The sequence below is a fragment of the Aquarana catesbeiana genome, linkage group LG11, assembly GCF_042186555.1.
Source record: "Aquarana catesbeiana isolate 2022-GZ linkage group LG11, ASM4218655v1, whole genome shotgun sequence".
Taxonomy (NCBI): domain Eukaryota; kingdom Metazoa; phylum Chordata; class Amphibia; order Anura; family Ranidae; genus Aquarana; species Aquarana catesbeiana.
Window position 1 is genome coordinate 26095700 of NC_133334.1, and position 124780 is coordinate 26220479.

General features: G+C 45.5%; 2 protein-coding genes across 3 annotated transcripts; both read left to right on the forward strand.

Annotated features, from left to right (window-relative positions):
- Positions 1-7474: 7474 nt before the first annotated feature.
- On the forward strand, positions 7475-64450 carry LOC141111891 (uncharacterized). Its single transcript, XM_073604102.1, has 8 exons — positions 7475-7693; positions 42999-43358; positions 46637-46963; positions 47071-47166; positions 54407-54820; positions 58502-58837; positions 60583-60876; positions 63493-64450. The coding sequence occupies exons 1-8, from the start codon at positions 7606-7608 to the stop codon at positions 63501-63503; spliced, it is 1926 nt and encodes a 641-aa protein (XP_073460203.1). The 5' UTR covers positions 7475-7605; the 3' UTR covers positions 63504-64450.
- Positions 64451-76918: 12468 nt separating this feature from the next.
- Positions 76919-122981, forward strand: LOC141111889 (uncharacterized). Of its 2 annotated transcripts, none has more exons than XM_073604099.1 (8): positions 76919-77127; positions 85236-85595; positions 87429-87755; positions 94154-94252; positions 104309-104722; positions 107998-108333; positions 119152-119445; positions 122044-122981. In XM_073604099.1, the coding sequence occupies exons 1-8, from the start codon at positions 77040-77042 to the stop codon at positions 122064-122066; spliced, it is 1941 nt and encodes a 646-aa protein (XP_073460200.1). In that variant the 5' UTR covers positions 76919-77039; the 3' UTR covers positions 122067-122981. The 2 variants fall into 2 exon arrangements, with proteins under 2 accessions (XP_073460200.1, XP_073460201.1); XM_073604100.1 differs by lacking the exon at positions 76919-77127 and adding an exon at positions 80035-80125.
- The last annotated feature ends 1799 nt before the right edge of the window (positions 122982-124780 follow it).

Genomic DNA, 124780 nt, shown 5'->3' on the forward strand with positions numbered 1-124780 from the left:
AGTTCTTCGAGGCCTTTACAATATAGTACTGCTCATCACTGTGTCACCATCATTCAATGTGAACTGACAGTTCAAAAAGTTATGCATCCCCATTACAATAGATTAAAAAAAATTTCACACTCACCCGTTTCCTGTTCCATCACTGGGTCTTTTCCCCTGCGTGCAGCAGCCAGCTTCCAACCAATCACAGAGGTGCCCTGTCTTAAAGCGCTAATGTGCATGTGGGTTTCTCACTCAGTGTTCAAGCAAAGCCAGCAGCTAGGCCTTCTGTGTTCCCCTTCCCAGTGTATTCTCAAGTGATTCCCAGTATTGTCCTTGTGGCCTCTCTGTTCCCAGTGTCCGTCCAGCCTGGAACCAGCTGCAGTGTGTCCGAGTATCCCAGCGTTCCCCAGTGTCTTCACTTTCCAGTCTGGTGACTCTGAGCCCAGGTCTGTGTTTCTTGTGTTCCCTGATCTGTTCCCTACCCCAGTGGGTCCATGCATTCCTGCCAGCATCCAGTCTAAGTTCAGTCAGTTCCTGCTTGTCTGCACCAGTGTGTTTCCCTGTGAGTCTCGTTATCAGCACCTGTGCACTCCCAGCCATTGGTCCTCCTCTGTGTGTTTGCCTGTGAGCCCACTATCAGCACCTGTGCACTCCCAGCCTGTGACCCTTCTCTGTGTGTTTCCATACATTCCCACTGTGTTACCTACAGCCTAGTGTATCCAGCACCCCAGCGCTGCAAGAGGATCATTCATTTCTTGTGCGCTTCCAGCGTGGTCTCCATGTCCTGCCAGTACTTGTTCATCAGCACCTGTGTGATTCCCTGAGTGCTTCAGCCAGCTACTTGTTGTTGCTACCCATGCACTCCTTCTCTACATCCTGCTTCTGAGATCCTACTAGGGTTGCCACCTTTTCTTCAAGCCAAACCTGAACATTTTAGCGGCATTCGAAGTACGGGGTTCAGGAGTGCGTTACGTTCAGAATATGGGGTTCAGGAGTGCGTTACGTTCAGAGTACGGGGTTCAGGAGTGCGTTACGTTCAGAGTACGAGGTTCAGGAGTGTGTTACATTCAGAGTGCAGAGTTCAGGAGGGCATTACATTCAGAGTGCAGGGTTCAGGAGTGCGTTATGTACAGAGTGCGGGATTCAGGAGTGTGCTATGTACAGAGTACGGGGGTTCAGGAGTGCGTTACGTTCAGAGTACGGGGTTTAGGAGTGTGTTACCTTCAGAGTACAAGGTTCAGGAGTGCGTTACATTCAGAATGCAGGGTTCAGGAATGTGTTATGTACAGAGTGCGGGGTTCAGGAGTGCGTTATGTACAGAGTACAGGGTTCAGGAGTGCATTACGTTCAGAGTACGGGGTTCAGGGGTGCGTTACATTCAGAGTGCAGGGGTCAGGAGTGCGTTACATTCAGAGTGCAGGGGTCAGGAATGCGTTACATTCAGAGTGCAGGGTTCAGGAGTGTGTTATGTTCAGAGTACGGGGTTCAGGAGTGCATTACGTTCAGAGTACGGGGTTCAGGAGTGTGTTACGTTCAGAGTACGGGGTTCAGGAGTGTGTTACGTTCAGGAGTGCGTTATGTACAGAGTACGGGGGTTCAGGAGTGCGTTATGTACAGAGTACAGGGTTCAGGAGTGCATTATGTACAGAGTGTGGGGTTCAGGAGTGCATTATGTACAGAGTGCGGGGTTCAGGAGTGCATTATGTACAGAGTGCGGGGTTCAGGATTGCCTTACATGCAGAGTGAAGGGTTCAGGATTGCTTATGTACAGAGTGCAGGTGTGCATAAATCACAGGCCGGTTTATAACTTCCCAGTACCAAGCTCTGTCCCCAAATTTCTGCCCCCCCAGTGCAAAGTAGGGTTGCCACCTTTTCTTCAAGCCAAACCCGAACACTTTAGCGTTGGCGTTTTTTTTTTTTGGGGGGGGGGGGGTAATATAAGATTGTAAAAGACCTGGGACACTTTTGGTGGCCTGAAAGAGAGTAGTAATTTGGCGCACAGCTTGCCGCAGCAAACAGTGCGTGTGGCTGAATTGTGAGTATTCTGCACTGAATGCAGGGGTCAGATATGTCCTGGGGAGAGGGCTAGTGCTAGCAGGGGTGAGGGGAGAGTTAGATATGTGCTGGAGGGCAGTGGCGGCTGGTGCTCAAAATTTTTTTTGGGGGGGGGGGGGGGCGCAAACAAACTGAAAAATTCTGAAACAAAAACATCAATTGCAGCCTCACTTTGCCCCTTTAAATGCAGCCACTGTGTCCATCAAATGCGGCCACTGTGCCCATCAAATGCAGCTACTGTGCCCAATCAAATGCAGCCACTGTGCCCATCAAATGCAGCCACTGTGCCAATAAAATGCAGCCACCTGTGCCCATTATATGCAGCCTGTGCCCATCATATGCAGCCTGTGTGCCCATCATATGCAGCCTGTGTGCCCATCATACAGCCACTGTGCCCATCATATGCAGCCTCTGTGCCCATCATATGCAGCCTCTGTGCCCATCACATGCAGCCTGAGAGAAGAGGGCCAGTGCAGGGTAGATGGGTAGGATATGTGCTGGAGGGGTGCTTTGGAAAGGTAGAGAGATGTCAGATTTCAAATCCAATCACACTTCTAGTATGTCTTCCCCTGCCAAAGCTCCTCCAGCACATATCCTCCTAATCCCTCTATCACTCCACATGTTTTCTACCTTGTCCTCCTTTCCAGCCGCTCTCTCCCCCTCCCTCCTCCATCTACAGAGCATAATAAAAACTTTCTACAGACCTGATATCAGCGTGTCCCTCCTCCCCCCTCCTCCTTGTGTGTGTACAGAATGGATAAGGAGAAGGAGGGGAGGAAATTTGATACACTGACAGAGTGCACTGCTCTGCTGAACCAAGCTGCTGTCAAGGAGAGGGAAGACATGTCACTCTCGTTGCAGTCCGTGTGAATGATGTGTCCGGGTCTGGGGCAAAAGTAAACCCGAACACATCATTCAAAAACCGGACTTTCCGGGAGAAAACAGTACAGGTGGCAACCTTAGAAGCAGCACACAGGGTAGTCAGGGGGCACAACACACAGGATAGTCAGGGGACACAACACACAGGGTAGTCAGGGGACGCAACACACAGGGTAGTCAGGGGACGCAACACACAGGGTAGTCAGGGGACGCAAAACACAGGTAGTCAGGTGACGCAACACACAGGGTAGTCAGGGGACACAACACACAGGGTAGTCAGGGGACACAACACACAGGGTAGTCAGGGGATGCAACACACAGGGTAGTCAGGGGACGCAGCACACAGGATAGTCAGGGGACGCAGCACACAGGATAGTCAGGGGACGCAACACACAGGGTAGTCAGGGGACGCAAAACACAGGGTAGTCAGGGGACGCAACACACAGGGTAGTCAGGGGACGCAGCACACAGGGTAGTCAGGGGACGCAGCACACAGGATAGTCAGGGGACGCAGCACACAGGATAGTCAGGGGATGCAACACACAGGATAGTCAGGGGACGCAACACACAGGACAGTCAGGTGATGCAACACACAGGAAAGTCAGGGGACGCAACACACAGGATAGTCAGGGGATGCAACACACAGGATAGTCAGGGGACGCAACACACAGAACATTAATCCTTATTTCATACTGGATTAGGGACCTGGAAGAGCACCAGTTCTTCCATAGTTGATTATGCATGGGTGTGTGTGTGTGGGGCCCTGGTTCTGGCGCCATATTGTGACAATGTTGTCATTTTTTTGTACGTGTTTTTACCTGGGTACATTGGGGGGGGGGTGATTCCACTTTTTTGGTGTCATTGTTACCACTAGTGGATAAATCATACTGTTTTTTTTCATAAAGTTTTTCTATTTTTAATACACCGTGGCTGATTCTCCATTTTGCTATTCTTTTTGGAGACATCTCTTTGTCTTCCCTTACACATATTGACTCTATATAGTCTTGGAGGTATCCTGTCCATATGGACGAATCGATAATAAATAGATATTCTACTATTTTCAGATATTGGAAAGTGGGTCCCAGATTTTATTTTATTTTAATGTATTCAGGAGAAGATTTACAACCTACAAATCACTGAACTCTGCCTCACAGACTACATTTTAGGGCTTTTTAACACATACAAAATTGTGTGTTTTCCTGCACTGCACAAAATTGTTCCGTGCAGATGCGCAAGGGTGCCATTTATTCTTACTGCCACCCCCCCCCTTTGACGCATCTAGCAAATTCACGTACATTTGCGAATGCTAAAATGCATGGTACTACAGTACAGTAAAACCTTGGTTTGAGAGTAACTTTGAGAGCGTTTTGCAAGACAAGCAACATTTTTTTAAATACATTTTGACTTGATATACAAGTAGCGTCATTTTACAACTGGGTATAAAAGAGAAGAGAGGCGCCTCTAAGTGTAGCACTATGGTTCTATTTAATGAAGCTACAACATTTAGCAACATATTGCTACACTTAGAGGGGCTTCTCTTCTCTTTTATACTCTGGAGCTTCTGCTGGATTTTTTTTCTAATCCCCTTGTGGAAGCTTCCATTTGTGGATGGACATTTTATGGTTTCACAGCCTATCACATTGCTATAATCTTTTTATATGGACTATAAACTGAAGGACTTATGAATAAATGGTTGTGGAACGAATCACTTCAGTTTCCATTATTTCTTATGGGGAAATTCGCTTTGATATACAAATGCTTTGGATTACAAGCATGTTTCTGGAACAAATTATGCTCGCAATCCAAGGTTTTACTGTACCATGCTTTTTGGTGCAGCGCAACTTTAAAAATCATGCCTGCGCCATTGTGCATGTTTTGCATGCATAGAGCAGCCCATTAAAAATGCAATGATTTTGAGCATGCAAAAAGGAGAACACGCAACCTGGAGCTGGGACACTGGGCAGACTCAGCGATTTTGGAGGAGGTGCAGTGACGCGCAGTGACTCCTTAGTTAAACCAGTCTCTAGCCTATAGAAGGATCTTTTCCAGGAACCTGTTAAATTAATGGAACCTTGCAGACTTGCTTGGGAGGCGGAGGCCCCGGGGTTAGACAGGGATGACTAGGACGACATGTGGGGGACAGCTTTTCGATTACTTAGTCTTACCAGAGATCGGTTAATTCACTACAAATTCCTACATAGTTACAAAGCCATCCACAACTCTGCCCCCAGCTACATCACTAACCTAGTCTCAAAATACAAACCTAATCGCCATCTCCGTTCCTCCCAAGACCTCCTGCTCTCTAGCTCCCTCATCACCTCCTCCCATATCCGCCTCCGGGACTTCTCCCGAGCCTCTCCCATCCTCTGGAATTCCCTACCCCAATCTGTCAGACTGTCTCCAAATTTATCCACTTTTAGGCGATCCCTGAAAACTTTCCTCTTCAGAGAAGCCTATCCTGCCTCCATCTAATAACTGCACTATTTTCTCCATTAGCTCATCCCCCACAGCTATTACCCTTTTGTATAACTTGACCCTCCCTCCTAGATTGTAAGCTCTAACGAGCAGGGCCCTCTGATTCCTCCTGTATTGAATTGTATTGTCTGCCCTAATGTTGTAAAGCGCTGCGTAAACTGTCGGCGCTATATAAATCCTGTATAATAATAATAATAATAATAATAATAATACATAGAACATACCTCACCCTGGCTAGATTAGCGAAAATGTTTGGGAACCAACAGTCTTTATGTTGGAGATGTTCAACACCTATGGCGAACTTTATACACATATTTTGGGACTGCCCCCATATTAAAACATACTGGCAAGCCATAATGCAATGTATTAGATCGGTCACCTCTATTTCAATCCCACTGTCTATTGAAGTATGCTTGTTGCATTTGGCTGAACCTTTGGCCACGACTAGGGCTATACGAACTCTTCTCACCCTATTATTGTTTTATGCTAAAAAACGAATTGTCCTATCGTGGAAGAGTTTGTCTACCCCAACATTGGAGGCCTGGAAGTCTCTGGTCAACAAAGCAGTACCATATTATAAAGCCACCTAACTGAGCAGAGGGGCTCTAACGAAGTTTGATAAGGTCTGGGGAGGGTGGATGACTTCGGTGGACACAGTCTCGGACTAACTACATTATCAGCAGGGCAGGACTTAGGGTGGTGGGGGCCCCTGGGCTTGAGTCACTTTCGGGCCCTACCCTTCTATACATGTGCACAGTTCTATAAAACAGAAATAGAAAAGGACAAGGTGCGCCAGACTCAGTGCAGTAATAAAGAACTTCTGTTTAATTGGACAAGACAAAACAGCCAAATGGCTACTCACAAAAGTAGATAATATATAAGCGTATAAGTGGGGGATACTGTACTGGTATTCGTCCTGGGTCCACGATTAATAAAAGCAATACAAATGGATAAAATGATAAGTACCGTATTTATCGGCGTATAACACACACCCCAAGTTTAGGAGGGAATTTTAAGGAAAAAAACTTTTAGGAGGGAAGTTTAAGGAAAAAAAAACTTACATTTAAATGCCCATCAATGCAACCTTATCAGTATCCATCTGCAGCCTTGTCAGTATCATTGCAGCCTTGTCAGTGTCAGTGTAGCCTTGTCAGTGTCAGTGTAGCCTTGCTTGCCCCAGTGTCATTTGCGGACTTGTCAGTGTAGACTTGTCAGTGTAGCCTTGCTCCAGTGTCATTGCTGCCTTGTCATTGCAGCCTTTCAGTTTAAAAATGGCGGACGCCCTCGGCGGCTTTTGGCGGCTTTCGGCTGCTCGGGCCGGCGGGGCCCCCTATTGGTTGGGGCCCATGGGCTTGAGCCCAGTCAAGCCCAATGGTAAGTCCGGCCCTGATTATCAGATATACTCACTGACCTTGGAGTCTTGAAGGATAAGTGTTTTTCTTCTTCTTTTTTTTTTCTTTTTGGAGTGCTAGAGGAGTGCAGACCAACCAAGGACTAATGTAAGGATTATCTCAATGGGAGGCTTTTGTATGTGCATAGAGGCTACTGCTTCTCCTGTTGAAGGGACTGGGGGGGGTTCGGGGAGGAAAGGACCGCATGAGCCGATATTCTACTGTAAAATAGAGCAGAGAGTGACCGCACAGAATCGCTAAAAATCACCCCCCCCGGCTGGAGAGTAATGTGGTGGGCCTTTCTGTCTAGGCAAGACTACACCAGGGCTGGGTCATTACCCTTTTTGTGTTTGTTGTGGGTTTGGTTTTGGGTGTGAGGGGGTTCTTTTTCTTTTGATGCTTTTCTCAACTTTTTATTGTTCTACACTGGAATGTTTTTTACTCTGTAATCCAGTAGTTGTTACCGCTTTTTGCGGGCTGTTGAATGTTTGTATGTCATAAAATTTAATAAGAAAAAGTAATTTACAAAAAAAAAAAAAAGAACACGCGCTCAAACGCACCTCCTGGGGTGAACGAGCCCTCAGACCGGTGTGCCCCAGGATTGTGTGCAATTCTAAAGGGTGCCTAGACTGAAAAAAAGGTTTGCTGCTTTAAATGTTCTTTGCTGACTGCAGTACAAGGAAGTTGCTGTAGACATCAGCAGACTGGTTTGAGAAAATGAAAGTGAAAGCGGGTTAAGTCGTCTCTCCCTGTCCGCCCTGTAACTCTCAGGGTGGGGTTCAGTCGATTCACATATGGGCCTCGATAGAAGGGTCTCAGCAAGATGTGTCCCGGGGAAAAGTCCCAGCGATGGAAACCAATGATAGTTCTATTTCTAATCAGCTTTCCCTTCCTGTGCCATTCACAAACAGGTGAGTGTGTCTTGCATTGTCAGGGTGAGCAAAGGGTTAATGGTAAGTGTGAGGACACAGAACTATACAGAGCGGCCATATTCTTGTGTAGTATTCCATGTTAACGGTAAGGCCTGATTCGCACCTATTGCATTTTTAGTGCTATTTGCATTTTGCAGATTTGCACTACAGTCCATTCAACATGGTTTCCTATGGAACACATTCTATAGTGCAAACCTGCAAAATGCAAAAAGCACTAAAAATGCAATAGGTGTGAATCAGGCTCGATTCACACTTATGCATGTTGCTTTTGAGCGTTTCTGCAGTGTTTTTTGCGGTGCTTGCCGCGTTTTTGAACATGTGTTTGTGACGCGTTTTGCTTTTTTTTTTTTTTTTTTTTACAGTTTTTTTTTATACTGTATACAGTGTTTAAAAGAAATGAAAGGAAAAAAAACCCTGCAAAAACGCAAAACGCGGTACTTGCGTTTTTGGATGCGGGTCCATTGAATTCTATTACATGCAAAACGCTGCATTTTGCATGAAAAAAAAGTCCCCGACCCTTTCCAAAAATGCAGAGGTACAAAAAAGCATTGATGTGAACATGTTCCATAGGAACCCATGTTAAAAAATTCCCATGCATTTCTACAAAATGCATCAAAAAACGCATTAGCGTGAATGGAGCCTAAGTTGGCATGACTTTATTGCCTTATCTTTGTGGGCATTTTGTGCGTCAGATCCCAGGAAGTACAGGCGCAGCGTCCAGCCCTGCTGCCAACAGCCTGTCAAAATGTTTGACATACTAACATACGCAGCTGCTGGATGTGGTTGAATGCAGGACTTGCGTTTAATGGCCCGTACACACGATCCGAAAATCGGATCGTGTGTACGGGCCATTAAGACGCTATAACTTTTGAGCAAACCAATCAATAAACGCTTGTTGCGATTTTTTTTTACCAAAAATATGTAGAAGAATACATATCGGCCTAAACTGAGGAAAAACAATGTCTTTTTATATATTTTTTAGGGATATTTATTATAGCAAAAAGTAAAAAATGCGTTTTTTTTTCAAAATTGTCGCTATTTTTTTGTTTATAGCGCAAAAAATAAAAACCGCAGAGGTGATCAAATACCACCAAAAGAAAGCTCTATTTGTGGGGGGAAAAGGGACGTCAATTTTGTTTGGGAGCCACGTCGCATGACCGCGCAATTGTCAGTTAAAGCGATGCAGTGCCGAATCGCAAAAAGTGCTCTGGTCTTGGCCAGCCAAATGGCCCGGGACTTAAGTGGTTAAAAACGTGCGCTTTGCCACTTTTATATGCCGTGGTTAGCGGCATTCTTGAGCGTTTGCGTTTAGCCCTTTTTTTTTTAACAGATTTTATACCCTCCCAAATGCCTACAGGCAGCAGGTACAAAGCTCCCTGGGATAAGCCGTCTCTCGGGCACAGATACCAAATCCAAGAAGGTAGTGACAAAGCAGTGCGGTGTTTATTTGTTTTGAGCTTATTATATTAACCACTTCAGCCCTGGAATGTTTTACCCCCTTTAATGACCAGGCCATTTTTTGCCATACGGCACTGCGTCGCTTTAACTGACAATTGCGCGGTCGTGCGACGTTGCACCCAAACAAAATTGACGTCCTTTTTTCAACACAAATAGAGCTTTATTTTAGTGGTATTTGATCACCTTTTGGTTTTTATTTTTTGCGCTATAAACAACACAAGAGCGACAATTTTCAAAACAAAAAAAACAATATTTTTTAGTTTTTGCTATAATAAATATCCCCCGATTTTTTTATTTTTTTTTTAAATTTCTTCATCAGTTTAGGCCGATATATATTCTTCTACATATTGTTGGTAAAAAAAATAAATAAATCGCTATAAGCGTATATTGATTGGTTTGTGAAAAGGTTATAGCGTCTACAAAATAGGGAATAGATTTATGGCATTTTTTTTTCTTTTTTTACTAATAATGGAGGAAATTAGTGATCGGGACTGCGACATTGCAGTGCACAGATCGGACACTTTTGACACTTTTTTGGGACCAGCGACATTTATTCAACGATCACAGCTAAAAATGGCCACTGATTACTGTATAAATGTCACTGGCAGGGAAGGGGTTAACACTAGGGGGCAATCAAGGGGTCAAATGTGTTCCCACAGCGTGTGTTCTAACTGTGGGGGGAGGGGACTGACTAGAGGAGGAGACATATCGCTGTTCCTAACTAATAGGAACACACGATGTGTCTCTCCTCTCCTGACAGAACCAGGATTTGTGTGTTTACACACACAGGTCCCCGTTCTGTGCCTCGTGCCTGCGATTGGCGGGTGGCCGGATCGATGGCGGGTGGCCGGACCGCCGGCCTTGCGCATCGGGTCCCCCACCGTGCAGCGGGGGGAGCCGACATACCTGTATGTCGTTTTGCGCAGGAGAGCCTCCGGGGAGTGGTTAACATCTGCTCTTAGGCCCCTCTCACACTGGGGCGGGGGGTGTGTCGGTGGTAAAGCGCCACTATTTTTAGCTATTCGGCCGGTAGAGGGGCGCTTTTACCCCCCCGCTAGCGGCCGAGAAAGGGTTAAAACGGTATAGCCGCGCTGCCCCATTGATTTCAATGGGCAGGAGCAGTGACCTAGCGGTATACACATCACTCCTTCACTGCTCCAAAGATGCTGCTAGCAGGACTTTTTTTAGCGTCCTGCCAGCGCACCGCCCCAGTGTGAAAGCCCTCGGGGCTTTCACATTGGAGAGACAGGAGCGGCTCTTTCAGGGCGCTTTGCAGGCGCTATTTTTAGTGTTATAGCGCCTGCAAAGCGCCCCAGTGTGAAAGGGGTCTAAGTCTAGGAGGGGGTTTGAGGCAGTCAATGCTGGTTTGGGCATAGAGGCCCCAAATATGTATCTGGGTCCTCCAGTTCCCAGAGTCTGTGTGATTTGGGGAGACATGGACTTGAATCCGAAGTAAAGTTACTCCAAAAGTCCCCCCAGGCATACATCTCACAAAGAATAGAGCCCCCCCCAAATGCCAGGGCCCATAGTCAGTAGGCAAGAGACTAGCCTGCAGTTCCCTCCAAAAGCCCCTGTCCCAGTTGGGTCTGTCACATTTCTCCCCCTTCAAAAGTAGACTAACCAGATCCCAGACCTCCACCTTGCCTGGACATGCGTTAGTCGGCTAGAGTGAACCCACATAGTCGGTAGGGTGCCCACGTGTCCCGGGACAATCCTGCAATTAGCAGGTCTGTCCCGGGCACCCTCATTCCGGGACAATACAGTGTCCCAGGATTGCCCTGGCTCGATCTAATGCCCCCCAAAATAGCCTTTGCATCATCTTACTTTATTCATCACCGCCGCTGGCTCAGTGCCCAAACTGGTTGCTACCTGCCACTGGCTTGGCGTGTAGCAACCAGTGACGTCATGAGCAGGAAAGAGGCAGAGACCCATCACAGCGGTGGAGACCCATCCTCCTCTGCGCCTATTGTTTAGCTCCACCCACCTCCACCCTGCATGTTCTCGAGTCCAGCCAGGCAGCGGCATGCAGAAGAAACTTCTAAAGCTGGCCATACACCTCTAGATTATCTGCAGATTTTCTATGGTTAGATGGAAAAAGTGGGAGATTCCTCCATCCACACAGTTTAGCGAACATGAAGAAATCTGTTGCACTTTTTCCATCTAACCATAGAAAATCTGCAGATAAACTATAATGCCGCGTACACACGGTCGGACTTTTCGGCTACAAAAGTCCGACAGCCCGTCTGACAGACGTTCGACCGACTTTTGGCGGACCTGCGGCAGACTTTCTAACGAACGGACTTGCCTACATACGATCACACAAAAGTCCGACGGATTCGTACGTGATGACGTACACCGGACTGAAATAAGGAAGTTGATAGCCAGTAGCCAATAGCTGCGCTAGCGTGGGTTTTTGTCCGTCGGACTAGCATACAGACGAGCAGATTTCTGGGTCCGGCGGAATTATGACGTAAAGATTTGAAGCAAGATCCAAATCTAAAGTCCGTCAGATTTGTGGCTGGAAAAGTCCGCCGAAAGTCCGGGGAAGCCCACACACGATCGGATTGTCCGCCGGATTTGAGTGGATCGGTTTGGGTCGGTACAGTTTGGAAGGCCTAGAATGGTCCGGCCTATTCAGGTGATCGTTTCCACTGCAAGTCGGACCGCCAGGGGCCATACGTGGGTTTGGAAAAAATGCCTAGCATGGCGTCACACGTCCGCCAATCAGTGGAATGTATTGTAGCTCCGCCCTAACCGAACCGTACCATTTTCTATGGCTCCACATCTGAGGCACGACCCAGAATGGAGCGGTTCGGTTGTATGGGCCGCTTTTTATAATGGAAACACTCAAAATAGCCTACCGTACCGAACCGATCCGCTCAGTGGAAACGAGGCATAACAGATGAGATTACACCATAGGCGTGCGCAAGGGGTGTGCCAGGTGTGCCTGGGCACACCCTAATCCTGGAGTTGGCAACCCATCAATTGTGGGCAGGTGACAGGTAAGCCGCGATCCTTACTTGCCGACCCCCAGAACCTGGACAGGTTAGGCGACGGGGGTGGAAATTAGTGCAACAGATCTGTATTTTCTTCTGCAGCAGCTGAAAGTAGGCTTCTCCTCCTCTTCCTCTCACCAACATTCAGCTGCCACAGGAGGAAAATACAGGGGATTAGTACCAATGTATACCACCCCTCTTGTCCCAGTTCCTCTTCTTTCTGCTGCCCAGGTCCCCCTGGTCCACCCCCCCCCATTGTTTTAAGGATGACAAGCGGGGGAAGAAGCTGATAAATATATGTTACAAACGCATATGTGTTGGAGCTTTGTGGTGCACACCCTAATAAAATAGGCTGCGCACACCTATGGATTATACCCTGGATGGAAGGAGCACACATCCCTAGATATCAGGGCAGGTTTCATGCTGGGACTTGAAATCCTTCACTTTTGGGGGATGTGACCCCCCCCCAAAAGTGAAGAACTACAGGTCCCAGCATGAACCCCTCAGAGTTGAAGATGTTTCCCTTATCACTGCACACATGATGACTCCCCCCACCCGGCCCTTCTGTCCAGCTGCTCGCTGTCTCTTCTCTCCCACTACTTGTGTTGCTCTCACTACACCTGCAGCAGCCCCCCCCCCCTCCTCCTTCAGATCCCTTTCACACTGTGGCGTTTTGCAGGCGCTGTAGCGTTAAAAATGGCGCCTGCAAAACGCCCCAAAACAGCTGCTCCATTCATTCCAGTGTGCAAGCCCGTGTAGCGGCATTTTGCAGGTGGATTCAACCCCTTTTCAGCCACTAGCGGGGGTTAAAATCACCCTGCTAGCGGGCCGAATAGCGCCGTTAACACGACGGTAAAGCAGCGCTAAAAATATCGCCGCTTTACCGCTGACACCCAGGGAATCGGCAGTGTGAAAGGGGTCTCAGCCTTTCACACGGCTTTTTTTCTCGGAGAATAGGTGCAGGAACTTCCCCCGTCTGAGTCACCTCTTGTATCTGCCCCCTTACCCATCTCTGATCATTTGTATGGAACATGTTAATGATAAAAAGAAAAGCAGTAAAATAGATCCCCTGCAGCCAGCAACAATAGAATCCCAACAATAGATCCCCAAACAACAATAGACTCCCCCGGCAACAATGGACTCCACCCCAACAACAATAGATTCCCTGCAGCAACAGTGAACTACCCACAACAAAATATCACACCCAAGCAACATTAGACCCCCCCCCCCCTCACAGCAGCAACAACAGATCTCCCAGCAGCCAGCATCAATAGATCCTCCAGCAGCCAGTAAGAATAAAAATGTCCCTCAACAGTAGATCCCTTCCAGCAACATAAGACCCCCTAGCAACAATAGATTCCCCATCAGCAACAATAGACCCTCAAACAAAATCAGATCCCCACCAGTGACAATAGATCCCCCAGCAGCCAACATCAATAGACCCTCCAGCACACCTCAGCACCCCTTGTTATTACATACATTCAGTGCTGGAGGTACCGGAAATGCGTTCCCCCGCATTCCCCCACGTTCCCGCTGAAAAAAGCCCTGGCCTTTCATGTTCTGCCACTTTTTGACCTACTAGTCTTTTTAACCCCTCTGTATGCTAAGCAATCCTCTCAGCAGTGGCCCATCTCTCATCTGCAACTATCACAGCCTCAGAATCTTGCCAGCATTCCATTCTTTGCTCCTTCAACCTGCCAGAATTTTTTTTTTCTCCACTGCAACGGTGTAACTGCAGGGGTCGCCATTGCAACCCAGCCTCATACTTCAGGGGGCCCATGCAGCTTCCCTCTAAACCTGTAAAGGAGGGGCGGCATAGAGAGGAACCTGATGCCCTCCATGTTCTTCTTGCAGCCACTGAATGCCAGCAGGTGGTAAAGTAGGAAAAGTGGGCATTCAGTGGCTGCAAGAAGAACATAGGGGGCATCAGTTCCTATATATGCCGCCCCTCCTATACAGTTTCCTTCTGCTGCCCTCAGGCCCATCAACGCTCTCCTGGCACCTCTATGAAAAGGTCATTAGTGTTTCAATTTTTGAAAACCTATCATCCCCAAATATGTATACTGCAGGAAACCCACGTGACAGGCAGTAAGCTCCTGAGCCTTAGACGGCCCTGGGTGGGACATCAGTACCACTCCACATATACCAACTACTCTAGAGGGGACAGCGTCCTGGTTCATAAAACCTTGCCTTTCAGGCTGTTGGCGCTGGAACTAGACCCGGAGGGTCGTTTTGTTATACTTCATGCCATGGTTGACAGGTTGGAGCTGGTGGTGGTGGGACTTTATCTGCCCCCTCCAGCTTCCACGAGATTGCTTAATCAGCTTATTTCTAAGATTACCATTTATGATACAGATAATGTGGTGATACTGGGGGATTTTAACTTGGCCCCGGACCCTGGGATGGACAGGCTCTCACCCGGAGCGAGCTCATCTTTGGAGCTGCTCTCCTGGGCGGAGGCCTCTAACCTCGCTTGCTTTGAAGCTGAGCGTGTCCAGTGTACCGGGAGAGAGTCTCTGGAGATTGTCCAGGTTCTGGCTGTCTGATTCCAGAGTTTCGGAACCATATAGGTCTGAGGCGGTGCAATATTGGCGGGAACTGGATCAATCAGTGTCTCTGACCACGTCTTGGGACGCATTTAAGGCCTTTACCAGGGGTAGTATACAATCACATATCCGTAAAATCCGTAAGGATCTAAGGGATGAGACCCGAAAGGCTGAGGAGAGGGTATCGGCACTTGAGGAGGAATACTCTGAGTCGGGGACTCCAAGGGCATACTCTGACTTTCAGGCAGCGTAAAGGGATGTTCTCCTGTTAAGGCCGTCAGCCACCAAAACTAAATTCCTACATCAGTCCCAAAGAATCTTTGAACACGGGGAGAAGACTGGCAGTATGTTGGCATGGCTGGCGAGGGAAAGCTCCTCCCCGGTGACTATTTCGACAATATCTAACTCGGACGGGACGATCCTCACTGACCCTTCGTCTATTAATGACAGATTTGCATCCTTTTACCAAGAGCTTTATGGTTCTTGGCTGGAATGCACAGACGAAGAATTGGCGAGATACCTCGACGGGGTGGAGCTCCCTTGCCTGACTTCCACATTTAGAGAAGCTTTAGATGGCCCTATCCTATTAGAGAAGTTACAGAGGGCAGTAGCCTCCTTGCAGAATTGTAAAACGCCGGGCCCGAATGGGATACCTGACGAATTCTTTAAGACTTACGCAGAAGAAATACTACCATCATTCAGAATAGTGCTGCAAAAAGCCATGGAGGGAAATTTGTTGCCCCTTCAATGGCTGAGGCAGTTATAGTGGTCATCTTTAAACCGGGTAAGCCCCCTGAGCAGTGTTCTTTGTATTGCCCTATCTCCCTCCTTAATGTGGATGCCAAGTTATTAGCTAAGGTGCTGGCCGGTCGACTGAACACCGTGATTACGGCACTGGTGCACGCAGACCAGTCTGGGTTTATGCCAGGCAGAGGAACTGACATAAATATCCAACGTCTCCTTACACATCCCTCTAGGGCAAGCGGGGATGGTCCGGAGGTAGTCACCTCCTTAGACGCCGAAAAGGCCTTTGATCCGGTTGAATGGCGTTACCTCTGGGCGGTCCTCCGCAAGTTTGGACCTCTTTTATTAACTGGGTCCAGATGTTATACCACCGCCCCACAGCCCGTATATGCACAAATAATTCCTTGTCCTTGCCGTTTCCTCTGTCCAGGGGCACCAGACAGGGATGGCTAATTTGTTCATGGCCAAGTGGGAGGAGGATGTCGTCTATGCTGACAGACGGCCAGAATTGGTGTACTGGGGCAGGTATATAGACGACATCCTCCTCCTATGGGATGGTGATGAAACATCATTGACCAATTACATGCCGGAGCTGAATCAGAACACCCTTGGTATCTCTCTGCAATTCGAAATGAGCAAGGTTGCTATCCATTTTTTGGATTTGAATATACGGATCTGTGAAAATAAATTTACAACCACCACTTTTTTCAAGGAGACAGATCGAAATGGCTATATTAGTCAGGGGAGTTGTCACCATCCCTCCTGGTTAAAAGCGGTTCCTAAAAGCCAGTTTATTCGCCTAAGGCGTAATTGTACCTTTAAACACGATTTTTTGATGCAGGCCTCTGACTTAAAAACCAAATTTGTGGAGAAGGGGTACTCTGGTGCAGACTTGGACAAAACCATAAATGAGGTTGCGTGCCTGGATAGGGCCAATATGATAAAGGGCACAGATAGAATCACTAAGAATAATAACATTCATGAGTTCTCTTTAGTGACCACCTATTCTCGACAACATTATGATATAAAGAAAATTCTTAGAAAACATTGGGCCGTGTTAAAAAATGATAAAGTGTTGGGCCCATCCTTACCTGAATGCCCACAAGTTATCTATAGGGGAGTACCCCCCCTAAAGCTGCAGGTTGCCCCTAATGTTCTTGATGCCCCCAATAGGGTCCCCTTCTTTCAGAACTCAAAAGGTTTTTTCCCATGTCGCAAATGTAAAGTGTGTCGCATAAATGGCGATAAAAATAGGAAAATTTGTCAATTTAAATCTAACTCCACCACAAAGGTCTATGATATAGATACTTTCATCACCTGCACCTCAAAAAATGTTGTGTACTTATTGACTTGTCCATGCGGTCTACAGTATGTAGGCCGCACTATGAGAGCCATGAACGTGCGAATTAAGGAACATATAAAAAACATAAAGAAAGGTTTTCCTAAGCACACGGTCTCACGTCACTATTTAGAATGTCATAACAAAAATCCAGTAGGGACTCTGATTACCGCCATCGATCGCTTCACACCCCATTGGAGAGGTAGTTACACCAAGAGAGAAATCTCGAGGTTAGAAACTCGATGGATACACACCCTCAAATGCTATACGCCATATGGGTTAAACGTAGAGTGGGATGTTAATAGCTTCATTAATAACAGTTAGCAGCAATACACTCCTTTACTCGTTTTATTTATTTGTTTTTTGTTTTCTCTCCTGTATCTATTTGCAAATCTTGTGTCTAGGTCGTTTTTTTAAAAAATAATAATTTTTTTTAAATGATGTTTACAATCATCTGTATTGATTTTAACACATGTATTGATGTATATTACATGCATGTATTTTTGTTGAATTGTGTGCGATTAATCGCATTTACAATTTTTATTGAATTGTGTGCGATTAGTCGCATTTACAATTTTTATTGAAATATGTGCGATTAATCGCATTTACAATGTTTAATGCTTAGTTGCATGTGAGGCGCTGGTTTGTTAGTGTTTTTCTTCCATGCAGGCACTGATTTGTTATACAAATTCTAGCGTTTTTTTCTATGCCTTTGATCTATACTGCATGACAGGCGTTAATTCCATAGCCTATCTGTGCGGGTGTTAATTCCTTTCCACTTTTTAATTTATATATTGAGTTATATGATACCAGGTTTTTGTCTGATCAATTAAAAATACATTTTTAGCCTTTTTCGTGTCCCTGAGCCGGGCCGCACAGCCGGCGTTTTTTTCTCGTCGCCTGTTCATGCTTATCTGGCATTTTTCAATTTTTCTGCTCACTGAGAGATAGGTTAACCAATGAGGTGGCACTGTGTCATCTGTTGCTATCCTTTTTTGTTCCTATCCTCTCTTTTTTCTGATTGGCCGCTACACGAGACACACATCTTACCCAGCTGTTAGTGATGAGTTTGATCATATCCCCTCTGATCCACCCACTAACCATACCATATATATAGCGTGCGGTTGTAGCTGTAGCCATGCATCTGAAGACATCTGTTATGATGAAACATGTCAGGCAGGCTGACATCCGTACGCTGATTGCTGCAGCCGTTTGTGCCTATCCTTGATGCATGCTGTTTTAAGCTTCAACTGTAAGTTACTACAATAAACGTTTTTTATCTATCATTACGGGCTTCACTATGGGTCCTTCATTTTCTTTTCTCGGATATATGATGACTACATGCCTGAATGCCTAATTCTGAAGTGACCATTGGGAGAAGTTTATATGTGAAGGAAATCCCACAGATGTTGTGGTCTGACGAGGGGTTCCAGTGGGCTGGATTTGCTGGATGCTTTTGAGTATTTATCATCTATGCCTAATCCTTAATACCTTCTGGTAAGCAGACTACATTACCACGTGGTGACGAGTGACTCTTTCTACATCTGCACAATATATTTGGTGATTGGATTCCTCCCACTCTTCAATTTCATTTTTGAACTTTTCAGCGCCGCAATAATTTATATGCATGTGACTTTTTGTTTGTTATCCACGAACTTTGCTGGCCGCTTGCTTTTTTCAGTTCAGCGCGAATTTTTACTTGTTTTTTACCAGACAGGGATGCCCACTATCCCCTGGATTATTTGCGTTAGCCATGGAACCCATGGTAGCTCGTATAAGATCTGCTCATTCGGTGAAGGGGATCCAAGTCGGTGTAATAACTGATAAAATATCCTTATACGCCGATGATAATCTCCTTTTCCTTAAAGATATTTGTTCCCTCCCACCAGCACTACAAATAATAGATGAATTCGGATCATTCTCGGGTATTAAGGTTAATTGGGGGAAATCCATCCTTTTTTCACTGAATGCGGCAGGTCACCACCCACCAACTGGCACACCCCTAAATTGGACATCAGAATTCAAATATCTAGGTATAAGGATTAGGATTCCTCTATCCTCATACTATGAACTGAACCTCCAACCATTGCTTAAAAACTTCTCACAGAAATGTACAGCCTGGAGGACCCTTCCCCTATCACCAGTGGGTAGGGTAAACTTAGTTAAGATGGTTTATCTCCCCAAATTCCTTTACTTTTTCAGAAATGCCCCTTTGATCCCTCCGGCCTCATTCTTTGCAAAACTAAAAAGCATAATATCTGGGACGTGGCCTGGCACAGCATGGAGTAGGACGCTTGTCTTGAGAGCTCCGTCCATTACTCCTGAATCCTATCCATCCTGAACTCTCCGTGCTACTGAGCTGGCTGGCTCACATCCCTGAGGCTCTGGCAACACCCTGGGCTCCTTCCCGTACTGATTGGACACACGGCGGCCCGAACAGAGCGGCGATCTCCCGCACAGCGGCCGAATTTAAGCAAGACCACGGCTTCGGCCTACTCCTGGAGGCCGCGGCCATCTTGGTACTCCGATCCTCAGGCCCTGCAGTGAGATTCCTGCCAAATAGAGGTACCTAATTACGGGACAATCCTTCCGGGGAGAGGGACAACCTATACACAGCTCATTTAGCCAGTGGATACCCTGAGAAAATCGACGATTTCACCCGGTCCGGATTGCGGCCTAGGCCTATATGTAGTGCACGGCGGCCATCTTGGCACACCTGTCTCTCCTCCCTGAGTACTGTGAATAAGCTATAGCCCTGGTGTCTCCCTCCTAAAAGCCCCCACTGCGATCCCCTGTACCCTCAGAGACACAACCCCAGATTGCCATCAGCTAAAGAGGTGGGGAGGAATTGCACGCACCTGCTTTAAAACAACATCTATCCCTAAACTCTGAGGGCTGCAGGGCCTGGGACAGCACTAGTCTTTAACTAACCAGCAAGTCAGGTTGTTACACTAAGTTTGGAGGTTCTCTGGGTCCCACCTGGGACCGTCGCAAAATGTCACCAACTAAGGCACAAAAGGCAGCGGCAGCAAAACTAGATCAGTACCGCCGAACAGAAAAAGAAGACATGGAGGAGGAGGGAACAACTGAAAAAGCTGGAGCGGGAGAACGAACTGCGGGTGATACTGACAAACTCCTTGAAGCAATCACCTTCTGCAGAACCTCTCTCACAGCGCAAATTGAAGAGGTCAAGATGGATATTTCCCTTATCAGACAGGACTTTCAAAAGCTCAGGGAAAGAGTGAAAGAAACTGAGACCAGGCTGGGCGAGGTGGAGGATGCTATTCCACCCTTGCAAACATCCTCAGACCGCGTGCAAAGGCAAATACAGCAACTTCTTTTAAAGCAAGATGATATGGAGAATAGGCTGAGAAGATGCAATATACGCCTGATAGGCCTGCCGGAGGGGTCTGAGGGTAAGGACACTTCCACTTTTTTGGAACAACTACTGATCAATACTTATGGAAGAGAAGTTTTTTCCCCCATGTTTGCGGTGGAGCGGGCACATCGCATGCCAGCAAGACCCCCTCCACAAGGAGCTCCTCCCCGCACGTTCATAGCTAAACTCCTTAACTATAAGGATCGGGACACTGCTTTGAGAATGGCAAGGGAGAAGGGCAATATCCCAGTTGGGAATGTAAAGGTGGCCATCTTCCCAGACTTCTCGGCAGAGGTACAGCACCGTCGTCAAAGCTTTACAGAGGCCAAACGTAAGCTAAGAAATTTGCAATACAAGTACTAAATGCTTTTCCCAGCCCATCTTAGGGTGGAGCATGAAGGGCGTGCGGTTTTCTTCGAGGACCCAGAGGAGGTGATCGCTTGGTTGGAACGACGAGTTAACCCCGGAGAGCCGCAACGCTTCACTTCCTGATTCCCTCAGCTAGGATGGCGGCGGCAGCTGCCGAGAACCGAGCGGGTTCTCGGCGTCCCCTGCTGACATCGCTGGACCCCGGGACAGGTAAGTGGCAATGTATTAAAAGTCAGCAGCTGCAGTATTTGTAGCTGCTGGCTTGTAATTTTTTTTTTTTTTGGCGGTGTGGGTGAACGTCTTCACATTCCTGAAGAAGCAACATGCTGATATAATAGCACTAGTGGAAACACATATTGAGGGAAGTGTTCAGATGGCGCGCCGCAGGCCATGGGTTGGTTGGGCATACCACTCTACCCACACATCACACTCTAGGGGAGTTTCTGTATTAATAGCTAAATCAGTACATTTTGAATTATGCGAACTAACTACCGACCCGAACGGCCGTTATGTATTTATTCATGCCAAAGTATATGGAGAGCCCTTGCTTATAATGGCTTTTTACATACCACCTCCATTTAATGTATCCATGGTCAAGGAAGGTATATCCTATAGGACCCGTCATCCAAATGTAGCAGCGGTCTGGCTAGGGGATTTTAATGTTACTTTGAATCCGGCTCTAGACAGGCTACAGTTGACATCAACGGCTCCCAGTGCTCTCACCGAAATTAAATTCTCTAAGCTTATCTCCACCTTCAATCTGATAGACACATGGAGACATAAATTCCCACTGGTTAAGTCATATTCATGCTTCTCGTCATCTCGGGGCTCTATGTCCCGCATAGACTTTATACTTATTTCCCGTAGATTGACCCCAAGATTATCGGAGGTAATGTTTTGCCCTAGAGTACTGTCGGATCATAGTCCTTATTGGATTACATTAAGTATTCCAGTGGCAAAACCACCACGAGCATGGTGTCTGAATCCATTCTGGCTATCTCTTCTACCAGAAGACGACGAGCTCATAGACAAATGGAAATTGGACAGCAGCAGAACGGAGGGGGAGTGTGGGGGACAGCAGCAGAACGGAGGGGGAGTGTGGGGGACAGCAGCAGAATGGAGGGGGAGTGTGCATTGCTCACTGTAACAAAGAAGTGTAAGTTTGTCAAGTTTGTCTGGCGGCGGCAAACTCACGGACCTCGTGGGCGGGAGGGAGGACTCAGACGATCTGATCGGAGAGAAGTTGAACTGTGGACTGGAGACTGACTGGAGAAGTCGAAGTCGGAGTCGGGTTGCGCAGCGCTGCTGGCAATGTGCTGCTGCTCTCTGCTGCACCGGCTCTGGCTGCTGGAGTAGTCGGTGGCCCCAGGACTGGCACTGACTGGGCACAGGCTAGTAAGTGTGGCTGGCTGCCTGGGCCAGGCTGGCGGCTGCTCTCTCTATCTCTCGGAGCGGAGGACAGAGACGCGCTGCTCAGCTGTAGCCGTAGGTGCGGGTGCCCAGTGCCCACAATGTGCCTGACTGCCCACGTGATGACGTACGGTGTCCGTACGGTGTACGGTGTGACGTCACTGGTTGCTAGACGTGGGGAGAGCGGCCCTAGCCTAGCAACCAGTTAAGCATATGATGTGTGTGTTTTACAGTTACACAGTGTATGATTATAAGGGTGGCGGAGTCGGAATGGTGCCGGCGGTGTGTTTTTTCTTTCATTCCGGGACACTGTATTGTCCCAGAATGAAGGTGCCCGGGACACAGGACAAAAATCTGAAATAAGGGACAATCCCGGGCAATCCGGGACACGTGGGCACCCTAACGGTACGTGACCATGGGACCGACATCTGCGCACTTAAAGCCAGAGTGAAGACGCTTGAATCCCACGAAGAAGAATCGCAATAGGAGAAATAACTTGCGCATTTTGGGACTCCCTGAAGGCGCGGAGGGCACGAATCCTACAGCCTTCGCTGAGCGCCTATTGCAACAGCTACTCCCTGCAGCACGCTTTCCTCCATTCTTTACGGTAGAAAGGGCCCACCGCATTCCCACTACCAGGGGACCCCAAGGTACACCACCCCGAACTTTCATCTTCAAACTCCTCCATTTTCGGGACAGAGACATTGTGATGAGGGAGGCTAGAGCCCAAGGCGAACTCCGCTTCGAAAACGCCAAACTTCTAATCTTTCCGGACTAATCGCTGGAAACCCAGAAGCAACGGAAATCCTTTGATGCCGTCAGAGCGAGGCTTCAATCTCACCATATCAAATACAGTATGCTGTTTCCGGCCAGGCTGAGGGTGGAAGACGGGGAATTCGTTAGGTTCTTCACGTCCCCAGAGGAGGCCTCCAGCTGGATCGACACACTCCCGCCCAGATAAGTGACCCACTTGATTGTCCGTTTGAACAGGCCGTTGTTATTTGCTGTTTTTTTCTGCAAAGTGCCTTCTCCTACACATGAGCCTGGGTCTTCCTACTGGAACCTCACTTCCTCCACATGTCATGGTTTTATACTTCGTGGCCTTGGAAGGTTACACAGCTGGATTTCGGAGGGCCATCGAACCCTCATTGTTGTAGAGATGACTCCGGGTCTGTATCCCCCTTCTTCCACTCCTTTATGTATCCTGGACCCAGGCCCCTAATCCATGAGTGCCAGAATCACCTGTGGCCTTAAGGACGTGCCTCTCTTACACTCTGCCCCACATAAGCCTTTTAACCCAGATCACCCACTGAATGCCTCTACATGTCTATCCTTCTGGGTGTCCTAATTCTGTAACGTTCACGTTTAAGTTTGTACCCCCCGGCAGTTGCCAGGAGCCTGCACCCACTTTTTTACTAATCCGGTCTCCAGCAAGAGACTAGATGTAAAGTTTCACTGCTGGACTGCAGATGCCGTTTTGCACACGTTCCCCCATTACAGGCGTGTTCGCCTTGGTTCTAATTTGGGATCCTGAGCCTCCCCAAAGTTGGGGCTGGGGTTGGCGGGGTGGGGGGGGGTTGGTTGGGTTTCTTATGTTACAACTGGTTTATATGTTGTTTTCTCTCAAGCGATGTAAACATGTATGTCACTAAATGTTTGGGATGCCACGTCCTGACCCATACAGTGGTCCGGGCCTTGCATCTAAATTTGTGTATAGGTCCACAGCCTGAAAATATGCCATTAGATGATTATGGCTGACTGTACTATTGTTTCATGGAACACTAGGGGCTTGAACACCTCTGTGAAAAGGTCATTAGTGTTTCAATTTTTGAAAACCTATCATCCCCAAATATGTATACTGCAGGAAACTCACTTGACAGGCAGTAAGCTCCTGAGCCTTAGACGGCCCTGGGTGGGACATCAGTACCACTCCACATATACCAACTGCTCTAGAGGGGTCAGCGTCCTGGTTCATAAATCCTTGCCATTCAGGCTGTTGGCGCTGGAACTAGACCCGGAGGGTCGTTTTGTTATACTTTATGCCATGGTTGACAGGTTGGAGCTGGTGGTGGTGGGACTTTATCTGCCCCCTCCAGCTTCCACGAGATTGCTTAATCAGCTTATTTCTAAGATTGCCATTTATGATACAGATAATGTGGTGATACTGGGGGATTTTAACTTGGCCCCCGGACCCTGGGATGGACAGGCTCTCACCCGGAGCGAGCTCATCTTTGGAGCTGCTCTCCTGGGCGGAGGCCTCTAACCTGACTGATGTGTGGAGATGGCGTAACCCCTCCCGAAGAGCCTACACATGTCACTCAGCCTCACACAAAACCCTATCACTCATAGACCTTGCCTATGCGGGGGGGTCTGTCCTTCCCAGGGTTAGAGATAATACCGTTCTCCCCCACGGCATATCCGACCACGCCCCGCTTGCTTTGAAGCTGAGCGTGTCCAGTGTACCGGGAGAGAGTCTCTGGAGATTGTCCAGGTTCTGGCTGTCTGATTCCAGAGTTTCGGAACCATATAGGTCTGAGGCGGTGCAATATTGGCGGGAACTGGATCAATCAGTGTCTCTGACCACGTCTTGGGACGCATTTAATGCCTTTACCAGGGGTAGTATACAATCACATATCCGTAAAATCTGTAAGGATCTAAGGGATGAGACCCGAAAGGCTGAGGAGAGGGTATCGGCACTTGAGGAGGAATACTCTGAGTCGGGGACTCCAAGGGCATACTCAGACTTTCAGGCAGCGTTAAGGGATGTTCTCCTGTTAAGGCCGTCAGCCACCAAAACTAAATTCCTACATCAGTCCCAAAGAATCTTTGAACACGGGGAGAAGACTGGCAGTATGTTGGCATGGCTGGCGAGGGAAAGCTCCTCCCCGGTGACTATTTCGACAATATCTGACTTGGACGGGACGATCCTCACGGACCCCTCGTCTATTAATGACAGATTTGCATCCTTTTACCAAGAGCTTTATGGTTCTTGACTGGAATGCACAGACGAAGAATTGGCGAGATTCCTCGATGGGGTGGAGCTCCCTTGCCTGACTTCCACATTTAGAGAAGCTTTAAATGGCCCTATCCTATTAGAGGAGTTACAGCGAGCAGTAGCCTCCTTGCAGAATTGTAAAACGCCAGGCCCGGATGGGATACCTGACGAATTCTTTAAGACTTACGCAGAAGAAATACTACCATCGTTCAGAATAGTGCTGCAAAAAGCCATGGAGGGAAATTTGTTGCCCCGTCAATGGCTGAGGCAGTTATAGTGGTCATCTTTAAACCGGGTAATTTGAAACAAGAGAAACTTACTAACTAAGTGGGACTTTAAATGAGGACATTTCTAGAATGTACCTCCATCCCCAAAATGCATATATAAAAAAACACAGAAAGCTAGGGGGGTTTGTGGGACTTTGAATGAGACAGGCCTGGGAAGATAACACAACATGGTAATAATAAGAATATCTGTTGATTGCACCATAAATGCGACCACATCGTGTTGCATAGTAATAATTACATAAACGGTAAGTTATAATAAATCCAGGAGCTTTTATTCCATAATAAGGTATATATTGTAGAAACATCATAAGACAACATAATAGCATAGCAGCCTATTATGGTCAGTATGGTACCATAGTAAAAATTCATCAGACTGATATTTGCATGTGACTGCATTGTAGTATCAATAATGTCTGGTGAATGGACCACATTGATGACCACATAGCTTGCATGGATACAAAGTAAAGGAGTATGACATATGAAATAATTGTTCCCTGAGTATGAACCAACATAACAAGGTGACCCATTAACATAACATAGCAGCATGATGTGGAACGCAGCGGTGAGGTAACAATAATTCAATTATGAAGTTGTGTGTCTTTACAGTAATAAAGTAACATAGCAGTTGGTGGCATCCAAACGGCGTAATCTGGTAAAAATGTAGAAGGGCTGTTCATGTAAATAGCATCTAAGAGCTCTACGCGTTTCATGGATCTTTCCAATCTTCAGGAGCAGATGCAATATGTAGTATCTATAAAAAGATATAGGAGAAATTTTTTGGGGCTGATCACAGGGCAGGTCGGAAGAACTGTTATAACGTTATCCCAAGGTAATAATAATAGTCAAAAAACCATAAGAGGTTACTTACAAGGAGCCTGTGTAGGTGGGTGGAGGGCCCCAAGGGTGTGAGCCTGTCAGGGATGAAGGTTAGGCCATCCCGGGAGCTGAGGTGGTACCTAGAGGGCGACTTTGTGGGAAAAATGTTGAAAGTGAAATTCGCATCTAAATGTTTTTAAGGAGATAAGAAAATATAAAGGTGACTATAGAAGGAAAATAATAAAGAATAGGAGTGTTTGAGGCTGAGAAAGTGTGTGTGAATACCGGACCAAACCAAGGGGTATAGCGGTTAAAGTAGTGAAAGAAAAACAGAGGGAACAGTGAAAATTATACCAATAAGTGATAATGTGGTAACCGAGAAAGGGTAGTATAAACAGAAGGGTTAGAATTACATGTATATGCCTGTGCCATAGGAAAGAGTGTAGAAACAATAGTGAAGACCAAAAGGGGGTCATAGTATTACCTGAGCTTCCCAGATCACCTAATTGCCAACAAAGTGGCCACCGGTGAGGGGTGTGTTGGCAAGGAATGTGTATCCAATGAAGGGGAAGAAATATAAATTGGAGACGCCGCCGGTAGGTAACCACCAACGCCACGTGGGCGGCTAAAGTAAAGAAGGGTAGCAGCTAACGGAGCCGAGCCAAGCCAGCCCGCAGCCGGCGCTTCTTATAGGGGCTTGGATGGACGACGCACAGTGTCGACGTGATGGCGTCATGTCGACGTCACACGCACGACGCTGGGAGCGTGGCGTCGATGCGTGATGGGAAGTCCGCCCCAACCCCCACGTGACAGGGGAGGGGGAGGGCTCCCAGCAGGCATCGCAGCTCCCGGGATTGCGATCCCCGGCAAGAAAACCCACCCAGAGGCCAACCATACTCCCCACACATAGGGTAATATCAAAGGGGAAATAGAAACAGTTTAGGGTATAGAATGGTAATCTAGATATAAAATGGGTACCTGTCTCTGGGGAGAAGCCTCACGGGGGGGAAAGGGATTGTAGCGAAAATTATTAAGTTATAAAAGTACTAATGATGGAAAATACCGAAATAATAAACGGTAAAATAACACCTACGATCCTATCTACAGAAACAATGAAATCTCACTGAAAAAGTAAAAACCTAAATAGCACTTACACTGAGTGCCACCAAAACAAGGTAAAATTTATAGAAGGTAACAAGCATGTCTCCATCCCTGATAATTTGAAACAAGAGAAACTTACTAACTAAGTGGGACTTTAAATGAGGACATTTCTAGAATGTACCTCCATCCCCAAAATGCATATATAAAAAAACACAGAAAGCTAGGGGGGTTTGTGGGACTTTGAATGAGACAGGCCTGGGAAGATAACACAACATGGTAATAATAAGAATATCTGTTGATTGCACCATAAATGCGACCACATCGTGTTGCATAGTAATAATTACATAAACGGTAAGTTATAATAAATCCAGGAGCTTTTATTCCATAATAAGGTATATATTGTAGAAACATCATAAGACAACATAATAGCATAGCAGCCTATTATGGTCAGTATGGTACCATAGTAAAAATTCATCAGACTGATATTTGCATGTGACTGCATCGTAGTATCAATAATGTCTGGTGAATGGACCACATTGATGACCACATAGCTTGCATGGATACAAAGTAAAGGAGTATGACATATGAAATAATTGTTCCCTGAGTATGAACCAACATAACAAGGTGACCCATTAACATAACATAGCAGCATGATGTGGAACGCAGCGGTGAGGTAACAATAATTCAATTATGAAGTTGTGTGTCTTTACAGTAATAAAGTAACATAGCAGTTGGTGGCATCCAAACGGCGTAATCTGGTAAAAATGTAGAAGGGCTGTTCATGTAAATAGCATCTAAGAGCTCTACGCGTTTCATGGATCTTTCCAATCTTCAGGAGCAGATGCAATATGTAGTATCTATAAAAAGATATAGGAGAAATTTTTTGGGGCTGATCACAGGGCAGGTCGGAAGAACTGTTATAACGTTATCCCAAGGTAATAATAATAGTCAAAAAACCATAAGAGGTTACTTACAATTATTGTTACCTCACCGCTGCGTTCCACATCATGCTGCTATGTTATGTTAATGGGTCACCTTGTTATGTTGGTTCATACTCAGGGAACAATTATTTCATATGTCATACTCCTTTACTTTGTATCCATGCAAGCTATGTGGTCATCAATGTGGTCCATTCACCAGACATTATTGATACTACGATGCAGTCACATGCAAATATCAGTCTGATGAATTTTTACTATGGTACCATACTGACCATAATAGGCTGCTATGCTATTATGTTGTCTTATGATGTTTCTACAATATATACCTTATTATGGAATAAAAGCTCCTGGATTTATTATAACTTACCGTTTATGTAATTATTACTATGCAACACGATGTGGTCGCATTTATGGTGCAATCAACAGATATTCTTATTATTACCATGTTGTGTTATCTTCCCAGGCCTGTCTCATTCAAAGTCCCACAAACCCCCCTAGCTTTCTGTGTTTTTTTATTTAAACCGGGTAAGCCCCCTGAGCAGTGTTCTTCGTATTGCCCTATCTCCCTCCTTAATGTGGATGCCAAGTTATTAGCTAAGGTGCTGGCCGGCGACTGAACACCGTGATTACGGCACTGGTGCACGCAGACCAGTCTGGGTTTATGCCAGGCAGAGGAACTGACATAAATATCCAACATCTCCTTACACATCCCTCTAGGGCAAGCGGGGATGGTCCGGAGGTAGTCGCCTCCTTAGACGCCGAAAAGGCCTTTGATTCGGTTGAATGGCGTTACCTCTGGGCGGTCCTCCGCAAGTTTGGGTTTGGACCTCTTTCATTAGCTGGGTCCAGATGTTATACCACCACCCCACAGCCCGTATATGCACAAATAATTCCTTGTCCTTGCCGTTTCCTCTGTCCAGGGGCACCAGACAGGGATGCCCACTATCCCCTGGATTATTTGCGTTAGCCATGGAACCCATGGCAGCTCGTATAATATCTGCTCATTCGGTGAAGGGGATCCAAGTCGGTGTAATAACTGATAAAATATCCTTATACGCCGATGATACTCTCCTTTTCCTTAAAGATATTTGTTCCCTCCCACCAGCACTACAAATAATAGATGAATTCGGATCATTCTCGGGTATTAAGGTTAATTGGGGGAAATCCATCCTTTTTTCACTGAATGCGGCAGGTCACCACCCACCAACTGGCACACCCCTAAATTGGACATCAGAATTCAAATATCTAGGTATAAGGATTAGGATTCCTCTATCCTCATACTATGAACTGAACCTCCAACCATTGCTTAAAAACTTCTCACAGAAATGTACAGCCTGGAGGACCCTTCCCCTATCACCAGTGGGTAGGGTAAACTTAGTTAAGATGGTTTATCTCCCCAAATTCCTTTACTTTTTCAGAAATGCCCCTTTGATCCCTCCGGCCTCATTCTTTGCAAAACTAAAAAGCATAATATCTGGGGCGTGGCCTGGCACAGCATGGAGTAGGACGCTTGTCTTGAGAGCTCCGTCCATTACTCCTGAATCCTATCCATCCTGGACTCTCCATGCTACTGAGCTGGCTGGCTCACATCCCTGAGGCTCTGGCAACACCCTGGGCTCCTTCCCGTACTGATTGGACACACGGCGGCCCAAACAGAGTGGCGATCTCCCGCATGGCGGGCGAATTTAAGCAAGACTGCGGCTTCGGCCTACTCCTGGAGGCCGCGGCCATCTTGGTACTCCGATCCTCAGGCCCTGCAGTGAGATTCCTGCCAAATAGAGGTACCTAATTACGGGACAATCCTTCCGGGGAGAGGGACAACCTATACACAGCTCATTTAGCCAGTGGATACCCTGAGAAAATCGACGATTTCACCCGGTCCGGATTGCGGCCTAGGCCTATATGTAGTGCACGGCGGCCATCTTGGCACACCTGTCTCTCCTCCCTGAGTACTGTGAATAAGCTATAGCCCTGGTGTCTCCCTCCTAACAGCCTCCACTGCGATCCCCTGTACCCTCAGAGACACAACCCCAGATTGCCATCAGCTAAAGAGGTGGGGAGGAATTGCACGCACCTGCTTTATAAAACAACATCTATCCCTAAACTCTGAGGGCTGCCTGGGACAGCACTAGTCTTTAACTAACCAGCAAGTCAGGTTGTTACACTAAGTTTGGAGGTTCTCTGGGTCCCACCTGGGACCGTTGCAAAATGTCACCAACTAAGGCACAAAAGGCAGCGGCAGCAAAACTAGATCAGTACCGCCGAGCAGAAAAAGAAGACATGGAGGAGGAGGGAACAACTGAGAAAGCTGGAGCGGGAGAACGAACTGCGGGTGATACTGACAAACTCCTTGAAGCAATCACCTTCTGCAGAACCTGTCTCACAGCGCAAATTGAGGAGGTCAAGATGGATATTTCCCTTATCAGACAGGACTTTCAAAAGCTCAGGGAAAGAGTGAAAGAAACTGAGACCAGGCTGGGCGAGGTGGAGGATGCTATTCCACCCTTACAAACATCCTCAGACCGCGTGCAAAGGCAAATACAGCAACTTCTTTTAAAGCAAGATGATATGGAGAATAGGCTGAGAAGATGCAATATATGCCTGATAGGCCTGCCAGAGGGGTCTGAGGGTAAGGACACTTCCACTTTTTTGGAACAACTACTGATCAATACTTATGGAAGAGAAGTTTTTTCCCCCATGTTTGCGGTGGAGCGGGCACATCGCATGCCAGCAAGACCCCCTCCACAAGGAGCTCCTCCCCGCACGTTCATAGCTAAACTCCTTAACTATAAGGATCGGGACACTGCTTTGAGAATGGCAAGGGAGAAGGGCAATATCCCAGTTGGGAATGTAAAGGTGGCCACCTTCCCAGACTTCTCGGCAGAGGTACAGCGCCGTCGTCAAAGCTTTACAGAGGCCAAACGTAAGCTAAGAAATTTGCAATACGAGTACTCAATGCTTTTCCCAGCCCGTCTTAGGGTGGAGCATGAAGGGCGTGCGGTTTTCTTCGAGGACCCAGAGGAGGTGATCGCTTGGTTGGAACGACGAGTTAACCCCCAACAAGCTGATTGATTAAGTCCCATTGATAACGTGCCTGAGAGCAGGAAATGTCTCCAGCCAGTGCAAGTTCAAAGCACAAATCCTGATTACTTACAGCACAAGAGTCAAATTACCCTCCGGGGCTCCGGAGTGAGAAAAAGTCCTACAGCCAACATGCATCGTGCAGCGAGACTTTACCCCACACAGTTCTGGGAAGCAGCACCATGTACATTGGAACTTTATCCGGAACTTAATAGTTGCAGCTAAATGGAAACGAGAAGATCAAGAGACCGTACTGCATGCTTTACAAGCGATATGGTTGATATTTTTTTCTATTTTATTTAGTGTCCGGAGACTGAACCAATTGTTCTACATTCCACAGCTCGCAAAAAAGTTAGACTGTTTCCCAGATAACAACCAGTTCAGGGATTATGCCCGCACAAGTTTGGGTCAGTGTAGGGCAGGGAGGGGGGAGGGGTTTCAAATGTTTTTGGTTCGGTTATATTTGAATGTGCATACTTATAATAGAAAACAGGTAACGTTATATGTGCCAGATCTAAGGGAAAGTATATATGTGCCTTATCACAGGTATTTGAGTCAGTTATCTCTGCAAGTTAAGATTCTGTATACCTTAAACAGAAAGAGCAAATTGTTTTATATAAATGCGATATTAATGGTTAAAAAGCTTGGCCTATGGCAACTTTGAAATTTCTAACATGGAATGTGAGGGTCCTGAGTGAGAAATTTAAGCGCGCAGCAGTCTTCACATTCCTGAAGAAGCAACATGCTGATATAATAGCACTAGTGGAAACACATATTGAGGGAAGTGTTCAGATGGCGCTCCGCAGGCCATGGGTTGGTTGGGCATACCACTCTACCCACACATCACCAGGGCTGGACTGGAACAAAAATGTGGCCCTGGACTTCATCCAGACCGGCCCAGGGCACAACACATCAGAGCACATCGGGGCACAGCACATCAGGGTACATAGCACATTAGGGCATGGGGCACTTTAGGGCACATCAGGGCACATAGCACATGGGGGCACATCAGGGCTTGGGGCACATTATGGCACATGGCACATTATGGGGCACATTGTTTACTAGCCAGCATGCAGAGTAGCACAGGAAGCATCTGTGATAGGTTCTCTCTCATGTCATGCTGCTCCCCGGCGCCCCCTCCTCTCTTCTCGTCCATCCCCATTTGCTTGTGACTTCATCTGGGATGGACGAGAAGAGAGGAGGGGCCGCCGGGGAGCAGCGTGACATGAGAGAGAACCTATCACAGACACTTCCTGCGGTACTCTGCATGCTGGCTAAATCTCGATCTACCCGTCAGGCGCCAGCTGTCGGCGATTGACGGGTAGATCGCTGCGGGTCTCCGATGCAATAGGCGGCCACTGAAACCGGCCCACTGAGCCATCGGCCCACTGGGAAACTCCCGGTAGACCCGATGGCCAGTCCATCCCTGCACATCACACTCTAGGGGAGTTTCTGTATTAATAGCTAAATCAGTACATTTTGAATTATGCGAACTAACTACCGACCCGAACGGCCGTTATGTATTTATTCATGCCAAAGTATATGGAGAGCCCTTGCTTATAATGGCTTTTTATATACCACCTCCATTTAATGTATCCATGGTCAAGGAAGGTATATCCTATATGACCCGTCATCCAAATGTAGCAGCGGTCTGGCTAGGGGATTTTAATGTTACTTTGAATCCGGCTCTAGACAGGCTACAGTTGACATCAATGGCTCCCAGTGCTCTAACCGAAACTAAATTCTCTAAGCTTATCTCCACCTTCCATCTGATAGACACATGGAGACATAAATTCCCACTGGTTAAGTCATATTCATGCTTCTCGTCACCTCGGGGCTCTATGTCCCGCATAGACTTTATACTTATCTCCCGTAGATTGACCCCAAGATTATCAGAGGTAATGTTTTGCCCTAGGGTACTGTCGGATCATAGTCCTTATTGGATTACATTAAGTATTCCAGTGGCAAAACCACCACGAGCATGGCGTCTGAATCCATTCTGGCTATCTCTTCTACCAGAAGACGACGAGCTCATAGACAAATGGAAATTGTACTTTGTCGAAAATGATGAGTCAGCAACACCACCTGCAGTCTGGGACTCTTTTAAGCTATTTGCTAGGCATACTTTGATAACGGCGATTAATAAAATTAAGATGGACTCTTCTAGTGCCCTCGGTAAGGCGCTGGAGGACTTGTCCTCTGCAGAAAGAGAGTACGCCAACACCCCGACATCAGTAACTGTAGACCAACTTAAATTACAGACTAGAGTGGTTAATCAGCTACAGTACCAAAAAGCCAAACAAAAAATGTTTTTTTCTAAGCAGAAAATGTTTGAACATGGGGAAAAGGCAGCCAAGTTACTTGCATACCTGGTCCACAGCGAGGATAGACCCCCAGTGGTTATCACACTTCATGGCCCTGGAGGACAAAAAGTCACAGACCCACCTGCAGTAACCTCGATGTTTAGGGACTTCTTCCCAGACTTATACACAACGACAGCCCCCACTGAGACTCATCACATGTCTCTTTTTCTTGAAAAAGGTGTCCTTCCCACAGCTAACAGAAGAACAAGTAGAACTATTGGAAGCACCACTTACTCTAGACGAAATATCAACTGCCATGGCTAGCTTCGCTAGGTCCAAATCCCCTGGTTCAGATGGACTTCCAATAGAGTTCTATTCCCAATTCAGCGAAATACTAACCCCATAACTATTAAAATTGTATAATTATATATTTGAAACCGGGACTTTACCTCCATCTATGACAGAGGCTACAATAATCCTCATCCCTAAACCCGGTAAAGATCTGGGTTTTCCAGAATCTTATCGGCCGATATCACTCCTACAGGTTGATATCAAAATACTCGCCAAAATTCTATCGATTAGACTCAATCAGGTAATATTAACATTAATACACGCAGACCAAGCTGGTTTCATGCCTGGACGCGTTTAACCTTAGGAAACTATACATTAACCTGCAAGCTGCACACAAGGAAGTTGGTACACGGGTTGTTGTGACCTGAGACACAGCAAAAGCCTTCGACTCGGTAGAGTGGAGGTATCTCTGGAGATGCTTGGAGGGCTATGGATTTGGCCCAAAATGTATTAAATGGGTCCAACTTCTATACCAGGCACCCAGGGCCAGGGTGGTGGCTAATGGATGGTCGTCTCAGTTATTCGACCTCAGTAGAGGCACGAGACAGGGTTGCCCCCTATCCCCACTACTATATGCCCTGGCGGCAGAACCACTGGCAATATCCATCCGAGCAAACCCAGAGATCAGGGGACTTAAAATGGGCTCTCTGATTGAAAAAATTAGCATGTACGCAGATGACACGCTATTGTACCTGGCAGACTCGGGCCCATAATTACGCAATGCACTCCACACGATAGAACAATTTGGAATATTTTCAGGTCTAAAAAATGATTGGGACAAATCCCAAATTCTGCCAATTGATAGTTTCCCACCCCCAGAATCCCAAACTAGGCTCCCACTTCAGAGAGTAGATGTCATTAAATACTTGGGGATTTATATAACCAGAGCCCCTGCAGACTATATATCTCTGAATATAACTCCTCTCATTTCCCTAGTTAAAAATAAAATACGAGTCTGGTCCAAATTACCATTAGGAGTCTGGGGACGTATAAATTTAATCAAAATGATTCTACTACCTAAAATACTCTATGTTTTATGGCACACCCCCGTCTATTTACCCTTAAAACATTTTAAATCTCTAGAGTCCCTCTTAAAGACATTTGTATGGGGTAATAATAGGCATAAATTGGCATGGCAAGCCCTCAAAAATCCGACTGATCTAGGAGGCACTGCTCTACCTGATTTTAACCTATACTACATTGCAGCACAGCTATCACAGCTTTTTCACTTAGACAAAACCGACAGTGAGATATTTCTTACGCTCATATGTCCTAAATGGGCGCAATACACCAAAGACCCGATATATGCAATAGCGGCAGACATGGGAGGGATGGAACTAGGAGAAAGAAGACACACCATACTATACCACTACAGGAAAATATGGAATTTAGCAGCCTCTAGACTTGACATCTCACAGTTTAGCGACTATACGCCGTTATGGCATAACAAAAATCTTCAGGAGTTTAATAAAATACAGGACACATCTATATGGTCCACACAGGGAATATTTTACCTGCATCATATATTAAAAGATGGACATCTTAAAACCTTCGACTTACTTAAAGAGAAAATTAAGTACTGTCCGTGATACTTTTTTTATTTGCACTAACATACAATTTTTCAGGACAAGCTTTCGGGGTATGTCCCCTTCTTCAAGGTCCAAGCAGTACTGATTCACAAATTTTTAAGCAGAATGTTAAAGAAGAAGAAAAAAAAAAAAAAAAGAGAGAAAACCAAACACATACAAATCAATGGTAATAAAGATAGCAGCAGAGTTAGTGAGATAAGACAGAGGGAGAGCTAGGGGGGAATGCAGGGGGGGGGGATACTAGTCACAGAGCGGTCGTAAAACTTTAGCATAATGTGTAAGGAAACCAATATCTAAATTCAGGCCATTATTCTTCGTGTCAAAGAGAAGTATCATTCTTAGTTCAAACGTTTTCCTTTCCTGGATAGTTCTGAAATTCCCTTTAAGAACTAAAACATTGAGGTCTTCTATAGTGTGGTCCGATTGTGAGAAATGATGTCCCACAGGTGTGCATAAACTGTCTTCTTTATGTTCTTTGATGGTATGTCTGTGCAAATTCATCCTCGCTTGCAACTTCTGTCCTGTTTCACCAAAATAAGATCCTTTGCTGCACCTTTTGCATTGGATGAGGTACACAACATTACTGGAGGTACAGCTGTAAGATCCCATGATATTGAAGGTCCCATTTGTGTGTGTAACACTTTTGGATAGATTGATCCGGTTGCATAGTTTGCAGCGTTTTTTATTGCAGGGTTTGCTACCATTATTTGTGACTTCATAATCAGAGTGAAGTTTCCTGCTGATTAGTTTGTGTCTGAAGTTGGGTGGTTGTCTGAAAGCCAATAATGGGGGTTGTTGGATTATTCCTTTCAGAGTTTCATCCTCTGTTATAATGGGTTGTAAATCTTTAATTATCTTTTTGATCCCTTCAAGTGCTGGGTTGTATGTGATGACTAGAGGTACTCGGTTATTTGTTTTTTTCTCTGTGTATTGGAGGAGATTTTCTCTTCGGGTTTTCAAGGCTGTGTTTATGCTGTTGTTGATGGTTTTGTCTTTGTAACCTTTCTTATGAAAGGAGTCTGCCAGTGTTCTGAGATGTTTATCTCTGTCATCTGGGTCTGAACAAATTTGGTGGTATCTGATGGCCTGGCTGTGTATGATGGCCCGTTTGGTGTGTTGGGGGTGAAAAATGGAACTTTGAAGATAGCTGCATCGGTCAGTCGGTTTTCTGTATATCGACGTGTGTAGCTTGTCATCCCTGATGTATACTGTAGTGTCCAGGAAGTTGACATGTGTGTTCGAATAGTCCATTTTTAGTTTGATAGATGGGTGAAAAGTGTTGATCAATGGGTTCACCTCTAGCCCTAGACCCCAAACAGTGCCTCTGGGGTATAGTTTCAGACACAACCGATAAATACACTAAAACCTTTTTGCATGAAACACTTTTTGCAGCAAGAAAGGTTATAGCCAAAAAGTGGATGAGACAAGAGACCCCCAAAATAGTGGAATGGAAGGTGGAGAAAAATAATACATTACCATACAAGAAATGTATATATATTAATAGAGGTTGCCCAGCAAAGTACAACAAGATTTGGGATAGATGGCTTCAGGAATCTTCTACCTGTGTGTAATGTAATCGTATGACCGTAAAGTGATAAATAGGTATAAGTATGGATGGACAGTATTAACAATCAAATATGTACACCTTGAATGTCAAGATACGCTAGAAATGTTTGAATTTAATGTTATACATTTTTAGTTCAACGATAATAATTGTAATGCTGTTATAGTGTCAACATGACAACGTAACCCTTTATTTTTTTCTTTTTGTATGCACCAAATATTCAATAAAACTTTGTTTGATATAAAAAAAAAAAAAAAGCATAATATCTTCCTTTGTTTGGAATGGTAGGACCCCACGACTGGCCATTACTACCCTTCAGCTGCCTGTCACCCAGGGAGGCCTGTCTCTTCCAGACTTTCAGATCTACTTCTGGGCGGCCGTTCTGGTGATGGTCAGATGGTGGTTTTCCCAGGTACAAGACAACCCTGCAGTGACCTTGAAAGCAGCCATAATGGGTTCATACTCCTCCCTCAGCAACGTGGTGTTTAGGGGAGCAAGATCTCACCCTGGCATCATGGAGCTGATGCGCACAACCATCAATGTATGGTATAAAGCCAGAGCTCGCTTTGCCTCCCCTGAGACGTTCTCTCCCCACACTCCTCTCTGGGGCAATCCCAACCTTATCACACATGAATACCGTCCCAGACCCCCAGGTTTGGGCAAGAAAGGGTATAGTTAAACTGAAGCATATAGTTACGGGGGGTAAGCTGAGATCCTTCCCTGATCTCAAAAGTGCCTACTCACTACCGGGATGGATGTTGTTCCGATACTACCAGCTTCGACACGTGTATAGGAATCAATTTCCAGCACAACTCATATTGGAATCAGACTCTGTGGAGGGATTACTTATAGCCAAAACTATAGATAAACCCCTTTCCTTCCTGTATTTCCACTTGTCTATAACTCCTTTAAAGAAACTTGAGAAATCTCTAGCGAAGTGGAAATTGGACATCCCAGATCTGTCAGAGGAGGAATGGGAGACATGTGTATCTTCCTTTGTCATCAATATGATCTCGGCCAGAGATCGATTCATGCAGGTCAAGTTCCTCCACAGGGCCTATTACACTCCAAAACGGTTAACAATTATGAATCCTAATACCCCGGTGGCCTGCCCTAGATGTGGTCAGAGCTCTGCCTCCTTTTTTCATATGATATGGTCTTGCCCCCGCCTCAGAGATTACTGGTCAGAGATAGCTGATACCCTTAGCCGGGTTACCACTCTGGAACTGGAGTCAGACCCCAAGCTAATGCTGCTCAATGTTTTTGACTCTAGGGCAAGGGGTAAATATACTAGATTATTTTTGAATTATGCTACATTCTATGCTCGTAAGGAGATATTCCTTCACTGGAAGGACGCTATGCCTCCCAAGGTGTCATCATGGCGCCTAACACTAAATTCGGTGCGGCCATTATATAAGCTTACCTATGCCAGCTGAAATTGCCCTGGCAAATTTGACAAAATATGGTCGGGTTGGATAGATGCCTGGGGAACAGAAATAGTCAATGATCACCAAGTTATAGCTGCTGGACCTGCTCTGTAATAGTGTATCACTGCTATGGAATTTCGAATGTATAGACGCTGTATGAGTTCTGTGAAACTGGCAATTTAGATGAGGGCCTTCCTTCACTCCCTTCCTTATCCCCCCAGACCTCCTTATCTAGTATTGCTGAAATTTACTATTTTCGAATCCCTATCCTAATGTGCTGTTACTTGTCACCCTTGCACATCACTCTTCTGTTCAATTGTGTACCCCAATCGTTCTGTGACAAATCATGTAACTATACTTATGTGAACAACTGTGTATATGCATCGCTTTTACTGTAAATATCAAAATAAATATCTAGTGTCTTGTTAAAAAAAAAAGGTTTATTTTTGGTTTTACAGAATTTCACAATGCTGACTTTTGAGCTGACAGGGGGACAACATTTTTTGTACATACTGTAAATAAATAAGACATCTCCTGAAAATAAGCCCTAGTGTGTTTTTTGTAGCCAAAATTAATATAATAAGACCCAGTCTTATTTTTGGAGAAACACGGTAGGAGCTTCACTAAATCGGCCTGTCGCTGGGGAGAGGGGCCACCTGTCCCGGTGTCTTGCCGGGAAAGTTACGGATAAGGACCCCCCTGTACTGCGCATGCGCTGCGCTTGCGCAGTACGAACGACTATGGAGCCTCCGAAAATAGCCGAAGATGAACACCTGATCGTCAGCTCTACACGGCGCCTGCGCACTACATTCAGCCCTAAGTCCACGTTAAAGCCCCACCATCCAAGTTGACATAGAGTTAGAATATTAATATGCCGAGCGCAGCGAGGCCGTGCCGAAGCGGGACGAGCGTAGCGTTTCTTACAATAGTCTTGGCACGCAGGTGTCATGTACAGCCGACTCAGGTGTTCAGCTTCAGCCCTTTTCGGCGGCTCCCTTGCTGTTCCTACTGGGCAAGCGCTGCGCCTGCGCAGTACAGGGGGGTCATTACCTGCCGAGGGGAACTTTTTTGGCAGAACACCGGCTCCCTGGAGCTCCGAAGTTGTTACCGGTGCTGGGGAGAGGTTAGTAGCACTCTGCCAGCACTTCTGTTGGGGACCCCACATCATCTGCTCTGGCTAACTGTTTGGGAGGGAGACCAACTTCCTCCACTTCCATGCTGTGGATCGGCTGCTGGAGAGGGATAATGACCACCTCCTCTCCCGGACTGTGGATCTGCCAATGAGGAGGAAGGATGGGCACCTTCTCTCCTGAACTGTATATCCACCGCTGGGGAGGGAGGGTGACCACCTTCTCTCCCTGGGCCCCCGGAACTGCTGCGGGTGTGGGGCAGAGGTCTTGGACCCTCTGTCCGGTTGCCAACGCTTCAGCTGGGAGTTCAAACTTTTCTGCATCTTCCTGTTGCTGTGAAAAAGGGCTGCCCACCCTTGCTCCCTGGAGCTCCGAAAGTGCTGTTGGTGCTGGGCAGAGGTCAGCGGTGCTCTGCCCGGATGCCAGCTCTTCTACTGGAGGCTCTCTGGGTTGTTCCTCCTTAGCAGAAAAGTCTATCAAATCCCCAGTTTCTGGAGCTGGTGGCTGAAGATAGAGTCTCACTATCTTCTGCTCCTGGAACCCAGAAGATGTTACTGATGCTGGGCAATGGCTAGCAGAGCTCTGCCCTATTGTCAGTACTTCAGTTGGAAGCTCCGTAAATGTTACATCCTCCAATGAAAATTCAATTAAATCCATGTTTTCTGGGATCTGTGGCTGGGGAGTTAGGACAGCTTCCTCCCCTCTCTGGTCCTTGAACTGCGGCCAGGGTGATGAGCCGGCTGCTCCATCTCCTGTACTCTTATCCAGCTGCTGGACAGATGTATTCCTCCATTTAAGCTCTACCTATGCAGCAACAAGTTCATCGATGTGAGTCAGCAGCACTTGCTGCATCCACCATAAGAGCTCCACTTCCATAGCTGCTGGTGGAGGTTGGCAAAGTCAACTGTTACTCTGCCCCATTTCCAACATTTCAGCTGGGATTTTAGAGCTCTCAGCTGGTACTTTCTGATAATCCCGGCAAAGGGAGCCCAGCTCTCCAGCTCCTATTCCTTAACTAGAAACTCCAAATCTTCCTGTGCCCAGAGCACTTCCGAGATGTTCAGCATCCGGTCTTTGTAGTCTATGATTTCCTCCAACTGCCACTCCTCCAGTTCCCAGAGTCTGTGTGTTTTGGGGAGACATGAACTTGAATCCGAAGTAAAATTACTCCAAATGTCCCCCCAGGCATACACCTCCCAAAGAATAGAGCCCTCAAATGCCAGGGCCCATAGTTAGTAAGCAAGAGGCTAGCCTGCAGAACCCTCCAAAAGCCCCCCTGTCCCAGGTGGGTCTGTCACAACATTGTTTTTATGAAGGGCGTTCACTTCTTTGCAGTACGATTTTTATCCGGTTAAAAAAAGGGGTCCTGAGCAAGTTTGGAGAGATGCATTTCAAACTCGCACAGCAGATAATATAGTGGCATTCTGAGATAGCTGTTCACATAGGATGCAATTCATAGGCGCTTTTGCATAGAAGTCGCTAGAAGACAGATTTGCATAGAAGTGGATGGAGAGCAGTTTTGTAGAGAAGAGAATGGATGGCATTTCTAGCATATGAAGGCAGACTGAAAATTGCAGCAGTACTAAATTCTCATTGAACAAGGGGCTACTACAATCACATACCAAAATCATATTAGATTCGCACCTGAAACGCTGAACAACCACACTGAAAACTGACATGAAAATCGCACCACATAAGGTATACCCTGCTGCTTACCCACCGCAGGGCTTAATGTCCCGGGCGCTGGGCAGTATGATATGCACATCGCTGCTTCCAATATAAATCTTTATTATATATACTTCATATATAGTTTATTATAGTTTGTATAGTGTGTTGCATTAACCCTTTTGCTGCTGGATTCCTTTATTTTTTCTTGTGTAAACATAATAAATTCCTTTTTTTTTACTTGAAAATGTAATATATTGCAGCTTACCAATCATTAGATGTGTCGGCTGCATTCGTTTTCACCTGGTGAGCTGGCCAGTAACACACCTCCTGTATGACACAACTGGAGGAATGAGCATAGGAGGCACAGCAGACAGCAGCATTGTCAGTCTGGGGGGAGGGGAGGGTTAGATATATTAGCAGATTTAGATATTCTAACAAATTGAAGCCAACCTTCAGCTCACGCTTTATAAGCAGATACAGCAGAGTTTTATTTTCCTTTTGGGATAAAGGTTTTACATAAATAAAAGCTGATCATTGTAAGCACCCCTGTCGTTGTTAAATGGTTTGTCTTATCCATGTGAACTGATACATTTAGCCATCGCATCTAAGAATTGGTAAGCTGCAATATAATAAATGTTCTCTTTTGGATTTAATACTGCTTTAAACACTCAAAACATATTTTGAGAGCAATAAAATTATGATAGTTAACATTTTGTTGGATGTGAGCTTGTTGTCAGAAAGTCCGACTGTGTCTATGCTCCATCGAACATTTGCTATCAGACTTTCCGCCAACAAATGTTTGAGAGCAGGTTCTCAAATTTTCCGCCAACAAAACTTTGTTGTCGGAAAGTCCAATCGTGTGTACACAAGTCTGATCGCACTAAAGTTCCACGCATGCTCGGAATCAAACAGAAGGAGCCGCACTGGCTATTGAACTTCATTTTTCTCGGCTCCTCGTACGCGTTGTACGTCACCGCGTTCTCACGTTCGGAATTGTTGGCCAACATTTGTGTGACCGTGTGTATGCAAGACAAGTTTGAGCCAACAACCTTCGAACAAAAATAACGGTTTTGTTGGCGGAAAGTCCGATCGTGTGTATGCGGCAATATGCCCCGTACACACGGTCGGATTTTCCGATGGAAAATGTCCGATCGGAGCGTGTTGTCGGAAATTCCGACCGTGTGTGGGCGCCATCGGACATTTTCCATCAGATTTTCTGACACACAAAGATGGACAGCAGGAGATAAAATTTTCCGACAACAAAATCCGTTGTCGGAAATTCTGATCGTGTGTACACAAATCCGACGGACAAAGTGCCACGCATGCTCAGAATAAATAAAGAGATGAAAGCTATTGGCCACTGCACCGTTTATAGTCCCGACGTACGTGTTTTACGTCACCGCGTTTAGAACGATCGGATTTTCCGACAACTTTGTGTGACCGTGTGTATGCAAGACAAGTTTGAGCCAACATCCGTCGGAAAAAATCCTAGGATTTTGTTGTCGGAATGTCCGAACAAAGTCCGACCGTGTGTACGCCCTATTAGAGTTGGGCTGGTGGGCGGACGGGCGAGCGATTGGGGGGGGGGTTTTTTTAAACCGGCAGGGGTTGGGAGTTTGAGCGATTGATTGATGGAACGAATGGTGGTGGGGGAATTGGGTGGTATGTTTGCCACCCCCCCCAAAAAAGATAGAGCACCTGCCGCCACTGCATTTTAATAAATTCCAAATGCAACGTTCATGTCAAAAGCTTGCTTTAGTATGTTAATGTTTGTCTGTGCTATCTTTCAGCATTGGAGATCATGGATAGTACATCATACATTGGAGCGCTCCTGGGACAGAACGTGACAATCCCTTGTGTTCTTACTGTCAAAGATCAACCAGAAAAGGATCTGGATCTGAATCTGGTTACGGATTCTGTGCGCTGGAATATGGTGTCATCGAATGGAAGTGAAAATATTGTATCTCTGTTTACAAATGGCCGCCATACACCATATAGACAAAATTCTAATGTTGAAGGGACAGGATTTAAAAGAGGCAACGCCAGTCTCACCCTGTACAATGTTCAGCAAGGCGATGAAGGAAAGTATGTCTGTAATGTATTTGTTGCAGGGAACAAACTCATAGCAACTCGCAATGTGGAGGTGTTAGGTAAGTGAGAATGCTAAATACAATATGCATAAGATTAATACCCTAAAGGAGTTCTATGGTCACAGCGCACACTTTCATTTTATGACAGCAGTATGAAATAACAATACAAACAATAGTTATATCTGACAATCCAATATAAGCGTACTTGAAAAATCACCTTTCACGTTGTGAGCATTGCCTGTCTGCTGGCAATTCCTTTTCACAACTTCCAGGATTCCATGCATGCTTTGCAGCTTCTCCTTCATTTATAAGGACTACATATCCCATGGTGCCTTGCCGCCCGGAAGCCGTGATTCCTGTACTGACTCCACCTCCTGAAACTCCTCCTCTCAGCACCTCTGTAGTTTAGAAGGCGGGCGCTGTAAAATATGTGACAGTGCAGTGCCTACTCACAGGGCATAGTGACTACGGGTCACAGAATTCAAGGAAGCAAATATGTGATGATAGGACTCTGTGATGATGGGAGAACTGTGATGTGATGGAGAGAGTATGTTGGGGTAATATGATGTGATTGGGGGCTCATGTATGATGTACAGGAGGATTCTCGTGTGATGGGGGACCTCTGATGTAAAGGAGGGCTTTTAATGTGATGGGAGGACCTCTGATATAGAGGGTGGCTTCCGGTGTGATGGGGGACCTCTGATGTAAAGGAGGGCTTCTGGTGTGATGGGAGGACCAATGATATAGAGGGTGGCTTCTGGTGTGATGAGGGACCCCTGATGTAAAGGAGGGTTTCTAGTATGATTGGAGGACCTCTAATATAGAGGGTGGCTTCTGGTGTGATGAGATAACCTCTGATGTAAAGGAGGGCTTCTGGTGTGATGGGAGGACCACTGATATAGAGGGTGGCTTCTGGTGTGATGAGGGACCTTTGATGTAAAGGGGGGCTTCTGGTATGATTGGAGGACCTGTAATATATAGGGTAGCTTCTGGTGTGTGTGATGGGGGACCTCTCATGTAAAGGAGGGCCTCTGGTGCAATGGGAGGACCACTCATATAGAGGGTGGCTTCTGGTGTGATGAGGGACCTTTGATGTTAAAGTGATTGTAAAGGTAATTTAAAAAAAAAAAAAAAATAACAAACATGTTATACTTACCTTCACTGTGCAGCTCGTTCTGCACAGAGTGGCCCCGAACCTGGTCTTCTGGGGTCCCTTGGCGGCTGTTTCGGCTCCTCCCCGCAAGCATTTACCACCTTAATGCGAGCTCCCTCGCACGGTGGTGAGTGCTTGCGGGCGCGCTCCCGTGATACAGCCGGCGGCTATAGCCGCTCGCTGTATCACTCGGCCCCGCCCCCTGGCGCGCCGCGTCATCGGATGTGATTGACAGCAGCGCGAGCCAATGGCTGCGCTGCTTTCAATCCATCCACTGCAGCCAATCAGCGACCAGGCTGAGCTGCAATGAGGACGAGCAGCGAAGATTCGAGGGGTCAGGTAAGTAAAACGGGGGGGCTGGGGGCGGCGGTACTGTCAAAAGTTTTTTCACCTTAATGCATAGAATGCATTAAGGTGAAAACATTTTTACCTTTACAACCCCTTTTAAGGAGGGTTTCTGGTATGATTAGAGGACCACTGATATAGAGGGTAGCTTCTGGTGTGATGGGGGACCTCTGATGTAAAGGAGGGCTTCTGGTTTGATCTGAGGACCACTAATATAGAGGGTGGCTTCTGGTGTGAGGGGGGACCTCAGATGTAAAGGAGGGCTTCTGGTATGATTGGAGGACCGCTAATCTAGAGGGTGACTTCTGGTGTGATGAGATGACCTCTGATGTAAAGGAGGGCTTCTGGTGTGATGGGAGGACCACTGATATAGAGAGTGGTTTCTGGTGTAATGACAGAACTCTGAAGTAAAGGAGGGCTTCTGGTATGATTGGATGACCTCTAATATAAAGGGTGGCTTTTGGTGTGATGAGAGGACCTCTGATGTAAAGGAGGGCTTCTGGTGTGATGGGAGGACCACTGATATATAGGGTGGCTTCTGGTGTGATGAGGGACCTCTAGTGTAAAGGAGGGCTTCTGGTATGATTGGAGGACCTCTAATATAGAGGGTGGCTTCTGGTGTGATGAGAGGACCTCTGATGTAACGGAGGGCTTCTGGTGTGATGGGAGGCCTCTGATGTAAAGGAGGGCTTCTGGTGTGATGAGGGACCTCTGATGTAAAGGAGGGCTTCTGGTATGATTGGAGGACCTCTAATATAGAGTGTGGCTTCTGGTGTGATGAGGGACCTCTGATGTAAAGGAGGGCTTCTGGTATGATTGGAGGACCTTTAATATAGAGGGTGGCTTCTGGGGTAAAGGGGAAACTCTGATGTGAAGATAATATCATCAAAGTGATTGTGTGCATTGTCCCAGGCTCAGGTTTTCTACTGTCCCAGCTAGATGTAGAAAAGTAAATGTGTAAAGGCTCAAAAAAGCCAAATGTTTTGTGCATGAGAGCCTCCACTGTGTGCATTAGAAATGAATGAATGAATGATTTGTAAAGCGCTGCAAATGCGAACCGAATCGCCTCAAGGCGCTAAATGTATTCTCTGTAGCCAGCTTCTAGAAAAGGAAGGTCTTTAGTTTTTTCCTGAAGGCCTGGTAGTTTTCTTCCATGCGGATGTTGGTTGGGAGAGCGTTCCATAGTCGAGGTCCTTGGACTGCAAATCTACGTTCTCCCTTTGCTTTGTAGCGGTATTTGGGAATGATGAAGAGGTTTTGGTTAGCTGATCGAAGACTGCGATTCGGTGTGTAGTATTTTATTTTTTCCCGGAGATATAGCGGAGCGTTTCCTTGTATGCATTTATGGGTGAGGCAGAGGGTCTTCAGTGTGATCCGATTCCTCACAGTTAGCCAACGTAGGCTTTTTAGGGATGGGGAGATGGATTCCCAGGGTTTTTTTCCTGTTAACAGTCTTGCCGCCGTGTTTTGGATGAGTTGTAAGCGCGCAAGCTGATATTGGGGTAGACCTACGTAGAGCGAATTTGCGTAGTCGAGTCAGGAATTGATGATTGTTCCCACAACTGCCGCTTTGTCCTCTTCTGGGATGAAGGGGATGAGTCTGCGAAGCAGGCGGAGGAGGTGGTGGAATTTCCCTTACCTAGATGGGAGCCAAGACCCACAGCCATAAGGGAGAGGAAGAGGTTCCATTCTAGAGAGAAATTACTTTTTTTTTAACTTACAATTTGGACGGTTTGGTTTCTGGTTCTGTGCCTTTTATGATTTTGCTTGCATTTATTATACTACTTATGATGGATGTGTGCAATGAGTATGGCTAATTTTGGTTATTTTATTTTCCCAGCGATGCCAATTGTCACCTTGTCTTATTATGAAGTCACGATTGCACCTGGCAATGAGCAATCTGTTACATGTTACGTACATAGGTTCTATCCAGAATCTGTGAAAATTAGATGGGAGAAGCACAGTGCCTCCTCTGAGAACTCAGCCTTGAATAGAGAGACCTGTACCAGCGTGCCGACAGAGACCAGTGATGGGACATTTAATGTGACCAGCCTGATGTCTGTGAAACCATCGAGCGTACATGAAGATGGAGACCAATATTTCTGCATTGTCAGTCACAGATCCTTGAAGAGTGAACACTCTGAGCATTTTATTGTTAAAGTGAAAGGTAACTGACTGCACGTCAATATAATGTTAAAAGAAAAACTGAGTACCGTAGTCATTGTGAACATTTCTCTGCACAATCACGATTGATGGTCTGTTTTCTCATTACAGAGCCACCTCCAAGCCATCTTACTGCAACAATAACATTTCCTGTAATTATCGCTGTGATTATAGTCATTGCATCATTAGTTTTGTATTTCCTGAGATGTAAGTACTATTCCTATTTGTTTAAAGTTAAGATATAATGGTTTTGGTCAGTTTTACTTTATTTTTAATTGCTATATTATCAGCCTGGCCCATTTAAACCAGCCTGGTCAGCTGCAGTGCTTTAAAGAGGAAGTAAACCCTGATGGGCTTTTCCTTCCTTTCTTCTGCTCTGCAAAATAAAGGCATAATGTGCTGCTATGCATTGCACATTATGTGACACTTACCTGCAAACTAAACCCACGCTGTCCCCGCTAGAGGCCGCATCCATGTACGCCCGTCTTTCTTCCGGGACCGCGGACTCAGGCTCTGTGACTGGCCGAAGCGTGACATCACTCCCGCGCATGCTGTCGGTCATGGCACATGTGCCTAAGGAAACAGCACGGGCGGCCGTTCCTTCAGAGCGCATTTGCCTATGACATCATCGGTGCAGTATACAGTAAATATCTCCTGAACGGCGCACGTTTAGGAGATGTTTACAGTACCTATAGGTAAGCCTTATTATAGTCTTACCTATAGGTACAAATTACACAGGGAGGTTTACAACCTCTTTAATTGCACATGTGTTACCATGTTTTGCATTACAGTTGCCCATTCATTTGAATGGATTGCACAATGCACCGCAATGGACCACAAATCATGCATGCAGACTTTTCAGCGTTGCACAGCACATAGGGGTTGATTTACTAAAGGCATTATCCTGCTGGAAGGAGCCATCAGAAGATGGGGACACTGTAGTCATAAAGGGATGGAAATGGTCAGCAACAATACTCAGGTAGGCCGTGGTGTTTAACCACTTCAGCCCCGGAATAATTTGCCCCTTTAATGACCAGGCCATTTTTTGCGATATGGCACTGCGTCACTACAACTGACAATTGCGCGTTCGAGCGACGCTGTACCAAAACAAAATTGGTGTCCTTTTTTTCCCCACAAGTAGAGCGTTCTTTTGGTGGTATTTGATCACTTCTACGTTTTTTATTTTTTGCACTATAAACAAACAAAGAGCGACAATTTTGAACAAAATTTTTTTTTTTAACTTTCTGCTATAATACATATCCAAAAAAAAAAATATAAAAAAATAATTTATTCATCAGTTTAGGCCGATATATATTCTTCTACATATTTTTGGAATTTTGCAATAAGCGTATATTGATTGGTTTGCACAAAATTTATCGCGTCTACAAACTATGGGATGGATTTAGGGACTTTTATTTTTTTTATTGTTTTTAATAGTAATGGTGGTGATCTGTGATTTTTAGCGGGACTGCGACATTGCTGCTGGCAAATCTGACCCCAAATGACACTTTTTGGGGATCAGTGACATTATTACATTGATCAGTGCTATAAAAATGCACTGATCAATGTATAAATGTCACTGGCAGGGAAGGGGTTAACACTAGGGGGTGTGATCAAGGGGTTTACTGTGTTCCCTGGGTGTGTTCTAACTGTAGGGGGGATAGACTCACTGGGACATGACTGAAATTACTGGGAACAGTAGATCTCTGACATGTCCCCTGTCAGAACGGGGAATCGCCTTTTTTACAAAGGCAGTTCCCCGTTCTGCCTGTGTACAAGGTGATGGCGGGCCCCTGACGGACATAGAGCCCGCCTGACCCGCGGGAATGCTCCTGCAGCGTGTGCAAGAGCGAGCTGCCGGCGGCGCACGCCCGCCCGCAACTGGGCGAGCTGCGGTATAGCTGCGGCGATTCACGCAGGAGAGCCAACCATCCATAAGGGGCCCAGGGGCACTGCCCCCCTAATCTCCACCACCACCAACAGTTCCATTCGCACCATCATCAACGCCACCCCTGAAGCAGCGGCATCCTTCAGACCATCATCTTCTCAGCAACAGAAGCAGCGGCACCCTTCAGGACCACCATTTCCTCAGCAACCTCACCATCGCTACATCAGTATCATCACCGCATCATGCTACCTTCATCAATTTTCTCACCATGTGCAACTTCAAATACTCAGCGGACGCTCTCCACAGGCTAAGAAATATCACCTCAACATTAGCAACTTCCATTCATAAAATACTACAGAAAGAACAATTACTAAGGACCAACCTACAATCAACAATCAAATAAAGGAAGACAACAATTCAACCACAACAATTAGCATGCGCTCTGATCAACACTAGATCTGCAGTCAAGCACAGACTGGAAGTACACGACTTCATCACCCAAAACAACATAGATTGCCTCTACATTACGGAAAGCTGGCTAACACCCGACTGCAACGCCATCCTAACCGAATTAGTACCTGAGTACTACAGGATCCTACTGAGCACAGAATAGGAAAAAAAGGAGGAGGCCTAGCAGTGATCTTCAAATCTCACCTTGCGCTCATCAAACCAACTGTACAGAACTCAGTGCCTTTCATGGAGACACTCACCCTACATCTTCAAACACCCCAAGACACTATTCACATACTTCTATGTTACAGACCACCAGGACCAAAGACCAATCTCCTTACACCCTTCACAGAATTCATGTCAACTCACACCCTGAAAACCAAAAACTTTTTGGCACTTGGAGATTTCAACCTCTGGGCAAACTCCACCCAAGACCCTATCGCCACCGCCTGAATTAACCAACTGAAAGAATTAGGTCTTCAGCAACTGATAAATGCTCCTACACATGGTTCAGTACACATCCTGGACCTCATCTTCAAACAAAATATGGACGTCAACATATTTGACAACCTACCGCTACGATGGATGGATCACCACGCTATCAAATTTAAAATCGCTACCAACACCACCCTCCAAAAATGGAAACACGCAATAACAACACGCTAGACAAGATCTCAGAAGAAACTACACTCCGAACTCTTCAAAAAAACATTATCAAACAAAATAGCAATGCTAAACTTAAACCACTTAACGGAACAAACACTCAACTCCTTAAACAAGGCATTACTACAAACAGCGGACTCAGTGGCTCCAAAAAATAGAACACACATCCGCAAAATAAACTCTGGATGGTTTAATGGCACTCTTACTTTACTAAAGCAGGAACGCAGAAGAGCTGAAAGAGCCTGGAGAAGAAACTCCACAAAGGAAAACCACACAAACTGCAAAGCACTCACGGAGAAATATCACAAAGCAATCTTCAAATCAAAAAAGGAACATTTCTCAAACACCATCTCAACAGCCTTAAACCGCCCTCGGGAACTCTTCAAAATAGTCACCAAGACTATGAACCCTACCTGCCTAGAGTCCCCAGGAAACAAAACCCAAGAATTTTGCAATGAGTTATTGGATTTTTTTTATCGACAAAATCGATAACATCCGGAAAACAATTCAACAGAAAAAAAAAACAACCTCATTCAACTAAAGCATAAAGAAAAAATCGATACGAACATCACACAATCACCGAATTTTTCGCTGATCCCAATCACCACTGACACCAACTAGGTTCACCCTTGTCACCAGTGCTCTTCAACATCTACATCCGCCCACTCCTCAAAATCATCAGAAAATCGGACCTCTGCTTCCACTCATACGCTGATGACACTCAACTCTACTTTCGCATCACCAGAGAAAAAGACCATCATCAACGACTAGAAAAATGCCTCACTTTGATAGACGACTGGATGACCACTAGCTCCCTCAAACTCAACTGATCAAAAACAGCGCTTCTTCTCCTACACGCAAACCAAAATTCCAAAACTAAGACCCATGGACACTTTCCACCATCTTTGGACAGACCATCTTTCCAAGCACCAAAGCCAAGAGTCACGGAGTGATTTTTGACTCAGAAATGTCAATGGATGCACAAATAGGATCGGTAGTCAGCGGATCTCACCATCTCCTCCGCCTGCTACATAGACTCATCCCCTTGTTCCAGAAGAGGACAAAGCAGCAGTATTTGGAACAATCATTAATTCCAGACTCTACTACGCAAATTCCCTCTACATAGGACTACCCCAATATCAGCTTGCGCGCTTACAACTCATTCAAAACACGGCGGCAAGACTGTTAACAGGAAAAAAACCCTGGGAATCCATCTCCCCTTCCCTGAGGAGCCTACATTGGCTAACCGTAAAGAATCAAATCACTTTCAAGACCCTCTGCCTCACCCACAAATGTATACAAGGAAACGCTCCTCAATACCTATGCGAGAAAATAAAACGCTACACACCCAATCGCAGTCTTCGATCCTCTAACCAAAACCTCCTCCTTATTCCCAAACCTCGCTACAAAACAAAGGGAGAACGAAGATTCGCAGTCCAAGGAACGCTCTACCGACTTACATTCGCATGCAAGAAAACCATCAAGCCTTCAGAAAAAAACTCAAGACCTACCTCTTCTAAGAAGCTGGACAACACAGGACGGATCTAGCGCCTTGAGGCGATTCAGTTCGCATTTGCAGCGCTATACAAATCATTCATTCATTCATTCATTGAATCCTATAAAGAGTTTGTAGCGTTGTCCGTCCAAGTTTTGAAAGTCTTTTTAGTTGCAGACAAAAGCATCATACACATGATCGGATTTTCCGATGGGAATTGTGTGATGACAGGCTGTTGGCGGAAAATCCGACCGTGTGTACGCTCCATCGGACAATTGTTGTCGAATTTTCCGCAGACAAATGTCTGCTGTCGGATTTTCCGAGCGTGTGTGTATGCGTCTTTTATTTGGGCTATTTAAGTTACCACAGCACCATTATCCTGTAGTTTTTAAGATCAAAGTTACAACTATGTTGGTGTCCCTTGTCAATTTTACATTGTATTTTTTTAAATGTAACTGCCTACTCCCAAACTGTCATTTGAAGTAAAACACATAGCCAAGTATTATTCTACACAATTTTTTTTATTGTGCATTAAAAAAGAAAACAAATAAAATTAGACATGATATCTGCCAATAGAACTTAAAGTGGTTGTAAAGGTTCATTTTTTATTTTTTAAAAATAACAAACATGTCATACTTTCCTCCACTGTGCAGCTCGTTTTGCACAGAGTGGCCCCGATCCTCCTGTTCTGGGGTCCCACGGCGGCTGTCTCGGCTCCTCCCCTCAATAGTTAACCTTGTCGGGAAGCTCTCTCCCGAGGGGGTTACCTTGCGGGCGCGCTCCCGTCTCATACACTCTGCGTCCATAGGCACAGAGTGTATGTCTCGGTCCCGCCCCCCATCGGCTGTGTCATTTGGATTTGATTGACAGTAGCACGAGCCAATGGCTGCGCTATCATCAATCTATCCAATGAAGAGCTGAGAAGACCGGGCCTAGAAGAGCCAAGAAGCCAGCGTGTTCTTGACGCGGGATTTTCGATGGCTCAGGTAAGTAAACTGGGGGGGGGGGGGGGCTGGGAGGCCTGTAACTATCAGATGTTTTTTCACCTTTATGCATAGGATGCATAAAGGTAAAAAAACAGAAGGTTTGCAACCCCTTTAACCAAAAAGTGCATTCTAGGCATCCAAAAATATACCAAATCAAATCATTATTAGTCAACCAAACGCTACCCCCTTAAGAGCTGCTGAGTTTTGGGTCCTCCTATAGTCTGCACAGCCAGGCAACATGCATTTTCCAACTTGCATCCAAAGTCAGTAACCAGTCTGTGGGCTTGTTTTTTGTTGTTTTATTGAGGGTAAACAAATTGGATAGGGTATATAGGATGCCCATCTTGACTTGAAATAAACTCTTCCTAGTTCTGCACAAAAAAAATGCATAAAGATGGATCCTTGACTTTCTACTCTCTCTGGAGTGGCTTCTGTCTCTCAACAGATCAGTAACACAGTCTCTGTAAGGAGCACTTTGTCCCCTTTAAATGAACCTCTTCAGACCCCAGCTAGAAACTTCCAGCCCACCTGGCTGCCTGAAGAGTATCCCAAAGCAAGGGATTCCAGAACAGGCTTGAAGCATCGTCCCAGAGAGAACTGGTTGGGCATGGCACCTAGCAGCCCACTCCCTTGTAGGCCCTGGGGGTGGAGAGGTATTCACACTGTCCTTGTCCTGCATCTGAAGGTGAAACTGCTTTCAGGCCTTTTGCTGGGCTAATTCCTTTCCTGGCTCACAGGTTGTCTTTCCCTGGTGGGCTGCAGGGTGGTGGCGTTCCTCCTTCAGCTTCCTTCCGTCTTTCAGCCTCCAGTCTAAAGGCAGAACTCCCCTTCTCCCCTTCCAGGCCACACACGCAGCACTTCAACACTGCATCTAACACCGACTCCCCTGCTGGCCATATTTCCATAAATATTCAGATCAGCATCTTCTGGCCATCACCCACTATCTTCAAGAAACTTCTCCTGACCTGCAGAGCCCTCCAGCCTGACCTAAAGTAAACCCTCTGACTCACACCCAGGCTTCTAACAAGCCTCTATCTACACTACCCAACTATGTTCACAAGAGGGTGCTACATCAGCATTACATATATTGAAAACTATGTATGTGACCCTTTGGTGGTATCATGGGCTGCAGTTGAGACCCCGCAGAACCAATGGTCATAGCTTTTGCTCTTTAGACTTATGCCGCATACACACGATCGGATTTTCCGACGGGAAACGTTGGACGTGAGCTTGGTGGTATGTCCGATCGTGTGTATGCTCCATCGGACATTTGTTGTCAGACTTTCCGCCAACAAATGTTGGCTAGCATGTCTTCAAATTTTCCGCCAACAAATGTGTATTTTCAAATGTGTACACAAGTCCGTCGGACAAAAGTCCAAAGTACAGACACGCATGCCCAGAAGCAGAAGAGGTCGGTCTTGTAAACTCGCGTTTGTAATGGAGAATTAACATTCTTGACGCGGCAAATTATGAAATCTCCAAATGAAGCGCACAATTCTCTTCTTCTTTAATGGGATAATAATGAAGCTGCTTTGCTGGTGATACTGATGGAGTTATTGCAAACACATTTTCAAAGGCTTTTTTTTTTTCTAGTGATATGAAGAATAATATTATTATCCTTTTTTTTTTTTTTTTTTTTTTGTGCAAGTTACCACAACACCATTATCCCGTAGTTTTTAAGAACAAAGATACAACTATGTTGGTGTCCCTTGTCAATTTTACATTGTATTTTTTCAAATGGAACTGCCTTCTTCCAAAATGTCATTTGAAGTAAAACACATAGCCAAGTATTATTCTACACAATTAACATTATTCAACCAAAAAAATAATGTCAAAGCAATAACTCCAAGGCCAATAATAAATAACACATTATCTCCTCCGATTCCGCAACAGTCCGATCGTGTGTACGGGGCATTACAGTTCTTACTTGGGCTCTTACTAAATTCTCATTTTCTCCTCTTGTAGTACCACCGAAGATTTTGGACATTGCTGGAATAGATAATCTGATTCATGGGAAGAGCGCCAATCTATCCTGGATGGTCTCAGGCTTTAAACCAAGAAACATTGAGATAAATGCCTATCTAGAGAGAGGTGATCAACAGCGAAAAATTGGTTCTTGGAAATACCCGACACCACAAGGCCAGAATTATGATGTTGTAGATCACTCAGAGAGAGGGGAAGGAATTGAGCTCCTTGGGCAGGAAGAAAGAATACAACCTTTAAAACCAAATTTTTCTTTCTTGTCCTACAATTGTCTTTGTTCTATAAGTATAACTCCGGACAAAAGGAAAGATAAAGGGGCTGAACTTGTCATAGAAGTAAAACACTCTTCTCTGAAAACTCTCCTCACTAAATGCCAGGAACTGACCATCAAAGGAGGTAAGTTACAGAGATATATAACTGTATAAAAAATTGGAAAAGATTGCCTGAATGTATATGTTAGGACACTCAGTGATAGGAAATCACTCCCAATAGGGACATATAGAAAAACAACTCCACATTTGGAAGAAGGGTTAGAACTTACATTAGGCCAAGATTTTTTCTTTTTTACTGTCTGTATCTTCTTTTCCCAAAGACATCACCCTCCTATTTTTTTACCCTTGACTGCTTGGAAATAAAACTGAAAGTGCAAATAAACCAAAAGAATCACCCCCCCCCCCCTTAAAATAATCACATTTTTTTCCTTTGCAGCCTGAAATGAAGACAGACGTAGTTTGTGTTTTATCCAGCAGTATTTACTATGTAGCAAGGTTCCAGGCCTCCTTTGGTTGAATGAGAACCTCCAGGGTCAAAGACAGCTGACACCCTTCTCTATGTAGTGGGTTGTGAGGCATGGTGGGTGCAGAGTAGTTAAAGTTATTGGGCGCCAGACACTTCTTGAATGTAAAAGAACGTTTATTCCTCTTAATAAACTTTTTGGGGGAGAGAGGGTTAGGGCCAGGACACCCTTAGGTAGTTGCAAGATTAATTGGCAGACTCCGAGACTTCAATAAGAGGACAGCCATGCAGAGAAAGGCATCCAGCAAGACGCCACATCTGCATGTGCAGGAATGCTGTCTCCTATGGCAACAGTCTTTAACAGTTCCTAACACAAAGTGTAACAGTTCTTTCACTTTCACCACAATCACTCCTTGTTCTCCAGCCCACTGAGCTCCCAGTCTCTCGCTAGACCCGCTGCTTCACTGCTACTAAATCCCTGGAGCTCCTCCAATCTTTACGGTGGTATCTTCCTCAAGCGTCACCCCGCTTCTCTGCTGGGTCCCTAGCTTGGCCCTCTAGATACTTCTCAAACTTCACCCCACTGACCTGCTCAGTCCCTGGCTTGACACACAAGGCTGCTCTGCAAACGTCACCTCCACTGGCTGGGCCCCTGGCTTGATACCCACTGAAGTTTCTCGATTCTTCACCATCCCTGGTTGGTGAGAATGCTGCTCTGGTACTTGCTTCAGTTACTCACTGTAGTCCCTGGTAATTAGGAGGAGAGTCCCTTAGTGGCGACAGCTTCCCTCCAACCACAACAGGTTCTCCGGTCGGCAGAACAGTCACTTTTGGTTGGACTGAAAGCTACAGTCCCAACCCTGCGCTGCTTTCGTGCTTCTGGATAGGCCCTCAGACAGCCTGGCAGCCAGATGTGCCCAGGATAGGCAGTCCTAGCAGCCCGGGCAATACAACACACGTCCAGGTGGCACAGAACCCCCCGATCTCCTGACTCCACCCAAATATATAGGTTCTCCCAGCAGGCCAAGGGATTCAAGAAAACCCCTGCCCATTGGCTGAGATGCCCCATATACCCATAATCTGACCTTGCGTTGCCCTCCTTGTATCTAGTACCACCAAGTACCCAGCCATCTAGTGGCAGAAGAGAAAAGTGCAACCAGGCCAAACTTAGGGAGAAATCAGTGGATCTCTAACAATTAACCAAGATGACTATTCCTGGCAAGTAAATTTCAAGGAGCAACCCTGACTAAACTCCAGGGTGCTACACTTACAACATCAAAGTGAAAGAAATAGCACCAACATGCCAGAAAAAAATAAAAACAAATCCAAAAACAGAATCACCGAGTTGGAAAAAGGATCCACCCCCTTGTGTCAGTATTTTGTTGAACCACATTTTGCTTTAATTCCAGTCTTCAGTCTGTTGGGATATGTCTCTACTAACTTTGCAGATCTAGACTTTGCAATATTTGGCCACTCTTCCTCGCAAAACTGCTCATAATCCATAACAGGGTATTTTCACCTCCATGCTTTACTGTAGGAATGGTGTTATCTGGATGGTGAGCTGTATTGGATTATATAATTTGGTGTTCAGGCCAAATAATTCAATTTTAGCCTCATCTGACCACCTTAACCACTTGCTGACCAGCCACAGTACATATACTGCGGCAGGTCGGCTCTATTGTGCAAAACAACGTACCTGTACATCGTTTCATGCAATAGATATTATGGGTGCAAGCGTGGGTCTGTCGGACTCGATGTCCGCTGGCCACCTGCGATCGCTCCACAGAGAGGCAGAATGGGGATCTGCCTATGTAAACAAGCCGGATCCCCGTTCTGACAGGGGACAACATGGAGATCTGCTGTTCCTAGTGATCAGGAACAGCGATAAACACAGGAGGTCATCTGCTTGGCATAGGCACCATTCACAAAACAGTTTACATTTTCTCAATGAATTCAAAGTGTTCCTTGAGATGAAGTTTGTGATATCACCACCCCACCTGTCCACCTCCTTCAAACAGATCACGCTTTGCATTCATTAAGAAAAATACAAAGCATTCTCTGAATGGCAGCCATGCTGAGCGAGCGATCCCATGTGCTGCTTGCCACAGGACCTGGAAGACAGAACCGGAATTCACTGTAGTGGTGGGGTGACTGGTACAGTGATTCTCCACTTCCAAAGCAGTCCCTTAGGTCTGACCAGTGGCGGCTTGTGCTAAATGGCAAACTAACGCCAGCCACCTCCCCCCTCCCCCCTCTGGACAGACGATGACTGCAAGCAAACCCTCCCGCCTGGGACACGAACGGCGAACAATCGCTGCAAACCCCCCCGGTGGGAGATAAACAGCGGACGGGGGAAGGCGGCGATCGCCATGAGCCAGCCTATTCTCCTCTCCGTTCTCCTCCGGGCTGAACAGGAATTGTCCTGAGACATGATTGGGAGTCCTAAAACTCCCTGGCCAACCAGGTCTCAGGAGCTGATTCCTGATTGGCCGGGAAGAGAATCAGGAAGACAATAGCGAATGTTCATTCGAGTCCACCCTTTTTTGAACCTTATTAGAGCCTCTGGTGCGTCTAAAAAAAAAACAAAAACCCATTGGGATCCATGCGTCTATCGCCCCACATGTAGATTAAGGGGACGGACGCATGTATAGGGGGGCGCGGGCCGCCACTGGGTCTGCCACATGCATAATTATAATACTCCATACAGAATCAATGTAATTATGCAATACAATCCTTACCTAGAATTCAGCTTTAAAATGAGTATAATGACCCCGTCACTTTTATAATGATGGTCACTTTATCCTCCAGAGAACATAATTTCCTCCCTGAGTCTCAACTATGGAATAAAGTGCTAAATTCCTGCAATGTACTGGGAGCTTTATTTGATGTAACACAGCACATTCATCAGTGCAGTTTTTGGTCACAAACACAGTGGGGTTGATATACTAAAGGCAAATAGACTGTGCATTTTGCAAGTGCAGTTACTCCAGAGCTTAGTAAATGAAGTAAAACTTTACTTTGCAAAGAATACCCAATCACATGCAAGAAAAAAAAAAAAAAGAATTTGTGCTTGCACATGATTGGATGATGGAAGTCAGCAGGGCTTCTGCTCATTTACTAAGCTTTGGAGCAACTGATTTAACAGAGTGCAACTGCACTTTGGAAAGTGCAAAGTCTATTTGCTTTTAGTAATCAACCCCAATATGAGAGGGTCCTGAGCACTGTGGAAGAATATGAATTGCTCTTGGCTGAAATTCTTGAATATTCATAAGATTGTTTCATATAACTGGCGTTGCTTTATTGTGCATTGTATCTTATAAGTTTCTTTTCTTCCTTTTTTAGATTATTTCGCAGCTCACATTACGGCCCCACAATGTCTAAAACACGGGGAAGAGGTGACTCTGACTTGTGATATCACTAAATGTGATCCGGAACCTTTACTGATTACTTGGCTGAAAGAGGACAAAGTTATAAATAAAGATGGAAATATAAAAGACACAAGATATACACATACAGAAACCAGAGATGTACCACACGAGGGTAATGTGCTCAAGTCATCCAGCTCTTTGACGTTCAGGGCGAAGTTTAAAGAGGATCACAAAAGGAAGTACACCTGCAAGGTCTCCTACAATGCAATAGGAAAAATGTTAAAGCCCTGCCATGAGACATTAATTACAGGTAAGAAGCTGAGTCAGTAAATATCTATTTATGAAGACCCTTTGTTATCACAAATTAAAATCTTCTTTGTAACTGATTAGTAACCGAACCTCCACTATTTAGGAAAAATGGGATCTGTGTGTAAGAACTTCTGTCTTCACACAAAAGGGGTCTTGTAAATTCAAAAAGGATCCTTGGTTGGCATACATTGTGCCTTGTCCTGTTCTTGGATTTTTTTTCTTTTAAATGTATCCTAGGTCCAAATTTTTTGAATTAGTTTTTGATAAGGTATAGGAGGGTTGGAATCTCTGTTTTCCTTTTTTTTTGGATGGCTGATCTGGGGAAGTTCACTCACTTTATTTGTCCTGGTTATCATTGTCTCTGTTGAGGTGATGGGAAATACAAAATTTTAAAATGGTCATCAAGACAGAACTAGAGAGGGGGATTTCCTAACACTTCCTGTTGTGTTTACAGGAAATCTTCTCAATGAATCGGCACCGCACAGAGTGATTAGGGTGTTCCCAGGCACTTCTAGCAAACCTATGGTTTTTGCTTTGGATATATTTTACAATTATATCAGTACTTGTAGAACAAAAGGGAGTAAATGCAATACCGCAATAACCAAAGTTGTATTATTTCTTCAAAGCTAACAGTCCCTGGATGGATGCTAACAAAGCGGGGGTTCCTATGTTTTCTCTTTATCATGTATGAGACTGTAGAAAAAGACCATTGAATGTGCTAGTTCAGCTCCAGTATCCTCAGCTCTGTTGTCCCTCAGAAAACATCATTAGTTAGGTCTTTAATAGATTAGCAACTCCCTTTCCAGCTCAGAGGATATAGCCCCCAAGGTCTAGGCTTACTCCCATGATCCCACCACTCAAGACCCTTCTTAACGGTTGCAAACAAGGGATTGACTTTAAATAAAGTAACCAATATTATAGTTCTGACACAGTGCTATGAATAACTCAACAGTTACTGGCAGGTCAGGTCATAGGACAAAGGAAACTCCAGAGCAACGGCAAAATCGAAAAGAGCATAAACTGTAAACTCACACAGATTTAATCACACTCCAGGAAACACATCTCCACAGTTCACAAATAGTGAAAAGCTGATTGATAGGTTATCACAGTGTAGTTCTGAGCAGAGCCAATTACCTGTGGGATCCCTGTGTAAGCTGGAAATCACTGTAGTCGGCACCACTACTCTGGTGATCTTCACTAGCTTCCAGGTCCCATGCTGAGTGGCTGCCCTGCTCTATTGTGAATGCAGGAGATTGCTCGCTTGACACAGGCACTATTCAAAGAATCCTTTGCATGTTCTCAGTGAATGCAAAACATTCTCTGATTGAACGAGAAGACGAGGTTGACACAACTGCTCTCCTCGCCACCTTAGTCAATTGAAGAACACTTTGCATCAATTGAGCATAGCGCATGTGCTGAGCGAACCGCCTCCTGTGTTCACTTTTCAGTAGGACAGCCGCTCAGCACGGGACCCAGAAGCTAGTGGAGATCACTGTAGATGCATGTCTACTACGGTGATTTCCAGCTAATATAGGGATCCCACAGATATGGTATATGCATCGTTACAGTAATCCAAGCTGCACTAATGTAACTATGTAAAAATATGTATACTTGGAATTTTTCTTTTAATGCCATTCTGTAATCTATATCCTGCAACTTTCCTCACACCAGTGGGTGATGTGTAAAACAGCAAAGCACAGAGTACCTACTAAAAAACGTTCCAAATTTTCTGTTTTATATTTGCAGCTCAGCCTGTTGTGGAACAGATCACCTGTGAAAAAGTTGGTCAGCAGATGAAGCTTTCCTGCAAAGTCCACTCTTTCCACCCCGAGACTATAGAGGTTAAATGGTTCAAGGAGAAAGACGAGTTACCTACAACGGACCCTGAATTCAATAATGATGATGACGGTCTGTACAGCACTTCGTCCATTCTGATGTATGTCCCAGAGATGGAGGACAATGGAAAAACATTGAGGTGTCAAGTTGACCACCAGAGTATCCAAAATCCAGAAATTCGTGAATATAAATTGGAAGAGCAGAGTAAGTAGAGCAGGACAGGAGTAGCATGGGAAGGGGGTTGGAGGGCAAATTTCATGTTATTGGGACTTTATTGTTGCCACTCCGTTCAGCTGTAGGGTCCCTCAGAAATAGTCGGAAATTCTAGCTATGGGGGAACATATGACTTCCTTCCTCTACTCTCAATATATAGTCCTCTGGCTTGAGCAGTCAATCACCATGTCCAAACATTGTTAGAAAGTGGCGGGGAAAAAATGTTATCGTTAAACTTCTGTAATTATCATGAATCTGGTTAGAGGTGAAAAATGATGAGAGGGCTTCCCTTAAATTGCTGGTCTAAAAGTACCTGAAATGGAGGATAGGGGGTAAAAGGGCACAGAGTGGCACAAGTGTTTAATGTCTCATCTGCAGATGATGAATTCTGGTAGAAGCTCTGCTGTAGCTTGATTGTGAGATGCTCAGAATGATTAGGATGTCACTGAAGAGCAGAGTGGTCACTACAGAGGTACAGACTGGCACAGCAACTGGCAGGAACACACAGAAAGCTTAAAGCAAAGTCTGAAACAAAGGTTGTCAAGCATGCAGGATAGCAAGTAGTCATGGCCCGAAGACTGGCTGAGGTGACAGCATGGAATCAGCAGAGACAAGCCAAAGTCAGGAACTAGCTAGGTCAGCAACAGAAAGGCAAGTTAAAAGTAGGTCCAAGTGCAGACCTTTGCCTGCATGTTGAAGCATACACATGAGTGTGCCATCTTCTGATGCTATCCTGACAGTAAGCATGGTAAAGGAGTGACAGGGAACTTACAAAGTAATTGGAGTTAGGTCTCCAAAAAGGGAAAAGAGCAGTGTGGGAATGCTACGGAAGTGACTGTATGTGGTGGGCTGGCCTATGACGAATGCCTTTCACTTTGCTCCTAATGGTACTTATTATGTCAGCTAAGACATAGTAATCAAATGTAGGCTTGAAACTTTGATCTGCAGAAGGCAGTGTGCCTCTATTTAATACTGTAGTTTACAGATACAATTACAGTAATAAAAAAATAAATTAACTAAAAAATAAAAAATAAAATTCTTACTTTTTTTCATTTAAACAGTATACTAAATAAATGCCTTCTATGTCCTTTAGAAAAAAATGACACTTATTTAGGAGCAAAAGGTTAATCTCTTTAGATTTCACAGACAGGCAAGTCTGGCCATACACAAGTGGATGGGGTGGCTTCTTAACACTCTCCCGCTTTAATTGAAAAATCAAAGGAGATGAATACTTTACCAGCCCAGGTACCACTAGCAGGCTTCAGGCCTCCTTATGCGACAGTGTCCAGAAGGAGTACTAACAGTTTCAAACAGATTTCACAACACCAAATCCATGCATCACGTCATGTTCCAGCCTCTTTCCTGGCTGAGCCAGGTATATACTAACTTACTTGGGTATAGACCACAGACCGGCAGCTCCAAATCTGTGAAACAACTTTTGCCTAACTCGAGATATTCTACTGTCCTCTCTCTCCCTAGGCTCAACCCTCTAGGGAAGAGGGTGTAGAGGGGCCCTTGGCAAAAAGTTGCCCGCTAAAGGAGACATACTTCTCAAGCAGGCAGTGACTCTATTGCCTCTGGCAGAATCTTTACCATTCAACACTTTTGTGTTGGGTGCCTGCTCACTCACTGTGAGCTGTGGTACCTTCCACTGGCCCATACATATCTGCTGTGTACTGTAGTGACGTAGTAACCAGAGGGAGGAACCAAAGTGTATGGCAAGGAATGCAGGTATCTTGACATATCCAAAAGTCTCTACCTGAAGCATACAGGGGTTGATCTACTAAATAGAATGTTTACAATGTGAGGTAATTTTGCTCAGAGCCTAGTGAATGTGGTGAAATTTCATTTTGCAAAGGATACCCAATCATGTGCAAGGAAAATTTTTTAAAAAATCGTATTTTGCTTGCACATGATTGGATAATGGTGATCAGCAAAGCTTCACCTCATCCAACTTCCCTTGCAAAGAGAACAGCCTATTTACCTGTAGTAACTCAACCCCAGAGAATCACACCCTTCAAACTCAAGCTCCTCTGGTTGACCATTGGGAGCAAAGAAAATACCCACTACTTCCCTGTATCCCATAGGGGTGTGCACATGGTGTGCAGCAGAGATTCCCCCTACTGCCCTGGTGCCCCCCCCCTTCCCCCACAGCGATGCCGGGTTCCCTCCCCTCCTCTCCTCTCCCATCGGCTGTTGCTACGGGGATGTTTTAGCATGAGTGGGGGAAGGGGCTGGTAAATATGTCATTTATCAACCCTTCCCTATCTGAATGAACATGGTGAGTGATCAGTAAAGTGTGTTTGAGCTTCGGAGTGCACACCTTAATGCAATAAGCTGCGCACACCTATGCTGTATCCAATACACTCTCCTTCCTTTCAAGTGACAGGATTGGTGCTTGGTGATTGGCTGCTAAGTTCTGTGCACACTCCAGGTTGCAACTTGGACTAGGGTTCCTTCTCTTTGCTGCAGGTGCTTGAACAGAGTGGAGGGGAAACTAAAGGAAAAGGGGCATGTACAGATGGTGGGGCCACTATTTAAAGTGAGCCTTTTGTTTTGTTCTGCAACTGATATAATACCTAAACTTTGTTTTGTTTTTTTCTCCAGAATCGAATTGACATTAAAATCTGAAAGAGGTAAAAGACTAGTAGACACATTTCAGTGGTGAGAGATGACCACCCATGCCACTAACAGACAACATCTCAGGATGCCTTTCTTAGAATCAAATTCTTTTTATGAAGACATTTTTTTCTTTTGTAAGAGTCTTCGTCACCGGGGGGTTATTTTTGTAGCTTCTTGAACAGTTATTTCTTGGCTTTGCCCAAGGGGAACCATATACAAACCTCGCCAGGAAGAAGCCTGTAATGTTGCTGCCTGGGCACTGGACTCCACATTAGGTGCTTACCTAGGCATGTGATGCCACACATTGATTTACCTCTGCTCTACAGATCCAGTACTGTTGTCCACCTATCTAGCAAAACCCTCTTTCTAAAGGCCTCTTAGGGGGTATGCCCACCAAAGGGGCAATGACTGCTCAGAGGGGGGGATTTTACTCTAGATCCTGTCACTCTCCAAGCTGTATACACAGTGGAGGGTGCAGGGTGCATTTCAGACCACTGCTGCAACAAGTCAGGACATTGCTCTAGAGCAGGCATTACTAAATGGTGGACCACAGTCCAGGTCCGGACTGAGTCACTGTCCAATCCGGACTGCTACAGTTGTACCACTTAGGAGTTGGTTCTTTCCCACTAGCCATCACCGCTGTTGTTCTCACAGCAGAGCAGACAGCGGGAAGCAGGACAGTTCTGGACAGAGGGCAGAAGCTGTCCAAGTAAACTTTTCAAGTTAACAAGTAGGTGATTGGATGCTAGGGTGCAGGGTGGCCATAGCAACCAATCTCCAGCTTGTTAACATAAAAAGCTGTGCAGCTTCCACCTTCCATCCAGGTCTGCTGTGCCTTCCGCCCTGTGTAAGGTAGGACAGTGAACAAAGGGAGGTGATGTGAAGGGGGGCTGAGGACACTACTGCGAACAATGGGGGGTGATATGAAGGGGGTGAGGACATTACTGTGAAAGGGAGGGGTGATGTGAAGGGGAGTGTGATAAGAAGGGGGGCTGAGAACACTGCAGTGAAGGAAGGTGGAGGGGGGGTTTAAGTGAAGGGGGGCTGAGAACAGTACTGTGAAGGGGGGCTGAGGACACTTTATTGAAAGGGGGCCGAAGAAATTGTAGTGAAGGGTGGACTGTGATGTGCAGGGACAACTGAGGACACTGATGTAAGTACAGAATTGTGATTTAAGAGGGAAGGGGAGGCTGTGAAGACTATGAGCCATCAGGCAAACATGTGATATAGGTAAGCCTTATTATAGGGAGTTTACTCCCACTTTATATAGCACGCCTTCCCGCTACATATACTAACATTTGCTGTACGCCCCACGGCTATAGCTTTGTGCCTTATGGGTGAAGCACAGGTTCACTTTACAACTGTCACAGTGGGGCTACATACAGGTTATTTTTATAGAGACATCAGGGATCAATTATGTAGCAGAGATAGATGAAGGACACAGACTCCCTGACCTTTATCTGAGCTCTAAGGATCTCAGGGCTCTGAGGATGTAGGCTAAATAACGCTGGGCATCATTCAACATGGAAGAGACTATATTACCAAAAGTATTGGGACACCTTCCTTTACACGCATATGAACTGTAATGGCATCCCGGTCTTAGTCCATAGGGTTCAATATTGAGATTGCCCACCCTTTGCGGCTATAACAGCTTCAACTCTTCTAGGAAGGCTGTCCACAAGGTTTAGGAGTGTGTCTATGGGAATGTTTGACTGTTCTTCCAGAAGAGCATTTGTAAGGTCAGAGACTGATATTGGACAAGAAGGCCTGGCTCGCAATCTCCGCTCCAATTCATCCCAAAGGTGTTCTATCAGGTTGAGGTCAAGACTCTGTGCAGGCCAATCAAGTTCCTCCACCCCAAAATCTCTCATCCATGTCTTTATGAACCTTGCTTTGTGCACTGGTCCAAATCATTTGGTGGAGAGGGGATTATAGTGTTGGGTTGTTTTTCAGGGGTTGGGCTTGGCCCCTTAGTTCCAGTGAAGGGAACTCTTAAGGCTTCAGCATACCAAGATGTTATGGACAATTTTATGCTGCCAAGTTTGTGGGAACAGTTTGGGGATGGCCCCTTCCTGTTCCAACATGACTGCCCACCAGTGCACAAAGCAAGGTTCATAAAGACATGGGTCTGACCTCAACCCGATAGAACACTGTTGGGATAAATTAGAGCGGAGACTGTGAGCCAGGCCTTCTCATCCAACATCAGTGCCTGACCTCACAAATGTGCTTCTGGAAGAATGGTCAAACATTCCCATAGACACACTCCTAAACCCTGTGGACGGCCTTCCAAGAAGAGTTGAACCTGTTATAGCTGCAAAGGGCGGGCCAACTCAATATTGAACCCTGCGGACTAATGCCCCGTACACACGGTCGGATTTTCCGATGGAAAATGTCCGATCGGAGCGTGTTGTCGGAAATTCCGACCGTGTGTAGGCTCCATCGGACATTTTCCATCGGATTTTCCGACACACAAAGTTGGACAGCAGGAGATAAAATTTTCTGACAACAAAATCCGTTGTCGGAAATTCCCATCGTGTGTACACAAATCCGACGGACAAAGTGCCACGCATGCTCAGAATAAATAAAGAGATAAAAGCTATTGGCCACTGCCCCGTTTATAGTCCCGACGTACGTGTTTTACGTCACCGCGTTTAGAACGATCGGATTTTCCGACAATTTTGTGTGACCGTGTGTATGCAAGACAAATTTGAGCCAACATCCGACGGAAAAAATCCTAGGATTTTGTTGTCGGAATGTCCGAACAAAGTCCGACCGTGTGTACGGGGCATAAGACTGGGATGCCATTAAAGCTCATGTGCGTGTAAAGGCAGGCGTCCCAATACTTTTGATAATATGTTGTATATACCCAGCCTGAGTTCTGGAGTCAGGCTTGGCGCTCTGAGCCCACTAAAACTCAGAGCATATTATCATTGATTTGTCTTCTTGGCACATTGATGGCAGTGCCAAAGGTTCTTGGCTCACCATCTTCCCTAAGCCTGAGATTTCTGCCGCTGCAGTCAGATGTCAATGGCAAAGGAGAAGGCCGGGAAGCGATTGTTCTCCGATCCCTTCTTACTCTCCATCGTGAAAGTAGCAGCTCAGGCCCTGGGATCACAAGTCTGAACACAGAAAAAGCCTTCAACTTTTTTTATATATGAGATGTAGGAATAATACCATATCAGTGTTGTGTTTACAGCAGCTGCAAAAGAAGCTTTTAAACAACATGGAGATAAAAAAAAAACATGGCAGCTGTGCAATTTGAAGGGGAAGTTATGCACTTGTATTACCTGCGACTTCATTAAATGCAACGCTGAGATATGGCGAGCAATACCAGCCTTGAAATAGGATTTCAAATGTTGCAAGTCATGAACACTTAACTATATGCAGTATGAAGTATATATATTAACCATTTTTTTTTTGTACAAGAGTTGATAAAAACTATAGTCTTAATGAGATGTACAAAATGGGGTAAATTACTTGCAATCAATTAAATCTTGTCCCTGGAGTGTTAATCTACAGGGAAACCTATGTACTGAAAAAAAGGTTTTGCAAAGGGTATTGCAGAGATTCTTTGAAAAGAAATAATGAAACGGGGCGCCACCATCTGAGTGTAGGCTTGCCCCTTAAACCTTTCCAATGGTTTGCCAATAAAGTCGGACACTCAGATGGTGGCGCCCCCTGTTTCTTTTTTATCCAACTCTGCCAGAGGAGCTGCAGCCATTTATAGGAGTGATATGTGTATTATGGACTAATTTATGGACCTTATAATGAGACTATTTTGCTGCTCATTTTAACAGTAAATAGGTTTTTTTTTAAAGATATTAAAGTTGACAATGCCACAGTGCATGGACATTAGATTGTACACAGGGCTTTTTTTCAGCAGGAACGTGGGGGAACGCAGTTCCGGCACCTCCAGCAATGAATGTATGTAATGGCAAGGAGTACTGGGGTGTGCTGGAGGGTCTATTGATGCTTGCTGCTGAGAGATCTATTGTCACTGGTGGGGATTTATTTTTGCTTGGAGGTCTCTTGTTGCTGGGTAGATTTATTTTTCCTAGTGGGGGGGGGGGTCTTATATTTTTAGGGGGGAGCAATTGTTTCTGGGAGGGATCTACTGTTGAGGGAGAGGTCTATTGTTGCTGCATCCTGGAGGGTCTATTGATGCAGTCTGCTGAATACTGAATATTACAAATGCATTTCACATATGTCCTGAAGAAGTGGAATAATTATATAAAGCATGTTGATTGTTTTCTATGAAATGAAACATTTACAGTGTATCAATATATAAAGCGCAAGTGATCAAATAAGCATAATCTACACCTAATGTGTACCTGGGGTGTTTTTTGCAATGAATGTCTTTGTTTATTTTGTACAAATAAATGTATTTTTTATATTTATATATATTTGTGTGTTTTAAATTCTTGATTGCTACAACTTAAAAGAGTTATAAAGTCAGAAGGTTTTTTTCTATGCATTAAGATAAAAAATCTTTTGAGTGTAGCAGCCCCCCCCCCCCCAGCACCCCTTAATTACTTACCTGAGCCCCATCTCTCTCCAGCGATATCCACGAATGTCTAACCCGTTTGGGACACTGCAACTGATTGGCTAAGACACAGCAGTGGCGCCATTGGCTCCAAGTCAGCCAATTAGGGGAGAAAGGGGGCGTGGTCAGGGCGGGGCTCCGTGTTTGACTGGACACACGGAGCTGTGACTCGGCTCAGGTGCCCCCATAGAAAGCTGCTGGCTGCGGGGCCACTTGATAGGAGGAGGGGCCAGGAGCAGCAAAGAGGGGCCTGAGAAGAGGAGGATCCGGGCTGCTTTGTGCAAAACAAACTGCACAGAGGAGGTAAGTATAACACAGCAGACTTTACAATCACTTTAAAGCCCCCTTGATACGTTTCGTTGCTATATACTCTTGGCATGATAGCACTTGAAGATATACACTGGAGATCAAAATTAAAGAAAACTTTATGAACACTTGATTTTTTCAGAAATAATGGTAATCTTCATTGCTGAACATTTGGTGGAATTTTTATTGTGGCCATGCCATGCTAATAGAACAGTGTTTACACCTTTATTTTGTGGAAAACACATTGATGAAAATTAGGGAACAGCAATGACTGTAGCACGGAGAAAGATTACAACAAAAATTTCTTAAGATTACAACAGGCAACAATTAGTAGGAGGTGGGGGGGGGGGCTTGCTTTGAATGATTTCAACACATCTGCTTTGCAGAGGACATCACTAGTCTCTCACATGGCTCTGGTGTGATTTTGTTAATTTCTAAGAAACCTAAGGACAATAAAGCATTGGCCTCCATTTTAAAAGTAATGTCACTGGAACAGTTCCTGCGAATCCGCAGGTACTGACTATAAGGGATGGAATTGATTAGAGGTCTGGGGTGAAAACTGGAAGAGTGTAGAATGGTGTTCCCCGCTGTTGGTTTATGGAAAAGAGTACTTGAAAGTGTCCCATCCAAATCCTTGGAAATAACAATATCCAGGAAAGGTAGGGATGTAGGATCTGAATTTAGTGTGAATGTCAAATTGAATTCATTAGAATTCATGGCCTTCAAACAATGGTGGAGGCTCTCCAACATGCCATCCCACACGACAAAGATATCATCAATATACCTATGCCATAAGGTAATATCGCTAGAGAATTCCAGAGAGTCATCAGACGATAGGAACCCTCGTTCCCACTCCCACAGGTACAGGTTGGCATAGGACGGGGCACAGCATGTCCCCATTGCCACCCCCTACACCTGGAGGAAGTGGGAACCCTGGCATTCAAAAACATTATGAGTGAGTATAAAATCAAGCACAGTAGCTATAAACTCATTGAAATTTTTTTTAAAAGACATGGAGTGGGACTTTACATGTGCCTAAGTGCAGTGTAAATAATAATTTATAACACAATTAAAAAAAAAAAAGAAATATAGAGATACTTTATTTATCATGCTTGGATGAAAATATTTAAAACATGTTAAAAACATGTTACAATCTGAAAGAGAGTACATTTTACTGTTTCATTGGTCCACGTTGTGCGAGTCCTGTACCTTCAAGTACCATCACTACGGCATAACCAGTGCTGTAGTGATGGTACTTGAAGGTAAGTAGAGTGTGTCAGACCGCTGTGTCCCGGGATTTAGGCCAGGCGCAGCAGGACAGAGGATTTAAATTGAATCCAAATAGAAAAACTTTAAAGCTAAAAAAGAGGAGATTGGAGAGAAAGAAGCTGGTCTTTAGAATGGCAAAAAGTGTATCTAGTTTACAATTAATTGTAAACTAGATACACTTTTTGCCATTCAAAAGACTGGCTTCTTTCTCTCCAGTCTCCTCTTTTTTAGCTTTAAAGTTTTTCTATTTGGATTCAATTTAAATCCTCTGTCCTGCTGCGTCAATATACCTATGCCATACCTTATGGCATAGATATATTGATGATATCTTTGTCGTGTGGGATGGCATGCCTCCACCATTGTTTGAAGGCCATGAATTCTAATGAATTCAATTTGACATTCACACTAAATTCAGATCCTACATCCCTACCTTTCCTGGATATTGTTATTTCCAAGGATTCGGATGGGACACTTTCAAGTACTCTTTTCCATAAACCAACAGCGGGGAACACCATTCTACACTCTTCCAGTTTTCATCCCAGACCTCTAATCAATTCCATCCCTTATAGTCAGTACCTGCGGATTCGCAATTAATTGTAAACTAGATACACTTTTTGCCATTCTAAAGACTGGCTTCTTTCTCTCCAGTCTCCTCTTTTTTAGCTTTGAAAGTTTTTCTATTTGGATTCAATTTAAATTCTCTGTCCTGCTGCGCCTGGCCTAAATCCCGGGACACAGCAGTCTGACACACTCTACTTACCTTCAAGTACCGTCACTACGGCACTGTTTATCCGTGCCCAAAGCTTGCAACTGTATACACTTTTTTGTTCTGTACCCTAGGTAAGACACCATCTTCATTTACATATACTCTACTTCCCCCTTCCTCTTCCCTCTTTTTCTCCTCTCCTTCCCCCTGTTTCCCTTTGCCTTCCCTCCCCTGCTCCCCTCTTTCTCTCCCCCTTTCCCTCCTTTCCTTCCCCCCTCCTTCTCTCTTCTCTCCCCATCCCTTTTCTTCAGCACTTGCTTCTTTCCCCCCATTCCCTTTTTTGCCCACTTTCCCCTTATTCCACTCTTTTTCTTCTTCCCACTTTCCCTCTTCCTCCCCCCTCTCCCCCTATCTTCTCTATCTTCCCTTCCCCTACCCTCACTCCCCTCCCTCCTTTCCTACTCCCTCACCCTTTCCCCTTCTTCCCTCCCCCCCTCTCCTTCCCTCTTATCCTTCTTTCCCCTTTCCCTTCCCTTTCTCGATCATTTCCCCTTTTTCCCTCCCCTCTCTTCTTCCCACCTCTTTTCACACCTCTCTCTTTCCCCCCACATTTTCCTTTCCCTCCCCAACATTGTTACACTATGCCAACACCCTCCTTTACATTTTTCAATAGCACCTACTTCAACACACGTTCACAATATTACTTCTCACACAGAGAGGTCTGCCCTGAGCTTCCTCTGGGGGGACTTGGCGGGGTATCCCCACGGGCTCCCCAGGCTCACTGTTCCTCCTGGACCGACACACTGTCCATACAACCTGAAGGTAAGCAATAAATTAATACATTTAGTATTAATAAACTCAACCTTTGTACGCATAACTGGAGTACCCGTCTTTCTCTCCCTCTCCTTCTATGGAATACTCCAGGGTGGAAACTGGTTAAAATCAATGTGAATATCCAATCCAATATCTATCCAATATATCAATTATGATTTACACCCAAAATTAAAATAATTCTCAATTCTCCACCCCAAAACAAATTAAAATACAATAAACATCCCATATAAATGTCACTTTGCATATTGTACAAATAACAAAGTGTTTCTCAAGGCGGTCTTCAATCCATGCAGCTCCAGCCATAGACTGAAGATACTCCAAAGTGCTCCACCACGATGTAAACTCCACTCCAACAAACACACTTGTGCTCTCAGTAATAGCAAACAAACACTCTTGCCCATTCATGTAATGGCCAGGTGATTGATGACTCAAGGGATAGTGATATCCCTCAATAGGGGATATCCTAGTAGTCACAGAAAAGATAAAAATAAAAGGGCGCACCAGCCTTGTGCATTATCCCAAGATAATTTATTAATAAAAAAATTCAGAAAAATACCACTCACAAACGTGATGAATAAAAAGCTTGCGAAGACCACTTGGATGTGGCATTCAATTCCAAAACCTGATAGTCTCCAGAAAGCAGCGAAGAGGAGGACCTCAGAACCACTGCTGGCTGACGTGTTTCGAATGAGTACCTTCTTCCTCAGAGCCACTGGAGACTGTCGGTTCTATGATTGACTGCCACATCCAAGTGGTCTTCCCAAGCTTTTTATTCATCACATGTTTGTGAGTAGCATTTTACTGAATTTTTTTATGAATAAATTATCTTGGGATAATGCACAATGCTGGTGCGCCCTTTTCTTTTTATCTATTTTTATTAACAGTAGTGCTCTCGTCTGGTTACAAGGGACCTCGTTGCTTATAGGTTATAACAACACTTTTTTCCCCATCAAGGGTTATAGAGACAAAGTCCAGGCTGGTCAACAAACAATCCTTTCCTATAAAGATAGCAAACATTTCTGGCTTTGTCTCCCCAGGTAATAACATATAATTAGGATAAAACAGAAAGAACGCATTCTGTAGATTATTTAAAACTAATATAAAAACACTCAAATTTTTAAAACCAGTGTAAGCTTCAATATAAAGCATCGTTATGTAGTATACACATGGTATCAAACCACTCCTGTACCGATCTACCCCTTACCGCTCACTGTCCCCGTTACATGGAATCCCTCAACCAAAGATGGTAGTGTGATGACATCACCTAGTAGCTCTGCACTGTGTGTCTTTTATCATTAAGACTTCATTGGAACGACCCCTAACAATGTAACGCGTATCAATGTAATATGTAGGACCCCTAATGAACTTTTATCGACATAACACGTAAGACCACTGGTGAAGTCTTAACAGCCTAATGCGTAGGGCCATGGTTTGTCTCAACAATATAACACGTAGGGCGGAGCCTCTAGGTCAGTGGTTCTCAATCTGGGGGGTCTGGACCCCCTCAGGGGTCGAATGATGATTTACCAGGGGTCACCAAATCCTGGGCTGTTCCTAAAGCCTGCACCATTCCCTCTGCCTTTTTGCGGCCGCCCACTGGAGCCTGCGGCCACCCATTCAGCCCACGGCTGCCCACTCAGCCTCTTCGCATTCAGTTAACAGAATGGGCGGGGGGCAGAAACTAGAGGTCAGCTGACTGGTGAGGAAGGTGAAGTGGGAGGGGCTTGAGGAGACCCTATCTCCTGATTTCGGCATAGGTGTCACTGCTATGAGACACCACAAAGTCAGAGACACAGTGAAGCAAGGGACACAGTGAGTAACACTACCCGTGATTATAGTTGCCATTAAAAGTTCCCACTACAGTTCTCAGATAAGCAGATGACCCTGATCAAGAGCACCTAAGTTGGCTGATCAGAATCCCCCCCAGCACTGCCACTCATCCCATTCCCCCCACCCCACCAAGGAGTAAGAGAAAGAATAAAAATAAAGAATACATGGAAGGGGGAGGTAAAGAGGGGGAGCAGCAAAGAAAAAGGGAGAGAAAGAATAAGAGAAAGAACAAGAAAGACGGCTAGAGAGAGGGATGGGGAAAAAAAAACAAGAAATTAGGATTTTAATACTGTACGAGTGGAAGTGACTCAGGGAGTGCTAAATGTCTGTGGGTTAAGGGCGCAAATTACTTGTCTTGCCTTGGGTGCTGACAACCCACGCTACGAAAATAATTTTACTGTTTGGGGTTCCCACAACTTGGGAAATTTTATCAAGGGGTCGCGATACTAGAAAGGTTGAGAACCACTGCTCTAGGTAATGTCACCTAGAGGCTCTGCCCTAGGTGTTACATTGTTGTGACCCACCATCCCTGGTGTGGGGATTCCATGTGACGGGGACGGGACAGTGCATTGTTTGCCCCCCCCTCCCCAAATATACCACCAGCCGCCACTGGTCTCATATATGCAAATTCAAGATCATGTATTTACAAATCAAAGAAGTACAGGTGGTTGTAAAGAAACCAAGGGGTACGGGGTAGCAATGCAGGTGAGAGGCACCAAAAATTACATAGAAAAAACGTTATGTCAAGAAGTATAATGAAACACTGTTGTTTTTGCGAGAGGAGTATGCTGACGGCATCACAAGCTGTCGTAGATGAACAATGTTAATTGACACAAGGGATGGACACAAGGTCTCTGAACGATAAATGACTAAAAGAGAAATAAAAAGCCAAAAAGAAGAAGGGAGCAAGGAAAGAATACACTCCAACAAGGCTATTAGGTAGTGGTGGCAGAGCCACCTTCAGCCCAAGTAAAGAACTCTGAAGAGTAGCGGAACACAGACCAGACCAGACCACAGAAGAACAGTTTTTCAGCTTCCTGAGCCAGCAAACGTTGCAGATCTCTTATACGGTCCACCTCAATCGCCCAGTCCTCAAGGGAGGGCGTAGTCGTCAATATCTAATGGCGGGGAATAACTACCCTAGCCGCAGCCAGGAAGTGTCGCAGGATGCCTTTCTTTACACATTTGAAAGATCCAGGAAACATAGACAAGAGGACCACCTCAGGTGAGGGCTGGATAGAGGTCGCCATCAGCTCAGAGTACAGGTCAAAGATTTGTTGCCAAAATCTCTTTACAGGGGGCAAGCCCACCAGATGTGTAGCATGGTGCCTCTGGATACAAGACAGTGCCAACAAGTGTCTGGTGAGGAAGGGTTAAAGCATCGCATGGGCATGTTTTTGTTGTTTTATTGGGGAAAACAACTTGGATGGGGTATAGAGATTATGGGATGCACAACTTTACTTGAAGGTCAATGATGGGGACAACTTCCTTCTCTATGTAATCCAGAAAAATGAACAGAAACAGTCTCTATGAACTTGACAAGGAAATCCCCCTTTATGGGAGCTTTGGGTCCCCGGAGTAGAACTTTAGCAAAGGAGCCCAATGTCCACTTTTCATGAAGTGGTTAAAAACATATAAAAACCGTGCAACAAAAACACACTGAAAGCCACACTAGGGTTGCCACCTGTCTGGGCTTCACCCAGACAGTCCGGGTTTTGAGACCACCTGAAACCCAGACACAATATTCAGAATGGACTGTGGCTCCAAAAGTAGCCAAGTACCACAACTGCCGAGTGCATAGGTGTGCACGTGGGCCCCATCCCCATACACGGACAGGAGAGAAGAGAAGGCTTGATCTGCTCCTCCTTCATTCGCCTCTACCCTTCTGTCTGCCTACCCACACACCAATGCCCGGCGTTCTGGGCCTCAGGAAAGGGATGTGTGGGCTGGACGTTTCAAGCTCATCAACCAGCAGATACATCATGGAAGAAAGGTGTCAATGCCTGAGCCTCCATCCTTGGGTGAATGAGCTCACCATCAAATGTCTGTGACTGAAGTCTCCCCCTCCTCCCTCCCTTCTCTCTCCTGTCTCCAAGCGAGTGAGTACACTTATGTAAGGGTAAATCAAAATGTAGGGGTGCCCTGTGGACTCTGATGTAGGGGGGCTTTGAGAACCCTAATTTAAAGTGGGAATGCTGGGAACTCTGATGTAAGTGGGAGGTTTGGTGAGCAGAAACCCCCTTACATCAGAGTTCTCCTTTACACCAGAGTCCACAGTGTCCCCCCTTAAAAATAAAATTTTGCAGTGCGTGGCTAAAGTGTTCGGGTTTGGCTTGAAGAAAAGGTGGCAACCCTAAGCAGCACTGGTGCGAACCTAGGCTAACTATCTATCTTGGTTGCAATGCAGATGAGAAAAGTAAAATGTATTCCCGTCTCTTGCAGCAGCTAGAAGTCTGTGTTATGCCGCGTACACACGAGCGGACTTTACGGCAGACTTGGTCCGGCGGACTGGAGTCCGTCAGATAATTCGATCGTGTGTGGGCTCCAGCGGACTTTTTTTCCCAAAAGTCCGACGGACCTAGAAATGAAACATGTTTCAAATCTTTCCAACGGACTCGAGTCCGGTCCCAAAGTCCGCTCGTCTGTATGCTAGTCCGATGGACAAAACCGACGCTAGGGCAGCTATTGGCTACTGGCTATGAACTTCCTTGTTTTAGTCCGGTCGTACGTCATCACGTACGAATCCGGCGGACTTTGGTTGATCATGTGTAGGCAAGTCCGTTCACTCGAAAAGTCAGTCGAAAAGTCCGCTCGTGTGTGCGCGGCATAAAACTCAGAGCTACTGACGTGTGCCGTACATCAGTGGCAGCAAAAAGGTTATACAAGTAAAAAGCACTTCAAATGGTAAGCAGCAATGTATTCTGTGTGAATGGGAACATGTGCAAAAGTGGAAATACACTTTAACCACTTGATATCCGCGCTGTAGCCGAATGATGGCTACAGTGCGGACCTGAATTCCCGGGAGGCCGTCATATGATGGCCTCCCCTGTGCACGCGCCCCGCGGGCGCCCTACAGGACGCGTGTGGAGCGCGCTGTGATCACGAGTCACTGAGACACGGGTGATCACCGATCCAAGTAAGGGGCCGGTCCCGGCCTCTTACCATGTGATCAGCTGTCAGCCAATGACAGCTGATCACATGATCAAAACAAAAGCTCTGTGATCGTTTTTTTTTTTTCCCGGCTCACCAGCAAGGGACATCGGTCCCGAAGAGGAGGAGGCAGTAATGTCTCAATTGTGCCTCAATTGTGCCACCAGTACCCCCTGCCAGTGCCACCTGACATTGCATCATCACAGTGCCCACCAGTGCCACGTATCAATGCCCATGAGTGCCACCTATCAATGCACACCATTGCCACCTAACAATGCCCCCCAGTGGTGCCAATCAGTGCCACCTAGCAGTGTTGCAGATCAATGTACCAGATCAGTGCCCATTATTGCCACCAATCAGTGCCCATCACTGCCACCCATCTGTGCCCATCACTGCCACCTATCAGTGCCCATCACTGCCGCCTCATCAGCGTACATCAATGAAGGAGGAAAATTAGACTTTTTAAAATTTTATAACAAAAAAAAAATGTTTTTTTAAAAATTCGGTCTTTTTAAATTTTTTTAACAAAAAATAAAAACCACAGGAGGTGATCAAATACCACCAAAAGAAAGCTCTATTTGTGGGGAAAAAATGATAAAAATGTCATTTGGGTACAGTGTTGTATGACTTCACAATTGTCATTCAAAGTGCATCAGCACTGAAAGCTGAAAATTGGTCTGGATAGGAGGGGGGTTTAAGTGCCCAGTAAGCAAGTGGTTAAATACTTCTTGCTGAGACTGCAGTACTTGTATGTGACGGTAGATAGCAGCAGACTTCATATTCCGCCCTGTAAAAAAAAGTGAAAATGAAAGAAGTTTAGTGGTGGTGAAGTCGGAGAACTCCGGGTGGGGTCCTCTCAATTGAAATGGGCCTCAGGAGAAATATCTAAACAAGATGTGTCCCGGGGGAAAGTTTCTAGTATGGAACGCAATGATAGCGCTAATTCTAATCAGCTTTCCCTTCCTGGGCTATACACAGACAGGTGAGTGTCTCTTTGCATGTCGGGGTGAGCAAAGGGTTAATGGTTAGAGTGTGACTACGGTGAGATAGGCGGGCTGACATATTCTTCTGTAGTGTTCCATGTTCTACTTTATAACGGTATGTTAGACTTAATGCACAGTGCAGCTCAAAGAAGCTTCTCCTACAGGTGTCTGAGCTTTTATTTTTTTTTCTGCCTGTTAACTCCCCTCCATGTCTATAGGCACTACCGGCCAGGGATCTCCAAACTTTCTAAACAAAGAGCCGGCTTATTAAACATGTGCGATTAGTTTTGTACGAATCGGAAATTCGTACGAATTTCCGAAAATTCGTACATTCGTGAGGATCCGAAATACGAATTTTTATGCATGCGAATTTTGTACGAAATTTCGTTTACGAACTTCTGATTAATTTATCATAACGAACTTTCGTTATTGTTACGAAAGGTTAACGAAACTAAAAGTTAAATACCCAGGAAGTCAATACACAGCACAGGGATGGGGGGAGCCCCTCATAATGAGCACAGCACAGGGATGGGGGAGCCCCTCATAATGAGCAGATCACAGGGATGGGGGGAGCCCCTCATAATGAGCACAGCACAGGGATGGTGGGAGCCCCTCATAATGAGCACAGCACAGGGATGGTGGGAGCCCCTCATAATGAGCACAACACAGGGATGGTGGGAGCCCCTCATAATGAGCACAGCACAGGGATGGTGGGAGCCCCTCATAATGAGCACAGCACAGGGATGGTGGGAGCCCCTCATAATGAGCACAGCACAGGGATGGTGGGAGCCCCTCATAATGAGCACAGCACAGGGATGGTGGGAGCCCCTCATAATGAGCACAGCACAGGGATGGGGGGAGCCCCTTATAATGAGCACAGCACAGGGATGGGGGGAGCCCCTCATAATGAGCACAGCACAGGGATGGTGGGAGCCCCTCATAATGAGCACAGCACAGGGATGGTGGGAGCCCCTTATAATGAGCACAGCACAGGGATGGGGGGAGCCCCTCATAATGAGCACAGCACAGGGATGGTGGGAGCCCCTCATAATGAGCACAGCACAGGGATGGTGGGAGCCCCTCATAATGAGCACAGCACAGGGATGGTGGGAGCCCCTCATAATAAGCACAGAACAGGGATGGGGGGAGCCCCTCATAATAAGCACAGAACAGGGATGGTGGGAGCCCCTCATAATGATAAATTTATCATAACGAACTTTCGTTATTGTTACAAAAAGTTTACGAACCTAACGGAAATTCGTATTTCGTACGAATCCGAATTGAATTTCGCACACGAATTACGTATTAATACGAAACTAAACAAATTTATTGACGGCGCACATGTCTACGGTTTATTGTCCTTCAGGCTTTAGGGGGGAGGGGCGAACTGTGACCAGCGGGAGTGGAAATTTTCCTGGCATCGGTGGGAGTAAACATTGTCATGTTTGGCATTAGCGGGGGGAATAATGCCCCATCGCTGGTATCACTGGGAGAAATAGTGGCCCATCATTGGGTGTCAGTTGGCAGAATAGTGTTTGGTATCAGTTGGAGGAAACGTGCCCCAAAGGCCAGATAAAGGCAAGCAAAGGGCCACATCTGGCCCCAGGGCCGCAGTTTGGAGACCACTGCTATAGGCATTTTCAGGTGTTTAGTGGCAGGGGAGTTTACAGGCAGAAAAAAAAAACAGCTTCTTTTATATGCGCGTTAACACGCGTTCCTACATCCAGTGTTAATGCATTCTATTGACCAAAACAGAAAGTGAGCAGAAATCCCTCCAAAGTGAGCTCTTGTTTTGTTTGTGTCTGTATGTGGGCATGTGTGGGGTGGGGCAGGATCTTTAATTTATTAGTCAGTTGTCAGTTAAAGTGACGTAGTGCCGTATTGCAAAAAATGGCCTGGTCATTAACAGGGTAAATCCTTCCAGGACTGAAGGGGTTAATCTTTCATTTTTTTAACCTCTTTAACCACTTACTGGTCAGGCCTTTCTCTGACATTTGTTGTTTACATGTAAAAATCAGTATTTTTTTGCTAGAAAATTACTTTAACCCCCCCCAAAACATTATTTATATATATATATATATATATATATATATATATATATATATATATATATATATATTTTAGCAGAGACCCTAGAGAATAAAATGGCAGTCATTCCAATATTTTATGTCACACAGTATTTGCAATTTTTTGTATTTTATGTCACACTGTATTTGCAATTTTTTGAGAAAAAATATAATTTAATGAATTGAAAGAAAAACAAAACAGCAAAGTTAGCCCAATTTTTTGTATAATGTAAAAGATGATGTTACGCCGAGTAAACAGATTGTCAGGTCACCTTGAGGCTGGGTGACAGATGCACACCGTTGGGATCAGGAGTGCACCACAAGGTAGTGGACCCTACGGCTGACTGCTGCGGATGGGAATCCGGGTGGTAAGGAAGGCAGGGCCGCTGGGACACCAACACTGATCCCACCGGGGTTAGAGCGTAAGATTCCCTGGGGCGCGGAGTCTAAGAGCCAGCAGGTGTTCACCAGAGCCTCTGATGGTGAGGATGGACTGGGCTGCAACTGGCTCCAGGTCGCGGCCCCCAGGGTCCCCCAGCTCACACCCACAGTAGGCAACAGGAGGATAGGGATAGTAAAGGAATAAGCCAAGGTCAGGGCCACAAGCAGACAAGGACAACAGAGTTCACGCCAAGATTCAGGGTCACAGGCAAACAGGGATAGTCGAGTTCAAGCCAAAAGGTCAGGGTCACAAGCAGACAGGAATAGTTGAGAACATGCCAAAGTCGGTAACAGAAACAACCGTAGAGCACACGGCAGGCAGGAACAGGAAGCCAAACACACACAGGTTGATCAGCAGGGCTGGCCTGCCGTGCAGAGATTAATATAGAGTTCTCTGATAGGAGCTGGGGTGGAGCCATGCTAGAGGAGAGTTAATAAAAGCAGTCAGGTGAGAGGCAGCTGGTCTTTGGAGATGAACACATGGAAACAGGTATGCTGACAAACAGACTCTATTGCATAACCATGACACAGATACTTAACATGTCCTAGATAGCAAGCAATTGTGCTGCAAGTTTGAAAATGACTTGCTAAGCTATTGCTAGAGTTGCCAGGCTTCACAAGTTTGTTACACATGTAGCAATGGTAGATTTCTAATCTACCGCTTATATGTAAATTTAGTGGATCATCTGTGCTGTACATAGTTCAAATTTAATCTATGGCTAAATTAGCCTCTGTTCCAGCATTGGCTGTGTTGCGTGCAGTTCCGCACTGTTGCCTGTAGGTGTCGTTGTCACCATAGGTCAGTGTTGGAAAGCAACAAGCTGAAGTATATTGAGTGCCCTTCTTCTCGGAGGCAACTCGGCAGAGGTGGTCCGCTGCTGTGCATTCTGGGAGAAGGTAATTAAGGGGCAGACACCATTTTTCTTTCTTTCACCTGCTGGCCCTCCTGGTCTAAAGGTATGTGACGGGGAGTTCTATCTCGTGGCCTTCCAGGCCGGAGGGTTGCGTTGCTGCAGCCGTGCGAGTGGGCCCAGAAGCCTGTCTGGGGCCTACTACTACAGAGATGGTCCTGTGCTGTCTGTCCTGCGGGAAGAAGCCGGACGGACAATTGAGAAGACCCAGGGGAGGACCCGTCTTTGGAGATGACCAAGCGGAATGCTGGTGTCTCAATAGGGGCCTGGTGACTCGATTGGAGGTAATCTAACCTACCACACAAGTACTGCCGGGTCGGCTTAAAGGTTCTGGTACTGTGTTGCTGTTCATCTAAAACTACTACATCCTGTGGCAGAGGATCGTACAGTTACATCGTTCTTCTCAAGTCTGTGGCAGAGACTTTTCTTTTGTGCGTGCTACGTTCCAGCTGCTAGGTCAGTGAGAGAGATCTATCCGGGCGGGCAAAGATTTAATCTTGGACTGAAGGTATATTCGTCCCAAGATTTAAAGTCCTCAGTGATATAAAGAAAAAGGTATTTGAACTTCCCTGCAGCTCTTCTACCTCTTTCCTGCTACTTCAAGTTACTTCCTATTAAAGCATTGAAAAAGTACTAAAGTGACTGGTGCCTACATCGTCAGAGACAAAGCTCAACATGGACTCTAAGTTCTGATATTGGTGAAACTAAAGGTAAAAAAGTGACGAAAACAGCCCGATCAAAATCAGCAGCTCCTAAAGGAATTATTGCTACACACAATTGCAGCAAGTCCGCATGACTCCAGATCAACATTCTTTGCAAACATTCTGCAAGTCTGCTGCAAGTTCTGGTTCATTTATGATGTGCAATAGTCATCCCACCACAGGGGGGCACTGTGGCTGAATAAGGGACGCGTGGATTCCAATGGGGGGGGGTTGTAAGCACGTGATTAGAGCCAGAGGCTCTAATAGGCTTCAAAATAGGGTGGGCTTGGGGCGCAGGGCACTGCGCCCTGAGCCCACCCAGTTGTGTGACAATAGTGAATATTCACTATTGTCACACTGATCCTCCTCCCGGCCAATCAGGAAACGGGTCCTGAGACCCATCACCCGATGGCTGAAAGTACAGGCAATCCTATTGGACACCTAGGAGGAGGGAGGAGACGCACGGCAGAAGCCGCTGTGATGCAGAGGAGGAGGTAGATTCCGCCCATAGGAGCACTACCCACCCTTGACCTAAATGGGGCAAGTGTGGGGCTGAATGACCGACTGCTTGCAAGTGGGATGGGGAGTGGGGGTGGGTTGACCTGTCTGTCTGACAGCCTGGGGGGGTGGTTGTTAGTCGCCGCCCTGAAAAAAAATCAGCCGCCACTGCTCACCACTGCAACTTTGCTCTTGTTAGAGACTTGCCATGCAAATTTGCTACAAATTGGAAAAGTGTCAACTAGTGGCACGTTATCCTTGCTATCTGGGGTCATGCTTTAAAGTTGTGCACGCTCGTGGAATGGTGACAAACTTTGGTGCTTAAAAATCTCCATAGGCGACACTTTAATTTTTTTTTTTTATCGGTTAACAGTTTACAGTTACAGAGAAGGTCTAGCGCTAGAATTATTTTTTTCTTGCTCTAACAATCACGCCGATAACTCACATGTGTGGTTTGAACACTGTTTACATATGCATCTTTATTGAGAGATCTGGGGTCAAGAAGACCCCAGATCTCTCTGTACTACCACTTGTACCTACAGGTAAGTCTATAATAAGGCTCATCTGTAGGTATTGTGAATATCTCCTAAACTTGCACAGTTTAGGAGATATTTAGAGTGCATGCAGCCGATGACATCATCGGTGCATGCGCTCTGAAGGTCTGGCTTAAAGTGGCCTGTGCCGGAAATGTTGGTTCCCACACGCATTCGTGGGAGTGACATCATCACGCCCCCGGCCACTCATGTAGCCGGAGGCTGCAAACCCAAAAGGAAGACTAGGGGAAGATGTCAGCTGTCTCAGCGGTGACATTATGGCACAAGAACGCTTTTTTCTAAGGTAAGTTTCTTAGAATGTGCTAGTATATGATGCATACCAGCACATTATGACACTGCCTTGCAGAATTTTTTTTTTTTTTTAAGCACTAGCGGTTTACATCCGCTTTAAAAGCAAAAAAAAAATGTGTGTATGAATACTCAGGCACGGAAAGTGCTGTCTTTTCTCTCACTTCCTTGGATAAAGGTATCTGCCAGTACCCCTTGGTGAGGTCTAAGGTGGTAATATACTGGACTGGACCTAGCCTCTCTATCAGCTTGTCTACTTGTTGCATTGGATATGCATCAAACTTCAATACTTTAATTTTTCTGAAGTTGGGCTTTGGTACCAATACAGTCAAGCCTGTCCATTCACCCTGCAATTCCTTAATGATATTGAGTTCTAGCATTTTTTGAACTTCCTCCGAAACAGCTTTCCTGTGTGCCTCAGGAATCTGATAGGGTTTTACTCAGACCTTTACATTATTCTCCCTAACAATGTCATGCGTGATCATTCTTATAAGATCTGGCAGTCCTGAAAAGATCTCCCTATTCCTTTGTAAAAAAAACTTTTATCTGTTGACTTCATTGGCATGGATAGGGTGGTAGATTTGATATGACTTCCCAAGTTGGTGTACTTTATAATTTACTTCACCAACCGTTGGCCACGTGGATAGAAACACACTCTACATGGTGGGTATAAGAACAGCTACTCTGTCCACAACCTGGAACTGTTTAAGTTTGGTGGACTACTTTTACAGCCTGCTCTGAGCTTCTTGTCCTTTCTGTAGATGCTCCGTTACCAGTGGCATCACCTTAGCAATTATCTCAATTATTTGGGTTATATGTACTACCACCATCTTACTTGGTGAGGATTCGTTTTCCCAGGTTTCTTTAACCAGGAGGTATTTGCACGTACACCAACTCAAACGCGGAAAACCAGGTGGATGTGTGAGGTACCTCTCTAATAGCAAACATTAGTACCTGGAGTGAACAGTTCCAACCTTTTGTATAACTCTCTTGAGCATAGATTTTACCACTTTGTTAAACCTATCAACTAGTCCATCTGTCTGTGAGTGATAGACAAAGGTACGCATATGTTTAACCTGGAACAACTTGCACAAGTCTGCCATGACCTTCAAATTGAACAAAGTGCCTTGGTTCATCAGGATTTTCTTATGGAACCCAGTTCCATATTAAATAATTCCTAAGCAATCGCTTTTGAGGAAGTCTGCCTCTGGATAGCTTGTTGCATAATCGAGTACCACAAGGTACAAATACTGGTGACCCCAGGCCAATTTCACCAAGGGTTCCACCAGATCCATTGCAATACGCTCAAAAAACAGCTTGATAATAGGATGAGGCACCATAGGGTTCCTAAAATGTGACACTGGAGCAGTTAGCTGACAAGCAGGACAGGAAGGACAATACCTTTTTAGCCAATAGAACCGGTCTGTTATCTTGCCTTGTTCTCTCCATCCCAGGTGTCCTTCTAATGCGTCATTGTGAGCCAAGTTGATTGGCATGTGTCAAAAAGGCTGGGGAACCAGTAAATGGTTCACAAATTCACCCTGGACTTTATTGGCTCGATATAGCAAATCACTATTGACCGCAAAGGGTGTAAGCCTTCTTTAGGCCTCAGGATGATACTTGTGATACCTTATCAATTACTGTGGCATTATGTTTAACATGGGGTCCCCACATTTGGGTGGTTCCAAATGCACTCCTTGACACCTGCAGGTCATGATGTGCCAGACTAGAGGACTCTTCCCCTTTATCCTTATCGGACATAATCTGTAGTGGGGAAGTTTCCCAACCATGACCTGCATAGAAGATTCAATCCCCTCAAGGGTCTCCTTGGTCTGTAGACCATCTACCACAGGTGTGGTTCCCCCAATAGTAATAGAGTTATGAGGCTGTCCCACTGGTCCTTAGGCCACCCCTCTCTCTCCGCCGTGTGTTCAAAAATTGTCAAGAACACAAACTTTCAACATCATTGTGGGGAGTGAGTTTTTATAAACACCATTCCCTCTACAAATACTAATGATGGGTTGCCATTCCTCCCACTGACATCAATGATGGGGCACTATTTCTCTCACAGACACCAATGATGGGGCACTATTCCTTCCACTGACATCAATCATTGGGCACTGTTCTCATAGACACTGTTGGGCACTGTTCTCATAGACACTAACAATGGGGTACTGTTCCTACCTTGAATACAAACAATGGGGTACAATTCCTTCTATTGTTATCCAATTATAGGGCATTCCTTCCACTAAATCCAATGATGGGACGCTGTTTGCGCTCACCAACACAACAATGTTTTCCAATCCCACTGGCCACTGTCTGGCCCCTCTAAAGCCTCAAGAACAGTAAACTGGCCCTTTGTTCAGAAAGTTAGGAGACCCCTGCTTTAGGATATAGGTGTGTATGTTTTTATAACCAATGGTGAGCCGTATGCACTCACCCCTTTGTTACCTCCAGAGGGTTCCCAGATACCATACACACTAATGTTCAAAAAGTAAGAGGGATGAGACTTCAATTTATTCTTATATGCTTTAATAGACATCACAAAGGAGGAAGACTATTTGGCTTTTTTATTGCTTATTAAAATTCTGAATGCCACCTTCATCCCACTAGCTTGCTTTAGTATGATCATATTTGTCTGTTTTCAGCATTAAAGATCATGGATAGCCCGTCACCTGTTGAAGCGCTCCTGGGACATAATGTGACAATCCCTTGTGTTCTAACTGACAAAGATCAACCACAAAGGGATCTGAATCTGGATCTGTCTACGGATTCTGTGCTCTGGGAGATGATTTCATTGAGTGGAAGTGAACGTAAGGTATATCAGCTTAGAAATGGCCACCATGCACCATATAGACAAAAGTCTAATGTTGAAGAGAATGAATTTAAAAGCGGCAACGCCAGTCTCACCCTGTACAACGTTCAGAAAACCGATGAAGGGAAGTACATCTGTAATGTGGTTGTTGCTGGGAATCCGCTCACAGCTTCTCTCAAGGTGGAGGTGTCAGGTAGGTGAGAACACTAAATACAATGTGCATGAGATGAATAATTTAAATATATACATATATATACACACACACACACACACACACACACACACACACACACAGTATATATACACTGTATATATATATTATTTAAAAAAATCAAGATTAAAGTAATTGTAAATGCTTTTTTTAACAAACAGGTTTATACTTGCCTGCAACCTAACAGAGCAGCCCTAAACCTCCTCTTCTCAGGTCCCCCTCCGCCGCTCCTGGCTCCTCCCCTTCACCAAGTGCCCCAATAGAAAGTAGCTCAAGGTCGCTCCCGAACCTTGGCCCCGCCCACCAACTCTGGCTTTGATTGACCAGGACGTGAGGGGAGAGAAGAGCTGCAGATGGGCACAGCGCTGGATCGAATGAAGGATCAGATAAGTAAAAGGAGGGGTGAGGAGGGATACTGATACCTAAACATTTTTTACCTCAATTGCTTCCCACCATGCCTATGGCAGAATGACGGCTGAGCCGTCCCAGCCTGAGTGGATGTAATATGACGTCCTCCCAGCTGCAAGCCCCCTACGCGCTCTAGCAGCTGTGCTGTGGCTCGATCTGTCACCTGTGTCCACAGGGCCCCGATACAATGTGATCGCTGTGACCAATCACATCGATCACGTGACAGTTGTACAAAATGAATGGCTTTCGTTGTGTACTATTGTGAGGATCTCTGTGATTGGTCACAATGATCACATAAAGGTACACACAGGACCAATCATAGCACATCTGTACCATGTGATAGCTGCGACCAATCACAGCTATCACAATAATACACCCTGTGAATGAATGGATACCATTTATAAAAATGATGGCTTATAAGAGTGATCGTCACTTTTATAAACAATAATAGTGTAAAAAAAAATCCTGATCACCTCTCCTGCTCTGGTCACAATATGTAAAAAAAAAAAAAAAAAATGTAAAAAAAAAAAGAAAAACAATGTTAAAAAATTAAAACAATATTTCCATTTTTTTACATACATGTAACAAAAAATTGATAAAATAAAACAATTTCATTTAATTTCTTCATCTTTCAAAAAAACTTGACAAAAATTGACAAAAATTGACAAATTCAAAAGGCAAAAGCACCAGGTTTTGAGGTGGTTAATGCAAGAAATGCATTAAAGGAGAAGTACAACCAAAGATCGTTTGGCTGTACTTCTCCTGTGGATTACAGGAGTGCAGTTCATTCTGCACTCCTGTGACCTGTTTTCAGCAGACAGCGGGCTGAAGCTCACTGTTGGCTGACATCACAGAGCCGGTCCAGGCTTTGGGAAGATAGTGACAATATGGTCGGGGTCCTGCCCACAACCCTGGACCGGCACCTGGCTAGGCGAGCCGCTGAGAGGCTGAGCCAGCTGCTCCCACCGCCTCTGCAGCCCCCAGAGCTCCAGTGAGCGTGGGGGGGAGCAGAGCAGAGAGCGGTGACTGACAGTCACCAGCTCTCTGCTCACGGAGCTCTGAGAACCGAGAGATCAACGGTGTTTTATCACTCTGTTCTCAGTCTTAGAGCCAGACCGATGCTGCATCCAAATAGGTAGGTATGATTCTTGAAAAAAATAGATCCCCATATTCTCTTTTACAGTGGTAGTGAACTCTGTTACACCACTTATACCTGCAGGTAAGACTTTAACTTTAAGACTTTAACAAGAGTTACCTGTAGATACTGTGAATATCTCCCTAAAGTGGTGCTTGCTTGATGTTTGTTATTTTTAAAGAAAAAAAAATGAAGACTTTGGTCTTACTTAGACTACTTATGATGCATGTGTGCAATGAGTACGGCTAATTTTGGCTGTTTGATTTTCCCAGCGATGCCAATCGTCACCTTGTCTTCTTACAACATCATGACTCAGCTTGGCAATGAGCAATCTGTTACATGCTACATACATAAGTTCTATCCAGAATATGTGAAAATTCGGTGGGAGAAGCGCAGTGCCGCCTCTGAGATAACGGCCTTGGACAAAGAGACTTGTAACAGCGTGCCGACACAGGCCGATGACGGAACATTTGATGTAACCAGCCGTATGTCTGTGAAACCATCAAGTGTACGTGAAGATGGAGACCAATATTTCTGCATTGTCAGTCACAGATCCTTGAAGAGTGACTATAACGGGAGTTTTATTGTTACAGTGAAAGGTAATGGACTGGTACTTCAACATGTTTAAAGAAAATATCAGGATCCCTGCATGGGTCTAATTTAATTCAATTTTTTTTTATTATTATTATTCAGCTGTTGCATACCTCCCAACTTTTTGAGATGGAAATGAGGGACACCTATCAGCAAAAGTATGCAGGCATAGGACACACCCCTTGCCACGCCCCCCTTAAAGGAGAATTGTACAAAAAAACAAGATTGGTTGAACCCACAAGTGCTTTTTTTTTTAACCACTACTATTCCTTTATATTGGCTTTTGGAATTTACAAATGCAGCAATTTAGAAATCAGATAAAAGGTTTAGCGCTGGAAAACACTTTTTAATAGATAACAAGTGCATTTTATATACATCTATACAGATCAGAGCAAAATGAGGGACGAATGAGGGACAGAGGGACATTGCTCCAAATCAGGGACAGTCCCTCAGAATCAGGGACAGTTGGGAGCTATGGCTGTTGACAGACAATCTAAGGCATCATGTGCAGGTGCCACCACTCGCAAGGCTAGCAGATTGAGAGCAGAAGCTGTGTCCATGTGAAAGCATGGGGGGAACTGCATGCTGTGAATTTTTTATGACTACTATCACCATAGCACCCAACTGTCCCTGATTTCGAGGGACTGTCCCTGATTCAGAACAATGTCACTCTGTCCCTCATTCCTCCTCATTTGTCCCTCATTTTGGTCTGATCTATAGAGTTGTATATAAAATGCACTTTTTATCTTTCAAAAAGTGTTTCCCAGCGCTAATCCTTTCATCCAAATTATAAATTGCTGCATTTGTAAATTCCAAAAGCCAATATAAAGGAATAGTAGTGGTAAAAAAAAAAAAGCACTTGTGGGTTTAACCAATCTTGTTTTTTTTGTACAATTCCCCTTTAAGGGGGCGTGGCAGGGTGTGTGTCCTATGCCTACATACATTTTCTAATAGGTGTACCTCATTCCCATCTCACAAAGTTGGGAGGCAGGGGCGGACTGACCATTGAGCCACTCTGGCACTGCCCGAGGGCCCTGGGCCACTAGGGGGCCCCATCAGGGTTGCCAGCCTCAGTAAAACCAGGGACAGTATGTATAAATCTGTGTTTTTTTTTACATCTGTCTGTGTATACTGTGTGATTGTATACTGTGTGTGTGTATACTGTGTGGCCCCATAATCTCTGATTGCCTGGGGGCCCCATAATTTCCTATTGCCCAGGGGCCCCATGAGTTATCAGTCCTCCCCTGTTGGGAGGTATGCTATCACAAAGTGTTACCATGTTGGCATTGCTTTCATGTGTGAGTTAGCGCCCCTCATGGCTGTAGGCCAAATTACTTCACCAGGCCCCACACCAGAAGGATAAAGGTCTTTTACACTTGCCAGTGACACCTGTCCCAGGACTGACTACCAAGTCATTTTGAGAGATATCACGTTTAGCATGGATTCAATTCCCCTACCCTGTTACACACATTACACGAGCACGATACACTACTTGCTTCAGCCCGAAGGCATGGAAGGAAGCTGCTGTACACTTCGTGAGGCCTTGCCCAGTCCCTAGGAAGGCTCCGTTACACAGCGGGCCCTAGTATAGGGACTCTGCCGCTTAGAAGGACAAACCATACAACCCCCAGTCTGCCCCTCCAGCCTACTCTCCTAAACTCGCTGCTCCTCCTTCCCACAACTGGTCACTCTTCGTTACCCAGAAGGTTGCCATGAAAGTTTACACTTCGTTCCCCATTCCCATTCACTTAAGGGGCACATTCTCACTTTCTCTTCGCAGTAAATCAGACCAGACAATTTCATTTCACTTCTTTTAAAGGATTAGTTGTCATACAGCTTCAACATTTTCATTGCAGTTCACAGGACAGGGTAACTTCAGGCAACCATTTCATTCTCCATTTCCCTTACTCTTAATTGGGGTGCTTATGCCGTGCTGTGGTGTTCAATACCTCTGTAATAAACTTCTTTTCCATAAAATGGAAATAAATAAGTTCAGTCCATGGTCCCATACCAGGGTCCTGCTCCACAGTAGCCTTATACTTGGTCAAGTTATTACACCTGACTTGTATGGCCTTGCTCCCAACTTCCCACAGGCCAAAAAGCATACAGGGCCTGACCTCCTCCTCCAATGTATCATGGCTGTGCCTGGCCATCTCCCATCCCTGCACTGTACACAGCCTGAGCACCGGTAGCAAGATCTCCTCCTCGGCTCCTCCCCACACAGCACATATCTGAAACTGAAATCGGATTGCACACAGCTACTATGTGCACTGTGTGTAGCTGGTCACTGCAGCCATACTGCCATTCCAACCAGGGAATTTCACAGGTCAGAACTGCAACACAGTAGCCAGATATGCCCTGTACAGATTGTAGCACTCCGATTTCAGTTTCAGCTATGTACTGTGTGTGCCTATGTTCAGTCTGTGTACAGAGCAGAGATAAGAGAGAGAACTCTTCTGAGTGCCCTGCCAGCGGTGACCCTTGTCCTCTCTCCTGCCAGCGGTGACCCTTGTCCTCTCTCCTGCCAGCAGTGACCCTTGTCCTCTCTCCTGCCAGCAGTGACCCTTGTCCTCTCTCCTGCCAGCAGTGACCCTTGTCCTCTCTCCTGCCAGCAGTGACCCTTGTCCTCTCTCCTGCCAGCAGTGACCCTTGTCCTCTCTCCTGCCAGCGGTGACCCCTATGCTCTACTTTGCCAGAGGTGACCCCTGTTCTCTGCACTGCCAGAGGTGACCCCTGTTCTCTGCCCTGCCAGAGGTGACCCCTGTTCTCTGCCCTGCCAGAGGTGACCCCTGTTCTCTGTACTGCCAGAGGTGACCCCTGTTCTCTGCACTGCCAGAGGTGACCCCTGTTCTCTGCACTGCCAGAGGTGACCCCTGTTCTCTGCTCTGCCAGAGGTGACCCCTGTTCTCTGCCCTGCCAGCAGTGCCTCTGTCCTCTCTCCTGCCAGCGGTGACCCCTGTCCAATTCCCTGCCAGCAGTGCCACTGTCCCCTGCCCTGCCCGAGATAACATCCGTCTTCTGCCCTGCCACAGGTGACCCTTGTCCTCTCTCCTGCCAGCGGTGAACCCTGTCCTCTCTCCTACCAGCAGTCACCCTTGTCCTCTCTCCTGCCAATGGTGACTCTTGTCCTCTCTCCTGCCAGCAGTCACCCTTGTCCTCTCTCCTGCCAATGGTGACTCTTGTCCTCTCTCCTGCCAGCAGTCACCCTTGTCCTCTCTCCTGCCAATGGTGACTCTTGTCCTCTCTCCTGCCAGCAGTGCCTCCGTCTTCTCTTCTACCAGCTGTGACCCCTGTCCTATCTCCTGCCAGCAGTGCCTTTGTCCTCTGCCCTGCCATAAGTGACCCCTGTCCTCTGCCCTGCCAGCAGTGACCCTTGTCTTCTCTCCTGCCCTGCTGACCCCTGTACATTGTCCTTCTAACTTCCATCTTCTGCCCCCAAGATGTTTTTTTACTGCTCCCCTACATCACACAAGCTAGAATAGATCCCACCTGGCTTATATATCTCAAAATAGGAAGTTGCACCACAGCACATATCCTGGAGACTTCAGTCTCCAAATATTAACTCATTAATGCCTGTGTACAAGTGCAGCTGCTGCGTCCCAATTGACATGAATGGGACTGCCTGCACATATATGCATGGAATTCCGGTGCATCGCCATTTGGGCAAACACGGCATCACACCAACGTATGCTATTAGGGCTGAAACAACTAATCGATTAATCGACAACTAATCGATTATGAAATTAATCGATTACTATTTTCATAATCGATTAATTGGCCAGTAACATAATGGGGTTAAAAAAAAACTAAAATGAGCTCTTTATAGTACAAAAAGAGCAAATAATCGCTACTGCAAATATTACTTTCACAGTTCTACATAAAAAAAAATTAACCCCTTACAGTAGTGATTATCTGCTTTTTTTTAGAGGGCTAATTTTAGTTTTTTTCACCCCATTATGTTACTAAACGTCTTAGACCTGGTTTACATCTATGTGTTTTTTGGTGCTTTTTGCAGAAACGCACTACAGTTCATTCACATGGTTTCCTATGGGACATGTTCACGCAAAACTGTGCTTTTTTTGCTTCAATATACTTCAATGGAGAAGCTACAGAAAAGCATGTAATGCGTTTTTGCAGCAATGTGTGTTTTTTAATCTGCCCAACAACAAATTGGCCAAAAAAATTCAAAAACGCAAATCACAGCAAAATCACGTGCACAAAAATCAAAACACACAGCAAAAAGCACTGCAGAAACCGATCAAAAGCACACTGCATAGGTGTGTACTGAGCCTTATGCTGGTCACACCGATCAATTTTCAGACGAGAATATTCAGACAAAAAATCTTTGTACATTCACTGAATAAAAGAAGGAACGTTCTTAAAATGACATTTTTTTTTTTTTAAGGAAGACATTGTTTTTGTTTTTAATAAAAAAAAAAAATGATCGCTGAGTCTGATATTTACCAGATTCACCCTTTATTAGTATATCTCCTCTAATAGTATATACAGTATATCTCCTCTAATAGTATATACAGTATATCTCCTCTAATAGTATATACAGTATATCTCCTCTAATAGTATATACAGTATATCTCTTCTAATAGTATATACAGTATATCTCCTCTAATAGTATATACAGTATATCTCCTCTAATAGTATATACAGTATATCTCTTCTAATAGTATATACAGTATATCTCTCTATATCTCTCCCTAACCATATAGTTGGTTATTTATATTTACCACTGCATATAGATATTTAAGAATAAATTGCCTTTTTTTAAAACTTTACATATTACCTAAATTATACACCACACTTTTTTTTTTTAACCGAATAATCGATTAATCGAAAAAATAAATCGGCCAACTAATCGATTATGAAAATAATCATTAGTTGCAGCCCTATATGGTATAGTACACCCGTGTGAACAAGACCTTAGCAGCTAAAAGGCATCTAAGGCTCTATATAAGCGTGTCTAAATCCAAAAACAAAAAGGAAATACATTGCAGCTTACCAGTCCTTAGATGTGGTGTCTGCATTAGTTTTCTCTTTTCAGGTCCCTTCCTTTATCAGTTAGCGCGAGTCTGCTAGTAGCTCAATTCTTATCCATGGGTGACAATGCGATCTTGCTGGACTATAAACAGCTCCCCCTCCCCTCTTTTCCATTACACGAAGAGGAGTTTTTTATTTTAAGTTTACATAAGTTACACTACATTGCCAAAAGTATTGGGACGGCTGCCTTTACACGCACATGAACTTTAATGGCATCCCAGTCTTAGTCCGTAGGGTTCAATATTGAGTTGGCCCACCCTTTACAGCTATAACAGCTTCAACTCTTCTGGGAAGGCCGTCCACAAGGTTTAGGAGTGTGTCTATGGGAAAGTTTGACCATTCTTCCAGAAGCGCATTTGTGAGGTCAGGCACTGATGTTGGATGAGAAGGCCTGGCTCACAGTCTCCACTCTAATTCATCCCTAAGGTGTTCTATTGGGTTGAGGTCAGGACTCTGTGCAGGCCAGTCAAGTTCCTCCACCCCAAACTCGCTTAGCCATATATTTATGGACCTTGCTTTTTTTTTTTTTAAAGAAACAGTGTAAAAAAAAAAAAAAATAATAATATATATAAAATGAAAAAAAATGTAAAGCTCCCCTGTTACCCCTGTGCTTGTGCATAAAGGTGAACACATGCGTTGTTCCCGCATGCATATGTAAACAACGATTGCACAACACATGTTGGGTATTACTACAAACAACAGAGTGAGACCAATAATTCTAGCACCAGACCTCCTCTGTACCTCTGTCACCTATGGCGACAAACTATATCCACGAGCATGCGCAATTTTAAATATTTTATATTTTATCGAAAAATGCGTTATTATATTGTGTTTGTGTGCATTGAAATTCAAAAAAGTTTATTTTTTTCCAAAAAAATTGTTTAAAAAAAATGCTGTGCAAATAACATGTGACATAAAAGGTTGCAAAACCCACCATTTTATTCTCTAGGGCCTATTCTCTACTATAATGTTTGGGTGTTCTAATTAATTTTCTAGCAAAAAAAAAAAATACAGATTTTTACTTAAATGGTCCAAAAAAGGCCTGGTCTTCAAGTGGATATCTAAAACAAAAACAAAAAAAATATTTGCTTTGCATACAGTTTAATCAATTTAAGCAAAATGAAAAATTGTCCTCTGGAATGAATGGAATTAAGTCACAAGAGCAGTTTTTCATTTTTCCATTTTTTTTGTCCTTTGTTGAGCTTCCTTCTTTGTGTGTAAATCCAGTAGCAGAACAAAAAGGGGGAGGGCTATAGGGAACTCTGTGAGTAGTCACAAGGGTCTCTTTTGCTCAGGTAACTATGAACATTTCTCTGCACAATCTTTATTGATGGTTTGTTTTATGTCATTACAGAGCCACCTACAAATCATCTTCCTGCAATAATAATAACAACATCCACTCTAATTTTGGTTGTGATTTTAGCCATAGGAATAATTTTGTATTTCGTGAAATGTAAGTACCATTCTTATATTTTTAAAGGAAAACTTTAATGGTATTGCGTCAGTTTTATTTTTTCTTTTAAAGTGGAAGTAAAGTTGTATTTTAAACTTATGGCTGACAGGCAGGGTATTTATGACAGAAGTGACACTATTTGCAGGGCCGGTGCTATCACTAGGCAAACTAGGCAGCCGCCTAGGGTGCCCTGCTGCCTAGGGCGCCTGGCCACTGGTGTTCATACTCTCTTCTCTTTGCAGCAAGCAACTAATTCTAAGAATCAGCAGGCTGCCCCCGCTCCGTTTGCACATATTTTTAGAGGTGCAGCAGCGGCGGAGGACTGTATCTGGGTCCCGACTCCTGAATGAATGGAAGCAAGCAAACATTCATTGATGGGCACTGGTGAGGCTGCATTTGGTGGGCGCTGGTGAGGACACATTTGATGGGTGCTGGTGGGGCTGCATTGGTGGGCGCTGGTAGGCTGCATTAAAGGGCGCTGGTGAGGCCGCATTTGATGGGCGCTGGTGGGGCTGCATTGGTGGGCACTGGTAGGCTGCATTGATGGGCGCTGGTGGGGCTGCATTGGTGGGCACTGGTAGGCTGCATTGATGGGCGCTGGTGGGGCTGCATTGGTGGGCACTGGTAGGCTGCATTGATGGGCGCTGGTGAGGACACATTTGATGGGTGCTGGTGAGGCTGGATTGGTGGGCGCTGGTGGGCTGCATTAAAGGACGCTGGTGAGGCCGCATTTGATGGGTGCTGGTGAGGCTGGATTTGATAGACGCTGGTGGGCTGCATTTGATGGGTGCTTTATTAAATAGGTGGAGTTTACATGGGCAGGGAAAAAGAAGTGGAGTCAGGGATGGAGCCAAGGGGGGCAGCAAAATGTGGTTTCGCCTAGTGTGTCAAAAATCCTTGCACCAGCCCTGACTATTTGTCTCTTCTGCCATAAATGCATCCTTCTGGCTGTCAGCTGTCATGTTCACTGAGCCGCGGATGCGCAGCTCAGCAAACATTTACGGCCCCGATCAGCCCCTGATCCATGCCACGGCGATGTGACTTCTGTGCGCATGCGGGAGTGGCGTCATCGGAGCCTGGCCTATCAAGTGGTTGAAGGCACGGGACCCGGAAGGAAGACCGGGAGAATATGGGGCCTGCTGGATCGGTCTCAGCACTGCGCTGGAGGACACCATAGGACAGGTAAGTCTGCCATAATGTAGTAATATGCTGTGCATACTAGTACAGTTGTGCTCATAAGTTTACATACCCTGGCAGAATTTATGATTTCTTGGCGATTTTTCAGAGAATATGAATGATAACACAAAAATTTTCTTTCACTCATGGTTAGTGTTTGGCTGAAGCCATTTATTATCAATCAACTGTGTTTACTCTTTAAATCATAATGGCAACAGGAACTACCCAAATCACCCTGATCAAAAGTTTACATACCCCAGTTCTTAATATCATGTATTGCCACCTTTAACATCAATGACAGCTTGAAGTCTTTTGTGGTATTTGTGGATGAGGCTCTTTATCTTCTCAGATCTTAAAGCTGCCCATTCCTCTTGGCAAAAAGCCTCCAGTTCCTGTAAATTCTTGGGCTGTCTTCAGATCTCCCCAGAGTGGCTCAATGATATTGAGGTCAGGAGACTGAGATGGCCCCTCCAGAACCATCACTTTATTCTGCTGTAGCCAATGACAGGTCGCCTTGGCCTTGTGTTTTGGATCATTGTCATGTTGGAATGTCCAAGTACGTCCCATGTGCAGGTTCCTGGCTGATGAATGCAAATGTTTCTCCAGTATTTTTTGATAACATACTGCATTCATCTTGCCAACAATTTTGACCAAATTTCCTGTGTCTTTGTAGGTCACACATCCTGAAAACATCAGCGATCCACCTCCGTGTTTCACAGTATGAATGGTGTACCTTTCATCATAGGCCTTGTTGACTCCTCTCCAAATGAAGCGTTTATGGTAGTGGTCAAAAAGCTCAATTTTGGTCTCATCACTCCAAATGACCTTCAGGTCTAGTATGGATTTGGAGGGGACCAAAATTTTTTTTTTAAATGGTGTGGGGGTCTCCCCTAAAATCTATCTCAGACTCTTATCCGAGCATGCAGCCTGACAGGTCAGGAAAGGGAGAGGCGAGGACGAGCGAGCCCCCCCGAACCATACCAGTCTGTCCTCAACATGGGGGGGGTGGGTGCTTTAGGGCAGGAAAGGGCTCTACACCCCCCACCCCAAAGCACCTTGACCCCATGTTGATGGGGACAAGGGCCTCTTCCCAACAACCCTGGCTGGTGGTTGTCTGAGTCTGCGGGTGGGGGGCTTATCGGAATTTGGAAGCCCCCTTTAACAAGGGGGCCCCCATATGTGAATAGGTATTGGCTACCCATTCACCAAAAACGCAGTGAAAAGTAAAAAAAAACAAGAGCCGGTTTTTGACAAGCATGCCCCCTGTGTGACGTCATCGGATAGCCACGCCCCTTGGCTATATAACAGATACCAGCCAGAAAGACAGCCACAGAACAACAGCTGTTTTGGTTTTTTTTTTGCGGGTAAGAAGATGGTGACTGGAGAAATGGCATCAGGAGAGATGGTGGCGGGAGAAGACAGCGCAGGAGAGATAGCACTGGGAGAAGGCGGCGGCGAGAGAAATGGCACCGGGGGAGATGGCGGCAGGAGAAGACATCTCTGAGCTATTAATAAGGCTACTTTCACACTGAGGCGCTTTACAAGTGCTACAGCGCTAAAAATAGCGACTGTATAGCGCCTGTAAAGCGCCTGTAAAGCGCCTGTAAAGCGCCTCTTCTGGGTCTCCAGTGTGAAATCCCTAGGGCTTTCACACTGGGGCGGTGCGCTTGCAGGACGGTACAAAAAGTCCTGCAAGCCGCATCTTTGCAGCGCTGTAAATCTTTGCAGTGCTGAAACCAATGGGGCAGCGGCGCTATGCCGGCGGTTTTAACCCTTTTTCGGCTGCTAGCGGGGGTTAACAAGGGGGCCCCCATATGTGAATAGGTATTGGCTACCTATTCACCAAAAACGCAGTGAAAAGTAAAAAAAAACAAGAGCCGGTTTTTGACAAGCATGCCCCCTGTGTGACGTCATCAGATAGCCACGCCCCTTGGCTTAATAACAGATGCCAGCCAGAAAGACAGCCACAGAACAACAGCTGTTTTTTTTTTTTTTTTTGCGGGTAAGAAGATGGTGACTGGAGAGATGGCATCAGGAGAGATGGTGGCGGGAGAAGACAGCGCAGGAGAGATAGCACTGGGAGAAGGCGGCGGCGAGAGAAATGGCACCGGGGGAGATGGCGGCAGGAGAAGACATCTCTGAGCTATTAATAAGGCTACTTTCACACTGAGGCGCTTTACAAGTGCTACAGCGCTAAAAATAGCCACTGTATAGCGCCTGTAAAGCGCCTGTAAAGCGCCTCTCCTGGGTCTCCAGTGTGAAAGCCCTAGGGCTTTCACACTGGCGCGGTGCGCTTGCAGGACGGTACAAAAAGTCCTGCAAGCCGCATCTTTGCAGCGCTGTAAATCTTTGCAGTGCTGAAACCAATGGGGCAGTGGCGCTATGCCGGCGGTTTTAACCCTTTTTCGGCTGCTAGCGGGGGTTAAAACCGCCCCGCTAGCGGACAAATAGTGCCCCTAAACCAAAATGAGGGAGAATCCATACAATAGACAAACAAGATATTTGGGGGGGCACACCCTAAAAGATGCATTAAAGATGGTGCAGTCATTCTTTTGGGTGAGGAGCACCCCACTCCCTCATTTAGTACCTCTCATTAGTGTCCACTTGTGTCATGGGTGGAGACCTCAAAGTTCTCCCATATAGAGTGTATTGCCCTTCATGGTTTAGAGAAGCAGAATCTCCCAATCTATGAACAGTGTAGGACCCACTGATCATGGGGTACTTTGCCGCAGTAAGTGGGCTTAGCATCATATAGCAATATGGTGTGACCAAATCCCCATATTTTTGATAATGTTTTTTGAAATTGTCTAGGTGTTTTAAACTAGCCTTGTTGGAGGTAAATGTCTTTTTTGCATGTGTGCGCTGTAATATTTTGCTCTGTTGTATGTTCTTATGGCTGCACCATCTTTAATGCATCTTTTACTATGTATGAAGACCGATCTCTCTATCCTCCTAGACAGTCCCATCCCCCTACAGTTAGAACACGCCCAGGGAACACAATTAACGCCTTTTATAGCCCCCTAGTGTTAACCCCTTCCCTGCCAGTGACATTTACACAGTAATCAGTGCATTTTTATAGCACTAATCGCTGTATAATTGTCAATGGTTTCAAAAATGTGTCAAAAGTGTCTGATGTGTCCGCCATGATGTCGCAGTCCCGATAAAAATTGAAGATCTCTGCCATTACTAGTAAAAAAAATAATAATAATAAAAATGCCATAAATCTATCCCCTATTTTGTAGACGCTATAACTTTTGCACAAACCAATCAATATACGCTTATTGCGATTTTTTTTTACCAAAAATATGTAGAAGAATACATATCGGCCTAAACTGAGGAAAAAAATTATTTTTTTGATAAAAAAATGTGGGATATTTATTATAGCAAAAAGTAAAAGATATTGGGGGTTATTTACTAAAGGCAAATCCACTTTGCACTGAAAGTGCACTTGGAAGTACAGTTGCTGTAGATCTGAGGGGGACATGCAAGGAAAATAAAAATCAGCATTTTAGCTTGCACATGATTGGATGATAAAATCAGCAGAGCTTCCACTTATTTCAGATCTACCCCTTAGATGTAGAGCGACTGCACTTCTAAGTGCACTTTCAAGTGAACTTGCAGTGCAAAGTGGATTTGCCTTTCGTAAATAACCCCCATTGTGTTTTTTTTCAAAATTGTCTAGAAAATTGTTTATAGCACAAAAAAGAAAAAACACAGAGGTGATCAAATACCACCAAAAGAAAGCTCTATTTGTGGGTAAAAAAGACGTCAATTTTGTTTGGGTACAACGTCGCTCGACCGCGCAATTGTCAGTTAAAGCGACGCAGTGCCGAATCGCAAAAAATGGCCTGGTCATTAAGCAGCCAAATCTTCCGGGGCTGAAGTGGTTAATGAGGGAAAAAAAAGGGTTTAAAAGGTTGTGTGCTGCCATCAGCCTGTGGACAGTAGTGAGTGATAGAAGTAGGAGACTCATAGGTTCATCTTTCTGTCGCTCTACTCTTTCCTCCTATCAGCATTCTTGTTATCATACAACACAACTGAATGGCTCCCACTGCTGCTTCTCCCTCACCCAGTCTGCTGTAAAAAGCTCATTCCAGGCAGAGGCATAACTATAACCTTCAGAGCCCCAGTGCAAGAAACCATGAAGGGCTCCTGACCCATAGTATGATGGGGGGGGGGGGGTATTATGAAAGGATGGGGGCAGTGTGGCAGGGGCAGTATGACGGGGTATTTTGACAAGAGGTGGGCAGTGTGACCAAAGAAGGGTATTTGGAAAGTGTGAACGTAGGGGGGAGTGTAATAAGAAGGGGCACTGTTAAAGAAGGGGGCCAGTGTGACAAGAAGGGGCAGTACAATGGGGGCAGTGTGACAGGAGGGGGTGTATGACAGAGGGGGCAGTATGACATGGAGATATTGTGACAAGAGGGGGGGCAGTGTGACAGGAAAAGGATACCTGGGTAGTATGACAGGAGGGGGCAGTGTAATTAGGGAGCATTGAAAAAGGAGGGGGGCTGTATGACGGGAGTAGTGTGACAGGAGGGGGGTAAATATGACAGAAGGGGGCAGTGTGATGAGGGGGCAGAATGATGGAGGAGCAATGTTACAGGAGGGAGGGGGACATTATGACAGGAGAGTATTGTGCCAAGGGGGCAGTGTGACAGGGGACAGTATGACAGGTGGGGGGCAGTGTGACAGGTGGGGGGCAGTGTGACAGGTAGGGGGCAGTGTGACAGGTGGGGGGCAGTGTGATGGGGAAATAGTATGACCTGGGCAGTGTGATAAAAGATGGGCTATGTGGCAGGTGGGGGGCCAGTGTCACAGGTGGGGGGCCAGTGTCACAGGTGGGGGGGCAATGTCACAGGTGACAGGTGGGGGGCCAGTGTCACAGGTGGAGGGCCAGTGTTACAGGTGGGGGACCAGTGCCATAGGTGACAGGTGGGGGGCCAGTGTCACAGGTGGGGGGCAGTGTGATGGGGAAATAGTATGACATGGGCAGTGTGATAAAAGAGGGGATATGTGGCAGGTGGGGGGCAGTGTGACAGGTGGGAGGCCAGTGTCACAGGTGGGGGGCCAGTGTCACAAGTTACAGGTGGGGGGCCAGTGTCACAGGTGGGGGGCCAGTGTCACAAGTGACAGGTGGGGGGCCAGTGTCACAGGTGGGGGGGCAGTGTGACAGGTGGGGGGCCAGTGTCACAGGTGGGGGGTGCAATGTCACAGGTGACAGGTGGGGGGGTGCAATGTCACAAGTGACAGGTGGGGGGTGCAATGTCACAGGTGACAGGTGGGGGGTGCAATGTCACAGGTGACAGGTGGGGGGCCAGTGTCACAAGTGACAGGTGGGGGATCAGTGTCACAAGTGACAGGTGGGGGGCCAGTGTCACAGGTGACAGGTGGGGGGCCAGTGTCACAGGTGACAGGTGGGGGGCCAGTGTCACAGGTGACAGGTGGGGGGCCAGTGTCACAAGTGACAGGTGGGGGGCCAGTGTCACAGTTGACCGGTGGGGGGCCAGTGTCGGGCTTACCTTACATGAGAAATCTAAATGCAAGAAGAAGCAGCCCTTGTACATATCCTTGTGATATCCACGGGATTTCCTTTCAGGAAGCACAGTTCACTTCCCGAGTGTCAGTGTATACAATGGAGAGGGGAGGAGCCTCTGACCAGAGCATGTATCGGCAAGACTCAGAGGGGTTAATTTACTAAAGGCAAATAGACCGTGCACTTTGCAGAGTGCAGTTGCCCTCTGCAACTGCAATTGCTCCAGAGCTTAGTAAATGAGGTAAGGCTTGACTTTGCAAAGAGTAACCAATCCTGTTTAAGGAAAATAAAAAAAACAGCATTTTTGCTTGCACATGATTGGATGATGGAAGTCTGCAGAGCTTCTGCTCATTTACTAAGCCCTGGAGCAACTGCTCTTGCAGAGAGCAACTGCACTTTGCAAAGTGCACAGTCTTTTTCTCTTTAGTAAATCAACCCCAGAGTGTACAAGCAGAGCGACAAACTTGTGCACTGAATCTGGTGCCTGCTCAGGTCAGAGGCCCCTCCCCTCTCCATTGTATACACTGACACTGGGGAAGTGAACTGCGCTTGCTGGAGGGACATCCTGCGGATATCACATAGCTGCCCATCGCCCCCTCCCACCCCCCTCCCCTGTATAGTTAGATTCCAGCCAGAGGTACAGGGGGAGATGCAGGGTCTTGGGGCCCCCCCACACTGGCGGAATGCCAGGGCCCAGTCGCAAGTGCGACTGTTGCGACCCTGGTAATTCCCCCACTGATTCTAGGTCATTTTCAGGTACAGTACACTGTGTGCTTTTAATGATGCTTTAACCACTTCAGCCCCGGAAGGATTTACCCCATTAATGACCAGGCCATTTTTTGCGATACAGCACTGCGAAGTTGCACCAAAACAAAATTGATGTCCTTTTTTTCCCACAAATAGAGGTTTCTTTTGGTGGTATTTGATCACCTCTGCGGTTTTAATTTTTTGTGCTATAAACAAAGACTGACAATTTTGAAAAAAATACATTTTTCAATTTTTGCTATAATAAATATCCAAAACAAAAATGTAAAAAAAAATGTCTTCATCAATTTAGGCTAATATGTATCCTGCTAAAAAAATCACAATAAGCTTATATTGATTGGTTTGTGCAAAAGTTATAGCGTCTACAAAAATAGGGGATAGAGTTATGGCATTTTTATTATTATTATTATTTTTTACTAGTAATGGCGCTAATCAGCTATTTCTAGCGGGACTGCAACATTGCAGCGGACAGATCGGACACTTTTGACACTTTTTTGGAACCAGTGACATTTATACAGTGCTATAAAAATGCACAGATTACTGTATAAATGACACTGGCAGGGAGGGGGTTAACACTAGAGGGCGATCAAAGAGTTAAATATTCCCTGGGAGGTGTTTCTAACTGTGGGGGAAGGGGACTGACTGGAAGTAGAGAGAGATCACTGTTCCTGATCACTAGGAACAGACGATCACTCTCTACTCCCCTGAAAAAATGGGGATCTGATTTGTACAGCTATGGCGATTCGCGCAGGAGAACCAACCTGCCGCCGTTTATCGTCACTGGCTGGTCGGCAAGCCATTAAACAGTGGCGGCCCATCCATAAGGGGCCCAGGGGCACTGCCCCCCTAATCTCTATGTGCCGGCCCCTAATCTCCATACGGGACGCCGGAAACATAGCATTTTAAGAGGGTTTTTTTCTTTTTCGTAAAGCACATGATTAGAGCCTGAGGCGCTAATTGGCTTAAAAAGGTAGGGCTCGGAGGGCAGAGCACTGTGCCCTGAGCCCACCCACTTGTAACAATAGCGAATCAACATTTGCTATTGTCTTCCCTGGCCAATCAGGACAGGAAGTGGGTCCTGAGACCGGATTGGTCTGAGGAGCGACTGGATTGGCCGGGAGGAGAAGCCGGGGAAGCCGCTGAAGCCACCCACGGGCTTGCGAGCGAAGTGGGTGGGGGGTTTGTTGCCACCCTCATTCAAAAAATGGAGCACCAGCCGCCACTGCATTTAAACGATGCTCAATTTGTACTAAGGGGCCCAAAGTGTGCTAAGAAAATATCCCCCCCACCATTACACCACCACCAGCCTGAACCGGTGATACAAGGCAGGATGGATCCATGCCCCAAATTCTGACCCCACCATCTAAATGTCGCAGCTGAAATCATCATCAGACCAGGCAACGTTTTTCCAATCTTCTATTGTCCAATTTTGGTGAGCCTGCGCAAATTGTAGCCTCAGTTTCCTGATCTTAGCTGACAGGAGTGGCACCCAGTGTGGTCTTCTGCTGCTGCTGTAGCCCATCTGCTTCAAGGTTGGATGTGTTGTGTGTTCAGAGATGTTATTCTGCATACCTTGGTTGTAACGAGTGGTTATTTGAGTTACTGTTGCATTTCTATCATCTGGAATCAGTCTGCCCATTCTCCTCTGACATCAACAAGGCATTTTCCTCCACACAACTGCCGCTTACTGGATATTTTCTCTTTTTCCCACCCGAGAGATGGTTGTGTGTGAAAATCCCAGTAGATCAGCAGTTGTTGAAATAATCAGACCAGCCCATCTGTCACCAACAACCATGCCACACGTTCAAAGTCGCTTAAATCCCCTTTTTTCCCCATCCTGATGCTCAGTTTGAACTTCAGAAAGTCGTCTTTACCACATCTAGATGCCCCAATGCATTGAGCTGCTGCCTTATGATTGGCTGATTAGCAATTTGTGTTACCAAGCAATTGAACAGGTGAACCTAATAAGCTGAAGGTGAAGCTGCTTTCAGGCCTTTCGCTGAGCTAGTTCCTTTCCTGGCTCACAGGTTGTCTTTCCCTGGTGGGCTGCAGGGTGGTGGCGTTCCCTTCTTCAGCTTCCTTCTGTCTTTCAGCCTCCAGCCTAGAGGCAGAACTCCCCTTCTCCCCTTCCAGGCCACACACAAAAAATACTCCATCTTCCACCCGACTCCCCTGCTGACCAGACTCCTCGAAATGTATGGGCTGGTTTAGCCATCCTGCCAGGTCTCCTGCCTGTGGATTGGCCAGATTTCCATAAATATTCAGATCAGAACCTTCTGGCCATAGCCCACTAGCTTCTAGAAACTTCTCCTGACCTGCAGAGCCCTCCAGCCTGACCTAAATTAAACCCTCTGATTTCACACCCAGGCTTCTATCATGTCTCTATCTACACTACCCAACTATGTTCACAAGAGGGTACTACATTAGCATTACATATTTCAAACATTATGTATGTGACCCTTTGGTGGTATCTTGGGCTGAAGTTGAGACCCCCCAGAACCAATGGTCATAGCTTTTGCGCTTTAGACTTACAGTTCTTACTTAGGCTCTTACTAAATTCTCATTTTCTCCTCTTGCAGTATCACCAAAGATTTTGGACATTGCTGGAATAGATAATCTGATTCATGGGAAGAGTGCCAATCTATCCTGGATGGTGTCAGGCTTTAAACCAAGAAACATTAAGATAAATGCCTATCTGGAGAGAGGTGATCAATGGCGAAAAATTGGTTCCTGGAAATACCCGAAACCACAAGACCAGAATTATGATGTTGTAGATCACCCAAAGAGAGGGAAAGGAATCGAGCTCCTTGGACAGGAAGAAAGAATACAACCTTTAAAACCAAATCTTTCTTCTGTTATCTGTAATTGTCATTGTTCTATAAGTATAACTCCGGACAAAAGGAAAGATGAAGGGGCTGAACTTGTCATAGAAGTAAAACACTCTTCTCTGAAAACTCTTCTCACTAAACGCCAGAAACTGAACATCAAAGGAGGTAAGTTAGAGAGATATATAAATGTATAAAAAATTGGAAAAGATTGTCTGCATGTATATGTTAGGACACTCAGTGATAGGAAATCACTCCCAACAGGGACATATAGAAAAACAACTCCACATTTGGAAGAAGGGTTAGAACTTACATTAGGACAAGATTTTTCTTTTTTACTGTCTGTATCTTCTTTTCCCAAAGACAACACCCTCCTATTTTTTTACTCGTGGCTGCTTGGAAATGAAAGTGAAATTGCAAATAAACCAAAAGACCCCCCCCCCATTTGAAATCAAATGTTTTCCCTTTGCAGCCTGAAATGAAGACAGACACAGTTTTTGTTTTATCCAGCAGTATTTACTAGTTCAACTTATGTAGCAAGGTCCCAGGCCTCCTTCGGTCTAATGAGAACCTCCAGGGCCAAAGACAGCTGACATCCTTCTGTAGTAGATTGTGAGGCATGGTGGATGCAGAGTACTTAAAGTTATTGGGCGCCAGACACTTCTTGAATGCAAAAGAAAGTTTATTCCTCTTAACAAACTTTTTGAGGGAGAGAGGGTTAGGGCCAGGACACCCTTAGGTAGTTGCAAGATTAATTGGCAGACTCCGATACTTCAATAAGAGGACAGCCATGCAGGGAAAGGCATCCAGCAAGACGCCACATCTGCATGTGTAGGAATGCTGTCTCCTATGGCAACAGTCTTTAACAGTTCCCAACACAAAGTGTAACGGTTCTCTCACTTTCACTACAATTGCTCCTTGTAGTTATTCAGCCCATTGAGCTCCTGCTGCTTACTGAACACAGGAGGCCATCACAGGGCACCATTCACAGAACAGTTTGCATTTTCTCAATAAATTCAAAGTGTTCCTTGAGATGAAGTTTGTGATATCACCATCCCACCTGTCCACCTCGTCTTAACAAAGGACACTTTGCGTTCATTAAGAAAAATACAAAGCATTCTCTGAATGGCAGCCATGCTGAGTGAGGGATCCCATGTGGTCACTATGCAGCAGAGGACCTGCTTCCCACAGGACCTGGAAGACAGAACCTGGAATTCACTGTAGTGGTGGGGTGATTGCTACAGTGATTCTCCACTTCCAATGCAGTCCCTCAGGTCTGACCAGTGGTGACTTGTGCTAAATGGCAAACTAACGCCAGCCACCTCCCCCTTCTGGACAGACGATCATTGCAAGCAACCCCCTCCCCCCCCGTGGGGGATGCAACACCCCCCACCCCCACGGGAGATGGACGGCGGATGGGGGAAGGCGGCGATCTCCACAAACACACCCAACCCCCCCCCACGGGAGATGAACAGCAGACGGCAAGCACCGGACTGCAGCAGAGACTAACCTTTAGGAGGCAGGGGGAATAAAGAGCCAGCCCATTCTCCTCTCCGTTCTCCTCCGGGCTGAACAGGAATTATCCTGAGATAGGATTGGGAGTCCTAAGACTCCCTGGCCAATCAGGTCTCAGGAGCTGCTTTCTGATTGGCCTTAATCAGGAAGACAATAGCAAATATTCATTCGCTATTGTCACACAAGTGCACTGCGCCCTGAGTCCACCCTCCAACCCTATTGGAATCCATGCGTCCAGCGCCCCGCATGTAGATTAAGGGGACGGACGCATGGATAGGGGGGTGGTGCCCCTGCTCCCTGCATTACGGGCCGCCACTGGGTCTGGCACATGCATACTTATAATGCTCCATACAGAATCAATGTAATTATGCAATATAATCCTTACCTAGAATTCAGCTTTAAAATGAGTACATAATGACCCCGTTCCCACAAATAGAGCTTTCTTTTGGTGGTATTTGATCACCTCTGCGGTTTTTATTTTTTGCGCAACTAATAAAAAAAGACCGAACATTTTCGAAAAAAAACAAGTTTTTATTTGTTTCTGTTAAAATTTTTTGTAAATAAGTATGTTTTCTCCTTCAATGATGGGCATTGGTATGGCTGCACTGACGGGCACTGATACGGCGGCACTGATGGGCACCGATGAGGTGGCACCAATGAGGTGGCACTGATGAGGTGGCACTGACGGGCACTGATAGGTGGCACTGATAGGTGGCACTGGTATGCGGCACTGATGGGCACTCATAGGTGGCACCGATGGGCACTCATAGGCGGCACTGATGGGCACTCGTAGGCGGCACTGATGGGCACTCGTAGGTGGCATTGATTGGTACATATGGGTGGCACTGATGGGTACTTATGGGTGGGCACTGATGGGCACAGATGGGCACTGACAGGTGGCACCGATGGGCAATGACAGATGGCACTAATAAAACATTGGGGGCATTGCTGGGCAGATCTTGGACATAATGGTGCCAATCAGTGCCCATTTGTGGGCACTGATTGGCACAGATTGGGCACATGTGGATGGCCATGGGGTACATACCTGGCCATCCACATGTTGCCCATTCCCTGGTGGTCCTAGTGGCGATCCCTGGTGGTCCAGTGTGGTGATCTGAGGGGGGGCTGCGCTGATAAACAATCAGCGCAGACCCCCCCTGCCAGTAGAGCCGCCGATCGGCTCTCCTCTACTTGCGTCTGTCAGACGCGAGTGAGGAAGAGCCGATCAACGGCTCTTCCCATTGACAGTGTGATCAGCCGTGATTGGACACGGCTGATCACGTGGTAAAGAGCCTCCGCCGGAGGCTCTTTACCAAGATCAGTGTAGCGGTGTGTCAGGCTGACACACCGCTCCACCGATCGCCGCGATGCGCGCCCCCGGGGGTGCGCGGCGGCATGTTATCCTGCTGGATGTCATATGACGCCCAGTCAGGATAATAGAACCACTTCCCAGACGTCAATCCGCTATAGGGCGGGCGGGAAGTGGTTAATCAGTGCAGTGTTTGTTCTCAAAAACAGTAGGGTTGATTTACTAAAGGCAAATAGACTACATTTTGCAAGTGCAGTTACTCCAGAACTTAGTAAATGAAGTCAAGCTTTACTTTTCAAAGAATACCCAATCACATGCAAGAAAAATTAAAAAAACTGAATTTTTGCTTGGACATGATTGGATGATGGAAGTCAGCAGGGCTTCTCCTCATTTACTAAGCTTTAGAGCAACTGATTTAACAGAGTGCAACTGCACTTTGGAAAGTGCAAAGTCTATTTTCTTTTAGTAATCAACCCCAATATGAGAGGGTCCTGAGCACTCTGGAAGAATATGATATGCTCTTGGATGAAATTCTTGAATATTCATAAGACAGTTTCAGATAACTGGCGTTGCTTTATTGTGCATTGTATCTTATAAGTTTATTTTCTTCCTTTTATAGATTATTTCGCAGCTCACATTACGGCCCCGCAATGTCTAAAACATGGGGAAGAGGTGACTCTGACTTGTGATATCACTAAATGTGATCCGGAACCTTTACTGATTACTTGGCTGAAAGACAAACAGGCTATATATAAAGATGGAAATATACAAGACACAAGATATACACATACAGAAACCAGAGATGTACCACACGAGGGTAATGTGCTCAAGTCATCCAGCTCTTTGACGTTCAGGGCGAAGGTTAAAGAGGATGACGGCGTGAAGTACACCTGCAAGGTCTCCTACAATGCAATAGGAGAAATTTTAAAGCCCTGCTATAAGGCATTAATTACAGGTAAGAAGCTGAGTCAGTAAATATCTATTTCTGAAGACCTTTTGTTATCACAAATGGAAATCTTCTATGTGGCTTCTTTGCAACTGATTAGTAACCGAACTTCCACTATTTAGGAAAAATGGGATCTGTGTGTAAGAGAGCTGGTGCTCAACATTTTTTGGGGGGTGCAAACAAACTGAAAAATTCTGAAAAAAAAAACATCAACTGCAGCCTCACTGTACCATGAATCGCAGCCATCAAACGCAGGCACTGTGCCCCATAAAATGCAGCCAATGTGCCCATCAATTGCCACCACTGTGCCCATCAATTGCTCCCACTGTGCCCCATCAAACGCAGCCACTATGCCATATCAAATGCTGCCAGTGTCCCCCCCCCCCCCCCGCCAGCCTGCCGTCTGCACTTAACTGTCTCGGCGGGACAGCTCCTTGATTTCTTCTCCCATCCTCTCTTCCCGCTCTCTGCTATGATTGGAAGCCTGGCGTCCAATCACAGCGCCTGTCATTTCAGCCAATCAGGTGATGGTTAACAGATCTGAGCACCTGATTGGCGGAGAGGCGGTTTAGTGTTAGGAAAGCGAATAGTCATTCACTTTTCTAACACAGCTGAATGACCTGCGAGTGCCCAGCATGGCGCTCGCAGGTCACCTTTTTTTACGCCTATTAGAGCCTATGGCTCTAATCAGGTGCTTCAAAAACACCCACCGCCGCTGTAATTCAGGCGCCCGAAAAGGGGCCGAGCACCTAAATAGTAGGGGGTGGCAACGGCAGTGGTAGATTCATGCAATGGATGAATCTATCTATTGATGCTAGAGGGGAGTGGCAGGAGGGAGGGGGCGGCGCCCGTACGCCCTTAATGCACGTGGCCGCCACTGGTGTAAGAACTATTGTCTTCACACAAGAGAAGTCTTGTAAATTCAAAAGGAATCCTTGGTTGGCATACATTGTACCTTGTCCTGAACTTGGATTTTTTTTTTTAAGTGTATCCTAGGCCAAAACTTTTTAAATTAGTTTTTGATAAGGTATAGGAGGGTTGGAATCTGTTTTTTCCGTTTTTTTTTTTGATGGCTCAACTGGAGAAGTTCACTCACTTTATTTGTCCTGGTTATCATTGTCTCTGTTGAGGTGATGGGAAATACAAAATTTTAAAATGGTCATCAAGAAAGAACTAGAGGGGGATTTCCTAACACTTCCTGTTGTGTTTACAGAAAATCTTCTCAATGAATGGGCACCGCACAGAGTGATTAGGGTGTTCTCAGGCACATCTAGCACACCCCCTGCGCACACCTATGGTTTTTGCTTTGGATATATTTTACAATTATGTAGCGCTGGTAGATTTTTCAATCTACCACTTATAGGTAAATTTAGTGGGTCATCCGTTCTGTACATAGTTCAGATTCAATCTAATGTTAGTTTAGCCTCTTTTCCAGCTTGGCTGTGTTGTGTGTGGTTCCACATTGTGCCTGTGGGTGTCATTGTCATCATGGGTCAGTGTTGGAAAGCAACAAGCTGAAGTGCATGAGTGCTCTTCTGTCCCGGAGATAACTCGGCGGAGGTGGTCCTCCGAGTTGCATTCTGGGAGAGAGTATTTAGGGGACAGATGCCATGTATCGGGGAGTCTTTTTGCCTCGTGGCCCTCCTGGCCTAGGGGTACGTGTCAGTGAGTTCTACCTCGTAGCCCTCCGGCCTGGAGGGTTGCGTTGCTGCAGCCGCACGGGTGGACCCAGAAGCCTATCTGGGGCCTGCTGTTGCAGGGGATGGTCCTGTGCTGTCTGTCCTGCGGGAAGAAGACGGACAATCGGGAAGATCCAGGGGAGGACCCATCTTGGCTGCCCATGCAAGGCTGGTCTTAACCACTTCAGCCCCGGAAGGATTTACCCCCTTCCTGACCAGAGCACTTTTTACAATTTGGCACTGCGTCGCTTTAACTGCTAATTGCGCGGTCATGCAATGCTGTACCCAAACGAAATTTGCGTCCTTTTCTTCCCACAAATAGAGCTTTCTTTTGATGGTATTTGATCACCTCTGCCGTTTTTATTTTTTGCGCTATAAACGGAAAAAGACAGAAAATTTTGAAAAAAAATGATATTTTCTACTTTTTTGTTATAAAAAAAATCCAATAAACTCAATTTTAGTCATACATTTAGGCCAAAATGTATTCAGCCACATGTCTTTGGTAAAAAAAATGTCAATAAGCGTATATTTATTGGTTTGCGCAAAAGTTATAGCGTCTACAGACTAGGGTACATTTTCTAGAATTTACACAGCTTTTAGTTTATGACTGCCTATGTCATTTCATGAGGTGCTAAAATGGCAGGGCAGTACAAAACCCCCCCAAATGACCCCATTTTGGAAAGTAGACACCCCAAGGAAATTGCTGAGAGGCATGTTGAACCCATTGAATATTTATTTTTTTTGTCCCAAGTGATTGAATAATGACAAAAAAAAAAAAAAATTAAAAAAAAAAAAAAAAATTACAAAAAGTTGTCACTAAATGATATATTGCTCACACAGGCCATGGGTATATGTGGAATTGCACCCCAAAATACATTCAGCTGCTTCTCCTGAGTATGGGGATACCACATGTGTGGGACTTTTTGGGAGCCTAGCCGCATACAGGGCCCCAAAAACTAAGCACCGCCTTCAGGATTTCTAAGGGCATACATTTTTTATTTCACTCCTCACTACCTATCACAGTTTTGAAGGCCATAAAATGGCAAGATGGCACAAAACCCCCCCAAATGACCCCATTTTGGAAAGTAGACACCCCAAGCTATTTGCTGAGAGGCATGTTGAGTCCATGGAATATTTTATATTTTGACACAAGTTGTGGGAAAGTGACAATTTTTTTTTTTTTTGCACAAAATTGTCACTAAATGATATATGGCTCAAACATGCCATGGGCATATGTGAAATTACACCCCAAAATACATTCTGCTGCTTCTCCTGAGTATGGGGATACCACATGTGTGGGACTTTTTGGGAGCCTAGCCGCGTACGGGACCCCGAAATCCAATCACCGCCTTCAGGATTTCTAAGAGCGTTAATTTTTGATTTCACTCCTCACTGCCTATCACAGTTTTGAAGGCCATAAAATGCCAAGATAGCACAAAACCCCCCAAAATGACCCCATTTTGGAAAGTAGACACCCCAAGCTATTTGCTGAGAAGGCATGGTGAGTATTTTGCAGCTCTCATTTGTTTTTGAAAATGAAGAAAGACAAGAAAAACGTATTTTTTTTCTTTTTTCAAATTTTTAAAAGTTTGTGACAAAAAGTGAGGTCTGCAAAATACTCACTATACCTCTCAGCAAATAGCTTGGTGTCTATTTTCCAAAATGGGGTCATTTGGGGGGGGTTTGTGCCATCTGGGCATTTCATGGCCTCCAAAACTGTGATAGGCAGTGAAGAGTGAAATCAAAAATTTACGCCCTTAGAAAGCCTGAAGGCGGTGCTTGGTTTTCGGGGTCCCGTACGCGGCTAGGCTCCCAAAAAGTCTCACACATGTGGTATCCCCGTACTCAGGAGAAGCAACAGAATGCATTTTGGGGTGTAATTTCGCATATTTCCATGGCATGTTTGAGCAATATATCATTTAGTGACAACTTTGTGCAAAAAAAAAAAAAAAAAAAAAAATTTGTCTTTTTCCCGCAACTTGTGTCACAATATAAAATATTCCATGGACTCGACATGCCTCTCAGCAAATAGCTTGGGGTGTCTACTTTCCAAAATGGGGTCATTTGGGGGGGGGTTGAACTGTCCTGGCATTTTATGCACAACATCTAGAAGCTTATGTCACACATCACCCACTCTTCTAACCACTTGAAGACAAAGCCCTTTCTGACACTTTTTGTTTACATGAAAAAATTATTTTTTTTTGCAAGAAAATTACTTTGAACCCTCAAACATTATATATTTTTTTAAAGCAAATGCCCTACAGATTAAAATGGTGGGTGTTTCATTTTTTTTTTTCACACAGTATTTTGCGCAGCGATTTTTCAAATGCATTTTTTGGGGAAAAAACACACTTTTTTAAATTTTAATGCACTAAAACACACTATATTGCCCAAATGTTTGATGAAATAAAAAAGATGATCTTAGGCCGAGTACATGGATACCAAACATGACATGCTTTAAAATTGCGCACAAACGTGCAGTGGCGACAAACTAAATACATTTTTAAAAGCCTTTAAAAGCCTTTACAGGTTACCACTTTAGATTTACAGAGGAGGTCTACTGCTAAAATTACTGCCCTCGATCTGACCTTCGCTGTGATACCTCACATGCATGGTGCAATTGCTGTTTACATTTGACGCCAGACCGACGCTTGCGTTCGCCTTTGCGCGAGAGCAGGGGGGGACAGGGGTGTTTTTTTTTTTTTTTTGTTTTTTTTTCTTTATTAATTGTTTGATTTTTTATCTTATTTTTAAACTGTTCCTTTCATTTTTATTTTTTTTTAATAATTTTTATTGTTATCTCAGGGAATGTAAATATCCCCTATGATAGCCATAGGTAGTGACAGGTACTCTTTTTTTGAAAAAATTGGGGTCTATTAGACCCTAGATCTCTCCTCTGCCCTCAAAGCATCTGACCACACCAAGATCGGTGTGATAAAATGCTTTCCCAATTTCCCAATGGCGCTGTTTACATCCGGCAAAATCGAAGTCATGAAATGCTCGTAGCTTCCGGTTTCTTAGGCCATAGAGATGTTTGGAGCCATTCTGGTCTCTGATCAGCTCTATGGTCAGCTGGCCGAATCACCGGCTGCATTCTCAGGTTCCCTGTTGGGACAGGAGAGCCAGAGAAAAACATGGAAGACAGTGGGGGGGGGGCATTCCCTCCCACTGCTTGTAAAAGCAGTCTAGAGGCTAATTAGCCACTAGGATTGCTTTTACATGAAAGCCGACCGCTGGCTGAAAAGAATGATACCAAGATGATACCTAAACCTGCAGGCATCATTCTGGTATAACCACTCAAAGTCCAGCAACATACCAGTACGTTGCTGGTCCTTGTTGGGCATATATTGTAAACTTTTTTTTCATGCAGCCTGTGGGCTGAACGAAAAAAAGATATTGATCGGTGGGTATGCCCACCATTAGAATACCTCCCTTCATCCACCCACTTCTAATGATGGGCATACATGCACCATTTATATATGCCGAAGCATGGGGACATCCTCCCGCAAAAGGCAGGAGCAAATTGCTCCTCCACCCACTGCTGCCCCCACGCTTCGGCATATATGCTGAAGTATGTAACTGTGGTGGTGAAATCACCTCCGACAGCGCTGGAGTCACGGCTTTATGTATCGTGGGAGCAAACGCTGTTGCTGTCAAGATAAATAAATCCGCGCTGCAACTGAATGGCGTACCTGCTAAGCAAATGATGGTTAACAAAAAAACAAAGTAACATTACAGTATAACAGTAATACTTACCATACCTGCAAAGCAAATACAAAAAAAAACATAGTAAAAAATAAAACATTTAACGCAACCTGTGCCTACCTAAAATATATATATGCCGAAGCATGGGGGCATCCTCCCGCAAAAGGCAGGAGCAAATTGCTCCTCCACCCACTGCTGCCCCCACGCTTCGGCATATATGCTGAAGTATGCAACTGTGGTGGTGAAATCACCTCCGACAGCACTGGAGTCACGGCTTTATATATCGTTGCTGTCAAGATAAATAAATCCGCTCTGCAGCTGAATGGCATACCTGAAAACAAAAAAGTGGTTAACAATAAAAAAACAAAGTATAAAAAAATTGCATACCTATAAAGCAAACATGATAAAAACATAACAATAAAACATTGCAGTATAGAATACAATAAAAAAGAGCAGAACAATAGAGAGAGAATAGAGAGAGAACAATAAAACAACAACTATTTTTGGTTTTTTTATTTTATTTTTTTTTGTATTTTTATTTTTTTTTTATTTTTTTATTTTTTTTAACACTTTTTTTTAGTAACTTTAACTTTTTTAACTGGTACCAGGTTTGGGTCTCTCAAAATGCGATGGCATCTTGGGAGACCCTGTGGAAGTGTGTCCTAGTCTGTGCAGTGCTGTACCCTACGCTAATACTCAACTAGTGAATGGTAGCGTTCAAAACATTCACCAATGCATAGACCAGGATTGTCAGGACAGGAGGGACAACAATACCTGGTGTCACGCCTAAATCCGCGCTTGCTGCAGACACGACATCTTTTTTGGGGGGCTCGTTGGGTAGGGGTACTCTGGAGGACATAAGGAAAATGCCTCCCATGCAGCCGGCTTACTGTATTTGGATTGGGAAGGTGAGGTGGAGCACCGTCTGGAAACAGAAGGGCTCTGACGATCTCTTCCTGGAATTTAAGGAAGGATCCAGTCTGTCCTGACGCTCTGTATAGCACATGAGCGTTCAGCAAAGCCAATTGAAATAAATAAACAGACACTTTTTTGTACCAGCGTCTGGCCTTACGGGCAACTAGGTACGGCGCCAACAACTGGTCGTTGAGGTCCACCCCTCCCGTATTAAGGTTATATTCGTGGACACAGAGGGGTTTCTCCACAACACCAGTCGCCGTAGTAATTTGGGTCGTCGTGTCTGCATGAAGGGAGGTGAGAACGAAAACATTCTTATTGTCCCTCCACTTCATAGCGAGCAAGTTATTACACTGCAAGCAGGCTCTCTCCCCCAGCCTAAGACGGGACTCTACAAGCCGCTGGGGAAAGCCCCGGCGATTAGGTTGCACAGTGCCACATGCTCCAATCTGATGATCAAAAAAGTGGCACGCTCGTGTAATAATTGTCCACGTACAAGTGGTACCCCTTTCTGAATAAGGGTGACACCAAGTCCCACACTATCTTGCCAGCACTTCCTATGTAGTCAGGGCAGTTTATCGGCTCTACGTGACTATCTTTGCCCTCGTAAACCATAAATCTACATGTATAGCCTGTGGCCCTGTCACAGAGCTTATACATCTTGACCCCGTATCTGGCAAGCTTGCTGGGAAGGTACTGTTTGAATGACAAGCGGCCAGAAAACTTAATCAGGGACTCATCAACGCAGACAACTTGATGGGGAGTAAACAAGTCTCCAAAACGTTGGTTGAAGTGGTTTACGAGGGGCCGAATTTTGTAGAGCCGATCGTATCCAGGGTCTCCACGAGGACGACAGAGTTCATTGTCGTTGAAGTGCATGAACCGCAAAATCTGCTCGTATCGTGCCCTGGTCATGGAGGCAGAGAACACGGGTATATGGTGAATTGGGTCAGTGGACCAATATGACCGCAACTCACTCTTTTTAGTTATGCCCATGTTGAGGGAAAGGCCCAGAAAGATCTTAAATTCGGAGACCGTAATTGGTCTCCAATCTCTGGCAAGGGAGGACTGGGGAATAGTGGCGATGTGTTGACCAGCGTACAAATTGCTTTGGTCCACAATAGATCTATAGAGATCTTCGGTGAAAAACAGCGTATAAAAATCCAGTGGCGTAAAGTCAACTGTTTCCACCTGAATTCCGGGTTGGCCAGTGAAAGGGGGAAGTACGGGTGCTGCAGAAGTGGTGGGTACCCAATTCGGATTGGCGAATGCAGCAGGAAGGGCACTATGGGCACGACGGGCCTGTGTTTGTCTTCTTCTTGGTGGCAGCGGGACACTACTAGTGCTTGCCACCTCGCCAGCTTGAACTGCACTTATGGGACTCGCCACGTCACCAAGTGTTACTGCAGTGCTGGATGTACGACCAGGGTGTACTAGGCCGCTGGTGCTTGCCAGTTCACCAGAAGGAGTAGCGGCACTAGTACTTCTCTGCTCCATACGAGAGCCCTGCGGTTCTTGCACTTTATGGACAGAAGAAGAAGATCGGGGTCTGGTACGCCTGACCCTAGCAGGGACCACAACTCCGTCGTCAGAGCTATCTGTCATGGAGCCGCTGTCCTCTACAGGTTCGTATTCTGAGCCTGAACTTGACAGATGAGTGACTTCCTCTTCACTATCTGTCATACTCAGAAACGTGTAGGCCTCTTCACTAGTGTACCTTCGATTTGCCATTTTGGGCTCTAAATTTAGGGGTACACTAGTGAGACTCACAGGCAAAAAAGCTCCTGACTGTTAGCGACTGATTCAAAAAGCTACCAAAAAACTGTTAGCGATCGCAGGGATCAGGCCTGACTCTGCGAACGCTGCAGTTATGTGTGCTTAGTGTTTGGTAAGTGTCAGTTATCGATCGATACTGCACTTGGGTGGGCTGGGCAGGGCTGGGCCGAGGGGCAAAACGCAGGTGCTAGCAGGTATCTGGGTTGATCCCGCTAACACTGTGTTTATGGGAACCCTAAACTGCTGGGGAGTACGGTGATACGGTGATCGCTGGTGAAAGGGTTAACTAGGGGGCAATCAGGGGGTTAAAACCTTTAGCAGGTAGTATATGGGGGTCCCTGTCGCTATAAAACACTGACAGCGAACCTATATACTTACCTCCCTAACTAGCGTCACCTGTGTCACTAATACAGCGATCAGAAAAACGATCGCTTAGCGACACTGGCGACGGGGGGTAATCAAGGGGTTAACTTTTATTAGGGGGGGTTAGGGGGGTACCCTGGACCTAAAGGGGGGTACCCTAGACCTAAAGGGGGCTAACCTAACTGCCCTAACACTTATAACTGTCAAACTGACACCAATGCAAAAAAAAAAACTGCTATTGGTGACAGAGTGACAGGGGGTACAGGGGGGTGATCGGGGGGTGACTGGGGGGTGACAAGTGTGCCTGCGTGTTCTACTGTTAGTGTAGTGTTGGTGCAACTTACTTGGATGTCTTCTCTCCTCGGCGCCGGAACGAAAAGACCGGCTCGAGGAGGGATGACATCACTTCCTTTCCCTCTGTTTACATTACAGAGGGAAAGGAAGCATTTTCATTCGCCGGGAGCGATCAGGAGGGGGTGGCCAACAATGGATGGCCTCCCCCTCACCTCTCATCGCCCGCGAACAGGAGCCGACCGCCTATGGCACTGGGGGGGGGGTCCGATCGGACCCCCCACCCGCGGGAGGCAGATCACGTATGGGTACGTGATTCTGCCTGCCCGTGCCATTCTGCCGCAGTATATCTGCGTTAGGCAAGTGGTTAAGAAGGGCCTGGTGACTCGATTGGAGGACATATCCTGAACTACCTTATCGCACAAATACTGCCGGTCAGCTTAAAGGTTCTGGTACTGTGTTTGCTGTTCATCAAACTATTACATCCTGTGGCAGAGGATCGTATGAGTTTATTTCATTCAAGTCTGTGGCAGAGACTTTTTGTTCGTGCTGCGTTCCGGCTGCTAGGCAAGTGAGAGAAACCTATCCAGGCGGGCAAAGATTTAATCCTAAGCTGAGGATACATCAATCCTAAAGATTTAAATTCCTTGACGCTACGCCAAGAAAAGGTATTTGAACATCCCTGCAACTCTCCTTCTACCTCTTTCCTGCTACTTCTTCCAGTTATCCCCATTAAAGCATTGGAAAAGTACTCAAGTGACTGGTGCCTACATTGTCTTATAGTAAGCTCAACGGGGACCCCTAGACCCGGTATTGGTGAAATTACAGGTAACAAGGTGACGGTAACAGCCCGCTTTAAATCAGCAGCTCCACCGTGAGTTAGTGCTACAATTATATCAGTACTTGTAGAACAGAAGGGAGTAAATACAGTACCCAAAGTTGTATAATTTCTTCAAAGCTAACAGTCCCTGGATGGATGCTAACAAAGCGGGGGTTCCTATGTTTTCTCTGCATCATGTATGAGACTATAGAAAAAGACCATTGAATGTGCTAGTTCAGCTCCAGTATCCTCAGTTCTGTTGTCCCTCAGAAAACAGCATGGGTTAGGTCTTCAATAGATCAGTAGCTCCCTTTCCAGCTCAGAGGATATAGCCCTCAAGGTCTAGGCTTACTCCCATGATCCCACCACCCAAGACCTTAACGGTTGCAAATAAGGGATTGACTTTAAATAAGGTAACCGATATTACAGTTCTGACACAGTGCTATGGATAACTCAATAGGTACTTTCAGTTCATATGACAAAGGAAACTCCAGCACAACAGCAATATAGAACAGAGCATAAACTGTAAACTCACACAGATTTAATCACACTCCAGGAAAAATATCTCCACAGTTCACAAATAGTGAAAAGCTGATTGATAGGTTATTACAGTGTAGTTCTGAGCAGAGCCAATTATTATTACAGGTAGGGTATAAGCATAGTTACAGCTTACCTGTGGGATCCCTGTGTAAGCTGGAAATCACTGTAGTCGGCACCACTACTCTGGTGATCTTCACTAGCTTCCAGGTCCCGTGCTGAATGGCTGGCCTGCTCTATTGTGAATGCAGGAGATTGCTCGCTTGACACAGGCACCATTCAAAGAATGCTTTGCATGTTCTCAGTGAATGCAAAAAATTCTCTGATTGTATGAGAAGGCGAGGTTGAAACAACTGCTCGCCTCGCCTCCTTAGTCAATTGAAGAACACTTTGCATCAATCGAGCATGGCGCATGTGCGAAGCGAACCACCTCCTGTGTTCACTTTTCAGTATGACAGCCGCTCAGCATGGGACCCAGAAGCTAGTGGAGATCACTGTAGATGCATGTGTACTACGGCGATTTCCAGCTAATATAGGGATCCCACAGAGATAGGTATATGCATTGTTACAGTAATCCAAGCTGGACTAATGTAAAAATATGTGTACTTGGAATTTTTCTTTAATGCCATTCTGTAATCTATATGCTGCAACTTTCCTCACACCAATGGGCGATGTGTAAAAACAGCAAAGCACAGTGTACCTACTAAAAACCCTTCCAAATTTTCTGTTTTATATTTGCAGCTCAGCCTGTTGTGGAACAGATCACCTCTGAAAATGTTGGTCAGAAGATGAAGCTTTCCTGCAGAGTCCACTCCTTCTACCCAAATACTATAGAGATTAAATGGTTCAAGGAGAAAGACGAGTTACCTACAACGGACTCTGAATTACATATTGATGACAACCATCTGTACAGCACTTCGTCCATTCTGATGTATGTCCCAGAGATGGAGGACAATGGAAAAACATTGAGGTGTCAAGTTGACCACCAGACTCTCCCAAATCCAGAAATTCGTGAATGGAAATTGGAAGAGCAGAGTAAGTAGAGCAGGACAGGAGTGGCATGGGAATGGGGTTGGAGGGCAAATTTCATGTTATTGGGACTTTAATGTTGCCACTCCATTCAGAGTGTAGGGTCCCTCAGAAAGCCAGAAATTCTAGCTATGGGGGAACATATGACTTCCTTCCTCTACTCTCAATATACAGTCCTCTGGCTTGAGCAGTCAATCACCATGTCCAAACATTGTTAGAAAGTGGCGGGGAAAAGGTTATCATTAAACTTCTGTAATTATCATGTATCTGGTTAGAGGTAAAAAAAATTATGAGAGGGCTTCCTTTACATTGCTGATCTAAAAGTAGCTAAAATGGAGGATAGGGGGTAAAAGGGCACAGAGTGACACAAGTGTTGAATGTCCCATCTGCAGATGATGAATTCTGGTAGAAGCTCTGGTGTTGATTGTGAAATGCTCAGAATGATTAGGATGTCACTGAAGAGCTGAGTGGTCACCACAGAGGTACAGACTGGCACAACAGCTGGTAGGAACACACAGAAAGCTGAAAGCAAAGTCTGAAACAAAGGTTGGCAACTGTCAAGACAGACAGCAAGCAGAATAGCAAGTAGTCATGGCCCGAAGACTGGCTGAGGTGACAGCAGGGAATCGGCAGAGACAAGCCAAAGTCAGGAACTAGCTGGGTCAGCAACGGAAAGGCAAGGTAAAAGTAGGTCCAAGTGCAGACCTTTGCCTGCATGTTGAAGCGTACACATGAGTGTGCCATCTTCTGATGCTATCCTGACAGTAAGCATGGTAAAGGAGTGACAGGAAACTTACACAGAAATTGGAGTTAGGTCTCCAAAAAGGGAAAAGAGCAGTGTGGGAATGCTACGGAAGTGACTGTATGTGGTGGGCTGACCTATAACGAAAGCCTTTCACTTTGCTCCTAATGGTACTTATTATGTCAGCTAAGACATAGTAATCAAATGTAGGCTTGAAACTTTGATCTGCAGACGGCAGTGTGCCTCTGTTTAATACTGTAGTTTACAGATACAATTACAGTAATAAAAAAATTAACTAAAAAATATAATTTTTTTTTTCGTTTAAACTTTATACTAAATAAATGCCTTCACTTTAGAAAAAAAATAGAATTATTTAGGATGAAAAGGTTAAACTCTTTAGATTTCACAGACAGGCCATACACAAGTGGATGGGTGGCTTCTCGACACTCTCCTGCTTTAATTGAAAAATCAAAGGAGATGGATACTTTACCAGCCCAGGTACCATTATAGCAGGCTTCAGGCCTCCTTAAGCTACAGTGTCCAGAAGGAGTACTAACAGTTTCAAAAAGATTTCACAACACCAAATCCATGTATCATGCCATGTTACAGCCTCTTTCCTGGCTGAGCCAGGTATATACTCACTTAGGTATAGGCCACAGACAGGCAGATAAACACAGGCAGCTCCAGATCTGTGAAACAGCTTTTGCCCAGCTCTGGATATTCTACTGTCCTCTCTCTCCCTAGGCTCAACCCTCTAGGGAAAAGGGTGTAGAGGGGCCCTTGGCAAAAAGTTGCCCGCTAAAGGAGACATACTTCTCCAGCAGGCAGTGATTCTATTGCCTCTGGCAGAATCTATACCATTCAACACTTTTGTGTTGGATGCCTGCTCACTCACTGTGAGCTGTGGTTCCTTCCACTGGCCCATAAATATCTGCTGTGTACTGTAGTGACGTAGTAACCAGAGGGAGGAACCAAAGTGTATGGCAAGGAATGCTGGTATCTTGACATATCCAAAAGTCTCTACCTGAAGCATACAGGGGTTGATCTACTAAATAGGATGTTTACAATGTGAGTTAATTTTGCTCAGAGCTTAGTGAATGTGGTGAAATTTCATTTTGAAAAGGATAACCAATCATGGAAATCAAGGAAAATTAAAAAAAATAGCATTTTGCTTGCACACGATTGGATAATGGAGATCAGCAAAGATTCACCTCATCCAACTTCCCTTGCAAAGAGAACAGCCTATTTACCTGTAGTAACTCAACCCCAGGGAATTACACCCTTTAAACTCAAGCTCTTCTGGTTGGCCATTGGGAGCAAAGAAAATACCCACTACTTCCCTGTATCCCATAGGGGTGTGCACATGGTTTGCAGCAGAGATTCCCCCTACTGCCCTTGTGCCCCCCCCTTCCCCCCACAGTGCTTCCGGCTTCCCTCCTCTCCTCTCTCACCGGCTGTTGCTGCGGGGATGTTTTAGGATGAGTGGGGGAAGGGGCTGGTAAATATGTAATTTATCAACCCTTCCCTATCTGAATGAACATGGTGAGTGATCAGTAAAGTGTGTTTGAGCTTTGGAGTGCACACCCTAATGCAATAGGCTGCGCACACCTATGCTGTATCCAATACACTCTCCTCCCTTTCAAGTGTCAGGATTGGTGATTGGCTGCTAAGTTCTGTGCACACTCCAGGTTCCAACTTGGCCTAGGGTTCCTTCTCTTTACTGCAGGTGGTTGAACAGAGTGGAGGGGAAACTAAAGGAAAGGGAGCATGTACAGCTGGTGGGGCCACTATTTAAAGTGAGCCTGTTGTTTTGGTTTGCAACTGATATAATACCTAAACTTTGTTTTTGTTTTCCCCCCCAGGAACGAATGGCATTGAAACCTGAAAAATATCAAAAAACAGTGGACAAATTCTAGTGGTGAGAGATGGCCACATGCCACTAATAGAAAACGTCTCAGGATGCCTTTCTTAGAATCAAATTCTTTTTTCTATGAAGACATTTTTTTATTTTGTAAAAGTCTTCATCACTGGGGCTCTATAATAGCAGCTTCTCAAAAAGTTACTTCTTGGTTTGTCCTGGAGGAACCATACTCAAACCTCGCCAGGAAGAAGCCTGTAATGTTGCTGCCTGGGCACTGGACTCCGCATTAGGTGCTTACCTAGGCATAGAATGCAAAACATCGATTTGCCTGTGCTCTACAGATCAGTACTGTTGTCCACCTGTCTAGCGAAGTCGTTTCTCTGAAGGCCTCCTAGGGGGTATGACCACCAGAAGGGCAAAGACTGCTCAGAGGGGGAATTTTACTCTTGATCCTGCCTGTCACTCTCCAGCCTGTATACATAGTGGAGGGTGCAGGGTGCATTTCAGACCACTGCTGCAACAAGTCAGGATATTGCCCTAGAGCAGGCATCACTAAATGGTGGACCACGGTCCAGGTCCAGACCGAGTCACTGTCCCATCCGGACTGCCACAGTTGCACCACTTAGGAGCTGGTTCTTCCCCACTAGCCATCACTGCTGTCATTCTCACAGCAGAGCAGACAGCGGGAGGCAGGACTGTTCTGGACAGAGGGCAGAAGCTGTCCAAGTTAACTTTTCAAGGTAACAAGTAGGTGATTTTATGCTAGGGTGCAGAAAACAATCTCCAGCTTGTTAATATGAAAAGTTGTGCAGCTCCCACCTTCCACCCAGATCTGCTCTGCCTTCCGCCCCCTGTGTACCTGTGTAAGGTAGGACCGTAAAGAGAGGGAGGAGATGTAAATGGGGGCTGAGGACACGATTGTGAAGGATGGAGGGGGGGGGGGTGATATGAAGGGGGGCTGAAGACATTACTGTGAAAGGGAGGGGTGATGTGAAGGGGGCTGGAAACAGTATTATGAAGGGAAGTGTTAGCATAAGGGGGGCTGAGAACACTGCAGTGAAGGAAGGGGGGAGTGAAGTAAAGGGGGGGCTGAGGACACTGTAGTGAAAGGGGGACTGTGATGTGCAGGGACAACTGAGGACACTGATGTAAGAATGGTATTGTGATATAAGAGGACAGGGGAGGCATGTTGGGCAAACATGTGATTTGGACCTCTGCTAGAAGAAAATTTTACTGACCAGATCTCCATTCATTTTAACTCAATGCTCGGGCTCGATGTGTACTTTCACGTAGTTCCAGTCGCACAATCACAGGGGTTAACTCCAGAGCCTTTGCCCTCAGTTCCTCTATGACTGAAAACCAGTGGTATGAATGGAGTTCTGGACATTTTCTATTTGATGGTTTAAAGAAGTAGATAGGGAACATGAAAGTGAATTTCACTAGAAAGAAAGTGGACATAATGTTGTAAAATTATTAATGAGTGGCCCTCGCAGAACAAAAGTGGCTTGATGGATGTGAGACAAGAAAAGGCTGAGAATGTTTTGATTACTTTAAATGTGTCCAGTCCATGGCAGAAACAGTAAATGGGGATGTGACTGAGTACTAACTTTACTGCCATAAGGAAACAAGGATTTGAAGTGTGCAGTAGCATTGAAGCCCAGAGAGAGGAGAGAAGAGAGAATACAACAGACTTGATGCTTTTACAGCCCAAGATGAGGAGCAAATGTTTATGCTCATCTAAAGACAGAGACCAGCAACATGAAGAAAAAGATGGTGACGAAGGCAAAGATAGGACTGGTGCCAGTACTCTAGCATTAATTTTCAACTGAGAGGTGTCCAATTTGTCTGAACAATCTTTCCCTGGAGGTTAGCATTCCAGAAGATTGTTGTCATGTTTTCTGCACATCCTGCATTCTTAAATGGTGGGAAACTTCCTCATCCTGCCCTGTTGACTGCAAACCCTTTCAAACCATGTATGAAATAGATGCACCAAGATCCATGTCGTGGCAAGAACACAAAAAGAAAACTGCAGCTGCAACCTGTGCCAGTGGTGCTGTACAAAAGGGAAGATATGCTTTAGAACAGATGTGAAAATATGTACTACAATCAATCCTGCCAGCTTTTTCCTAGAGAGAGAAGAAGACCTCGAAAAGGAGGGTCACCATATCTACTTAAAACATATGGAAGAAGAAATGCAGCAAATCTCCCAGTAAAGGACACTCCTCTTGAAAATTCTGATCTGATCCTGTTTGCAGAGGCTTCACGCCTGTACAAAGATGGAGTACCCAAGAATGGCATATGCGGTGATAACATTGGAGGAAGTGATTGAAACCCAGCTACTCCCTTCATCACTTTCAGCGCAGGTTGCCAAAGTGGTAGCACTCACCAGAGTCTGCGAGGCCGCAAAGAATCAAACATCCAACATCTACACAGGGCTGGAGCAAGGATTTCTGATACTCTAGGTAAAACCTCATTTTGCTGCCCCTCCCCCCACCCTTTGCCCTGCCCATGTATAAAGTGGCAGTGTATATGCTCATCCTTAGGTCACAGAGGGGATTCCCAATTATAAAGCACAATAAGTCCTAGTCCTCAGGTCACAAACTTTGCCCCTCATTACAAGGTGTATAAAACCTCCATCCCCAGGTCATATAGGGGGTCCCCCATTATAAGATGTACTGAGGTCCCCATCCTGAGGACACACAGGTGGTGCCCATTATAAGTACAGTGCCCCCCCATCC

Coding starts and splice junctions, on each gene's coding strand:
- LOC141111891 (XM_073604102.1), top strand. CDS start 7,606: ATGTGTCCCGGGGAAAAGTCCCAGCGATGGAAACCAATGATAGTTCTA. Junction 7,694..42,998: donor CCTGTGCCATTCACAAACAG/GTGAGTGTGTCT, acceptor GCTATCTTTCAG/CATTGGAGATCATGGATAGT. Junction 54,821..58,501: donor GGAACTGACCATCAAAGGAG/GTAAGTTACAGA, acceptor TTCCTTTTTTAG/ATTATTTCGCAGCTCACATT.
- LOC141111889 (XM_073604099.1), top strand. CDS start 77,040: ATGTGTCCCGGGGGAAAGTTTCTAGTATGGAACGCAATGATAGCGCTA. Junction 108,334..119,151: donor CTATAAGGCATTAATTACAG/GTAAGAAGCTGA, acceptor TTATATTTGCAG/CTCAGCCTGTTGTGGAACAG. Junction 119,446..122,043: donor ATGGAAATTGGAAGAGCAGA/GTAAGTAGAGCA, acceptor TTTCCCCCCCAG/GAACGAATGGCATTGAAACC.